Genomic DNA, 136,721 nt, shown 5'->3' on the forward strand with positions numbered 1-136,721 from the left:
CTAATCGAGCTTTTTATATAGGCGGTTCGTTTTAATATTCTAAAGGTTTAATTATACCTAATTACTAATCTGGAAATACTTGGCCGGGTATTATAAACGGTTAGTAGTATCTTACTATTATTATTATGCAAAGGCGATAGCGGCTTAGGCTAATTCTTATCCCTTTTTAAAATTACTAAGAAAAAGGGCCGTATGCCCTTTTAGGGTAATTAAGCTTAGGGTTACCTCTAGAGGCAGGGCGATAATTAGAATATTAAACCTATTAAATAGCCGGTTTAGGCTAAACCCAGTAATAGATAATATCCGGTTATTTAATGCGAATTAATATACCGCAAGATAGTATAGCTAATTATATTAATTAAAAGAAACTATAATATAGAGGACCGCCTATACCTCTTAGTTTATTCGCTTTATGCCGCTATCAGTTTAAGGGTGGTATACTATTAATAGAAGTTATTCGGTCCTAACTGATTTATATAGTATAGATTAAAATTAGCCTACCTAATCTGAACCTTAATCGCTAATAATCTCCTTAGGGAAGCTATAAAAGCGCTATTAGTACTATTAAAAGCATTCTATGCAGTCTTCTACTTTCATTAAGTATATAGCCTTAAGCTAGATATATTTTAATAAGCGATCTATAATAACTATAAGGAATCGCGGGTCGGAGGCATTACAGGCAAGAAGGTCGGTCATAAAGTCGACTAATATCTACGACTAAAAACGGTCTACAATTAGTAGCAGTTATAATAACCCCTAGCGCAATTAGCGGCTTTTATATACCCCACAGTATCGGCAATTCTAAATATATCTTACTACTTTAGATAATATATTATCGAAGTAATAATCCTATCGCAATAGTTAGAAGGTAGTATTTTTCTTTAGGTGGCCTACAATAAGCGAGTTATAGCAGTATTGGATTACTATAGTAGTTAAGGGCTCAAACGATAGAAGCTATACCTATACCCGGTAAAGGAGCACGCTATATGCATTTAGGGTATAATTGGCAATTTATTCTTATATTACCGCCTCTATTAGAAATCGTTATTCCTTATTTACGACTGCCGTCTATTAGGCCTAATATATACTATCTTTAGATATTGCTTAGTCTTAAATAGCTTAAAGGTAGGAGTCGGCGAAGATATATAGGCTATAAGGTAGGGTAGTCTATAGGGCTAAAGTCGGTATTATCTTGCCTTTTATCTTATTTATATTGAGTGCTAAAATAGATAGCGGTTTTAGGATCTAGCCGATTTATAGCTCTACCTTATCTACCTCTTATTCCTATTAAGAAAGCATATTAGGGCGTTAGGCTTATAACCCTAGCCTATACTAAAGATAGAAGTTAAAAAGCACTAGAGTCTCGGCCTATTAGGCTTATCACTTAGATATTTCTTATAATCGGGCGAAGTACTTTAGGTTCTTATAGTCGGTAAGGATAATAAAGGGGGAGGCTATTAAGCGGAATTCTGCTAACTATACCTTAAGGCAAAAGATAATAGCAAAGAGTTCCTTATCGTATATAGTATAATTCTATTCTATATCTAATAAGCAAGCGGAATAGTATATAATAAGGTGGAGTATACTATCCTCCCCGATTTACGATAAATAGCCGCCGAGGGTTATACCGGAACTATCTGCCTTAAAGACCATCTCTTTATTAGGGTCCTATTAGGCGAGAACCGAAAATAATATAAAATACTACTTAAGCGCTTAAAATACCGCCTCTTCTTCGTCTAGCTATTAGAATAGGACCCCTTTCTTTATTAACTTAACTAAAGGGTCGATAAGGCAGGAGAAGTCTAGGATAAAATCGCAGTAGAAGTTAGTAAAACTAAAGAAACTATAAATGCCTTTTAATTTCATTAGTGCTTTTTAGTTCTAAATAGCCTTAATCTTTTTGGGGTCTAAATAGATTTCCTTTCCGGCCGTTATAATATATCCTAAGTATTAGACCTCCTTTACTATAAAGTCGTATTTATTAAAATCTAAATTTAAGCCGGCCTTTTGCAATTATTAAAGGACTTCTTTAATACGCCCTATATAATCCGCTTTTATTCCCCCGGTATAAATCAAAATATCGTTAAAATAGGCAGTTATAAAGTCTCTTAGCGTATTCCCTAAGGCCTTATTAATATATCTTTAGAAGGTCGCAAGGGCCCCAGTTAGGCTAAATAGTATAATAAGCTATTTAAATAGTCTAAATTATATACAGAATGCAGTTAAGTATTTATCGCCCTCTGCAATATATATCTTATAGAATGCTATATATATATTAACTTTAGTAAACTATTTCGCCTAAGATAAGGATCGTAAGGTCTCCTTAATTAAAGGGAGGGGGTATTAATCTTAAATTATAACCTTATTAAAGGCCTAGTAGTCGACATAAAAACGCCACCTATTATTCCTTTTTCTAGCTAATAGGATTAATACCGCTACTAATAAGGAGCTTATGTAGATCTATCCTTTATCTATTAGGTTAATTACTTATCTTTAAACCTTAAGTAATTAGTCTCGTAGTATATTATATAATAGGCCCTAAGGTAAGTCTAGCTAGCTCCTATCTGCAGTCTTTTTAAGCCGGATATAGTAGTCTAATATACCCTAATATAAAAGGAGATTAAAAGCCTTCTCTTTATTAAAAAGGTTAGCAAATTCTTATAATTCTATCGGGAGTACCTACGGCTCCTACGATTATAAGGCAGAGTCTTAATAAGGTAGTAGTATAATATAGAGGATGCATATTATCTCCTATAAGCTTATTGCAATAAAGGAAATCAACCGGTCCCTAGAGTATTTTGCCCGCTTTAATATACTATAGAAGACCGAGCTAAAGATATTTACTGCAGTTAGACTCTATTGCCTTCTCATCGATTCCTTAACGATAAGGCTATTTACCGATCCGATCTTTAATTAGTATCGCTTCGCCTATAGTATAATATTATAGTACTCTATCTAAGGCATCCTAAGGATAATATCGCAAATAAGGCCCAAGATAATATAAAGTATAACTATAGACGGCTATCTATCGATATCGATCGTTATATAAACGATATAGGTAATAAAGGAATATATTACCTTATATTCTTCTAAACGGCTCTAAATATCTACTGCTATTCCGATTTTCTTATATTATAGCAGGCGGATAGGTTAAAGGCCTAACCGTTATACTATCCTTTCGCTTATAGCGCTATAGCAGTTATATCCCGAGTCGATTAAGGTATTAATAAAGATATAGGATTTATATAAGATTAGTACTAAAAAGGGGTATTTATTTATTCGTTTTGCGATCTCCTTTAATTCTTTTTATAATCGGGCTAGGGTCTATATATACGTCTTAAGCCCTTTAATAAGACTAAGTTTAAAGGCTATTCTTTTTCCTAATCTTTATTACTACTTTCGACCTCTACGATTTATAAGTTAAGCAAGGCTACTTTAGCTATATTAGATTGGATTGCCGGCAATAGGTAGTATATAAACGTCTAATAATTAGGAGAGCTATACTAAAGATAAAGACCTTTCTTCTTATAATCTTTATGCCATTCTTTAGAGACCTATATTGCCCTAAGCGCGCGCTAATTACCCTTTAAGTCTAGCTTATTAATACCTAATATTTATATATCGCCCTCAGAATCCCAGGCGTATATCAGTCGGGAATAGGTCGAACCCATATAGTGATTAATAGTTAAGCTAGTCTTAATATTAATAGCAATTTATCGGTAATAATCTACCGCCGAATAATAGTCATAATAGGAGACCCTAAGGCTAATAATCTTATTAGCTATACAAGCATTAAGCGCTAATCGGAGGTATTCAAGCTTAATTTCCTTAGGCTAACTAAAACTGCCAATAAGCATAAGTTTTTCCTTAAATCGCATAAAGAAGGCGGCAAAAGGTTCCTTAGGGCCCTGGCGTAAAAAGTGCTTAAGCTTAGTAATAGTGCGATCCTATTGGTGCGGGTCCTTAAAAAGATATTAAAGGTATTCAAAGAACTTTATTATATTATAATCGTAAGCCGCACTATTCTCGAAAAAGGCCGCGACCTATAATTAGACTATAGACGAAAGGTTCTAGAAAATAAATATCTATTAGGTCTTCTCGTCCCTAATAAATTCCTTATCGACCTCGAGCTTATATTGCATAAAGGTCCGCTAGGCTATAAATATAGCCTTTTTGCTATTAAAGGGGTCCCTTATCGGGATCGGCTTACGTTTTAGCTGGGTATCCTAAGCCGTAAAGAGGGGGGCATTCTATTATACGACTAGGGCCAATTAGGTAGCATTTTAGGAGCTATTTAACTAGTTCGTAAGGAGGGTCTATAGCAAGGCGGCAATAGCAGCAAGGTATTGCGTATTAGTCTGCATCTGCGCTTCTATCTATTATAACCCTAATGCAAGCTGCTCCACTCGGGTATATATATTACGTCGGGAGCGTTATAGTCTCGGGTTGTCTATACCCGTTTCTCCAGGTATACTCATCTCGATATCTTATATAGCCTGCATTATCGGCTCCATAATGTAAGGTTATAATAGTAAGGCTAAGAGAGTCTATTTAAATATAAAGGACTGGCCCTAGGGCTACTGCGAATAGGCGTCGAATGAATATATTAAATAGACTAAAGAGGAAAGAGAGAGGGCCCGAATAGGGGCCTCTAAGTAGCCTATTTATGTCCATACGTAGCACGGGCCGAGTCCTTAGCGAGCCCTCGTGACCCCGTGCCGATACTCCTGAGGCTAGTCGCGGGCGCAGCCCGAGTCCTAGCCATATTGTGGCGCGGGCGTAGCCCGAGCCCGTGACAACTAATTAAAAATCAGCTTTAGTCAGCAAGCCGTAAATATATCGGCATTTTTAACTTCGAAAAATACGGCTTTTTCCTTTCATAGAAAGGAATAGACACACCACTACTATATCAACCTTACAGCCACTATACTAATAGTATAGTAGTAGAGGTCCCCAGCCCTACTAACCCTACTGATTATAGTGATCCTAAGGAAACCACTATTACCCCCGTTCCTACTACTGCGACTAATAAGGAACCTATAGAGGCTACTAGCCCTACTACCCAACCTTCCGCTATTACGACTAGCGAAGACCCTATAGAGGTTACTAACCCTACTCCTGCCCCTATAGCTGCTAATACAGAATATCAGAAGCTATTACAATTAGCCGGCATTTAGCATATACGGCTAGGGCATATAGGTATTCAGCTACTTAAAAAGACCTATGCTAATACCCCTGGTCTACCTAACCTTAATAAGGTTAAAGATGCTGATTTTCGCTATCTAGCCTATATATAGGCTAAAAAGGTTAGAAGACCTTCTAAGGATGCGATACCTAATCCAGCTAAATGCCTGGATATTATAGAAGGTGATACTTTTGCTATATCACCTATGCTATATAACAAACGACCTGTTGCCCTTATATTAGTGGACAGAAAATCCCGATTCCGCTGGCTTTACTTACTGCCTAATAGGGAAGGCACTATTGTTTTTAAAGCATTACAGAGCTTTATACAGAGCCTACAGGTCAGATATAGTAAAACGCCTATTGAATTCCACTATGATGGTGGAAATGAAATCAACAAAATGCTTAGTAATTGGCTTATTAAACAGGGTATAGCTTTTAATACCTCTTGCCCTTATATTCATAAATAAAACGGCCTAGCTGAGCGGTCCATTAGGGTTATAGCTGATAGGCTATATGCTACTATAGCCTGGTTAAGGCTTCTATCTAACCTCTGGTCTGCTGTAATTACTGGCGTTATTATGCTAGTAAATATAATAGCTGTTACTAATAGACCTTCTAGCCCCTATTAGGAGCTATTAAAGGATTATAACCATATTACGCCGGAGCACTACCCTGATCTTATTAACCTTAGGGCCATTAGAGCAGCTATTAAAGTGCTTATACCACACGAAAAGCGTATAAAAAGCCGCAAATTAGCGCCCCGTACCGAGCCTAATAGGCTCCTTACTACTCTAGGTAATAATACTTACCTAGTCTACCTTCTAAAGAAGAAGGTTATTACTAAAACAACTTTTATTACCTTTATTCACTAAAATAAAGGTATAGGCCCTATTTCTAGTGGCCTAGAAGGAGACTTTCATAGAGGGCAAAATACAGGTTCAGAGGGGGTATCTAGCAGAGAACCTGCTATTTTACTGGATGACCTAGAAAGCATACCGGACCCTACTAACCTTACTAATATTACTAATACTAATGTTATACCGGATGACCTGGAAAGCATACCGGACCCTACTAATACTAGCGTTATTAATACTAATACTACCTTAGATAACCATCCTATATTACAGTCCCCAGCTACTGCAAAGGATGACCTTATAGATATCCTTACTAGCCTTACTCCTGCCGACCTTACTAGCCCTACTAGCCCTACTAGCCCTGCTATACCTACTAGCCCTACCGACCCTACTAGCCCTACCGACTTATTCCCTAATCAGGATTTATACCACCTGATATGGGATTCCTGTTATGCAGCTAAGCGTAAGCTAGCTAAAAAGGCCCCTAATGGTACGCCTAATAGCTAGAAGGATATACTACAATGCCCTGAAAAAGAAAAAGACCTTTAGATAAAGGCACTATTTAAGGAATTCGAGCAGCTTTTAGATACTAAAGTTTTCCAGTTTATTCCTAAGTCTAGCGTTCCTATTAATAGGAAAATTATACGCAATAGGCCTGTTTTTCGGGTTAAAAAGGATGCTAATAATCAGCCTATAAAATATAAGGCTAGATTAATTATCAAGGGCTTTATGCAAGTCAAAGGAAAAGACTTTCAGCATACCTATACTTCTACCTCTATTCTACCCACCTAGAGGGTTATACTAGCTTTGGCTGCTAGCAATAACTAGGAGATAGAGCAAATCGACTTTATAAGCACCTTCCTAAATAGCGAACTTTCTGAGACTATTTATATGGATATCCCTGATGGATTCCTTGAATTTACAGAGAGCTTATTACTAACTGATAGCAAGCTTTGGTCTAATATACAGCGCTAACGGCTACTAACTTTGCTTAAAGAAGCTAGATTCGACCCTTCTATTAAGCAAGCTATCTTACTAAAGAAGGCCCTATACGGGCTAAAACAAGCACCCCGCGAATGGCAACACCGGCTAAAAGACCTGATTTCTAGTAAAGGTTTTTTACCTTTAGCTTCTAATGCTGCCATCTTTTATAATAAGCAAACCAGCACCTTTATCGTCACCTATATTGACGATTGCTTATTAGTTAGTCCAAATATAACTTATATTAACCAGCTAAAAAGGAAATTTCATAAGGTCTATACTATAGAAGACCGCAATCCGGCTTCCTTTTTCTTAGGCGTATAAATTATACGAAATAGGAAGGAAGGTTTATTGTGGCTACACTAAGCCCAATTTATAGCAGAGGTCTTAGCTAAATTCGGCTTACAGGATACTAAACCTCAGCTTATTCCACTTCAACCAGGGATTCTAAATGAATCTAGTGGAAAAGACCTTAGCCCTACTGATTAGAGCCTTTATCAGAGCCTTACTGGCACTATAATGTGGCTTATAATAATGACTAGGCCCGACCTAGTATTTCCTACCTAATACCTCTCCCGGTTTATATCCAAGGCAACTAATGTACATCTAAATGCTGCGAAAGGCAGCTTTAGCTACCTTAAAGGCACTAAGAACCTAGCTATTTGCTTTAGTGCTACTAAAAGCAACCAACAGCCTATTATAGCCGCTTATTCTAATAGCGACTTTGCTGGCTGTAAAGAAACCTTTAAATCTACTAGAGGCTTCCTGACTACTATTAATAGTGGTCCTATTAGCTGGCGTTCTAAGCGAGCCTCTTTAGTAGTGCTATCTACTTTAGAAGCTGAATCTGATGTATTACTTAAGACTATCCGCAAGGTACAGTGGCTTTCTAACCTTTGTAAGGAGCTAGAAATTGATATTTTACGCCTTATACCGCTATACTGCGATAACCAGGGCTCCATTTCGAATTCTAATAACCCTAATCAGCATGCTCGCACTAAGCATACGCTATTAAAATTCCGGTATATTAGGGAGCAAGCCCAGCTAGGCTTGGTTAAAATTACCTACTTACCTACTAATAGTATGCCTGCTGACGGTCTTATAAAGCCACTGCCGGGCCCTAAATTTACTAGGTTCCGCGAGTTACTAGGTCTTAGGGCCTGCTAACTTATACTAACATATTTTTACTAAGGTTTTTCCTATGTTTTTCCTTAGCACTTTTTACTGCATTTTCTTTCCCTATCCTTTACACGATTAGCTTGCTACTACAGTAGCTAATCAGAGGGGGTGTTAAAATCCTATAGTAGCCTACTAGGCTGCTAGCCTTATGCCCTACTAGCCTACTAACCTTCTAGCCCTTATACCGCCTCTTAGACTTATGGTAGTATTACCTTAGGCCTTTGCCTTTTACCTTAAGGATTTTCAGTGGATTATTTACTGTATATCAAGTAAGGTAGGCCTTGTTGAAAAGGTGTGGCATTGCTAAATTAGCGTGGTTGCCTACTAGCGTGGTGGCGGCCTACTAGCGTGGTATGGCATTGCTAAATTAGCGTGGTGGCCTACTAGCGTGGTGGCTAGTCCACTAGTATGGTGGTTAGTCACTAGCGTGGTGGCTAGTTACTAGTGCGGTGACTAATTACTAGTGCGGTGGTTAGGGTGGTTGGAAAGGTCGGATATAGCGGGGTTGCTAACGTATTATAGCGAGTATTACGGGGAGCCCTCTTACTGGCTTCCCTGGATGCCTGGGCCTACCCCTCCTTTGTGTATATATAGGATAGCTTTCCCCCTTCTTTCTAGATAGTAGAAGGGCAGCATAATCGAGTCTGTTAATGCACTATATGCCTCTTAACTTCTTACCTTCCCTGCGTTTTCTGGTTATCTTATATTTGCCTTGCCTTTACACTTGCCTTGCTTTATAGCACTTGTATAGTCTTAGGACTTGGTGAAAAATCTAGTATTTATACTAAGATTAGTTCACAGGTCGCAGACAGTCTTGTGCCATATAGCTAGCTAGTAAGGCTCTGCTTTTATAGTAACCTTGAGAATTGCAATAGCTTGGGTATCCGAAAATCTGGTCGTTTTTCGGCTGGGTGGGTGGGAAAGCACCCCATTGGTCAGTCTGTGGGTCAGACTGTTGGTCAGTCTGTAGGTCAGGCTATTGGTCAGCCTATAGGTCCAAAAGTGACCTATAGTATCTATAACCTAGGATACCTTGCACGTCTCATATCCGTGGTATTCTTCCTCAAATTCTACCCCTAATAGCCCTAACCTGGTATGGCTGAATAGGCACCTTTTCTGATACTCGAAATATTTTCTCCTACGGTCTCTCATTTAAGGCGATATTTAGACTCTCGAATTTCAGATATTCTAGTATAGGCAGCGTTTTACTATGGCGAAATGCTGCGTTTACTAGGAAGCCGGGCGAAAAGGCAGAATCTATTGTATCGGAAAGTCGCAGAAAATCAGTATATATAGGGCTTTGAGATTCAGACCATTGAAAATTTATTATGTGGGGCAAGTCAGAATTTTCACTTGTGTGGGTTATACCCACTTTTGTGACGGATTCGGAAAATCTCTAAGATTGAGATTCCTAGTAACGAGAACTTTCTGCATTTCCTAGTATTTGCAGCCTTTTTGTATGGGAAAAAGGCGTAAATTCCTTAGCCGGTGAAAAAGGACCGTCTTGCCTAAGCTGAAAAGCTGAGTTAGGCTGAAGCGATTTAGAATCGAAAGACGGCGAATTGCTAGGAAATGTTGCAGAGTGCTGTGGCGGGCTAATTGGTGGTAGGCCCACTGGTTGTGGCAGGCCTATTGGTTGTGGTAGGCCCGCTGATTGTGGTGGATCCGTATGCTGTATTAGGCCTATTGGTTGTGGTGGGCCCGTGGGCTGTGTTGGATCCGTGGCCTGTGGTAGGCCTGTGCCTTCGACTAGGCCTATACCGTCGGTCTTAGACGAAATAGGCATATCTAGGCGAGGCGACTTCCAAATAGGCTCTTCTAGAGCAATTTGGTCGATATTTACCCCCTCTAAATTAAAAGGCGGTTGGAAATCAAAAGTGCCCTCTAGGCCACTTAAAATAGGGCCTATACCTTCATTTTGGTAGATAAAAGTAATGAAAGAGGTCTTAGTGACGACCTAGCGATATAGGATGTAGACAAGGTAGGTGCCGTTACCTAGCGTAGCTAGTAACCTACCTGACTCGGTCCGGGGGGCTAGCTTGTGGCTGATGACCCGTTTTTCTGGAGGGATTAGCACCTCTATAGCCGCACTAATAGCCCTGAAGCTAGTAAGGTCGGGTAGGTGGTAGTGCGTAATTTCCGGAAAGTCCTTTTTTAATTCTTCGAAAGGTAATAAGGAACGGTTTGTAACTGCTATTAGATTTACCAAGGTAGTAATACTGAGAATAACTGTAGACTAAAGATAAGAAGGTAACCAAGACTAAAGTATAGTAGCTCTAAGTCGGTCAACGATGACCTATATAGAGCGTTCTACTAACCCATTTTGCTTATGAATATAAGGGGAAGAGGTTAAAAAATCTATACCCTTAAGAGCTAGCCAGGCTGTAATAACGTCGTTGATTTCCTTACTACTATCATAGTGGAATTTAACAGCTGATTTGCCGTAGCGATTCCTAAGACCTTAGAAGAACCCCTATAATACTAGGAATACCGTGGGCCCTTCCTTATTGGGTAGTAAATACACCTAACGGAAGTATGATTTCTAGTCAACTAAGATGAGGCAAATAGGGCGTTTATTGTATGGAAGAGGATTAATTTAGAAAATATCACCCTCTATAATATCCAAATAATGTATAGGGTCTAGTATAGCCCCTGATGTAAAACGCTGAACTAACTTTGCCCTTTTATAGGCGATGCAGTTGAAATTAGAATCCTTTACCTTACTAAGATTAGGTAACCCTATGGTTGATGCATAGGTTTTCTTTAGAAGTTGGATTCTAATATGCCTAAGCCGGATATGCCAAAGTCCGGCTAGTAATAGCAGCTTTTAATACTCAGTATCAGCTGCTAGGGCTGGGTCGAGGGTGACCGGGGCCCTCTATAGTGGTTAGGCTGTATTAGGAATAGCAGCCTCTATTGGTACTACCGAAAAACCAGGACTAACTAGTGGGTCAGCTAGTAGGATTTCTTACGAATTAGCTGGTGGGTTAGCTTGCGAATTAGCTAGTGGAAGTAGAAGGTCCGAGTCAGCTAGTGGGGTAGGTAAATCCTCTAGTAGGGGATATTCCTCGTATTCTTCTAGGTTGGCTAGGGCAGGTAATTCGACCGAGATACTATATGAAACCGGTTAGCTAGTATAGTATAAAAACGGCGAATCTACCCCTTTTTATTGTAAAAAGAAGCCATACTTCTTAAAATTAAGAAGCCTAATATACTTATTATTGCTGTTAACTAGGCTTTAGCCCTAAATACTGCTACGATTTAGATAGTATTTAACGCCGCTAAAGATATTAATATTAAAAGCTGGTATGAAGAGGGCGTTGGTTAGCTCTAAGGTGCCCCACTGAGGTGGGTTGGTGGCCTATAGCACGGTAAAACGCGCTGTGCCCTACCCACTAGGCTTAATTAGGCCACCACCTATGCTAATGACTGGTCTGTTTCCGGTATAGTATTAGAAGTAGGTGAAATACTTTTTATCGTTAATGATATGCACCATAGAACTAGTATCGTAAAGCAAAGAATCTGTTAGCGTTTTCCTACCGGATTATGCACTATAGCTGGTAGCTAGAAATTGCATATATTCGCGGTCCTAGAAGGAAGAATAGGCTGTCTTACTGGGTGTAAGACTTAGAGTGTTATAATTCCCTAGTACGAAGGAATCAATAGTCTTTTCCTTTTCGTCGGTCTTTTATAGGGTATCTGCTTTATTAGCTGAATCTTTCTTTTCTTTATTCTTCTTTTTATTTTCCGGCTTGCCCTATATGGCTGAAGAAGACCTTTATTGGGTAGAAGACCCCTATTTCTTTTTGTTGGCGTTAGTGGTAGTGTTTTTACCACCCTTACTAGTGTTATTACTAGCTGGCTTGCTACTATTGCTATTAGTAGCGGCACCCTTAACCTTTGCGAGGTGGGTGGTAGCCCTTACTACTAATGACCCTTTAATGCGTTATTCTTCCAGTAAATCAACTATATAAAATTGCAGGTTAATATTTGATGTATTTCCCTAAGTATAGGCGATTCTTATTATTGTATGGTGCCGTTCTGCCTACTGAAAGAAGACCCCTTCTATAGCATATAAATATTGGCTGATTTGGTCGAAAGGTTGTATATGGGAGCCTAAAATTTGCAGCCTAGATAGGTAGCTATTAAAGGAGGTATTGAAAGATTCTAAGGTACCCTTATAGCCTGTAAAATTTAGTTAATGGAAGGCAGGGTATAGGTGGGTCCGCTATACGTCTGATGAGTAAGAATACTGTTTGGTGAGTAACGTAAAGGCTGACTCTGGGTCAGTGCACTAGTTGATAGCGGCAGCTAGTCCTTTTATATAATTATTCTTAATAAGTAATAGTAAAAGTGCTTGCTCTAAGTCGTTAAATTTGCTGGCAATAGAAGGATCTTCGATAAATTTAGCGATATTAAGTGCCCTAAGTTGAATTATAAGGGCCTGTTTCTATTGGTCGAAGTTAGATGCCCCCCTTAGCTTTTAGGATTCCTGGAATCCGTTGGCTGTCTTAGCTAGTTCCTTAATAGCTATAGCGCTGACTTAGCTGCTAATGCTGGATGGAACCGGTAGGGGTTATTGCTAGGCTTTAGGTAGAGAGGTATTTCCCTTACCCATAGGAGTTTGGAAGGTATCTATATCTATTATATCCTATGATGGTGGGCTGGCAGTAGGCTTAATTAGTCTATCTACTAAGGTGCCCACCTTATTAGCTAAAAAATCGATTTTAGAGTTCATTTAATTAAATTTATGACTGAATTCTTTTCTTATTTCCTGTTGGTCTTCCCTGAGCTGGGCAATTTCCTAGTTATTATCAGATTCTTCTACCTCTGCCGTATTAGGGACTTGGTAGCCTGGGTTATTAGTAGGAACGTTCTGACTGGCTATTATAGGAAGAGAAAAGGTGCCGGAATGTCTTAAAAATGCGAAGAAAATCAAGACAGAAAATCTAGATAAAACTAGAAGAAAGCTGCGTTAAGGAATAACCTTAGAAAATCCTGTTGCAAAAAGGATGTATTGCAGCTTAGTATGGTAGCTGGGTTCCTAAATCTGGGATGATCAGTCCCTTACTGCAGATTAGTAATATCGTTAGTTAGATTTCTGGGAGGTTAGCTGCCAAATGCATTAAAATCCTAAGTTAGCGTAAAAAAGTCTTAAGCTGGAAGCCTTGAGACACCGGGCTCATAACCTGTTGCAAAATGGTGACTTAGAACACTATTGGAAAGTATACTAAGTACCGATAGTGGCGTACAAGGCGTTGCAGAATAAAACAAGCTGGTTAAAGATTAAAAACGCACACACGGGGTTGACTAGAGCAAAGATATTAGGGAAATCTGATTCTAATTATTGGTAACTATTCTAGCTAGAAAGAGGGAATTTTGGGCATATTTCTACCATCTTGAAGAAGTGGTTGAAAATAATGAAAAACCGCAAAAATAGCGAAAAATCCGACGAAAAGTCGGTCTGCCCAACCGTGCCCAGTCTGTGCCCAATATCCTACCCAGTGCCTACCCAACCAAGCCCAGTGGCTTATAGCGGTGTGCCGGATGCCCTATAATAGCCTGCCGTACGGGCCGGAAGCCCTATATCGGTGTGCCGTAAAGGCGCGGTGTAGCGGGTGACTGTATGTAGAAGGCCGAAAGTGCTGGTATTAGCAAGGTTTGCCCATTTGGTAATCCTGTAGAAATGCGCCGCCTATTGTGGGCCCTGTGGCCCGCTGTGACCGGCCGCTGTGGCCGGCTGTGGGGCGCTGTGCCGGTGCCGTGACCGGCGCTGTGGCCCACTGTAATCGGCGTTGTGGGGCGCTGTGCCCCACCATAGCGCCTGGTATAGCCACCGCGATATCTCAACGTAGAGACGTCGTACGGTAGCGAGACCAGTACCAAAATACAGCTAAAAAGGCGCTGATTTCAACAATTATCTATAACCTAGGATACTTTATACGTCTTGTATCCGTAGCTATATTCTTCCTCGAATTCTACCCCTAGTAGCCTTAACCTAATATGGCTGAATAGGCAACTTTTCTAATATTCGAAATATTTTCTCCTACAGTCTCTTATTTGAGGCGATATTTAGACTCTCGAATTTCAGATATTCTAGTATAGGCAGCGTTTTACTATAGCGAAATGCTGCATTTACTAGGAAGCCGGGCGAAAAGGCAGAATCTATTGTATCGGAAAGTCGCAGAAAATCAGTATGTATGGGCCTTTAAGATTCAGACTATTGAAAATTTGCTATATGGGGCGAGTTAGAATTTTCATATATGCGGGGTATGCCCACTTTTATGACGGATTCGGAAAATCTCTATAGTTGAGATTCCTAGTGACGAGAGCTTTCTATATTTCCTAGCATTTGCAGCCTTTTTATATGGGAAAAAGGCGTATTTTCCTTAGCCGGTGAAAAAAGACCGTTTTGTCTAAGCTGAAAAGCTGAGTTAGGCTAAAGCGATTTGGAATCGAAAGACGGCGACTTGCTAAGAAATGTTGCAGAGTGCTATGGCGGGCCAATTAGTGGTAGGCCCACTGGTTGTGGTGGATCCGTGTGCTGTATTAGGCCCATTAGTTGTGGTGGGCCTATAGGCTATATGGGATCCAAGGCCTGTGGTAGGCCTATGCCTTCGACTAGGCCCATACCGTCGGTCTTAGACGAAATAGGCATATTTAGGCGAGGCGACTTCTAGATAGGCTCTTCTAAGGTGATTTAGTCGGTATTTACCCCCTCTAAATTAGAAGGCGGTTGGAAATCAAAAGTGCCCTTTAGGCTACTTAAAATAGGGCCTATACCTTTATTTTAATAGGTAAAAGTAATAAAAGAGGTCTTAGTGACGACCCGGCGATATAGGATATAGACGAGGTAGGTGCTATTACCTAGCGTAGCTAGTAACCTACCTAACTCGATCCGGGGGGCCAGCTTATAGCTAATAACCCGTTTTTCTAAAGGGATTAACACCTCTACAGCCGCACTAATAGCCCTAAAGCTAGTAAGGTCGGGTAGGTGGTAATATATAATTTCCGGAAAATCCTTCTTTAATTCCTCAAAAGATAATAAGGAACGGTTTAAGACTGCTATTAGATTTACTAAAGTAGTAATACTAAGAATTACTGCAGACTAAAGGTAAGAAGGTAATCGAGACTAAAGTATAGTAGCTCTAAGTCGGTTAATAATAACCCGTATAGAGCGTTCTGCTAACCTATTTTGCTTATAAATGTAAGGGGAAGAGATTAAAAAATCTATACCCTTAAGAGCTAGCCAGGCTGTAATAACATCGTTGATTTCCTTGCCACCATTATAGTGGAATTCAACAGCTGATTTGCTATAGTAATTCCTAAGACCTTAGAAGAACCCCTATAATACTAGGAATACTGTAGGTCCTTCCTTATTGGGTAGTAAATACACCCAACGGAAGCGTAATTTCCGGTCAACTAAGATAAGGCAAATAGGGCGTTTATTATATGGTAGAGGGTTAATTTGGAAGATATCACCCTCTATAATATCCAAATAATGCATAGGGTCTGGTATAGCCCCTGATATAAAACGCCGAACTGACTTTGCCCTTTTATAGGCAATACAGTTAAAATCAGAATCCTTTACCTTACTGAGATCAGGTAACCCTATAGTTAATACATAGGTTTTCTTTAAAAGTTGGATTCCGATATGCCCAAGCCGGATATACCAAAGTCCGGCTAGTAATAGCAGCTTTTAATACTCGATATTAGCTGCTAATACTAGGGCTGGGTTAAGGGCGACCGGGGCCCTCTGTAGTGGTTGGGCTGTATTAGGAATAGTAGCCGCTTTTAGTACCACCGAAAAACCAGGACTAGCTGGTAGAGTAGCTTGCGAATTAGCTAGTGGATTAGCTTAAGAATTAGCTAGTAGATAGTCCGAGTCAGCTAGTAGCATAGGTAAATCCTCTGGCAGGGGATATTCCTCGTATTCTTCTAAGTTAGCTAGGGCGGGTATTTCGACCGAGATATTATATAAAGCCAGGTGATTTTAGCTGGTATAATATAAAAACGGCGAATCTACCCCTTTCTATTGTAAAAAGAAGCTATACTTCTTAAAATTAAGAAGCCTAATACACTTATTATTACTATTAACTAGGCTTTAGCCCTAAATACTGCCACGATTTAGATAGTATTTAACGCCGCTAAAGATGTTAATATCAAAAGCTGGTATAAAGAGGGCGTTAATTAACTCTAAGGTGCCCCACTAAGGTGAGTTGGTGCCCTATAGTACAGTAAAACGCGCTATGCCCCACCCACTGGGCTTAATTAGGCCACCACCTATACTGATAACTGGTCTATTTCCGGTATAGTATTCGAAGTAAGTAAAGTGCTTTTTATCGTTAATGATATGCACTATAGAACTAGTATCGTAGAGTAAAGAATCTATTGGCGTTTTCCTACCGGATTATGCACTATAGCTGGTAGCTAGAAATTGCATATATTCGCGGTCCTAAAAGGAAGAATAGGCTGTCTCACTAGGTGTAAGACTTAAAGTATTATAATTCCCTAGTACGAAGGAATTAATAGTCTTTTCCTTTTCGTCGGTCTTTTATAGGGTATCTGCTTTATTAGCTAAATCTTTCTTTTCTTTATTCTTTTTCTTATTTTCCGGCTTGCCCTATATAGCTAAAGAAGACCCTTATTATTAGGTAGAAGACCCCTATTTGTTCTTTTTATTAGCATTAGTAGTAGTGTTTTTACCACCCTTACTAGTGTTATTACTAGCTGGCTTGCTACTGTTGCTGTTAGTAGCGGCACCCTTAACCTTTACGAGGTGGGTAGTAGCCCTTACTACTAATAACCCTTTAATACATTATTCTTCTAGTAAATCAACCATATAAAATTGCAGGTTAATATTTAATGTATTTCCCTGAGTATAGGCGATTCTCATTATTATGCGATGCCGTTCTACCTACTAAAAAAAGACCCCTTCTACAGTATGTAAATATTAGCTAATTTAGTCGAAAGGTTATATATAGGAGCCTAAAATTTATAGCCTGGATAGGTAGCTATTAAAGGAGGCGTTAAAAGATTCTAAGGTACCCTTATAGCCTATAAAATTTAGTTAATAGAAGGCAGGATATAGATAGGTCCGCTATACGTCTAATAAGTGAGAATACTATTTAGTGAGTAATATAAAGGCTAACTTTAGGTTAATACACCAGTTAATAGCAGCAGTTAGTCCTTCTGTACAACTATTCTTGATAAGTAATAATAAAAGTGCTTGCTCTGAATCGTTAAACTTGCTAGTAATAGAAGGTTCTTCAATAAATTTAGCGATATTAAGTGCCCTAAGTTGAATCATAAGGGCCTATTTCTATTAGTCGAAGTTAGATGCCCCTCTTAGCTTTTGGGATTCCTAGAATCCGTTGGCTATTTTAGCTAATTCCTTAATAGCTATAGCGCTGACTTGGCTGCTAATACTGGATGGAACCGGCAGGGGTTGCTGCTGGGCTTTGGGTAGTAATGGTAGGTTATTTCCTTTACCCATAAGGGTTTAGAAGGTATCCACATCCATCATATCCTAGGATGGTAGGCTAATAGCAGGCTTAATTAGTCTATCTACTAAGGTGCCCACCTTATCAGCCAAAAAATCGATTTTAGAATTAATTCGATTAAATTTATAGTTAAATTCTTTTCTTATTTCCTATTGGTCTTCCCTAAGCTAGGCAATTTCTTGGTTATTATCAGATTCTTCTACCTCTGCTATATAGCTTAGGTTATCGGCGGTAGGAACGTTCTAACTGGCCATTATAGGAAGAGAAAAGGTGCCGGAAAGTCTTAAAAATGCGAAGAAAATCAAGACTGAAAATCTAGATAAAACTAGAAGAAAGCTGCATTAAGGAATAACCTTAGAAAATCCTATTGCAAGGATGTGTTGCAGCTTAGTGTAGTAGCTAGGTTCCTAAATCTGGGATGATTAGTCCCTTATTAGTTAGATTTCTAGAAGGTTAGCTGCCAAATACATTAAAATCCTAAGTTAGCGTAAAAAAGTCTTAAGCTAGAAGCCTTAAGACACCAGGCTCATAACCTATTGCAAAATGGTAATTCAGAACACTATTGGAAATATACTAGATACCGATAGTAGCGTATAAAGCATTGCAGAATAAAACAAAGAGCTGGTTAAAGATTTAAAGCGCATAAGAGGTTAACCAGAGCAAAGATATCAGGGAAATCTGATTCTAATTGTTAGTGACTATTCTAGCTAGAAAGAGGGAATTTTGGGTATATTTCTACCATCTTAAAAAAGTGGTTGAAAATAATGAAAAACCGTAAAAATAGCAAAAAACCCGACGAAAAGTCGGTCTGCCCAACCGTGCCCAGTCTGTGCCCAATATCCTACCCAGTGCATACCCAACCAAACCCAGTGGCTTATAGCGGTATGCCGGATGCCCTATAACAGCCTGCCGTACGGGCCGGAAGCCCTATATCGGTCTGCCGTAAATGACCGGTGTAGCGGGTGACTGTATGTAGAAGGCCGAAAGTGCTGGTATTAGCAAGGTTTGCCCATTTGGTAATCCCGTAGAAATGCGCCGCCTGTTGTAGGCCCTGTGGCCCACTGTGACCGGCCGCTGTGGCCGGCTGTGGGGCGCTGTGCCGGTGCCGTGACCGGCGCTGTGACCCACTGTAATCGGCGTTGTGGGGCGCTATGCCCCACCATAGCGCCTGGTATAGCCACCGCGATATCTCAACGTAGAGACGTCGTACGGTAGCGAGACCAGTACCAAAATACAGCTAAAAAGGCGCTGATTTCAACAATAAATAAGGAAGCTTATAAACTGGCAATAGTCGCTATGGATATATATACTACTTTATCGAAAAAATAATTACTATAGATAATAATACTAGTAATTATTCGCAGATTTTTGCTTTATAGTATTAATAAAAGCTAGCTATAGAGGAACTTAAAATAGTATTAAATATAAAAGGGATTAATAGAATAAATAGAGGAATTAATAATTCGAAAGCCTTAGTATTATAGAAACTATTATTAATAAACTTATTATTTTGCTATTTAGCGTCTTTTAAACTAATTCCTAGTAATTAAAAACTTATATAGAATTAACTTAATTAATAAAGTATAGGGAGATACTCTTATATTAGGAGGAATTTTATTCTTATAATAATTAAAGAAAGAGAAAATAAAAGTTTAGAATTCAAATAGGCAATATAAAAAAAAGAAAATAATCTAAAGAGATAAAAGGATTAAGAATTAGATTTATTCGAAATTTTTTATAGATTTATAGGTAATAACTAATAATATTTAGAATAGGAGGATAAAATATACCCTTCTAATATAAAAGCGATAAAATATTTACCTAATTTAAAGATATCTAACTTCTTAAAATTGCGATATACTATAGGAATTAGCGATAATAGGAGAAAGATAGAATATATAACACCAATAAATAAAGCTAAATAACTAACTCTATTAATTTATATAGGAAAACTATTTTTAAAGGGGTACCCCTTTCGATTTCGAAATTTATATATAAATCGACCATTAATAATTATACTAGATAAAATAGTCTATTTATAGTTTAAATAATCCAGTATTTTATTAGGGAATAGGGCGGGGTCAATAACTTAATAAATACTTATTAAATAGTTATACTATATATATAAAGACTATTTTATTAATAAATTAGAAGATATTCGCACTATAGACTTAATATAATACTATATCCCTTTAATACTAAATACTAAATTAAAGAAAGTAAAATAGTTTTGCTATACAATAGCTTATCGATAATTCTCTAAGAAGGTTTTCTTAATAATAAAGAAAGCAATAGTAATATATCGAGATATTTCTAAATAAATAGTGCTAATGCTTTTTATTAATAAGCCGAGATAAAAGAAAGTCTTATTATCTAAAAAGGTTTTTCGTATAGTTTATAACTTCTAAAATATAAATAATAATTTAATTAAACCCGCTTATCTATATTATAATATAGAGGCAGATATAGATTTAGTTTACTATAGAAGGTTAATAATTTTCTTATAAATAAATGCTTCGAATGGATTTTAGGCTATAAAAGTATACCTACTAAATAAATATAAAACAGTATTTTCCTGCCCTAATAGTATATATATTTATAATAATATACTATAGGGCTTAATAAGGTCACCTACAATATATACCCGATTTAGAGATATAGTATTTAGATACCTTTTCTTCTAGGATAGAATAAAATTAAAATTAATTTTAGGCTATATAGAGGATATCTAAATATTATTCTCTATCTATATAGATAACCACTATATCGCATTAGAGACTTAGGAAGACTACTTTAATTTCTTATAAAAAAGATATTTTCTAAAAATAGCCTAAGCACCAATCGGCTTAAGCGGGAAAAAGACTATTTTCTTTATATTAGAAGTAAATTATATTAGGTTTTCCGTTAAAAATAGTAGGATATAATTAATAAAAAAATATAGGGAAAGATTTATTCGAATAGTAGAATACTTTAATAAAAATCTACTAAAGACCTAAGATAAGGTTCTAACCCTCATATATTTAACTCTATTCTTATATAAATTTATTCTAAGAAAATTAAATCTAGTTTAAATAGTTAAATTAGCATTCTTTTATACTAATTATAAGATAACGAAAATAAATAGATAATCTATATAAGAAGAGGAAATACTTTAAGATTAACTAATCTAAATAACTAAAGTAAGTTTAGTATTCTTAGCTATCTATTATAGCATTTAGGTAAATACTATTTTTAGTATCTAGCTAGGAACCTAATTCTACCTTATAATAGATGCCTTAGATACTAATATAAGGGGTATTCTATTTTAGTTAGAAGATACTAAACCTAGAATACTAATAGATAATTCGAATTAGATAAAAATTAGAATTATTATATAGCTATTATATAAGTTAGGAAACGCTAAGAAATATTATACTATACTAGAAAAAGAGATATTAGCTATTATAGTAAGACTAAAAGAAGTCAAATAGCTAATAGAAGGATCCCTATACCTAATTAAGGTTTATATAGACTATAAGGGGATCGTAGATTCTATAGTAAACTTAGGAGAAACTTATAGGAAAGTTATAAGATAGATTAACTTATTATAAGAATCTAATATCAAATATATTTATCGGCCGAATATAATAAAAATTATAAAAATTGCAGATAGAATATCTAAATTGCTAAATATATTAAAATTAAAACCTATAGAGTTAAAATAGAAAATAAAAATAGAAATTAAATTAGGACTAATAAAACTAATAGTAAATATTATAATAAAATCCGAATTAATACTACTAAAAGGAGGAATATTAGATTAAAAGGCTATTAAAGAATTATCTATCGAACTTCGCCTACAGCTTAAATCAGCTTAATACAGAAAAATACTTATAGTAATAATATATAGTTATAATATTATTACCCCGGATAGAAGAAGACTTATATAAAGATATTTACTAAAGTACCGACTTATTAATCGAAGGTTATACTAACTAGAAATAGATAAATCCTTAGCAAAATATATTTTAGAAGGTAGGGTATCAACTAAACTATAAGCCTTCTATAATACAAAGGGATACTTTAGTCTAATAATTATATTATAGGCTATTCAAAGGAAATTCTATTAGCCTTTAAGAACTAAAGATATTAAAATATATTATTAGTCATACTTAGTATATTAACAAATAAGACCTAGGATTATAAAAGCTAATCCGAAATCTATTATAATTTTAAAACTATAGGAGATAGTCGCAATAGACTATTTAGGCCCTATTATACTAAAAACGAAAGAGGGAGAAATATATATTCTAGTAGTAGTAAACTATACTACTAGATTTCTTTTAATATAAACTCATATTAAGGCAATAGGAATTATAGTAATAAAAGCTTAGGGAAAATACTAAGGATTAATATTCGGATAGCTAAAAAGGATTTATTATAATAATAGATCCTATTTTAAAAATCAATTTTTTTAAGCTATAAGAGAAAAGTATAAAATATAGGTAACTTTTAGATTAGTCTTATACTTAACTTCTATAAGACTAACCAAAAGAAATATATAATTTATAAAGAACTAATTAATAAAATAAGCTATAAAAAGGAATAGAATATTATTAGAATTATAGAATTAAACTATCCCTTCTATTATAATAGTACTAAATAATCGATATATAATTATAGTTAGAATATCTCTAGCTATATTAATATTTAGTTTCGAACTATTTTCCTAATATAATAGCGTAACTAAATAGAATTAGGATAAAGCTAATAAGCTAGAGATAATTAATAATAAGCTCATTCGAGATATAAATTTATTAATAATCGACTAAAGAAAAGAAAAATAGAAAAAGGTACGAAACTAAAGAGTATCCCTTCTATCCAATAAAGTTAATAAAGTTCTATACAACTTTAAAGTTAGCAATAGAGTTTAAAAGAAAATAAATAAAAAAAGTAAGTAGAAAGGAAAATTTTATAAAACTTAGGGAAACCTATCGAGAGTTATTAAAGTTTTATTATTAGTTACTTATATAATAGAGCCGATTTAGGGAGGAATAAAAAGAAAGATATATATAGATAATTTAAAAGGCATTATCGATCGGCCGGAATATTTATAACCTCTACGACTAAATATATAGGATTTAGTAGAATAGTCGGATAAAAAAAAGGCTAAAAATCTAAAAGAATAATATAGAAAATTAAAAGTTACAGCTAGGGATAGCTATAATAGCTTCCCTTACTTTATCTTTACCTTTATAGGATAAGGCAGATAATACTTATATATTATATATTTACCCTTTCTTCCTTTTCTTTTTTTTTCTCTTTTTTATATTTCCTTAATATAATTTTTAGTCTTAGTAGTAGTAGTTTCCTTTTATTTATTTTTTTTTTCTCTCCTAATAATAGCAATTCTTCCTTTTATATTTCTTTACTATAGAATTCAGACCTTATAATAGCAGTATAATATACCTTTACTTCTTGCAATAATAGCATAGCATTTTTTTTTTACCTTAAAGATAAATCTAGAAATATTTAAGGGTAGTACTATATTTACTAAAATAGGAAAGGTTCTTTCTTCAAATAAAGACTATATCGAATAAATAAGAGAAAAAGCTATAACTAATAATACTACTATACCTAATAATACTATTAATAAAGGTATATAGGAAAATATAGAGGAAGTAAGGAATCACTCCCCTAGAAGGCTATATACCGAATTTGCGTATTATTTTCGAGAATAACTTAAATACCTCCCCTTACTATTAAGAAAAATCGAAGTATAGTAAGTATTTAGTATAATATTATTCGCTCCCTTATTAAAAATCCCTATAAAGAATAAATTAATTATAGGGATAAAGTCGCTAAATAAGATATATAACCCGGATATAATAATTCGGTCTACTATTATAAAAATTCTATAGAAGGAAGATATCCTTATTCGATATAATAAATAGGATAAATTAAACGCAATCGAATATTATGCAAAAATGCTAGAAAAGATCTACTACTATAGAGTAAACTTATTTAATTTACCATAAGAACCGAAGGAGGCTATAATAGTGTAGATAAAGAAAAGAAAAACGAATAAAATAATAAAAGAAGGCGCAAACACTATAAAAAGAATAAGATATACAAATAACAAAGAAGATAATATAATTAGAGCAGCTATTATTATTGCAGAGGCAATAAAAACAGGGCTCGAAAAGATCGCTAACGTATTAAGGGAGTGAATTTATTATCGATAATAGTTTTTATTTTTTGCTTATATTTACTAAAAGGAATATTATTCTTTTGTATTAGTAGTATTATAGGTAATACTATAAGCCTCGCCCGCCGACTCACACGCTGGATCCTTAGCCTCGACCGCCTCGACCAGTTCCAGCTCGCTCAGTCGCTCCAGCGACCCGCCCCCGCAGAGGCACCAGGCCGACCCCGACCGCCCGACACACCCGGGACCACCCCTCCCCCATAGATACTGGACCTACCTTTTTCCGGACCCACTTTCTCCGGATCGCTCTCGCACTCTGCCCAGCACTGCCGCCAGGTACGATCCTGAGCGATAGCGCACCCACCTTTCCTACGTGCCGGAAACCCGTCGGCCCCCCCGGGGGCCCGACTCCCCAGTCGTTGTAATTGTACTAGCAGGAAGGGTTTTCCCCCCGGACCTCGGGTTTTTCCCTTCCGGATTATCTGCCGGAGTACTAGATAGGCATTTCTAGCTTAGAATAGCCCCCTAGAGTAATTTAATAATAATAATATAGGTAATACTATAAAAGAAAGGGGGGATCCTATTGAAGGGATAAATAGTGGGGGTTCTAGATTAGATTAGCTCGAGGAAAAGCAACCATCCTATACAACACATTTTAGCCCTATAGTTAGTGGAAAGGAATTCAGACGGAGCTCGCGCGCAATCAGACGCGAAGAAGTATATATCGTCCCCCTTTTTTTTTTTATAGCTTTCCCCATTACGTATCCCATACAAATAAGGTCCATACAAATAAGGTGGTGGCGTTTTGCTCTCCGCTGTCGGAGAAGGGGGGGGGGGGCGGGGCAAGGGCGCGCTCGGGCCATGCCATGTCGCGCGGTATAAGGAGGCCCGATGCTCGGTAGAGCTGCGCTTGGTATTATCAGCGTGGCGTCGCCGTTTTCAGTTGCGGCAGATGAGGAGGCGATCAGCCAGGCCAGGTTGCGCAACCCCCCGGGAGGACACAGAAAGTTGACCCCGGCAGAGGGGTGCCAGAGACCCGGAGAAGAAGCGAGTCACAGACTCGCAGCAGCACGTGAAACATGTGTGCCTCTGCAGCGATTCCGGCGGCGGGGGTTACGCGGTACATGCTTAGAAAAAAAAATAAATCCGTGAAACGAAAGACGGCCAACTCAAGTTCAAAGTTCAGGGCGGCATGGGCATGTTGAGTGCAAGGAACCGGAAAAAAAAAAAAAAAAAAAAAAAAAAAAAAAAAAAAAAAAAAAAAAAAAAAAGTCTGGTTTGGCTCGCGCAACCCGTGGGAGCAGACCTCCATCGTCCATCGTCTGCGGGTAGACAAGTGCGCACATGGTGCTGAGAAAAGCTGGATTCGCACGACTATCTCTTTTCGCGCATCGGCGCACTGCATGTCGACGTCGACGACGGAGGTGACGTGACGCATGTGGTGGCGGTCTTGATGCCATGTTTGGTATGTTGGGTGGAAGCAGAGAACCCGCGCCGTGCTGGTCAGCTTCTAAACGCCGACTTTTGCTGAAACTACAAGTCTAGGCTCAGGTAGGGAAACGCGGAAAACAAAAAAAAGAAATCAAGGAAAAAGAGGAGAAAAGCAAGCAAGCAAGCAAGCAGGAATTCCCCATCTTTTTCCATGACGGCTCCATGCCGTTTCTATAAGCGTTGTAACCCGATACCTTGATTTTTTTTCCCCCCCCTTGGCGTTCTATGACTGCCAGATGCCGGGGAACAGGTACTCCACTCTCTTCATGGCCTCGGGGTCCCTGCCTTGGGGCTTGGTCATAAACTTCAATCCGCCTTGGGCATACCCTTCCCAGTGCTTGGCCATGACCAGGTCGCCGTGTTCAATCTGGCTGAGCTGGTCCAGCACGGCGCCAACAAGACGCCTGGCGTTCTGTCCGTTTGCTTGCATGTGCTTCATGACCATTTCGACGTTGACATCCTCCGAGGAGTGCCAGCAGTCGTAGTCGGTGGCCATGGCGATGACCTGGTAGGACAGCTCCGCCTCGCGCGCCAGCTTGGCCTCTGGGAGGGTGGACATGTTGATGACGGAACCGCCCCAAGATCGGTACATGTGCGACTCGGCACGGCTGGAAAACTGGGGGCCCTCTGCCATGGCCATGCGTCAGCAGCACGTGCAAAGAAAGGAGAGGCAAACGAAATACATTGCAACATGTACAATACATGTACGTGTTATAAAAGCCAAGTCGAGAGAGAAGAACGAGTGGGGATGGGGTGCCCATACCCATGACTACGACTGTTCCCTTTTCGTGCAAAACAACGCCGTCGCCCTCCATGCTTTGAGCGCAGCGCTTCACCACAGCGGCCAAGCCCGCATCGAAGGGATCGGCAAAGCCGACGTGGCCCACCACGCCCTTTTCGAAAAAGGTGAACGGCCGAACGCCCTTGGTACGGTCAATCACCTGGTCTGGGACCACAAAGTCCATGGGCTTGATGTCCTCCTGCAGGGAGCCGACGGCCGAAAAGGCAATGACGCACCGTACGCCAATGCGACGAAGGGCCGAGATGTTTGCTCGGTTGGGAACCTCGTGCGGCGCGAACTGGTGGTGGAGACCGTGTCTGGCGAGAAAGGCGATGTTGACACCGTTGTGGGAGAGGATGCGGATGGGAGAGGCTGGAGGACCCCATGGCGTGATGGGGTTGAGCTCGGCGATGGGCTCGTACCCTTCGAGATGCGCTAGACCGGTGCCGCCGATGACGGCGATGTGAACTGGCTCTGTTTGGGGGAAATGGGGGGAGAAGAACGTCAGGTCAGCACGTCGACTCTGGCGACGACGGGGGAGGCTGGGCGAGCCTTGAGAAGCTGGAGCGAAACTGTACGGTCAAACGTGGTAGGGAGACTGGACATGGCTGAGCAGATTGGATACGAGAAGGATATGAGAGGGGGCCTTGAGGGTAAAGAAGAATCAAGGTTGGGAGCGCGGGGCTGGTCCTTGCAAGTTCTGGATTTGAAGACTTGAAAAAGTCCATTGTCGTGATGCGGCGGCGGGCGGTTCAGGCCGGTGCCCCGCCATTATCCACGGCACTATCGATAAGGAAGGTGTAGCTAGCCAGGTAGGCCATGAGGTGCCTGGCACTGTCAGGTACCTACCTACATGTAGCTACCTGACCTGACCTGACCTTACTCGCACTGTCTTGAACAGGTGCCCTTCGGTGGTAAAAGCCGGGTTCAGCCCCACTAGAAATTTTGGCGAGCAGTGCAAACGTTGAAATCGCCAGGCTCACCCGAACCCAGCCAAGCAACCAAGCACCAAACCATCCAATAACAACAACAACAACACAAGTCGCAGCTTCGACCTCTGGCCATCAACTGCACCTGACACTGCCGCCAGATACCAGGACCAGCTCCAGCTGCTGGTCCGGCGCGACGCAAACATGACTCAGCTATCGGACTACGCGGCGCTCTCCAAACCCAACGAATCCGAAAACCACGGCGAGTCCATTGAAGAGCGATGCTTCTCCGCAGCTCTCATCTGCATCGAGGGCCATTTCACCCTATCTCCTCCCATGGGCCCGCAGACCGCCGCTCGCGTGAACTCCATGATTTCAAAGACCCTGGAAAAGACGCACACTCTCCGGACATCTCGGTAGGCGTCCCCCATCCGCTCCTGATTTTTTCGCCACTTCGAAACCTGCGGCGGCATGATTGGCTGACCCTTCACCGACATGCCAAAAGAGAGGCTCTATCCCGCAATGTAGCCATCTGGATATGGCTTACCAGGATATTTGCAGCAGCCATACCGAGCTTGACCACCCGGTCCGTGGGGCCTCTGTCCAGCCTGAACGATCCTGAAAAGGGCGTCAGTCCTCAAGAAAGCACAGCACTGATAGTCATGAACTACTCCTCCATCAAGGAGGATCTAGGGACCCTGATCAAGCTGATGCATATTGCGAGGAACTTGCTGGTCAACGCCGAACCCGACGTGCCCCAGGATATATGCGCAGCTGTGCATTTTGACCAGATGGTTTATCAGACCATCATTCTCTGTGCCAACGTTACGAGCAAGGGCTACGACGGAGAGATCCTGGATGAAACACAGAGGCTGAAGCTGGCTGATGTTACGGAGTTATGTGAGTAGCAGCAGGGTTTCCCTGACGTTGTCGTCGACGTCGTCGTTTGGAAGAGTCTTTTTTTTTTCTTTTTTTTTTACGCCTTTTGTCTCTCTCTCTCTCTCTTTCGTTTTTTTTTTTTTTTTTTTTTTTTTTTTTTTTTTTTTTTTTCGGCCTTTGGGCTGACGGTGACGTCTAGACAAAAAACTGCTCGTCACCTCGCTACAGCAAGCGCACAACTGGACAGCCAAGCATGACCGCAACAAAATGTCCTTCTGGTTCGACGTATTATTCGACGAAGACGAAAATGCGTTTGGAAGCCACGTAGAGGGCGCAGGCGATGCCATAGGCTTTCGAGCAGATGTGGCCAAACAACAGGTTCAGCACTGGCTTGATCGAAACTCGAGAATGTGCGACACGGCCCGGAAACTGCTCAGAGACTATGCGCAAAATCATGCCGACAAGCCGCCTGGAAACCTAGCACCGATCCGGCCGCTTGCTTGGAACTGGTTGCCCGAGGGCTCTGTCAATATGCCTGATGACGTGGACCAAGGCGGGGACAGGCTCAACCCCGTTTGGAAACCTGACGAGACGGACAAGTTTGAGCAAGATAGAGCCTACGGCCGGGTTTCAAGAGAGATTGATACTTGGTGGCTCCGAGCCCGCGATCCGAACTACGAGGAGTGGACCGTCAGCATGCCTACTATCGAGTATGCGCAATCTCGAGCTGATCAGTGCAAGGCAAGCCTGATACATCGCTACGCTCATTCATATCGAGGCGGACACTCGCCGCCACCCGACGTGGCGGATGGCGAGCTGTCAGACCAAGAGCATTGTCATCACTGTCCTGAATGCTTCGAGTGCCACCACCATGACGACGAGAACGACGGATGTGACGAACAGGGGCACGATTGCGAACACGGACATGAGCAGCATGAGCACGACCACGACCACGACCACGACCACGACCACGACCACGAGCATAGTGATGATGCCGAATGTGAGCATCATCAACAGCACCACCATCACCACCACCACCACCACCACCACCACCACCATCGCCACGATCACAACCACAACTATGGTCATGACTATGTAGACGACATTGATGACGAGGATGCTGACGATGACGAATCGTACGGCGATGGACCGTTGACTGGCCTCCTCACCGAAGTCCCCAACATACTGGATCCCAAACAGATTGAAGCTCTGCACATGATTGTAAAGTCATGCATTCTGGATAACGCCGGCTCCGGGCTGACGCGCGCCGGGGAAAACCTGCAGAAAACACGATGCAGGATGTTTCTCGCCCTGGAGTGCGGCAAGAGCCTGCTGAGGGAACTCCTCGTCTTCATAGCCGTGTGGGACAAGGACGAGCAATCGTTAATTTTCCAAGTCACGACTCAAATCGTCGAGGCTCTTCACCACAGCGCCTTGATTCCGTATGCCTGGAACTCGCTCCGCATCCCCAAGGACATCATGTCGCCAGCCCAGACCGTTCTCTTGCGGCTGGTCAGCCACATGTTCCGCGCCAGAGGGAGTACCGGCAGCAACAATGGCCTTCCATCCTCGGCAGCTGCCCAAGAGCAAAGCGCGAGCGGCAGAGCCCACGGCGGCAACGCAAGCGTCAGCAACAGCAGCACCGCGTCTCCGGAAAAGGACTCGTCCCGAGACGTCAAGCTCGTTCACTTCTTTTACAGCTTTTTCCGCACCCGGATCGTGCCAGAATGTGCTGCCCTCATGCATCTGCAGGCTCAGATCCGCGAGGAAAAGGGCGATCCGGCGGAGTTCCCGGTTGACAGCTGGGACATGGAGCGAGCCAAGGATGGCCTGGCCCAATATCTGGACTTTCTCACGACTGTAGCCGAAATCCCCGACACGCGTTGCCAGCTGATTGAATGGGAGGTTGTGTACGACCTCGTCACCATTCTGAGCGGCCTGGAGGCAGGCGTTGCCAAAAAGCCTCTTGTAGAACTACCTAGGCGATCGCCACCAAAACCAGAAACAGCCAACAGCAACAGCAACAGCAACAGCAACAGCAACAGCAACGGCACCGGCAGCGGCGGCAGCGGCAGCGGCAGCGGCAGCAATCCAATGATTGAGCGTCCCTACGCCACGGAGACTATCAGCCCGTCGCCTTCTTCCCCTCCGCCACCAATCCAAGACGCCGCACACAAATTCCCCTGGCCCGGTGTCAAGGGGCAAATCTTCACCATCCTTGCAACGCTTCTGCAGCCGCCGGCGGGTCAGAGCAGCCCCGGCAACGCCCTCGTCCAGACCCAAATGGTGAAGCACAACGGCATAGTCCCACTGCTCAACAGCTGCGCCTACGACGACCACAATCCCTTCGCCAAGGAGCGCGTCACGATCTGCCTCAAGTGGCTACTGGACGGGTGCGAGGCGGCCAACAACTTCTTCCGGGAGCTGGTCAGCATGACACCGCAGCCGAGTCTGAAGCCGCCCCCGCCTGGCGGAGCTACGGTGTCGACGCTGAAAATCGACGGGATCGACGGCGACGTCAAGGTGCAGGTGCGGTCGAGCACGGCCCCGCCCGAGGGACGCAAGGAAGCCGGGGATGCGGGTGGGCATCAGGATTTCTTGCAAAAGGCAGCCGAGATGAGCTTGAGCTCGGCGCCTGCTACAGCACGAGGCAGTCTGGAGGACGATTTTATGGCATAGGTGGGGGGGGGGGGGGGGCTGGCGACGGCTTGAACGCGCCTGCTTTGGGTTTTCCTTCCATTTTCCCCCCCTTCATTATATTATCAGTATTAGTATTAAACGACAGCAAAGGGCTGCATATAGCCCCCTTTCTGGAACCTCTGCTGCTGATTCTGGAAAGGAAAAACCCGAGTGTTGGGGGGGAAGCCTTTCTTACCATGCTTATTTCTACTATATTCTCCATGTATATGCGACTAATTATAATAGGAATAAGTCTAGTGGGAAAGGGTTTCCCCCCAGCCACGGGGGGGTCAAGTCAGTAAAAGTACTAGACAAGTCTATATATGGCACCCTAGTGTAATTTTAATGATAACACTGTTCTATAGCATAGGTATTATGCTTTTTCTTCTCCCCCTTTTTCTCTTTTTTTTTTTGCAACTCGCCGGAAATGATATGCGCTTGTTGTCAACAGCCGCAGCCTCAATTCTGGAAAGAGCCAAGTCCCCGGTGTGGACAGTTCAGAATCGTCCGTCTGCTCACAATCAGTCAGAACTAGTATACACGGAGGGGTTCAGCCGATGCGTCGTAGTAAAAAGGTGACGCGAACCCAACAGTATTTATATCCAAATCAGAGAAAAGGGATTCCCGATGTTACATGTTGCGCGTGCAGATACCGGCAGGATGTCCAACCAGAACCAGAACCAGAACCAGAACCAGAGACAGCAGCAAGAGTAGATGTAGATGGTACAGATGGTGTGAGAAGTGCTTTTCATTTCGCCTTTAGAATCCCAAGCGCGCGCGCAACCAACCAATCTTGCAGCGACAGCCAGCACCTGCTGTGTAGCTCCAAGTCCAGAGTCAAAGGGGGAACGCAGACGCGGCTCACTGCGTCCAAGCCGCGAACCATCTCCCCCTCTTGTTCTGTCCCGAGTTGCTTCTTCTTCTTCTTCTTCTTTCTTTTTTTTCTTGATCAAGTCTCTCTTTCATTTGCTTTTGTTGTTTCTTGATGTTTTTTTTTGTGTAGAGTATTTTGCTAGGCGCCAGTTTTGTTCCGTTTATGCACCATTGAGCTCAATCTTGCCCTCTGTCTTCTCGACATGTGCGACAAGATCCGCAATAGTGCAAACCTTGAGTCCCCACTTTCTGGCAAAGGCGATATTTGCCTCGCCCCTCATCATGCCCGCGCGAGTAATGAGGGCCTGGCCAGGCGTCGGCTCGCCGTCCTCGACGAGCTCAGCAATGGCAGCGGCGGGATTTTTACCAGCCAGGCGGCAGAACTCAACGGCAGCCTCGGTATGCCCAACCCGCTGGCGGACTCCGCCGGGAGCAGCGCGCAACGGTAGGATGTGGCCGGGGCGGATGAAGCTGGCAGCGGTGGATCGCGGATCGGCGAGGAAGCGACAGCAGAGGGCTCGGTCGTGGGCGCTAATGCCGGTGGTGACGGAGTCGTGAGCGGCATCCACGGAGACGGTGTAGGCCGTGCCGCGGGCATCTTGGCTCGCGGACACCATGACGGGCAGCTCGAGAGCGTCGGCGCGGGAGGGCATGATGGGCGCGCAGATGAGGCCGGAAGAGTAGCGAACCATCCAGGCCATCTGCTCGGTGGTGACGTCCTCGGCGGCAATGATCAAGTCGGCTTCATTTTCGCGGCCGGGATCGTCCAGAACGAGGATGAACTCGCCTCGGCCTGGGGAAGGGGGGAAAGGTAAAGGGGAAAAAAGAGAGACTGGTCAACTTTGTCCGCATGAGACATCAGAGGAGAGAAGAAGGGGGAAGTAGAGAAAGAATGGGCAGGTGTGGGATTTACGTACGAAAGGCTTCGATGGTGTCAGGGATCGAGTCGAATTGACTGGCGGGTATGGTGGACGCTGGCATGATTCGGCTTGGATTTCGGGGTGCTGACAAGGGTTAAAACACGCGATGTTCTTCTCGGCTTGCGGGCTGGCAACGAGGGTTTGGCTCCCGAACCGCGGGTTCTGAAGGCAACAAGTCCAGAGGCCGAGGGAAGGGAATGCAGATAGTCTAAGTCAGAGAGGCTGCTCGCGACTTGAAGCTCGAGGTGCTTGTTTCTCTTTGTCCTCGCCTTGCTGAGATGGCAGTCTGTCTGTCTTCTGAGACTTGAAGGTGCCCAGAGCGACTGACTCCCTCTGGAACGACGTATCGGTATGCCGGGGGGGTACGAAGTCGTCGCGGTCGTCGCGGTCGTCGTAATCGGTGCGGCTGTGTGGAAAGGGAATGGCAAAGGCTCAAGAGGGAGGTAGGGAGTCGCCAGAAGTTGAGGATTGGACAGATCCAGGAAGGACTGGATGAGGATTGCGGGAGAGAAGTCAGTTGCGCTCGCCTTCCTGATGCAGACATAGTCGTAGGACTGACTTGCTGACGGCGGGGTTGTGGATTGGCGGGTACGAAGCTAAAAACATTATTATACGTACATACCTTAGGTACATATGTACTACACGAGGCCGCCACGAGCCATGATGGCAGGGCGGCACCGGCAGGGCAGGCACAGGCAGGGCGGGGTGCTCCTGCCCTCTTGTTGCCGCGGCTAGCCTAGCCTCGAATCCGAATCCCACCGTTGGCATTTGACATTCAACAGGCAGGGGGAGGACACAAGCACCTGCCAAAGTCGAGGGAAAGTGGGGCCGATCAGGTGATGAATCCGGGTGGAATAACTTGAATTGCTGGGTGGATAATGGGAAGCCTAGCAAAACGCCATAAAAAATCCGGGAAAAAACCAAAGAAACCCCCCCAGCGTCACCGTGCCGGACGCGCTATGCCGACTCCTTTCCAAGGTCCTACCAGCTCTACCAAGACAGGCTGGGCTCGCGGCACCGCTCTCCCATCGCCCCAAGAGCAAAAAGAATGCTGCCCCATCCAAGGACAGCCTGTCGCTGTCGCGCCTTGGCATCGTCAAGCACAAGCCGGCCTGGCTGGGTGGCTGCTTCGCCGACGCAAAGCCGCCGGGGCCCGCCGATCCGCCGCTCCCGCTCGACGTTTTCTTCCGTCAACCCCCAGGAGGTCTCGCACTTCAATGCCCTCGCCTCCGAGTGGTGGGATCCGCACGGGTCCTCCAGGCTCCTGCACCTGATGAATCCCGTCAGGCAAGACTTCATCCGCGGCTGCCTGCAGTCCCAGCCCGAGACCCGCGCCTCCAACCTGCGCGACGCCTCCCTCACCTACCTCGACGTCGGCTGCGGAGGCGGCATCTTTGCCGAAAGCGCCGCGCGGCTGCCCACGACAAGGACGGTGACGGCCATCGACCCGAGCCCCTCCGTCCTGGCCGTGGCGAGAGCCCACGCGAACAAGGACCCGTCGCTGCGCGGCAAGCTCCTGTACAGACAGAGCTCCATCGAGCAGCTGCCGGTTCCCCAGCGTGACGGCGACCGGTACGACCTCGTCAGCTTGTTCGAGGTGATTGAGCACGTGGACGAGCCGGGCCCGTTCCTGCAAAGGATTCAGCCCTTCGTCAAGCCCGGCGGCTGGCTGGTCATGAGCACCATTGCCAGGACGTGGACGAGCTGGCTCACGACCAACCTGGTGGCCGAGCATCTTTTGCGAATCGTTCCCCCGGGAACCCACGACTGGAACAAGTACATCAACCAGGAGGAACTGCGGCGGTTCTTCCTGGGCAAGGGCTGGGATAGCCCCAGAGTCATGGGCGTCATGTACATTCCCGGGCTGGGCTGGCGCGAGGTTCGCGGAGGCGAAAAGGTTGGCAACTACTTTTTTGCCGTGAGACGGAGCAACTAGGTCTTTTTTTCCTTCCTTCTTTCTTTCTTTCTTTTTCTTTTTTCTTCCTTTTTTTCTTTTTTTGCCCGCTTTCCTTATGGCCAGTCGGTCCGGTGTCTGGTGTATATTATATCCCCATATATGTATTATGTATATATTTCTTTTCATCAACCCATATCAAGCCGGCTGCATACATGTACATACCTAGGGGGGAAGAAGAAGATCAAAGACCAAGCTCAGTACCCCGTGGCATGCAGTCCAACAGTATTGCGCTGCACTGCTGCATCCCGCCGCCGGTCCTGACGCTGGTGGTAATGTCAAGTTGACCAAACGTGTAACGGTAAGGCTGTTAGTAATAAGAATCCATGTCGATTTCGCCAGGAATGACGGAGATCTGGGAGCGGCACCAGTGACAAGAGGTCAATCAATTGACATTGAATTGAATTGAGGGCTTTGTATCCGTACAGAGAGGCACATGCCACATGCCACATGCCACATGTCCGCACGGTGTCCGCACGCAATACAAGGGCGATTGACACCATACTGTACTGTACTGCACTGTACTGTACCTATTTGTGCCATTCGTCATGTTTCAACCAGACCTCTTCCCTCCCAACCTCCATCAGCAAACTTCCGACTTCTCTCGCCTTTCCTTCAACAACTCTCTTTGCATCCTGCTTCAATCCTGCTTCCCTCTGGAGGGAAGTTTCGTCGCTCGCTCCATCGCTCGCTCCATCACATCATCCTGGCCCTTGTTGCCGCCGAACTCGAGCACACGACGGCCGCATAGCATATCACAGCACGCACGACCCGTGCATTGTCTGACCAAGCTCCTTCCGAGGACAACAGTTTTCATGCATGACTTCTGGCAGCCCAACCGTCGCACCTCTTTTTTGCTATGATTTGAATTTTGGCCCAAAGCGAGGCTCTCCGCCGACTTCTTCCTCATGCATGTGCGTCTTGCCGCTCTGCTGGTGGCATTAGGCTCCCAATGCCTGGGTCAATTTCCAGACTCCAACCTCGCGGCCCTGAACCTGACAGTGGTGCGCTCGCCAGCTGACGGCAATGTCACCATCTCCTACAAGGAGCCTCAAGGCGTCTGCAAAACCGCCTTCAACCAACAGAAGCAGTACACAGGCTGGGTCCACCTTCCTACGCCCTTCCCGTCCAATCTCTTTTTCTGGTTCGTCGAAGCGCGCCAAAAAACCGACAGTCTCACCATTTGGCTGAACGGAGGGCCTGGTTCAAGCTCCCTGCTTGGCTTCTTTGCTGGGAATGGGCCATGTCAAGTCATTGAGAAAGGCCTCAACAGCTATGAGACCATGGCTCGGGAATGGGGGTGGGATCGGGCATCCAACATGCTGTTTATAGATCAGGTGCGTCATCTCCACCATTCCATCATCATTGCTTTCCCGAGAACATGAACCATGAACGTGGGAAAGAAATAGTAAATAAATATAAAGCTAATCGCGGTTCAATCGTCAACAGCCCAACCACGTTGGCTTCTCGTACGACAAGCCTACCAACGGGACCCTGCATATGCTAAAGGGAAATGTACGACAGCCGCCCACTCCGCAACGAGATTCTGCTTCTCCTTGGGTATACCTGAACGGAACTTTTAGCTCCGGCAACGCAAACACCACCGCCAACACGACACAAACCGCAGCTCTTGCTGTGTGGCACGTCATTCAAGGCTTTCTCACCACCTTTCCCCAATACCAAAACGCTTCCAACACCTCGATACCCGTCAGCATCTTCTCCGAAAGCTATGGCGGAAGATACGGTCCCCTCTTTGCCGAGACCTGGGAGGAGCAGAATCACAAACGACTTTCGGGGGAGCTAAACGCCAACGCCACCGTGGCTGTTCAACTCAGCTCGCTGGGAATCGTCAATGGCTGTGTCGACCAGGAGATTCAGGTTCCCTACTACCCCGTCTTCGCCAGCACCAATACCTACGGTTATGCTGCCCTCGCTGATGGGGCAGCCAAGTTCTATTCGGCCAAATTCAGTGCGCCTGATGGCTGTCAGCAGAAACTCCGACAATGCTTCGGCGCCGCGTTAGCTCAGGATGCCATGGGCCGTGGAAACAATCCCCAGGTGAACACGCTGTGCGCGGCCGCCAACAATGCCTGTCTGGTTATCCAAGAGCCGTATTACAGCAGCGGCCGTAGCCCTTATGACCTGGCTGCCGCTTACTACGACCCCAACCCAGCTTTGCAATTCCTGGACTACCTGAATCAAGGCCACATTCTCCAGGCCATAGGGTCGCCCGTCAACTACACCATGGCTAGTAACGCCGTGCTCGAGGCCTTCCAGGGTACAGGCGACCAATCCAGGGGTGGCAATATCAAGCGACTGGCCGACCTCCTCGACAGGGGGATCCGTATCGGTCTCATCTATGGCGACAGAGACTACATCTGCAACTGGTACGGCGGCGAGGCCGTTGCTCTCGCCATCGCGAACCAGAGCCGCGCCAACTATGCTTCCCGATTTCCCGCAGCTGGATATGCCCCAATTATCGTCAACGACTCGTACATCGGTGGCGTTGTTCGTCAGTACGGCAATTTATCCTTTAGCCGTGTATACCAAGCCGGCCATTCTGTAGCCTGGTACCAACCTGAGACTGCATTCCAGGTATTCGCGCGCATCATGATGGGCACGTCTGTCTCCACCGGCGAAATCATCAATCTGGCAGCTTACAACACGTCTGGGTTGTCGGTGGCTTCACACGTGGACACGCTTCCTGCAACGCCTGCCTCGACGTGCTACATCCATGCCTTCCCGAATACGTGCGACAACGACGCACAGAGTCTCGTTTCCATGGGTGCTGGTGTCGTCATCAATGGCATTCTGTACAGCAAGTCTGCAGATTGGCCGCTGGCCACGACGCAGCCGACTTCATCGACAGTTGTTGGCAAGTCCACGAGCAAACCAGAGACCCTCACGGGTGTCTTTACAGCTACAGAGACGCCGGGTAGTAGGGCGAGCGCTTTGTGCTTTGGATCTGTCAGTTGGGTCATGGCTGTTGCCTTGGCATCTGTACCTACAGCGGTAGGTTTGTTTTAGATTGGCGGGTCCAAGAACTGCTGTCTCGGCATGCCGAAGCGCGCCGTCCGGGGTTTATGTTTTCATTTTTCATTTTTCATTCCTTTTTCTTTTCTAAAAAAAAATAATGACTGAATAGAGGAGAAAAATGAGGGTAATGCAAGCGACATGTGCGGCATGGTTGAGGGCATGTAATGAATGCGGCTGACTTTTCCCTGGTAAACGATATTTCTTTGGCGCAACAGCTCCTCCTGATGGACAGCTTTCTAGAAACTGCTCCTTGGGTTAGTACGAAGATCTGCAGCCGACTGCGTGCGTGGGACGTCACTTTGGAGTGTTTTCTTGTTGTCATGAAGTCAGTAGGTCCTTCGAGTCATTGGTGTGACTTTGAGAGCTTTTCTTTTTTTCTTTTTTTTTGCTTCGTGCCAATACTAGTTGGCATCTTGGGGGTTTTAATGCTCGTCGCCGCCGCTGTCAAAGTTCTTTCCGTGTCGCCCCGTGTCGCCCCGTGTCGCCAAGACTATATAGCCGGCATATTTGCTCGATTTCACAATTCACAGTCTTTCCTTCTTGGCTTCCCTCTCACGCACGCGCCTCTCGTTCTCAAACACGAGGGACTCGTCAGGAACGTCGTCCTGTCCGTCATTGTCCTCGACGTCCATGTCGTCAGTCGCGCGTTGCGCCTGTTTTGCTCGTTTGATGCGTCGCAGTATGGCTTCGTCGAGGTAGAAGTCCTGGTCAAACCGGGATTTGGAAACCTCCTGCCGAGTCAATAGTTAGCTGGGGTTTTTATTTCCCTGAGCATTTTGCCCCAAGGCACGCGGGACATGTGAGGCAGCAAAACGGGGGGGGGGGGGGGGGGTGCTATTTCAAAACATATGCATTGACGGACGCACCTGATGGCAGCCTGTCTGTGGGCATTGCGACGTTCCACCGCCAGACAAGTAGTCCAAGATGGCTGACTTTTCAAAGGTGTGCTTGCATTTCATATTGCTATACGGCTCCTCCATCTGCCGCAGCGTGAGAGGGCAGTTTAGACTGAGGAATTCCCTGGCAACAGCAACGTCGTCGTCGTCGTCGTCGTCGTCGTCGTCGCCCATTGTGCTCCGTCGATTCTTTGCGCCAGGTCGCGACATGACAGGTCTGCCGTCGGAGCGGAACCACTGCGACGCGTCTGGCAGGGGGGTGCCATCTCCGCCGGCTGCTGCATCGTGCCAGATCTTCTTGAAGCCAATGTAGTCGTTGTGCAACGCGTACCGCTGGTGGTGGGTCTGAGCCTCGTACTCGGCTTGCTTCTTCGCGACGGCATCTTGGAAAGCGGCGACGATGCTGGGCGCAGGCTCGTGCGCGTCGTCTTGGGAGGCGCCCCAGTCCATGGTCCCCGGGGGGTTCGGGGGATCATCCTCTTGCTTTTCGCCGACGCGCTGTCGGCGGGACTCTCGGGCGCGGGGACGGCCCGCCGGCGCGGCGGTCGAAGCGCTGGCGAACAGGTCGCCGAGCACGGCCGCGTGGTGCTGCACCTCGACCTGGTGGTCAATGACATCTCGCAGGGCCTGCTCGGAGTCGCGCGTGAGCTCGTCGACGTCATCTTGCAGCTGGGCCAGGTGAGTTTCGAGGCGCTCCTCGTCGGCCGTCTTGTCCGCGTCCTTTTCCAGCCGTCTCCGGCGAAGGTTGCGCAGGCGGTCCTGCTGCGTGGCCAGCCTCTCGTGGAGATCGCCGACGCCGAGGCCCAGATGTCTGACGGAGGCTTTCAGGTGGTCCTCGTAGGAGGCAGTGCCGCGGTTGTCTAGCAGGTCGCCGAGGGCCCGGCGGGCGTGGTCGTTGAGGCGACATGACGGTGACTGGTAGTCGGGCAGTGGGGCAGGGGCGCGGAAGGAAGACGGATCTTTGCCAGAGGGACGAGCGCGGTTGAGAAGGCGCCGTGACATGTGCGTGTGTGTGCGTGTGTGTGTGTGTGTTTTGTATGCTCTGTAAAGCGGGTGGTCAGCAGGTGAGATGAGCGATGCGGAGGCGCTGGCCTCGAACCAGTCGTACGTGGTACTTACCTGATGGACTACGGAGTATTGACGCCTGCCTTGGTTTGCCCGACTACTTGCCTTGCGATGAGCGATGCGATGAGCGATGCAATGAGCTATGTGATGAGGAGGGGCGATGTTGGGACAATGAACTTGACGCGTCCGGAAAGGTTGCGACACATTGGCAACGCGCCAGATCCATCCAGATTGCTCACGCCACACAAGGTCGGGCTGTAGACGGGCCGGTTGAGGCTGGTGTAGGCCGGTTTAGGCCCCGTGGTTGTGCCCCCCCCCTCCCCCTCGCATCTGCCTACGCCGCGGGGCCTGGGCGCGCGCGAGGGTCATGTCCGTGTCATTATTTCACCTGGTCATTTTCTTTCCTTTCTTGCCAGACAGACAAGCTGTCGATTTGAGGTCGGATGATGGGGTCGAGAAAGATCTTGTCACGTGCTTGTCACGCTGTGCAGTCCGGGACAGGTTGGAGGTACCTCGTCTGACTCCCTTACCTAAGGTACATACCTACCTAATGTACCTACCTTAGGTAAGGTACCTACCTAGAGGTAGGTAAGGTAGGGAGTAGAGGCCCCGAACGCAAACCCGACGCAGACAGGAAGGTGCGACTGCAGCCTTCGGGCCTGTGCAACGGTAGCCTGCCTGCCAGTACGGAGTAGGCAGGCATGCCTTACCTAAGGTAAGGTAGGTAGGTAGGGAGTAGAGGCCCCGGCACGTGGCGCGCAGCTGGTTGATATGTCATTTGCGGTCTGCCGAACCGTGCGTGGGCTGTCGAGGACTGCTGTCGAGGACTGGAGCCTGGAGGCGCACCCCCCTTGTCGAGATTCAAACAATGCGATTCCGGAAATCATTTGATCGTATCTGTTCCAGATTGACGCTGCAAAACACGCGCCGAGACTGCCTGTCGCCCTGGCTGGGACCGCTGGGGGGGGGGGGCGGGGGGTGGTGAGGAAGCCGCCAGCCGCCAGCCGCAAGCTGCCAACCGCCAGCTGCCAGCCAACGAACGTGGAGCGGACGGGAACGCAATCGGAGGCCCCCATGTGTGTGTGTGTGTGCGTGTGCGTGTGCGTGCGTGTGTGTGTGTGTGTGTGTCTGTGTGACTCGTCACGGCGCAAATCACAAACTGATCTGGGCAAATCTTCCCACGCAAGCAAGAACAACAAAGAGGCAATCCTCCCGTCCGCGGTGTGAGCGCCGGGGCTGGTCCAAGAAGCAATGACGAAATATCACGCTACCTGATGCCCAGTTTGCCTCCGTCCCCATCCCCCCCCCCCCAAGGGTCTAGAACCCGAGTGCGCAAGGCCGCAGCAAGGCGTCATTCCGTCATCCCATCATTTCCGGTTTGATATACCTACCTACCTCTACGTTAGGTGCCTACCTAACTTAGTCCAGCAGCCGGCGACCCCGGCGAGCCACGAAACACTCTTGATCCGCGATCCGTCAAGACAGGCTACGGATAACGGGATCAGCCTGCGTCGCGGCGACAGCACCTGACGAGCGCCGAAGTGGCACGCGCATACATAAACAGACACCATGGATTGCGGCACGCTACGCGGGGAGAAGGAGGCGGGATCGCGATGCCGTGCCTCAAAAGGGGCCAGACGACGAGATTGCAACCGGAACCAGACAAGACAGTAGCAGCGGCGGATCGACTCGTCCGGACCGCTCCTCACTTGGTTGTGAGCCTGCTGCCCTGGTTGGTGCCACGCGAATACCAGAAGCGGCCAGGCTACGGCAGGCGAATTGTCGACCTGCACCGTCAAGCCAGATCCCGCAAAGGAACCGCTCCCAGCTTTCATCGATCGCCCATCGACGATGCGGCCGCAACCATCGGCCCAATCTGATCCACTGTGGACACTGCTATCCTCTCACCCGGGCACCCAGTCCCTCCCTCGGCGCACCGCTCTGCTAGTGCAGTACCAGATGGATCCCTCGGTTTCTCTCCCCTCCCCCCCCCCCCCCTGACCCGTTTGTTTTGTCAGAGCCTTTTTACTTTCGGCTTGGAGCCCAGAAGGTTTCGCCGCGGGCGAGTCGCTGCGAATGTACGTCCCCTGCGTCCCCTGCGTTCCCTGCAGTTGGTGTTTGCCTCAGATGCGCTTTCCCGCGCCTCGATCCCCAGGATTGACCACCGGAGCCGCGGATCTTGGTCTTGTCCGCTTGGTCCATAAACGGTATCAATTTGGTTGGCTGACTACCCAAATCCTACCCCCATTTGGCCATAGATTTCACGTATTTTGCCCTGTTGCCCTGGCTGGTCTCCATTTCCAACTCCCCCAAGCCCAAGTTGTGCAGGGGTTGAGTTAAACTCGCTGGGGTGTAACATCAGGAATCACGATTCACCTTCGTCACTCTTTGGCCTGGGCGGTAGTTGATCTTTGTACCACCGGTCAACCCAGCTTAGCTCCTCGATCAAGGGCTTTTTCCCGCTTCTACATATCTGGGTTTCCATTGCCATGAGACCCTACCCAAGTTTGTCCGCCCACATTTTTTAAACGACCAGGAGCCCAGGAGCCCAGAAGCCCAGAAGCTAAGGAGCCCAGGATCCCAGGAGCCCAGGAGTCCGGACACACACAAACACAAAAAACACACCCCCCCGCCGTGTCTGTGTCGGTGGAGCCATCGACTTCATGTCTTTATGTGGAATGATACCGCCCAGCCTTTTAAATCCAGAGTTCATTCAAATTCTCTCGTGGCCTCTCGGTTCTACACAGATTGTATACTCGGGAATTCTCAGAGAGCCGATTTTCTGGCAACAGCTATCCAGTATAACCTCTAGTACACTCTTGTCCCGTCCGAAGCTGCACCAAGCTGCCCTACATAAGTCTTGGGCCCAGTCCCTCTCTTCTCTTACTCTGTATGAACAAAAGCCAGGGAGACATGGGGTCGAAAATCGAATTCGCCATGAATCCATGGGAAGTCCACGCCTTGGATGTAAGCTTCAGGAAACCCTTTGTCCCGATTTCTTTGCACATCACCCCGCTGCAGTGGTTACATTTCAAAAGGGAAAAAAAAAAAAAAAAAAAAATACTCACGCCTTGCTTGGTTTTGATAGTATCAATTTCCAGACGAGGACACGGCTCCTATTGAACCTCAAACAAATATCGTTTCAAGCAGCAGATGGCAACCCATGCAAGATTCCGTCATCTACCCGGGTCTCTACTCAGCCAGTGGCTATGATGTGATGGCCATACTGGTGAGAGTTGCCCAGTTTTTCTCTCTCTTTTTTTCCTTTTTTTTTTTTATTTTTTTTTTTTTGCCTTCTCGGGCTGTTCGCCTCCGAATCACATCCGACTGACTCTCAGCAGCTGCGTCTGATGGGTCGGCCGAACCCACAGATAGAGTTGGGGCCAATCGATTGCTCTGTGGCACTGGTCTTGTGTGACCTCGGACTGCCTGATGAACCCATCGTCTATGCGAGTGATGCGTTTTGCGAGCTGACCGGCTACGCAAAGTCGGAGATAATGGGTCGAAACTGCCGCTTTCTCCAAACACCAGCTTCCTCCGGCTCAAAAGGCAAGTCTGCGTCTCGGCCCAAGTCTCGCAGCAAAACGGCGTCTTCTCAGATGCGACATGCCATTCAAGAGCGGAGGGAAATTCAATTGAAAGTTACCAACTACCGAAGGAACGGCCAGCGGTTCAGCAACCTTGTCAGCATTATACCCCTTGACCTCGATGACACCGGTTACCGATACGCCGTCGGATTTGCCGTTGAAGTCTGAAGGATCCATCTCACCATTTTCATTTATTCTTCACATTTACATACCATAGCGGGCGGCGTAATTGCAGCGTGGTTTTAGCCTTTATACCCTGCACTAGCGGCGCCTTTGAATGCCGTTTATGTTTACCTTTGCACTCGTCTCTCCATTGGAACAAGGCTGTCACCACGCGTCATCTAATAATGCCTGCAAGTGAAAAAGTAGTCTTCGTTTTATGTTGGTACGTTGCGTTGCGTCTTGCTCGGGTACCCGCGAGCTCAGAGTTGGGCAACGGGTGCCCTCGGATGCAAAATTTAGCCATAGATGAACTAGGTTCGCGAGTGTAGCTTCGAGGTTAGTACGCGGCCGAACTGAGCTTTTTCTTCTATTTAGAAAAAAAAAAAAAAAAAAAAAAAAAAAAAAAAAAAAAAAAAGGACACAGGTTCATCAAATCTTGATAGAAACGCATATAGGGTTAAATTTCTCGACAGGAACAATTAGTTTTTTATGAGACGAGTAGATCGCCTTTTGTTCGAGGTCACATCTATCCCGGGAAGCTCGTCCTTCTCTTTCTTGACCTTGTCCGTCTTCCTCTTTTTGGAAGGGGGTTCTTTGAGTGTCCCGGTCCCGGTTGCCTTGGGCATGATCTTGGGTAGGACCTTGGGCCTCACTTCTTCCTTGTCTGCTCCTTTTTCCTCCGGAGACATTTCCACAACTTTCCCGCCGGGCACGACGTGCCCTGTCTTCTTCTGCAGGCCCGGAGCGTAGCAGCTGGTCCGGCCACCAACAGTAATAAAAGCCAGCTTCTCCCCGTTGGGAAGCTCCTGTGACGAGCCCTTGCTGCCTTTTCCCCAGCGGTAATTGAAAAGCCAGTCTTTGGGAAACTCGTCCGAATCCCCCAGCTTGTCCACCGCTGTTTGGCAAACGCGCCTGATGGATTCGTACAGTTGCTTGATTTGCACATCGGCGAAGGTGTCGCTGTACTGCTCGGGATGGAGCTTGGCTTGAAACAGTGTCTCGTCGGCGACCCAGTTCCCGATGCCGCTGATGACGGCTTGGTCGAGAAGGAGGGCCTTGACCGGAACATGGCGGGATTTCATCTTGCCACGCAAGAACTCCTCGGTGAATCTGTCCGTGTCGATGACGGGGTCCGGCCCGTTTTCCTTCAGCGGGGAATATTTCCGGATATCGGCGCCCGGGCAGTCCACCAGGCGGACTCGGCCGAAACGCCGGGCGTCCGTGAAAGCCGCCTCGGCAGCGTCTTTGCCGTGGGTCGAGAGGTGAAATTTCCAGTACTTGGGAGGCCATTGCTCGAGCTCGCCGTCTTTCAACTTTTTGTAGTAGTTTGTGTACGCCGTCTTTTCTCCCTTGACATGGAGCCATCCTTTGAATCGCAGTCAGGGCATTATCTGGGGGTAAAAGGGGGGGGGGGGGGCAAGAAACAAGAAATGAAGAGAAAAAAAAGAAAAAGAAAAAAAAAAGCGCTCGGCTGCAAAGACTTGCCTGTCATCCCAAAGTGCATGACCAAATGTGGCGGCTTTTCCAGCGTAATCCTATGCCGCGCAGATGAACGGTGAATACTCATGGAATCCCACGCAGTTGGCCCGTTTCTCAAGCGCTCGAGTTGGCTCACCAGAAGTATTTTCCTTGGTTCCCGGCGGAAACAATCTGCGCACAAAGGGGGAAAAAAAAAAAGAAAAAAAAAAAAAACCCGTGTCAGACGTGGGCCCTTGCTGGCGCCGTTTGGGCACGAAAACTCGCCTTGTTGTCTGTCAGTGCGGCCTCGACGGCGGCCGCTGTCGTGCCCGCTTTGCCGAACACATTGCTGTCGTCGACGGCAGATGCGCTCGCGATCCTCTTGCCCACCAGGTGGAGGCGAAGAAAGTGGACAATGCGGGCGACTGACACGGCGCAATTAGCCAGGACGTCTTGGGGCGAACGACGATGCATCTTGCTTTGTTTGTTTTTTTCTCTTTTTTTTTTTTTTACCTTCTGCAATCTCGGGCATGGTGAAATCCGGTCTGCGACGATCCAATCCCAACACCTGCTTGCGGGAAACTGGGAGATTGACGTGGCCAAAGGCATCGATCGTCGTCGCATGCGACCTTTTGCCCAAGCCAGCGGTGACCTAACCAAAGTCTCCCAGCTCACGATCCCGACACGAAAGCACGTGATGTGGCTTACGTGATCAAAGCCTGCCTTCTCCACTCCAACACACAACTTTTGTTCGCGCCAATTTTTCTTCCCTCAGAAATAATTTCTGCTCCTTTGCCAACCATTGTTTCCGATGACTAGAATGTAAGTCTCTGCAAATCCGGGCTCGCATCCTCCATCCTCCTCCCGCCGCTCTCTTCTTCCTGATGACAACATATACCGCAAACTAGAGTCTTTGACCACTTGGAATGAAAACTCTGTATTACACGTCAGTCTGAAAGAAGCTGCTTTGTGACTGTCGAGAGAAGCCCCTTCTGCACTACAAAGTTCAAAAGAAAAAAAAAAATCAAAAATCTGTCGCTGACAATCTATTGTAGTCTAGCACAACACCCTCCAAGTGGATGGCCCTCGGAAACAATGTCAATAGCTCTGCCGTATCAAGCAGCGAGCGAGTGGTACGTGACCTCTGGACACCCTGCCCTCCTAGATCCTGATGATCATCTTTTGTATCAATATACGCTGGAAATTACCGGCTGAGACTGTTCTCTGAAGATATTAAATGGCTATTTCTGACTGTTCCTCGTCAACATTGCTTCCGTGTTGCTTTTGTCAGACAGGATCAGACTAACTAATGTAACTGCAGATTAACAGACAAGGTACCTATTGCACCCGTATGCACTCCGTCGTGTACCTTGCTTCATGATGAAGCGGCACTGGGCTCCGAAACAAAATCGCATGAGCAAGAAAAGCCACTTTGCGGCAGGCCTAGAAAACCTCGCCCACTGATTCAGCTTTCTCGGCACCTTATTCTTTCCATGAGCTATTGGAGTCAGACCTAACCATTTTTCTGGCAGTGTCTTGGGCAATTGCGTCGGCAATAATTCTCTGCCACTTGTGTCTGTGGTAAGTATTGACATTGCAAACCTTGCTACCCACCTTCCTGATGAAACCGATGACGAGTCTTATTCGGGTTTCCGATGCAGACACATCTTTTTTTTACCATTCATGCTTTCCTGACAGCTCCTCAACATACTGCTCTCATGCAAGACCATTTCCGTGCATGTTGCTGACAAGAAGCTAGGCCGCGTTATTCGTAGGTCAGTCAATTATTGCCTGTATGCGGACACGTCCCCAGCCTGATGAACGCGAATGAAAATGACAAGCATATGTCCGAGCTTCGGCTACGACGACAACCCATCCGCTATTGTTTCTGATCCCTGATGGTTTCCGACTTTTGTTTGTTTCGCGCGATTTGGCGTAGGGCAATCTTGGCTGACCTGATGTTAGTTGACCGTGAAGCTCCACAAAGCCTGTATGTAGTAAGTTGCAACTCTCTTATTTGCCAGAACCCCTCTTGTTCGCATGATGCTACAAATATCACGACGGTCAACTTAGCCATATGCATTGATGACACCGCCTATGACAAGGCACTTTTCCCTGATATCACAAACCTCGTACTCTATTTTGTCTTGGTTCACTTTGGGCTCGTGGCCTTGGGCTAACCTGGATTCAGGTTGTACGCGCGTTGTCGCATTGCATGGTACGATAAGTGTTTGCAACTGATTGAGCGATATGTCTTTTGAGGATTACAAGCGAATGGTGCCTCGAGGCCAGATTTTGTTTAGCTTTTTGCATAGAGACGAGAAGACGCAAAATACAAACATGACTTGCGAGCAGATCATTTGTCTCCGTAGCCAAGTGATTCATGTCCTAGCTGTGAATTTGAAGGCATGCGTCTCCGTGTTGTGCCCCGTGTATCCACCTGTACTGAGGCCAGAGTCTGCTGCCCTTGCAAGGTGCACCGGTGCGTAATCTATTCGGATAGGCTGATGATGGTCGGCTGTCATGGTGCCGAAGCTGATGTTGATGTGTTGACGCTGATACTGACGCGTATGTTGATGCTGATGCCGAGCAGAGATGCCTGGCATTATCGGCACTTACTTGACTCGCACGTCCTTTCTACAGTAGGCAGACGTCCATGCAGACAGACGCACGGATACAGACTCGAGACTCCCATGCTCTCCTGGAATCACCCGCTCCCTTCCCCGGGTACACAACAATGTGTCAGCGCTTTCCATTACACGGAGGCCTCGCGTTCTGGCTACAGTACACGGCGGGACTGGGGCGCCGCGCGTCTTGCTGGCAAGTTTGCATTCCATCGTCACCGAGGCACCTGCACCTGCACCTAGACCTAGGTGGTAAAACGTAACGGGGTCAACAGTTGGTATCAAATTCATCAAGACTATCCAGCTCCAGTTTTGCATCAGGTCAAAAAGAATAAGATTCAAACCATTAATGGTAATCAAAATCGTGCGTGCGTGCGTCTTGTGGGCATACACACAAACACACACAACACGATAAAGACACTTTTTCTTTCAGAGAATGGCTCCCGCCTTTCCACCGGTGGGATCAAAAAGCCCGCAGACACCCATCCCAAACGACCGTATTAGGCACGAGGAGATTCCTCACGACGTCCTCCGCAGCTAGCAGAACCGTGCGTCAAATGTTTTTGTCATGCTGCCGTAGGCTTCTTCTCGTCCAACATGGGAGTCATCGGTATCGCTTGGCCGCCAGTCACACCAGCCTCTTGGGCTCCGTGCCCTCCTTCCGCAGGCGCGGGCGCAGCAGCAGCAGCAGCAGCAGCAGCGGGCTGACTGCTCTTCTTCTCTGGCAACGGCGCAGAAGCACCCATGGCAGCAGCAGCAGCAGCAGCGTCAGCATCATCATCATCATCATTCTCCCCGGCAGAGCCCGGCGAATGTGGTTCGGCAGGCCCGGTTGCGCCGCAGACCTGTTGGATCACGTGGAACCATTTCTGGGCATCTTCGGCAGTGTGCGCCTTGAACGCGAGCTCGGTGCTGCCGGTGAGCTTGGAGCTCACGGTACCGCTCTTATCCTTGCCCTTAACGTTGAACTTGTCGCCGCTGGGGGCGCCGATGACGGCGTCGGGGAGGTACAGAGACAGCTCGGGTTTGGGATTCTGACGAAGGTCATCCGAATCCTTAAACTCGTGCAGCCACTTGGAGGGGGTCACGACGTAGTAACCTGCCGAGTAGCCCCAGGACAGCTTGTTTCGCGACTTGCGCTCCAGGGTACCCTCGATAAGGGGCTTGGTCGCGGCGTGGTCCATGTTGGGGAACTGGATGGAGTCGATGGAGCGAGGAGGGTCGTTGGGGTTGGCGAGGCGGTCCGAGCAACGCTGGGTAAAGTTCTGCCACTCAAAGTTCAGGGGGACGCACTGGACGGTTCCCAGCATGTCCTGGTACAGGGCGCGCGTCTTTTCGGCCTGGCCACCGGCGAGCTGGACGAAGGCTTCCACGGCTTGCTGGAAGACTTCAATGATGTGGGCCTCAAACGTCTGGAAATTGTTCTGGACCGCAACCAGGTCGTTGTGGTGGTTGTTCTCGGCCAAGACCTGGGCGCTGAGGCGGTGCATGACGCCGCGGTGGACGACGTAGGGATCGTCGGCGGCGGAGATCTTGCCACCTGCGGAATCGTACGAGGCAGTCTGCTGCCCGAGAAGCTCAATCTGCTTCTGGGTGGTGTTGCGAAGCTTCTCCACCTCCTTGGCGCTGCTGTGAGCTCCGCTGTGGAGTTCCTTGGCCTTGTGTTTGATTTCCTTGTGCAGACGCTCGAGTATGGGTAGGACGGAGCCTTTGATGCTCTTCTCGGTCTCAATGTTGGTGTTGATCTGAGCTTGGGTATTGGATCGCATATTCTCGAAGAAGCCGGCCACGCCGCCGAGGCTCTGATCAAAGTGGTGACCCTCGCGGAGGGGATTGGAGATGGTCTGGGGAAGGGGGGCAACGTTGGCTCGTTAACGGTGGACTACTGGCGACGAGGGAAACGAAATTCGTACCTTGAGGGCCTTTTCATACTCTTTTGCTTGACGGCCGTGAATCTTCTCGACGGCCGTGATATACTCCTCGATGTAGCCACAAGCATGCTTCCATGCCTGCAGACGTTCTGAGAGTAAACCAGCAGTCTTGGCCAAAGCTGTTAGGTGTCTGCATCTCTGGATGCCCGAGCAAAGGTGCATGAGGTACACTCACAGTAGTAGGGTCAAAGTCGGGAACGGCATCGCCAGCATGCGAGCTGATGCCAGTAGCCGCTCTCGACGGCAAGGTCGTCGAGGTTGTGGGAGACGTCATTGTTGCGGACGATGGCGATTCAAACGGAGTTTTGACGGATTGAATACTGATGCCCGTTGTACTGCTCCGTACTCGGAATATGCGGTGCAGTTTGTTGTCGGCCTGGTTCCCAAGTCAACTGGATTGCATCAATTTCCAGGGTTCCGCAAAATAAACCAGGGTCAGTTGTGACGGGACAGGTTGACTGAACAGAATCCCGACACCCCCGCTTGGGCAACAAGAGTCCAGCCACGCTGAGAAAAAGCTGCGGCAAGCACCAGAGTGGAAATTAAAACAGAATTAAAACAACATTGAAGTCATCTGCCATGGCCCGCAGCAACAGGCTCGCGCTCGTGCCGTCATCAAAACGTAACAGGCTCTCTTAGTACAAGAGATTTGGACCAGTCCAGAACACAGACAGGCAGAGCAAACCAGGTTGAGGTTGAGGTTGAGGTTGTGCGCCGCACTGACTGCGGGGACGGGGGAGAGCGAGCAGACAGGAAGGAACCGGCCGAACCACCTACCCTAGCTCCTGCCTTCCTTCACCAGGTTCACGTCACGGTTCACCTTCTCTCGGCTGCTTGGCCCAAAGAAACAAAGGCGGGGGAAAAGAGGGGATTTTCTACCTTGAATGACCCGAGCCCCCCCCCAGCAAAAGGGGAAGAAGGGAAGAAGGGAAGAAGGAAAGAAAGCTCACGCAAAAATTATGGTCGACTTCCTCGAGTGGTCTAGTTTTGGCAAGCTGTTGGAATTCACAAAAGACGAGGCCACAGGGGTTTGATGATGGGAAGATTGCCCAGGAGTTCTTTGCCTTAAGTATTCCGTGCCGAGGTTGTCCGTCCACGTTCATCTTCATCCCATGTTCGACAACCCACAATAGCTAGGTAAATAACTAAATAACAGCCGCAGACTAGGGGGCGGGGCAAGTGGTGGCGTGGTGGCGTGGTGGTGTGACGGTGTGGTGGTGACGTCAATGCGCAGCTCCTATTTCCAGATTGGTCCTGCCCGTTTTTGGTAGCTTGAAATGACAGCAAGCTGCAATGCAATAACCAATTGACCCGTTGGCACTCCGTACTTGATACTTGGTGCCACTTATGTTGTGTCACCTTTTTTTTTTTTGCTATACACCAGATGAAGACACCAGACCCATTCCAGCCCGAGGCCTTCTTGTCCGCAATCTTTCGGAAGAAATTAATCTAACTAATCGAACTAATCGAACTGATCGAATTCATCGACGGCTTTCCAGCGGCATGGAATGTTCTTGGCATAGATACTCAGAGATCGACTAGGGTGTGTGTGTTCCATCTCGGTTGCTTTCCACCTTCGACAGGCATGAACCCTCTCACCTCACGGTGAGCCGAGCCCTGGCCGTTAGGCTCCCCTGAGAATGGTGCAAAGTCCATGAACCCTATTTTCATCTGTCCACGCTTCCATTGACAAAAATCATCCTCCCATCACTATCTGTTCCTGTTTCTCTTCCGCTTGTGCAAAAGTCTTGAATTTTTTTCCCCTGTAAAAAGCGAAAAGGGAGGAAAAGAGAAAACGCCGCTAGCTTTATTACATATGTACATCTATCTATATTAGGTACCAGTCGGGAGAGAGAGTGACACACACACAAAAGAGAGAGGGAGAAGAAGAGTGAAATCACTTCACCCGAGCAGAATTCCATGCTCAAAGAGGTAAAACTAATCATGGAAAAAAATGCGCAAAATAAGCAAATCACTTGCCCAACATCATACAACGCCTCATTTGCACGTGGTGCCGCTGGTCAAAAAAAAAAAAAAAAAAAAAAAAAAAAAAAAAAAAAAAAAGAAGAATTCTGCTGCTCATATCCACGCCAGGGCATTACCCTGAAACTACATCATCAATTCAACGTTTTCCCCTGCTGCACCTCGTCAGCGACACTGGCTGTCTGGGTTGGTCGGCACCGCCAGGGTCGCGTTTGATGCTGCGCGAGTAGCAACACCACTCTGCTCAGCGGTTCCGTCTCCGGATAAGGGGCCGAGAATTTCGACATTTCCATCCGTTGCCGGAGGTGTGCGAGGTGCGTGGAGGGCAGTCTCATAGTCCGGAACCAGTCCGGCTGTGGGTTGCGTCCAAGACCGTGCTGGCGTGCGCACCGCCGTGGCATAGCTCGGCACACGGTTCAGCTCTGCTAGTTCGGCCGCGTCGAGTTCAGCTTGCTCCGTTGGGTTTCTGGTCGACTCGTCCTCGCTGCTAGCTTTTCTCGTCAAGCTCATTGAGGGCGGTTCGGACCGTGGCGCGCAGCCGTGCAGTCCTGGTGCTGGTGATAGCCCGCCCGACGGGGATTGCGAGGGCATTGACGTGAAGGAGCGATTTCTGTGAGACGGGTCAAGTGATACATCTGCCAATCTGGACGAAAGAGCGGCCGGCGCTATCGTCCCACTGTGACCAGGACTAGTCAAATTCTCTACAGAGCCGCTCCTGGACTGAGCGTAAAACGGGCTGCTGACGCCCGACTGAACAGCCGGGGTTTGGAACCCGGAAATGTCGACATTCTCATAGAGTTGGTCCAACACGTGCTCGCCATAGCCTGGCGGTGCGATCGTTGCGTCCACGTTGGTGAGAGCGTTGCCGCCGTCTTGGGTCTGGCTCACCAGATTACCATGTTCGTCGAATGGTATGTGGGGGGAAATGAATATCGACACGGGCAGGGTGGCGCGAAGCTGTTGCCGAGTCAATGTCAGTTAACGGCAAACCCATAGTAAGCGGTGACGTGATGCCTGGGAAAATGCGTTGCATCGTCCTCCCTTCCCGTCCCCCCTCGCTCGTAACAAGGTCAACACACCTCCGAAACGTGGCCGTCAGGGTTTTTCAACGCGACAGTCAGTCTGATTTTGTGACGGACTTTGATCCCGTGGTGATTCAGGTCCTGGATGCACTGGCGTAGGCGTTTGGGCAATGGCAGAGGTTTTACCAGCGCCCAGCCCTCCTGGCCAGTGTCCTCGATCATGTCATGCCAATCTTGTTCGCGGCTGACCCCAAAGCGCCAGGTAGCAACCCCGCGCTCTGTCTTGTGTTCACGCAAGCTGAGTCCTGTTGCGCCTTGAATCCAGCATTCGCGAACCTCAACCATCTTGGCCGTGATGTCCCCCAGTTCCAAGCCCTTCAGAAGGGGGGTGAACCGCATCCGCATGTGGATGGTGCCGCCGAAAACGACAGCCTTTTGTGGCATTATTATGGAATAGTCAAGCTTGTTGGGCCAGATGTTCTCCACGCTCATAGCATGTAGAAACTCTAGAGCGCCAGGCTCCAGAGTGCGGATGATGCGCAAATGCTTGTATGCGTGCAAGTCGTGTGCAAGCTTACCGCGGCTGATCGTGGCCTTGAGGCGGTATGTGATTGAAGCTTCTGGTATGCCCTCCACGCTTTCGGCCGTATCTCCCGGTAACAGAAACTCGAAAGGGTATTCGTAATTGCCGGTAGGAAGGGTCATGCTCTTCCCATGGACACCAACGAACGGTTGCCACCGATGGTCGAGAATCGTGGTGGTTTTGTCGACCTTTTGGCCTGAAATGCCGGGAGCGCTCGACCTATGTTCAGTCCATCTATGCGAGGAATCTTTTGTTAGACGTTTCATTGGTGAGATGAGAGTTAGCGTCTTGGACAGCATCATGATTGAAGCGTACGATAAACGCAGAGTGCCCACGAGGCGCAGGTGGATGTCTTCTATGCGCAGCGGGGACGACAGGCAGAGAACTACAACCCCTTTGAGCAGCTGGCCGGACGCCTCATGGTCGTTTCCCCGAAAGACAATGAAGTCTTGATCGAGCCTGCAGGGAAAACAATGACATCAATGTTAGCGACCTCGGGGCTGGTGGGGGGGCTGGTGGGGGGAGCCATTCTGAAGAGGAAAAAAAAAAAAAACCCTAGGATCTGTATGCAAGAAGGCTCTCTCAAGTTTGAAAAAAGGTGATGGATGTTGAACAATCGCAAAGCGGTTCATAGCGCTTACCGTATATCAAAGAGGCTACAACTGTGTCGGCCGGTTGAGAATGGTATAAATGATAGCATTGTGTTGCAGCCAGTGTGGCTGGCTGGGAGCCCAGAACGATAACGAGAGGCGATAACGAGAGGCGACTGGACGGTTGTAAAACGAAGGACTGCACAAGTTTCCTAGAAAAACAAGAGAAGAAGAAAAAGAAAAGAAAAAGCCCAGAATTGGCCAATTAATGGACGAGAGAGCAGGCGATACGATACGGCAGGGTCGACAAGGGGGTTAAAAATTACAATCCTTAGCGAAAGCTGGGTGGTAGACGTATGGTGAAGCAGGGTAATGTTTAGTCGTCAAGATTTTTGTGTTTTGGACGCCCACCATAACAGAGGTCGCCTGCAAATATCGTCTGGTCCGTTTTTTCCTTGACGGGGTGGAGGTCGCGAGCCAGGAAGGCAAGGACTTGGCTGGGGAAGACGGGAAGAAAGAATGAAAGGAACCAAATGCGCCCAAGTGCTAAGAACTTGCCACAAGTGAAGCTCTTTGTCTTGTCAACTGGTCAGTTTGGTCGGTTTGGTCAGTTTTGCAGGTTGCTCTTGCTCGCTTGCTCATTTATTCGCCAACTGGTAGCGTCTTTCCCTGTCTCGTTCGTCGTATCTGGTTCATCTTGGCTCCTCTTGGCTCCTCTTTATTCCCTGTTATTAGTTAGCTGGACTTTGGCGGGCCGATGACTTGCTCGACTCACAACCCTGCTCTAATAATACTCGTTCGCCTCAAATAGTTCTTACAAGTCGCAACGGGTCTTCTCCACTCTTTCCGGATTTTGATAGTCTATCGAGTCTGGTGTTATCAAGTCCAGATGCAGTCCGGTGCTAACTAGGTCGAGTCCGGCGGTTTCGTCCTAGCTGCCAGGCTGGCTTGATGGATGGAACGCTGAACGATGGTCTTGAGGCTCCACCCGCGTTAGGTCCGAAGTCGGCTCTGGCGGCGAGCTGAACTGGTGTTGTTTCCGCACCGCGTTGGGATCGGGCAAGTGATGCGTCGGGATGCTCCCAGTGCTACTTACTTTACTTGCCTCTGCTCCAAGAGGTGTCTGGTGTATGTACACAAATCGTCGGGCCTTAACTGCTGAGCAAGGGGGGAGGGAATTCGGCCAGTGCCAGCCAGCCAGCCAGCCAGGGCTTTGCCTTTTCAGACGGTAGTGTGGAGAATGGTGGTGAGATCTGCTGGCTCCCAGTGGAAGAGAGACCTTGAGCCCACGTGTTTATATAACTGATCAAGTCGATGGTCTGTCTGCTGCAGATAGCGCCAGGGCCAACCTTGGCTGAAGTCTGGTGGTCCGGACTCACGGGAACGAGGAACGAGGAGCGAGGAGAGAGGAGCGAGGAAAGCACGAGCTCAAGGGGTGAGGGAGGGAAGGAAGCATTGTCGTGTTGACTGTGTTGTACGGAAGTATTGACGGCTGCTGCCGGGAAAGAACAGACAGAGGGAAACTACCTCTACGTTAGGTACACATGAGGTACCTGAAGAGGTACCTGAGGTACCTACCAGGTACCCTCTCTGTAGCAGTCAACCCGTACGTACAGTAGCACTCGACACGATGCTGCCATCCCCCCTCCCTTGAGCTTGAGCATTCTCGCGGCTATAGTCCATGCATAAAGTAGCGTAGCTGGTGTCGTGCTGCATAGTAGCAGCGTGATTTCTTGTGCGTCGGCAGTCATGGAAATGGCTACCTGGTATGTAAATGTGAGACCCGAAACCCTCTCGTTTCTGTTTGTCAAATCGCGCATCGGCTTTGCAGGTCATGCTGGGAGAACTCTGGCCCCGCAAACAGTACCTACTCCGTGCCTCTACGGAACAGTAAGGTACCTAAGGTAGGTAGGTGGGTACCCGAGGTGCACATGTGCACGTCTTGTTTAATGTCTGCATTCTGGTCACCTTAGACATTGACCTCTTATTTACACAAGAACCACTTGATACTACTCCGTCGATATGCAGTTATTTCATACAAGGCCGGGTGAGACACTAGCTTGCCCATCTGGCACGGCGTTGACGAGCCCTCGACTCGAGGCCTTCTTCACATTGCGCCACAACGAGGCGGCGAAAAACAAAAAAAAAAAAAAAAAAAAAAAAAAAAAAAAGGAAAAAAAAAGAAAAAGGGTGGAACGAGTCTGGCCAGGCCAACCCCCTTTCCCACGTACGCCACCTGGTCGTAGATGATGCTTTGCATTGGCATGACATTCCACAATGCGTTGGATGCAAAGACAGGAGTCAGTCCCGCCTTCCGCGGAGAAAAAAAAAACCAAAAAAAAAAAAACCAAAAAAAAAAAAAAAGGTACCGAGTCTTGCTCTATGCGCCGCCAGGCACTTGGCAAAACATACCTACACAGTAATACGGTGGCGCTGGGTCTGCTAGCCGACGCAGCTTTCGGTGGCTTCAATGTTTGGCCTTCTCTATCCGCCGGATGATGGCGTGTGATGGCGTGTTGTGTAGGGATGGATGATGGATCGGCCGGCCCCTGTATCGGTTGACAACCAGACATGAAAGAATGCATGGACAACACCAGGTGGTCTGGTGCCTTCAATTCGCTCCAGCCTCGAAGCGAAAGGAGAATTGCGCCATCCAGGGTCGCTCTCTGGGCTCTTTGGCAGGGCAATCAAATTACGCTTTTGGGCCCCGGTTCTCTTATTTCTTATCTATCGAGTACAACCATGGCGAAACTAGGTAGGTAGGTTAGGGTAGGTACATGTAGTTACCTGGTAACCAGCGGTGGCGTAAAGCTACTGTACTCGGCTTCTCAAGAAACCCAGTCCAGTTTGCCCACGGCGTCCCTCGCCAACGGCCCTGACAAGACCTCCTTTGCCTCGGTGGGACATTCCGTGGGACATTCGATTTGTCCGTCTTGTCTGGTTAGCTGGTTCAAAAACTTGGCATCGCCCAATCCATTCTCTGGGCTGCACACGAAATCTTGGCTGATAAGCCCACGTATCTCCTCCCCTCCCTTCGGCGCTCAAAGCGCAACTAACTTGGCTCCTCCTGCTTCAAGTCCGCCGCCCCCTCCCCCCCCGTCACCGCGCAATCGGAACTTTCCACTTTTCAGGGGACGGCACGGATGAGCTGACCGCCGGAGCAGATGAAGCCACGAATCTGCCATCAGCTCGGGCCGAAAGCTGCCGGGGGGCGCTCTGTGATAAGCGGCAAGCCAACGGAATCCATGTGGACTTCACGTGTCATTACCTGGTAGACGAGGGCTGAACCTTGGTAGATGAGCCGCAGCTGATACGTACGGTTGATACGTACGGTTGATACGTACGGTTGGTACTGGCGCTGCCTGTCGCCGTTCATGGTTGTTTGTGTGAATCCAAGTCAATACATGTCTAGATTGCGGGACAGCCCAAGGAGGCAAAAGCTCGACAACTTTTCCATGGTCTAATCCAACAAAAAAAAAAAAAAAAAAAAAAAAAAATCTCGCGCGGCCAACCGACGGGCCACTGGGAGAAACTCCACACATCATCGTCATCGGATCGGGTAAAGTTCCAAGGCAGCCACGGCACAGCACCATACTGGCGATGGGAAGGGAAAAGATCCATATCCTCAAAGCTCAAGCCTATTTTGTCTTCCTGTAGTCCTGGCATCTCCCCTCGACTGCTCCATTAATGAAATACCCCGGGTCTGCTCCAAGTCCTCACATGTCCTGGCGACAGTTGACCGTTTCCATCGTCAGTCTTTTTGGTTAAACACCCCCTATGAGATGATCTATGCACTCACCATCTTTGCAGCTGGTAATGATGGCTTCTTCGGTGAAATCTAGCCAGCATAGCGGATGTGTGTCTACAACCGTGGACTAAGTAGGGAACTTGTCAGCGGGGTTTAGAGAGCATAGGAATTCGTTTGGTAAAAAAAAATAAACCTACCAGCACGGGAGGCAGAATCGGGATCCTCGATCGCGGCTCAACAGAGTGTGAGATGGCATCTCCGTCAGCAGCCCCGCCAAGACCAGAGTTCGACCTCACAAGGGTGCCCAGCGGGCTGGCGATTTCGCCTCTTGGCGAGGTCCCGGATAGCCCAGATATTGAACCGCGCTGTCTCGACGAGTTCTGCTCTGATAATTAGCCCCGCTCTCTCCCCCCCCCTCCCCCCGTTGTCGGGCCATCGCAAGTGTCTGTTGCTGTTCTGAGTGCCGTTCCGCTTACCTTTGGACGATGCAGCATGCCGACATTGAAATCCCATAGGCATAGCCGACCGTCCTCACCTACACTACCGAATCGATACGTGCGCTCGTCGCATCGCCAGAGGTCAAATGCAAGGGAGGAAACCCAGGATTGGTGTCCCTGACACCTCGCAACCAGTGCAGAGTCTACCGCGGACCAGATCGAAATCAGATCATCTTGCCCGCCTGTCAGAACGTACTTTCCGTCTGGTGTCCAGCAGACGCATGTCAGGCCTCCGTAGTAGGAGAAAAACAAGGCCAAAAGTCTGCCAGATAGTTAGCGAGGCAGCTCATGAGAGGGCGTCGCTTTCGAGGGCCAAACTCACTCCTCCTTGAGATAGTCAAGCAACCTAAGCGTTCCATCCTCGGATACCACTGCCAGGTGGCGGTTGTCTGGAGAAAAGGCGAATGCGTTGATGCGTTGGTTTGATATCTTCCATGCCGCCACCGGATTTGCTTTTTGGTTTTGCGAGTGGACCGACTTGACAACGTGCATCTTGGTGCCAGCCTTTGCTCCATTCTGACCATCCCCGGATTCACTGCCATGGAAGCTTTGGTCGTCCTCCTCGGGGACGAATTGAACGTCGTCCTTCTCCTTATCATAGACGACCAGGGACCCATCCATGTGCGCCGTCAAGAACAGATTCTCTGAGCCAGGGATCCATTGAATATGAGAGACGGGCGTGTTATTGATGATGCCCTAACGCTAACGTGTCAGCATGACTGGGCGAAGACTTGTTGACCTGTCTACCGCGCGTACATTTTTATTCATGCGTGTATATCTCTGCGAGATGGGCTCCCACCATATGATTTCACCCGTTGAGAAGCCCATGATGACGTCTATGTGAGATGCACCTTTCGTCACCATGTTGACATTGTGACACAAGCAATGCGCCTTGGTGAACAAGATTTTTGTGAAGTAGTCGTGCTGTTCTTCTTCATTAGGCCGGCTCTGCGTTTTGCGTTTTGCTAGGAATTACGGTAGGCGGTACCTACCTTGTTTGGGGAAGACAAATCCAACCACTGAAAAGCTCGGTTAATGTTTGCAAAGGCAAAGATGCCGTCCGCAGGTCGGTCGGTGATTCGCCTTGACAAGTTTTCGTTGACAATGACTCTGGAAATAAAAGAGGAGTTGCTCTTGGTGACGTTGTTCTTGGGCTTTTTTCGTTTGTTCACGTCCTTGGTGTGAGAGGGGACGAGGGATGAATTTCCTTCCCCAAACGCTGGCGTAGAGCCCAGAATGCTGGAATTTGGCGCATCGCTCGTGGACGGGGCGCGGCCGTCTTCACTGCCCAGCCCATTTTCGGTAGAGTATCTGTCGTCACCGGACGGGTCTATGCTGGGCTTGCCTCCGCCTAGCGACAGGGTTGCCGCAGCCTCTGGACCTCTGTAGGCGAAAGGTGGTCGGCGAGATTGGATTCGAACGAGCGCCAGCTTGGTGCCGGCTGTCGCAGGCTGGGGATTGGTGGCTAAGGGGTTTGGGTTGACAACCGGGGCCTCGGATGGATGCGGTGGAGGTGTTGCAAGGTGTAGATCTTCCTTGAGCGCGTACGTGCCTGCAGTGTGTGGTGTTGCGCGTCAGCAGGACTCGTCGGTGGCTTCACAAGCACAAGCACAAGCACAAGGGACTGGGACTGCAGCGCGTGGTGCTAGCCAGCACCAGCCAGGCCAGCTAGCTCACCTTCTCCAACGAGAAACTGCCATTCCGGGCCAGCGGGGTTTGATATGGTGTTGTTGGTTTCAACCATGGGAACAAGGCCCGAAAGTCCGGTCGCGCCGTACGGACCACCGATAGGGTATCGGGGAGGAGGAGGAAGAACACTGGAAAGAATCAGAGAGGGAACTGCGGCATTTTGACCGAGACGGCAAGTGCCAGCGCCAGCGCCAGTGCATGGGTATCGGATATCGGATATCGCGTTTTGATTCGTGATACATACAACATCTCAGCAGACAGACGCCAGTTCCAGTTGATACTCGACCTAGCCGAACGGGACTTCGATGACCCAATTATCTATCATGCCTCGAAGGGCAGGCAAGCCCCAATTGACTTGTTCGCAAGGCGAACGAACCGTGGATGCACTCGGAGTCGGCGCAAGCAAGTGGCTGAGGACAGAAAGAACCCGTCTTTGTCAGATTGGTTCGGCTAATGCATGAGCGGCACATGAGTCGGCGGTCAATAGAGAAGAAGATGTTGAGGCTAGTCTCGGTCCTTGTCGGAAATTGATCGAAACGTTTCGGACAACGGTTCTACTATGCAGGCGAGGGAAGGTGACGGTGCGCTTTGTTTGACATGTTTTATCCATAAGTTGTTGGCCTGGGGCTGGCTGGACATGGTTGACTGGTGGGAGCGAGAACGTCGGGCGGGTGGGATTCTCGTTGGTACATGGAAGTTGCTGGTCGCGACTCGGGGAGGGCGGGCAGAGGGGCCAAAAGTCGTGGTGGCTTGACGTGCCAGAAACCAACCAGACTGCAGGACTCTCGGTCGGTACCTGTTGGGGGGGGCCGAAGAAGCATTCAATACTCGGTACCTTTGATGTCCTCTTTGCGGACTAGCCCGGCCCAATGGTTTAGAATGGGCGCAACAAGTCGGAGAACGAGCAGGAGCTGCTGGACACGAGAGAGAGCACGAGAGATGATGGCGTGTCAAAGCTGCGTACCTGCGGGCTGTCTGTCCGGGAGGTTAGCCCTCATTTCTTCCATCTTCCTTTAACGTACCATACCTTATACACCAGGTACCTTAGTTAGGTACCTAGGTACCTAACTTAACCTTACCTTATTTAAAACAGGTACCTAGGTACCTTGGGTAGGCTAGGAGGTAGGCACTAGGTACATACGGTGCACGGATACCGCTGCTGGAATAGAAGCTCATCGCGCCCCCGATGCTACGCGGCTGATCTGCTGGATCCTATCAGGTTGACAGTACAGAGTACGGTGCTCCGTACTGTACATGTATGTACCCTGGTACTTGGCACCTAAGGTGCAGGTAAAAGTTGGGCATGTGCCATATAAGGATGCAGCGCCCTTGCCCTTGCCCCAAGCAAACCACCGCCCCCAGCTCTTCCATGTACCATGTATGAGCCTCGCTTCCCGGAAACCCCCCCCCCAACACAAGATAGATATTCGTGCAAAGGCGCAGCGACCCGCTAGCAAAGATATGGCCCTGGTATAATAAGTCTGGTCTCTTGGTCCAGGTTCTACTAAAGCTCTGCCAGCTCCTTCATCATGGTAACAGGTACGTGTGGGTGTGAGGGATCCATCCCATCGCTCTGCGGCTCCCTGATCAAAACATAGCCCGCCGTCTCCCGCGCTACCGTACTAATCAAGGGCCCGCCGCCAGTTCGCATCTGTGTATGCGGTGACGAGAGCACGGGAAAGTCGAGTCTCATCGCTTCTCTCGTCAAGGACCAGTTCATGACCAACAAGATCCAACCCGTCTTGCCGCAAATCACCATCCCCCCAAGCATCGGGACCCCGGAGAATGTCACCACCACCATTGTCGACACCTCTGCTCGCCCGCAAGACCGAACCACTCTGCGCAAGGAAATCCGCAAAAGCAATGTCATTCTCCTCGTTTATGCCGACCACTACAGCTACGAAAGGGTAGCCCTCTTTTGGATGCCCTACTTTCGATCACTCGGCGTCAACGTCCCCGTTGTCCTGTGTGCCAACAAGTCTGACCTCGCCGGCCAAGGCAACACTCCTCAGATTGTCGAAGAGGAGATGCTGCCGGTCATGGCCGAGTTCCGCGAGATCGATTCCTGCATCCGCACCAGCGCTCGCGAACACAAAAACGTCAACGAGGTTTTTTTCCTATGCCAGAAAGCAGTCACCCACCCCATTGCTCCGCTCTTCGACTACAAGGAAGGACGTCTCAAGCCCGCCTGCGTGGCCGCCTTGAAACGAGTCTTCTTCCTCTGCGACAAGGACCAGGACGGACACCTGAATGACGAGGAGATGCGAGATTTCCAAGCCCGCTGCTTCGACAAGCCTCTGACTAGCGATGATCTCGATAACATCAAGCAATCCATTTCCCGGACAATGCCAGGCGCCAGCATGGAAAGGGGTATTGACCAGGACGGATTCCTGCAGCTGAACAAGATATACGCTGAAAAGGGGCGACACGAAACCATCTGGATTATCCTCCGTAAATACCACTACACCGACAGCCTGAGCCTCGAGGACAGGTTTTTGCATCCCAAGCTGGACGTTCCCGAATACTGTTCGGTGGAACTGAGTCCGATCGGCTACAGATTCTTTGTGGACCTGTTTCTGCTCTTTGACAAGGACAATGACGGCGGACTGAATGACCAGGAGCTCGGAGCCCTTTTCTCGCCCACACCAGGTCTACCCTCGTCCTGGGTTGACTCGTGCTTCCCTTGCTCCACGGTGCGAAACGAGGCCGGCCATATCACGCTGCAAGGCTGGCTGGCGCAGTGGAGCATGACAACCTTGCTGGAACCAAGAACGACAATCGAGTATCTGGCGTATCTGGGTTTCGAGTCCCCCGACGCCAAAAACGGCATAATCGCGGCCCTCAAGGTGACAAAGTCTAGAAAACGAAGAAGAAGACCGGGAAAGGTCGAGAGGAATGTCGTTCTTTGTTATTTGGTCGGTGCGCCCGGGGCCGGCAAATCGTCTCTTCTCGACGCCTTCCTCAACAGACCTTTTGATCGGCTCTATCATCCGACAATCAAGCCTCGTCGCGCAGTCAACAGCGTGGAACTTCCGGGCGGTAAGCAGGTTTACCTCATCTTTGAAGAACTGGGCGAGCTCGAGCCGGCCATCCTGGAAAACCAATCCAAACTGGACGCCTGCGACCTGATTTGCTATCTCTACGACTCTTCTGACCCCGATTCCTTCTCCCACATTGTCGACATGAGGACCAAGCACCCGCAACTCGACGAGCTGCCATCCGTGTATACCGCTCTCAAGGCGGATAAAGACAAGACGACCCAGCGGAGTGAGCTGCAGCCCGACCAATACACCTCGTCACTCAACATGAACACGCCGCTCCACGTCAGCGTGACCTGGAACAGCATCACTGAGCTCTTTGTAACCCTTGCGGAGACCGCCACCAACCCGAGCATGGGTTTCCCAAAGACGGAAGAGGAGGCTCCCGATCGTACCAGCTTATACATGGCTCTCGGCGCAACAGCCTGCGCGGCCGTGGCGGCCGTCATGATATGGCGCCGCTCTACCAACTCGGCATAACGCAGCATTGTTGCGGAACTTTATTTGGGCTCAAGTGCGGCGCACCTTGCCTCTGAAAGGATGCAATCCAAGCACCCAGCTGCGCGGGTCCTACTTTTTGTTCCCAGGCTACACACTACTCTTTCACAGTAAAATATCCTGTGTAATGTTGGTGGCCAATTTGAATATTCCAATAACCTTAATTCCCCCCCCCCCCTTTTTCTCCCCCCAAAGCTTCTGCAGATACCAGAGGTTTTCTCGTTCCTTTTGTTGTCTTGTTTCAAAGAAAAAGAGGCATTGGGAAGTTCTTTCCCACTCTCTGTCTCTTTTTTTTTTCTTTTTTCATGGCCAGGAGTTATCAGATATCACTTCGAATTGGAGAAAGTCGAGTTTTTGATACCCCCCCTTTCCCCACTCCTACGCTGCTACTCTTCAGGAAGAATATGAAACAAGGGGATTCAATGGATGGTGATATATATATACATATATATATATATATATATATATATATATACAATTTGATAATGATGGTTGCAGTCTTGGCCGTGATGGTGATATTGATTTTGATGTTGAGTGATTGTTGAACAGCGTCTTTTCTACTGATAGGAGAGGTCTTGATGATGCCTTCTCAGGCTGCCGTTCTCAGGTTACCTTCCTAGGATGCCTCCCCAGGACGCCTTCCCCTGGCGGATGTATCGCACGAATGACCCCGCGACACGAGTGGCCCGGAAATCACACCTTGTAGAAGCAAAAGCCAATGTAAAAGTTGGCGGCTTCCATCTCATCATCAGACACCAAGAGCGGCCCCCCCCCCCTCTCCCGAACGCCCATGCGCTCGCTCAGGGGCCCAAGCTCGGGGTCGTCTTTCTCGGCCTCCCAAATCTCGCTAAACGTGCGATGGAACTGCAGCTCCAGGTTGAAGTCGTCTGCCAGGGCGCGGAAAGCCTCCCACGGCACCACGTACTCGGGCACCTCCTCGACGGCCTCGTCCAGGAAGAAGTTGTACTTCCAGCCAAAGGCGGGGCGAAAGACGCCGTCCTCGGGGGTCTTGCCGGGGAAGCGCACGCGGAAGATGGAGTTGCCCCACTCGGCCGTGGGCTCGGCCTCGCCCTCTTCCAGCTCGCCGTCCTCGGCGGGCGTGGCACCGCCGCCCTCGGTTTCCCTCTTCTCCCTGTCGGCCAGCCGGGCGGCGGCTTTTTCGCCAAACTGCCGGACGTTTTCGCTGAGCACGTCCGAGTTGGGGATGCAGCCGATGAACCGGCCGCCCTTCTTGAGCGCGCCGGCCACGTTGCGCAGCATGGTCCGGGCGCTTTCCTCCGACTCGAAGGCGTAATGCATGGAAAACATCATGCTGACAACGTCGAAGCCTCTCTTGTTCATGGGCGAGGGGTCGAAGCCGACCTGGCGGATGATGTCAATGTCCTCGATGGATTCTCTGTAGCAGTCCTTGACGTGGAAACGGGCGTCAAACACCCGCGAGGGCTGCCTGCTGCCGAACCCTCCGCGTCCGCCGCCGCCGCCGCCGCCGCCGCCTCCGCCGTTACCACCACCACCACCACCACCACGTCCACCTCGGGAGGTTATGCTTCGGTACCGTTCCTTGGCTTGGTGGATGCTGACGTCGGCAGGGTCGAGGCCCACGTAGAGCTGGATGGGCTGCGGGGCTAGCTGCCACTTGTTTAGGTCGCCGCCTTTGCCGCAGCCAATGTCGAGGACGAGAAGGTCTCTGCCGCTGGAGCGGCCCATCTCGCGGGATCCGGGGGTGTGGTCCTCGTCGGGCGAGTACCGCTGGATGATGCAGCTCTTGATCCAGTTGTTGAAGACGCGCAGGCCCTTGATCTTGCTGTCCGTGGTCCTCCACAGCCTTCCTCTCTCGGGGACGTTGTTGTAGTGCTGCTTGACCACGTCGTGGACGCCCCGCATGCGGTTCAGCTCGGCCGCCGCCGCCTCCTGGGCGGCCTGTTCTCGCTCGCGGTCAATCTGACGCTGCCGAATGGCTTCCCTCTCGGCTTCCGAGATGCGCGCTCGCGCCCCGGGACGTTTCTGTTTCCGCGGCTGCTCAGAGGGGGATACGGCGCGGCGCTTTGCAGCCTGTAGGGAGCTGGCGTTGTACGGCTGCGGGAGGTCATCTTGACCGTCGTCTGGCGCGGGCCGCTTGTTGTTTTTGTTTTTGGGTTTGCTCGAATCCCCGGCCGGTCTGGGTCTGGGTCTGGGTCTGTGCTCGCGGTCGTCATGTTCGGGCATTGTGTGCGTCGTTGGCCGCAGTGGTGCGAGGGTGGTGGTTGTTGTTGTTGTTGTTGTTGTTGATGATGTTGATTTTTGTTATCTTTATGGACGTGGTGGATGTTGGCACTGGGGCAAAAGCAAGATGCTGGCTGGGCTGGGCAAAGGGCGTTGTGGAGACGCCGCCGGCCCCTGCGCTGGTGCCTGAAGTTCCCGCACTGTACGGAGACTGACTGGTATGAGCAAGGAACACGAGATGGATGTCGGTTTCCAGGTCCCGGGAATGGTTTTTTTTTTTTTTTTTTTTTTTTTTTTTTTTTTTTTTTTTTGCGGCAGGCCTTCTCTGCGGGTTTATCCCTTGACTCTGGTATGGAAATTTATTTATTTATTTTATTTTTGTTTCGTCGTTAGTCTTCATGGTCGTCGGCATACATAGTATGTAGGCAGCTGGAGCCTTCAGCCAGGGCGAGGGATCGGAGACCCACTTGGCCGGCCCTCTGCTGCAGCCTTATTATTCATCCGTCCATCAGAGAAGCTCCGAGAGTTCTGTACAGTACTCCGTACAACAACATAGTTGCATTGCAGCCTCTCGCCATCAAACTGGTTGCCGCCCGTTTCACCACCTGTCCCCCCCCCGCCGCCCCTTCACGAAACCCCCGGCTGTGCCCATTTATCGGACGTTGATACTTACCATCTTCCTTCAGCATGGGATCAGACCCTCAGTACGCCAAGTGGCCGTTGCTGCCGCTGTCGCAGCATGTCTTTACCCTTACCAACGCCTACGCCACCAAGACTGCTCAACAAGCGGCCGTCAAGGCCCTCCAGGACGCCATAGCCGAGCACAAGATGGCCCCGTTCTACCGATACCTGGCACACCCAATCGACGGCATCCTCAACGCCGTCGGCGAAGGCGGCTCCTCGGGGCCCGGAAAGCCGCTGAGCAGGAAATCCAGCCTGGTGGGCATGGTTGCAACGAGGGCGTCTGCCGCGAGCGTGAGCCTGCCCTGGGACGAGGCGCTCTACTCGGGCCTGAAGGAGAGCAACGACAAGGAGCTCGCCGAGTTTCAAAAGGAGGAGGACGATGCGCTGGAGCAGGCTGGCGATACGGAGGTCATGGCCGCCAAGGGCAAGAGAGCAGACTTTTGGGCCCGCGTCGGTGACAAGGTGCGTTTTTGCGTGTTGGCGTGTTGCTCCTGGTGGCAAAGTCCACGGAACCGAAATGCTGAGAAAGGGAAAAAAAAAAAACAGGACAAGGCAATTGCCGTCTACGACGACGTTTTCGACAAGACGGGTGTTTTGGGCACCAAGATCGACCTCGTGCTTGCCATCATCCGCATGGGCCTGTTCTACGGAGACAAGGCCCTGGTGAAGAAGCAGATTGAGCGAGCCAAGACGCTCGTCGAGTCTGGCGGGGACTGGGACCGTCGAAACCGCCTCAAGGCTTACGAAGGCCTGTATCTTCTTACCGTCCGCTCCCACAACCTCGCCGCGCCGCTTCTCCTCGACTCCCTCTCCACCTTTACCAGCTACGAGCTCTGCACCTACTCCAACCTCGTCGTCTACTCGGTCCTAGCCGGCTCGGTCTCCCTCAAGCGCGTTGATTTCAAATCCAAGGTGGTCGACGCGCCCGAGATCAAGGCCATCCTGGGGGACGGCGAGGACAAGCTGCTGGCTCTCAGCGGAGCCCTGAGCGCCGGCCCAGGCGCCGACGACAGCACGGGCAACCTGGCGCCACAGGCTGCCACAACAACAACAACTGCCGTCAACTTGACCACCTTGGGGTCGAGTACGGACCAGCCCGAGGCCGAGACGGCCGTCGACTTTAGCCCGCTGGCCTCGCTGGTCAGCAGCCTGTACAATGGAAACTACAAGACCTTTTTCCAGTCCCTGGCGTCGGTCGAGGAGGAGTTCCTGAACCAGGATCGCTTTCTGCACGAGCACAGGAACTGGTTCATCCGCGAAATGCGACTGCGTGCCTACCAGCAGCTGCTCCAGAGCTACCGCGTTGTCGGGCTCGAGAGCATGGCCAACGACTTTGGCGTCACTGTTGACTTTCTCGACCGGTAAGGAGCTTTGCGTGTCTTTTGGGGGGGAAAAAACCCCTTCTTTCCCCACTGCCACTGCTACTGCCACTGCCCAAATCCCACAATGGGCCCCATGTCATTCACTTTTTCTAATGTAATCAGCGATCTTGCTCGGTTCATTGCCGCTGGCCGCATCCCTTGCACCATCGATCGAGTAAGCGGCAAGGGAGTCATCGAAACCAATCGGCCAGACGACAAGAACAAGCAGTACCAGGATGTTGTCCGTCAAGGGGACCAGCTGATTACGAAGCTGCAAAAGTACGGCCAAGCCGTGAGACTGCGCGGCAGTGAGAGAGCATAGAGAGGGACAGGAAACAAGACCATGCATCGTACAGGGGTACCGGGGGAAAAAAGGGGGGGGGGAGGGGAGGTGGGGAGATATACGAGGGTCCTTTTCAGCACACGGGAGGCCATTCCGAGTTTACCAGTCTTGATCGGACGGACCTCTGGGCCTCGGTTTTCAAAGGGAAGAATCGCCGCGGAGGGATATCGTCCATGTCTATCGGGCATTGTATACATATGGCTAACCAAACGGATTTCTTCTTTTCCACATCTGACATTTCAAACACTGTGATTTTGCCCCATCTTCTCCTTTCCAGAGCGCACCCCCCCCCCCCCACCCTTCCTTGTTTGCAAACCATTTGTAGTAAAGCACGTCTGACCAAAGGAGATGGTTGACCAGCAAGACGGTGTTGTTTTCCGGTACATGGACCCTTGCTGATGCATGATATAACCCACAGCGCGTGTTCAGTTGCCTGTACAGAGAATCCCAGATTCCGGCGCTCGATGCTCATCAAGTCAAGATTCGAATGCGTATCACTGTGAACCGTTTTTTTTTATCCAGACAATGCCCGTCGCGATTCGATTCACGGTTCTATTCACGGCTCTATTCACGAAGGGGGGGAACATGAAAGGGGAGAAACAAGGGAAAAGAAAGGGAAAAGGGAAAACGAGGTCAATGCAAGTGCTTGTATGCTGGTTTCAGAATCGCCCCCGCTGGACACCTGGATGCTTGGGCCGATTGCCAAAGGCGTCTCAGTCCCCATCATCTCATGCCCTTGGCCATGAATGCAAGAGAAAATAAAAGCATCAAAGGGACACAAAAGGACACGAAAAGGACAAAGAGCCCCCTATCTGTACTTGTCCATAAACTCCTTGTGGAACTTGACAACGCCCGCGACCCATTCCGTGCCCGGCGCGAGAAAGGTCGTCCGGAAGTGCAAGGTGCCTTCCTTTTGGCCAAAGCCGGAACCCGCGACGACGCAGACACCAGTGGCCTCGAGCATTTTCATGCAGTAAAACTCATCGGCAGAGCGCTTCTCAGCGGCAGCCGCCTCGAGGGCCCTGGGGGGCAGGTTGATGGTGGGGAACAGGTACATGGCGCCTTGGGGCTCGGCGCATTCGACGCCTTCCATCTGGCCAAAGGCCTCGTGCAGCGCGGCGGCGCGCTCGCGCAGCCCGTCGTAGATGGCGGAGTACTCCTTCTGGTAGAGCTCGTGAGAGGGCTCGCCTTGCTTGGGCGGGTTGACCATGAGCTCGACCAGGCACTGCCCGATGACGGGGGCGCAGAGCATGATGGAGACGAACTTGTAAATGTTGGCCTCGACCTCTGCATCGAAGCCGACGAGCTCAAAGTAGCCGCCCCGGTGGCCGCACTCACCCACCATGCCCTTGGAGATGCTGTGCAACGAGGCAAGCTCGAGGCCGTCGTACCTGCCGGGGCTCTCCTGCTGCATTTTGCGCAGGACGCCCTTGAAGCTGTGAAATTTGCCGACAAAGACATTGGTCTGGTACACTTCGTCGGCCACGACGACCAGGTTTTCCTGGCTGGCAAAGTCAATGACGGCGCGAACGTCTTGCTCGGAAAGGGAGGCGCCGGTTGGGTTACCGGGGTTGATGATGACTATGCAGCGGACATCCAGGCCGTCGGCCTTGCCCTTCTCGTAGGCAGCCTTGATGGCCTCAAAGTTGGTTCCCCAAGCCTTGGATTCGTCCAGGTAGTACGGAACTGGCTGGGCATCGAGGAGAGCCAGCGTGGCAGTGTACAGGGGATACTGGGGTATGGGGATCAGGATCCCCGACTTTTTATCCGCGCAAATGACATGGAGAAGCGTGTTGACGCCAGAAGAGGCACCGGTGGAGAGATAGATCTTGGAAGGATCGGCAGGGAAGCCGTCTCGCCCTGACGGAAGCGTATTATCAGCCAAATAAGAATAGAAAAATAAGAAGGGGAAAAAAACATGAAAAAAAAAAAAGAGAGAGAGAGAGAGAAGAAGAAGAAGAATTAGACGACAGATAGGCTGAAACAATGCGAGACAAAACATCATGCGGCTCACTCATTCAGCAAGAGGCCGTCTTGCGAGAGATGCAAGACTTGACTATTGCCCGATTTTCCCTCGCCCACTGCAAAGATTGAGATCAATGCCACATGGGAGAGGGGGAGGAGGAAGGAAACTTACGTTCCAGGAAAGCCGCGATGCTGTCTTTGATGGCCGGAACACCAGCACTGGCGCTGTAGGCACCGACAGAACCAACCTGCTTTAGCAACCACTTGGCCCGAGAGATGACGTCGGTCTTGTAGCCGAGGTCGTTGACCAGGACATGCTCGTTTGCAAGCAGCTCGGGGTTTTCCAGCAAACTGAGGACCTGCCGGAAGAAGGTAATGGGTTTCTGGTCGAGCTGCTGGGGGTTTCCGATGTTGGCCGAGATGACTTGGTCAAAGGGCAGCGAACCGTCGCCCTTTTTGAGGCGGGCGCGAAACTCTTCCGACTTGACGGCGAGCTCGCCCCGGACGGCGTACTCGGCAAGCACGACGTGCTGGTTGATGGTGTCGCGGGTCAATCGCATGGTTGAGGACTTGCGGCGATGCTGATACTGCCGATGCTGCTGCTGCTGCTGCTGCTGCTGCTGCTGCTGCTGCTGCTGCTGCTGCGGTTGGAGAGGCAGGAAGAACTGCGACTGTCGTGGAGGATGGCGGGGCGGCGGGAAGATATGTGGCGGGGACAAAGTCGACATCGGCGAGTGACGGGCTCTTGCTGGCAGCCAGCGGGGTAGTTAGCGTCAGGTCACACCAGACACTTGTTGCCTGGCTGGCTCCGGCAAGCGGTGTCGGACAGTCGGAGGAGACTCGGAGCCTACAGGCCAGGCCGGGCCGGTGGGAACTGGAAGCATCCAATTTGATTTGCCAGGTGCCTCGGGCGCCTGAACGACAGCGAGGCAGCAAGCTGATGTGATGTCCCGTGCTGCACAGTGTCCGAGACCGGGGGCCACGCACGGCTCGATCCGGCCTGCCAAGTTGCAGCAACTTTTGCTCTGGTGTGGCAGGCAGTTGTTGAATCGCACATGGCATGGCATGGCATGGCAGGGCATGGCAGGGCATCGCGACGCCTGGCCCATTTGACCCGGGGAGCCAAGTCTTGGAGCCCAGTCTCGGAGCCCAGTCTTGCGGGAGAAGAAAAGAACAAGAATGCCTGCCAACCCAGCACGTAGGAAAGTTGTTTCGCTCACCCGCCACTGAGAAGGAGCTTCTGGCCCGCGACCAAGCCGTCGCGACACCCGATCGGTGTGCCATCAGCGTTGCGTTTGCGTTTGCGTTTGCGTTTGCGTTTGCGTTTGCGTTTGCGTTTGCGTTTGCGTCGTGTCGCGCTGTGTCGCTCTCAAGTAGGTGGGCAAGCAGACGCTTGCTTGCTCCTGCAATGTTCCCAGAGAGCCTCCGAAGCAGCGCCGACCAGGTTGTTATGTAGAACGAACCAGAAGTTGGCGTTTCAAAAAGGCGCTGCTGCAATTGATTGATGCTTTCTGGAGTCTGGTCGGCATTTACAGAGGGCAACGGGGGACAACGGGGGACAAGTTCAGGCCTACGCCCTCACTGAGTCACCATCCCCCCCCAAACAAACCCCCCTGACAAACCCCCCAGCCTGCGCGTCTGCGCGTCTGCCCGGACCCCGGCGGCACCTTTCACCGAGCCTCCCCCCCCCCCCCCCCCCCCAAAAATCCATCCCACAACACCCAGCCCCAGCCATCTCCAGAATTCTCTAGCGTCGCTTGAGCCTCACAACAGCCTCATCCGCCTCATCCGCCTCAACCTCGTCCCTCGTCTGCGTTCCTCCCCGGGCGCCTTATCCGTCACCATGGCAAAGAAAGGTACGCGTTACGGCTCGCCAAAGCGCCCATGCTCATGATCCGCCATTCCGCTATTCTTCTTGTCGCAGCGCAGAGACGTCAGCTGCCTTCTTTTGCTAACCCTCAAGCTTTCGCGCTCCTGTAGCCAAGGCTCGCCTGATCAACGTGCGCCTCATCTCCATGGCCATGACGGGCTTCTTCTACACATTCAAGCGACCCCGAACCGCACCGTTGATGGGCATGTTGAAATACGACCCCATTGGTATGCACCGACTTGTCCCGCGGCTGCTGCTCAGCCCCTCGAGCCAGCAGTGTCCAAACAATCTCTAACCCGCATCCGTCTTCTAGTGCGCAAGAAGGTCTTGTTCCTCGAAACCAAAAAGAGAGCAAAATGAAAATGAAAATGAAAATGAAAATGAATCCCTTGAAAAGTAGCAACCGCATGCCCCTCGTCAACGACGAAAACCGGCTTTGCACCACGTCCTGGCACTGTTACCAGACATCATCCTATTCTGCACTCTTGCGTCGCTGTCGCCGAGCTTGCAACATCCCGCACAAAATGTACATCACGACTAACGGGCATTCTTCTTCTTCTTCTTCTTTTCTTTTGGCGTTCTGGAATATCAGCGTCTCGGTTAAATTTCTGCCTTCACTCTGTAAAGTAACACTTTTTGATTCTTCCTCAGTAGGAAATAGAGCTACGACATTGAAGCAAGTTGACGAATCTGCAAAAAACATCCTGGCAAAGCTACATGTACATGACTACAATTCATCATACTCTCCCTTTTGGAGTGTCTTGGCCAACTTGCTCAGGGGCAACCTCGTCCGTCCTCAATTTGTTGGCCCCTTTTCGCCATTGTAGCTGGAGCTGTTCTAAACCACAGCCAATGCCGACAGCCTCTCCCTCTGACTGTAGGCTCGTACGGGACGGTTCATATCTTTGCCGACTTTCTTAGACTGCTTACCTTCCGGCATCATCCGCTTTGCTACTTCGGTCGCTTCTTTGAGTCGATGGTTGTATCCAACAACTTGAGGCGCTTGGCCTTCGGCTTATCCCTGTCCAATTGCAGCTCTCCTTCTGTGGACATGGACATGGTTGTCTGAAAGTCGGTGACCCTTGGCAAACTAAACACCACTTCGCTTTTCTTCTCTACCGTGAACCCAGAAGAGAGCTCGTGAATAATTCTTTGGCCGGCCAAACTCTTGTTCGAAGCAGAAATGCTCCATCGAGGCTCTTGTACCGTGCCAAGCTCAGTACGAGTCTCCTGGCAAAATCCTTCCCCTTCGATTAACTCGAGAGGGGCCAACGGAGCGGTGGCCTTCAAAATCGAACGTACTTGAACCGAATCTCTTCTCCGTTTTTGCTCTTGCTGAACGGAAGGAGCGGGTGAAAGAGAGTCATTCTCCGCCACCGGACTGTGGACTTGGACTCGCTTTGTTGCCGTCATGCTGGCGCTGGATAAAGTTGAACCATTCTTCACATGCTCCGAGCAAGACTTCTGAGCCACGTCGCTGGAACCCTTGCTCCCACCGTTGTCGTTGTTGTGTTCGCCTTGGCCCAATTGACCATGCAATGTGCCGCCGGCTTCAGACGTCCTCGTCACATCAGGCCCGTCATCTTTGTCCTTTCCCGACTGGTTCTGCAACTGATGCTTGACCCATTGGTGTTCTTTCCTGAGGTAATCGAATGAACTCTTGAAAAAAGTGTCAACTTCCGAAAGGCTTTCAAGATTCTGGCTGAATTTATCCATCTCCACAACTATATCTGGAATGATCTTCAGGTTGTGTCTTAATGACTCGACCATCTCAATGTCAGAATGCCAACGATTCCGTAGATCCATGGTCACCTTTGCTTCTGTTTCCAGTTGGTGAATCTTTTCCCGTAAAGAGACCACCTCCACCGACTTGGGCTTCTCTGAGCATGAGGCAGACGAATCAACGCGAACTAGCTGATCGCTAATCGCACGAATCTGAGTTTGTAAGTGGTCCAGCGTACGCTGCGTCTGCTTCAGGTCATGGTCCACTTTTTCTTGCCCCTGAACCATCCGATGTTCCAAAACGCCGCGAACCTCGTCCACTGTGGTCTTCATCTTTTGCGCGAAATCGTCTTGGCTCGCCAATGCTTGACATACTTGATTGAGGTTCGTGGAAAAGGACTGCGATGCTTCCGTCATTCCTCGCCTCATCTCTTCGATAATATTCTTGCGCTGCATGAGCTGCAGAACGATGCTGTCTTTCCAGGAGCCGTGTTTTTCCATGTTGACACGACGGGATTCCGTTATCCAGTCCTCTAGGTTGTGGCACATGCTTTTCCAGATCTTCTGGCTCGACGAGACATCTTCTTTGACAGTTCCAATGGCGTTGGAAGCGTCCAGGGCTGTTGATTTGACCGTCTCGTAAAGTCCTACCTGCTGCTGAGACAAGGCATTCAGTTTCAACCCGATGGATCCGAGTTCTGACTGACAAGCGTTGCCAATGCTTGCAACAGTGTCATATGCGCTCCTTTGCATGTCAGCTATGGCGCTGAGTTCAGACGATATCCTATTTTGGTCAGTACGCTGCGATGCAAAAAGAGAATTAGATTCTACTGACTTGGCAGAAACACTCTGCTGAAGACTTTGTGCAATGCTTCCAATATTGTTGTCCTCTGAGATTTCGGCGGCACGGCTTTTGATAAGCTGTTCGAGACTCTGGAGCCTGCGTCCCATAAGTAAAGGGCATTGAAGCGCATTTCCAAGGTGCCTCACCTGCAACAAATCTCAACAAACGACTCATTGCCCCCTGGCGGCGTGGCGAATTTTTCAGAGAGCAAGTCATGCAGCTTCGACATCGAGGCTGATAGATTCTCCATGCCCACGTCATTATTGGCGTGTTTGGAATTAAGTGAGCTCCTTAATTCTTCAGACAACTTCTTTTCAGCCGCAAGAACTTCTTCCTGTCGAATGGACTTTTCCTGCAGCTGCGATATCAAGTCCTCCTCTGTCATCGTATTAGAAGAATGATCTTGACGTTGGAAACGACCTCACTTACTCTCCCTCACCTGCTGTTCGAGGTTGGCACACATTTCTTCAAAGCAACGCTTCATCTGCTCCCTCTTACGACGACCTTCGGCAATCCCTGTTTCCATGGTTTTTGAAACAGCAACTCGCGCCTCAAATTCCTGGCGTAGTTGACGGATAGACTCATTGTAAAAATCTTTTGCCTGGGTAAATAACTGTTGCTGCTCCAGAATGGCTTCATTGAGCTTTACTCGATACACTCGATACTTGGAACAAAGAGAGGTAGCTCGCTCCTTAGCTAAACAAAGTTCTTCCTTGACGCAAGCTTTTTCTTGAGTCAGTTTGAGTATTTCTGCGTTGTTCTGCATGTCTTTTTCTTCAAGGTCTTTGAGCCTCAACTGCGCGTCCTGGCGCTCGCGGCGCTCGTTGTCCAGTTCTTGGCCAGCTTCATGCAACCGTAATTGCAGCTGACGGGAGTCATGACTGAGCTGCTTTATCACCTCGTTGGCTTGAGCCTTTTCTTCTTCGGCAAGACTGATACATTCGTTCCAGTGAATAGCCACTTGATGCATGAGCGTCTTTTTCCGCTCATCTATCCGCGACTGCTGTTTGCCAACGCTGCTCCGTTTTCTCGACGTATTCTTCATTGATGTTCGCGATAGCAGACTCGTACCTCTTTCTAGTCGCGCTCTACTGGATGGCTGCTCTGGATATGCGACATTTTGCAGCTCATCAATCGATGAACATCTAAAGTTCCGAGGCGTAACACGGTGAGGCCCTTCCAAGTCGCCGCATGTACTCGCAGATGATGGACCATGACCATGACCACCAGGACGTCTTTTGACGTAATGGTTGGACAAATTCTTCGAATGCCGGGAACTGGCTTGTAAGTTGGCTTTATGAGGTAGGCAAACTTCCTCTTCTCGGATTTCGTCAAAATTGTTCAAAGGCAGCGGTGATAAAATTATCGAGGGTGGTCTGTTTTTTCTCCCCATGTTTGCCGGATGTGCATCAATGATTTCGACTTTGCTGGCGAGGCTGGAAGAATGCTGTCGCCAAGGGAAGTCAGTGCCGGGAATATCGGAAGTATCTTGAAGGTAGTCCGACGAAGCAGGAGGGCAAAGTGGCTTTCTGTCAGGCTTGGCTGGGGGGGCTCTGGGAGCCATCTCAACTTATGGTGCTGAGAGTTGAATTTCAAGGGCTGCAAGATAATCCAGACAGGAGTTACAGTAGGTATCTAGCAGGCAAGAAAACAAGACTTCCCCCAAAGTTGGTGGAGTCACTGTGACATGCTCCTTCTTTGGCAGGCTCGCGCGCGAGTTCTTGCCTCATCTAAGCTGACTCACGACGCATTTAAGGAAGGAAGCAGACAGCATATCACCACAAGAAAAAGCCATGGCAACAAAACAAGAAGGAGACGATATCCACGATGCCGCTGCGGTGTGATATTTTATTGATGACCAGGGAATTGGAAGGAAAGTACAAATTACTGGTGGTGCTCATAAGTCCAGTCACGGTTAGGAGCAGGCTGGGATTTTCTGTACCCCGTTAGGTACCTAGGTAAATAGTCAGTCAAAGCTGTGCTCAGATTGCTCAGATATGGACATCATAAGAACGTGAGACCTCAATGAGCCAAATCCTCTGCCAAGCTCTCTTAGATCGTTGCATGTTTTGTAATTGCGATCAAGGAGACCACTCCGCACTGCGCAGTTGAATTGGTCTCACAAGGTTAACGCTGACGATTTCATTGGTGGGTGCGGCAGGGGCTGGCGTTTTTCGGTCGGCGCTTCTAAGCGAGCGGCCACCAATCATGACGAAGTATACCCTTGAGCACAACCATTTCGAGTGACGAGCTTGACCAGAGAGTGTGAGGAATGAACAAGGATCATGTGTTCCGATGGAGGAGTCGGCGGCTAGTGATACTACAGTTGAAGTACCGGCATCGCATGTCACAGTGATTGGAGTTAACCGACGTGAAGGAATTTCAGGGGTTGTGGAAGGTGACCCTACGGGGTTGGTTGATTATTCATTGATATATGGAGGAGGGGTATGCCGCTCTGCTTGCATTTTTTAAACCTAAACTATCTGTCCAAATAGTTGAAACCGAGACGTGACAAGCTTCGCACGACTAACCTGGTAACCCTCAGGACGATTAACCATGACCACTCCCGTCCATCATTTCCCGTTGCAAACTGTAGATGGTGCAGATGCTGGCACCAATAATGGAGATGATATAGGAAACAAAGGTGGCTCCACCAGTTCCATCAACATCTCAACGGGTGGTTTGGTCGCCATCATGGTGATTGTCGCCATAGTCGCCGTCATTGGAGGTACGTGACTTCAGCCCATCTCGTCCCTCAACTGTTCTTACCAGCAACGCGACAGCCTGCACCGCCACACTCTTCTTCATCGCCAAAAAGCGTGAGTGGACGGCCAAGGAGGTCCTCAGACACTCGGTACGGAAAGTCGTCACTGCGATGACACCAAGACGAGCAGAATTCCCCGCCTCAGTAACAAAATCCACGGGTTCGTCAAGACGAGACCGAAGACGAGAACAATATGACAACGTATCGTTCACGCCTCAGATCCGCGTCGGGGATTTGGAAAAGGGCATTGCGAGAGACAAGGTCAAAGACAAGTCTAGGAAGTGATTCAGGGTAAGGATCAGATTCGGGGCGATGCGAATCGAGTGCGCTTGGGCATTGTGGTTTTGATACGACAACATCCTTCAGGACCTTTTTCAGCGTAATTCGGATTGGTGGTTCATCGTGATTTGGTGGCGTTCACATTCTTCTGAATGTGTTGGAGCTGGCGCTTCGTCGCCCCGCCCTTTGTTGTTGTCGAGGCGTCGAGCCCGGTTCGTCTTGTTGGTTTCTCTTCTTTGATGTAGGAACAAATGTTACCTGACGTTCGCCGCCCACATCGACACCATGCGCCTTATCAGTGCGACCCCGTTTTTGTCGCCGCGAACCCAACGCAGTGTCCCGAGCTTGCTGGCCTTGATTTTGCGTAGACGTTACCCGCATTGTCATGTTATCCCTGAGCCGGGTCGTAGTTGGTACGTCATCGTCCGTGTCACTGGAATCATCATCAGAGTCCTTGGCTTGGTAGCGGGTAGGAGCTCTGGAATCTGCAGGTTGCTCAACTTTGGTGCTAGGGTTGAGTAGTTGGAACTCTTTGCTCATTTCGTCGACCACGAACTCTTCATCCTCGAATAATTGGGCGAAGCGATCATCGCCAAGGACGCCCGCTTCAGTGTCAACCTTGTCCCTGTTCTCCTGCTTCTTGAGGATCTTGTCTGCCAGCTTCTGGTTGACCTTGACCTTCTTCCTGCTACGGATTCTGCTGGAGCGTTCCTTCTCAATCTTGTCCTTGATGCGCTTCACTCGTTCTTCCTCCCAAGCGTATGGATTGGCGATCAACTTGGCCTGCTCGTACAGTTTGGATGCGACAAAGTATCCGTGCATGTATGGTCGGAACAGGTTTGTCTTGCCAACCAGGTGTGCCAAGCTCAGCTGCTTGAGCTCCGGCAGGGTCAGGAACTTGTAGTTATCGTACGTTTCGGCGTGGACCTCCTCGGCCATCTCCTCCACCATACTGTCTAGGAAAGAGCACCATCTCGGAGCTGGGCCAAGTTGCGGAATGAAAAAGGCATGTTGGTGCTTGCCTTCATTCGCAGTGAGTAGCATACCAGTGTTCTCGCACCAGGCAACGTCGTTGATGTCGACGACGGGTTCGACAGATGTCCAGGGGTCTCCAGTTGCCTCATCCCATAACTTGATGGTGCGCTTATCGGCCGACATGATCTTTCTTTCTTGGGAAGATGTGGTCATGTGAATGAGCTTCTTGACTGGAAAGCCATATCCTTGGTCTTTCCTGAGCAGAGACACCGGACGTCGCAGATCAAAAAGCTGGATGATGCCGGTTGAAGATCCGGTCGCCAACGACAAGCCAGAGCTGCCAAAGTTGAGGGCTGTAACCTGGCCATCGTGTCCTTCCAGCAACGCGACTCGAGATTTCGATCGCGGATCCCAGAATTCAACAGTTCCGATGGATGTCCCAAAGGCCATGAGGTTGTGAGTGTTTTCCGCGTTAGCAGCAACATTGACACTGCCAACGCCAATCCCGCCTTGCAACCCTCCTCCCGTAAGTTCGTCGTCGCCCCCAACCTCAATCTGATAGGATTTCATGAAACGTCCTTGTTCGAGATTCATGCGGAACACTTCGCCCTTACCATCCGCATCCAACCCGACAGCGGGCACCAGCGCCTCCGTCGAATGACGGTCATACAGGAGGTCTCGTCCATATCTGGGGATTCGCACTTCATAGTGACGACCCATTGGGGTGTGGAACTCGAGTCTCCGGTCGTTTTGAAGGTGAAGTGATTTAGAGTAGTCGGAAGAGAGCAACACAAACGCGTGATTCAAGGAATTCGTATGGCGGGTAAAAGAGAGGGCGAGCTGTGGCAGGTTGTGCACATGCATTTGCGGCTTGTAGGTGCCAGTGCTCATGACCCAATCACCATCTTCACTGACTCGAATGCAATTGCTAGCTTCTTCAAACTCGAAATCTTGAAGCAGCTCGACCCGGTTCTGATACTCGGGGTCGTTTTTCAGACTTCGCTTCCGCCTGCGTGCCAGCCAATCTGGAAGAGGTCGGGATGTAGATGCGCCGGAGATGGTGTACACGGGAACGGTTCCGGGGTTGGAGAGCTTCATTGTGAAGGAAGGATTTTCAAGGTCAAGTGACCCTGCAAGAAACGAGCAAAAGCAAGGCCTAGACTGTCCATATGTCGTGAGGCGCGAGGGGTTGCAAGTCGATGCGTTGCGTCGTCCACTCGACGTCAAGGTCGGATGCCTGCATGGGGGGGGGGGGGGGGGGGGGAGAAGAGGAAGAAAAGAAGAAGGAAAAATAAAATTCAAATTGACTGCAGGACTGGACTCTCCATGACTTGGGTGACTGCCGCAGCGCCGCGAAGAAAAACCCAGCCATGCATGACCTAACATATACATACTCCATACATGTATGTACCTTTGTAATCTCCACTTGTGGGGCCGGAGCTGCAGCATCGCACCCCCATAAAAACGTGCAGATACGATTTGGTACTGGTACTGGTCACAACGGGGAATTTAGCGGCAAACGCGTTGAAAGAATTGAGGGAATCAACATACATATCAATGTATAGCGGAGGGAGGTGTAGGGAAAGACGGGTCAGGCAAAGCCAGGCAAGTGAGACGAAGCAGAATCACGAGGCAACATTCGTAGCTCTAGGTTGTCCGACTTGCAACACTTTGAAGCCGTCAAAAAATTGCAGGGCGCTACCTGGTACCTACGGAGTACGGAGTACGGAGTACAGGCTGGGTCAACTTGGGTGCCCCGCCTGGCATCAGCCAGGTCCCTGCCTGCGCTATGTACCATGGGCACGACTTCTGGACAGTTGACGACAAAGGACTGGAGGCACCGGGCACCGGGCACCAGACAGCACGACCTGGCACTGGGGCGGCGCGGGGCTTTGCGTTGGAGCCCGGCACCAGCCAGCTGGCGCCACCAGACCAGTGCTGTCAACGTGCTGTGCTGTGCTGTGCTGTGCTGTCTTGTCTGGCTGGGTCCTGGCACCAGGCACCAGACGTCTTCCCTGTCGCGCAACCAGAAGCCCCCAGCCACAGCCATGTGCCGAGTCGTTCAATCCTCCACTGGCCAAGCGCAAGTTCTCGTGCAACTCCTCCCCACAACGACGTCCGTCCCAAGTCGAAATCGAGACCGGGCCTCATGAGCGTATCCAAACATCCTGATTCAACTCTTATAGCATCTCCTTGTTCCTACTGCGCGCCTCAGCAAATCCTTACTCCCGCCACGGCATACCTTCCCGTGGACCCGTCACCTTCCCTCTCCCTCGATTCCGACGAGCCACGACCATCAGCCATATACCGAAAGCAGACAACTGACAAGCACCTTCAAGTGTCGCAGTTTGCTACTGTAGCGGTGGCTGAGCAAGCCCGTCACCAACGTTCGCGGAGATGGAGCCGGTGAAGGCGTCAATCCGTGGAATCGCATGCAGTCACTAGGGATTCCGTGTCGTCCAGCCAAAAGCTCCAGCCGGTCCCTCATTGCTCAACATCTTTCCTTGGACGCCTACAGCGTCTCAGGCGCTACCTGTAGCTCCCAGAGACAATTTCCCAAACAAGTTATGGTGCACCGCGAACCGAGACACCGAGATGGACACTGCTGAATATGATACGAACGTCCTCGTTGTGGTGCGTGTTCCTTTTTCAAGTGCTTGAACCCCTTGGGTCAGGTCAGGTCGCTAACCCATGCTATAGAACAACATCTCTTCCATTTACTTCCGCTTCTACGAACCATCCCCGGACGCATTTCAGAACTTTAACTCTGTAGCCATTGAAATCGAGGGTAAACTTAAAGACCAAGGTCATATTGTTCACTACGACGCCAGCCGTCGCGGATTCTGGTATTTCCGACTGATTGCACAGGAAGGCAGTCATGACATCAGCACCAAGGAGCCGGAAACCTCCTTGATCTTGTGCAACCAGTCGCTCACAGCAGGCGAGGAGGGGTTTTTGGAACCGGGTCATCTTCAAAAACCTCGAACAAATCAGCCACCAGCCAGTCACGCCCCGGCCAGTTCGAACTCATGTACATCCGCCCCCGACCAGGCGCAACGCTACCTTGTTCCATCATCTTCCCACGCCGGGCCAGGCGTGTCTCAAGAACATGAGGGTAGTGGCTCTGGATCGACGACGGTCGAGTTCAAGTCAAGTCAGGGGGAACCGACATCTTCCAAGGCTGTGTACGAAAATTTCATTTTTGCCACTCTCTTGACCATGTCGGCCGCCTTCTGCAATCGCACTGGCGCCATTCCCCTCGACTATCAGACCGTGCTCCTATCTCCGTCCTTCCTAGGGAACGATGGCGTTGGCGAAGTGGCGACCGACAGAGCTGCCACGGTAGGTACCATGAGAGCTTACATGACAACGACGGGTACACTTGTCCTCAGCATGAGCCTGACGATATGCCGGGGACTGCGCTCATTCAACGATTTGGTCAATGCAGGCCCGGTTGTTCCTGGAAAACGGATACTAGCCGCTCCTCTGGGAATGATCGCTACCAGCCAACTACCCACGCCATTCGACGGCGGTACAGCTAGTATGGCTCAAACACCAAACACGCAGGCATTGAGTTCTCGAGGAGTTCTTGATATCCACGACTCTCTCGCGAAACGGACATGCTCAAAGTTCTTACAATATCGTGGCCTGGCCCATTCCAAGTTGACTGATTGCTTTTGGATAAACTTGCTCGTTTCCAAGCCCAAGCTTTGCGGCATAAAATGCGACCCCAAGAGATTACAAACATTGAATCCCAACATTTCTATTCCATGGCCTGGCCCTCTCTGCTTTCGCAAGAAGGCTGTCGAGGTATCCTACACGAGCCGGGTAGGCGATACGCTACTCAGCGGTCATGAGGAAAGTTATGACCCCCTAGGCAATGCGCAGTCTTGGTTCAGTTCTGGCGCAGAAAGACAGGAGAAGATAGCCAAGAGAAAAGCAGACCGAATGACCGCCTCTCACGACGCCAGCAACAATGATCATCGACCTCAAAGGCCAAACGGACAATCACCCATGTTTTTGAGACGGGCGAGCGCGGCAGCAGCGGGACTAATGTATCCTACTCCGCCGGATGCCCTGCAGAACTTCAATGGAGTAACGCCGTCCCTGGATGGTACGCTGTCAAGTCCTGGCAATCCTTTGTCGGTGGCAGCTGTCCCAGACGCCGCCGAGTGTAACGGAACCGACCTCGCGATAACAGCGGAAACGTTCGAGCCAGGGTCAGGGTTGGAAGGGTCCAGCAAGAAGAGAAGTGATGGCAATTTACTGGTGGAAGCGGAGCACATGTACGAGGACCTGAGCGGCGGTGACATGTTCGCCGACGATCATGTCACTGAAGACGACTTCAACTTTTTCGATGAAGAGCCTAGCGAAATGGACCTTGATGATGCCATTGGCAGCATTGGGGCCGAATCTTTGGAAAACAACTTTCAGCAAGCCCCTGAATCGGCCAAAGAAGAACGACTTGCCGTGGCGGAGGTTGCCGATCCATCCGGGGACGTCGATGTTTTCACGAAGCCACAACTGCGGCACGCCATCAGTGCTCGAAACGACATCGGGACTCAGCGAGAGACGAGTTGCAAACAAACTCCCATGAAGCGAGAACCAAGCCCGTTTGATCCGCATACTGTTTTCAAGCGAGTGCGCGCCTCCCTCGTGGCGGCTGGAAGTGGGACTGCAACAGCTTCAGAGGGTCACCGTATCAAGAAAATATTTGAGAAGATGGATTTTGACCCAATGCTTCCCAAGATTAACAAGAAATACGAGAAGGGCGGGCAGTTCGATTACAACAAGAATGCTGGCCCCGCAAAACAAAAACTTGAGCTGGGGACAATACCAGAAACCGAGTATCTCAAACGCCACAAGCAGAATCGAGGTTCAAACGAGCAGAGACTGCCCACCATCGCGCTGCTGGGATCCCTGGCAGGCCTGGAGGCACATGAGCTTGGGCCCAGTCCTACAAAGCTGGATGGCCACATTGCCGGCTGCGACCCGAGCAGCGACGAATCTGATCAAGATGATTCAAGCTGCCTAAGCGATGACGAGCCGACTTCGCCTCTGAAATCAAGTGTCAAGCAATTGTCCGGCGGTGATGATGATGATGCGTCGCAGGTGACTTCTTTGAAGGAAACTGACACGGCAGAGGAACCGGACCACCAGCTTGCTACCGAGCTGCCCAGGCTGTCCAAGCCCGAAACACCGGACACCCCCCTCTCCGTCTTCTTCTCCGATCCGGAGCCGCTGTGCCTCGACCTCTCCTTGAGCGACGAAGATTTCATACAAGTGGCACAGATATTGGCTGAGCAGGCTTCTGTGGGCAATCTGCAAATTTACAACGGGACAGACCGTCTCAAGCCCGGCTCGGCATGTGAGCAGAATGGCCAGGGCATCCCCATCGATGTCAGAGCGTCTCTCCAGTCACTGCGAGATGTTGCTTCATTCTTCTTCCGGGGCATCGAGCCCAGCCGTCTGAAAAGCTTTCTGGACATTCAAGACGTTTCTCTCCAAGGTCCGCACAGTCGACTGCAACCACGTCCCGTTCCGGGAAGGGACGCGACTGCTGAGCAGATGCGGCCTAGCAACCTGTATCAGATTCCCGGGCCGCACTTGGAGATGTGTAGGTCTGATGCGAAACTATCCGTGCTGCCGTCGGCAGTCACGTTCTGGGAAAGCCTGGGACTGGCGCCTTCGTCCGGAAGCAAAGACATCACCGCCGTGTGTATATTTCCCGGGTGGAAAGGAATGAAGGACAGCGCCAAGACGTTTCTAGGCCGGATCAAGAGCGTATATGAAGTCTTGCGACTTGGGTCGGTGGAAAATTTGGCCTTGTCGGCAGACGTGGCTGATGGTCTCCTTCCGTACGAAGTGGACCGGATATCCACCTCGCCCGATGCGACGCTGACTGGGCATGGCTCAGCGCTAGTGGGAAGCATGGAGACGATGCGAAGCGCGCTCTCCAACCTGAAGGCTTCCGACACGAACGTGGTGGTTTACTTCATCTATTCCCCCAACAATCCAGGGACAATCGTGGAGGCGTGCGCGGCATTTCAACGGTTTTTCGACTCGTACCAAAGGGAGCTCTCGGCCAAGAAGGAGCCGGTCGCGAACGAACTAGTTTTACAGCTCGTATCGGCCGACATGATGTCGTCGCCGACCTCGATGGTTGTCACGCCATCTTCCGAACTGGTCAGACTTTGCGTGGAGACGTACGATCGGTGCACACTGTTTGGCGGCCCCATGCCCGCACCAGCCATCCGCCTGGAGCAAGCTCTGCCTCGCATTGTCGACTTTAAGCTCATCAACACACCGTCGGCGTCGTTGATGAGGGAAAATTCGTGCATCCATGTTGCGTATGCGCGAACGGTGGATGAGCGCTGGATCACGGCTGCCTGGACAGACGACCGAGGATATCAACAGGCGACTTCCGCCTACTGCCTCGGAAGAAGAGGCAAGCTGCCGTCGAGGTCGCTGAGTGAGGTGGCTCAAGAGATTTGGGTATCTACTCTGGATCTGGTCGCCACCTGGAAGGTCCACTGGAGGATCATCGTTACCAAGTGCGGACCGATGGATCAGCACGAGGTGGAGTGCTGGACCGAACTGGCACGGGCAGACGTCAAGGCGTCGGTGACGGTCATACTGATGACGGTGAACTCGAGCCCATCCCTGCAGTTCATCCCACCGGTGGTGAGGCTGCCGCAAACGGCAGCCACGTTTTACACGACGCCCGTCTCGACCCCGCAAGCAAACAACGCTGTCTCCCCGGAGCAAAGCGCAACGCCAGCTACTCCGACCAACGCCGCCGCCGCCGCCGCCGCCACTCCAGGCGGCGAAGCGGCCGGCCCGGACTCGGAAACGGATGCCGTCCTGGTGGACGTGACTGACCAGACCTGGGTGGCAGTGGTTGGGCACCGGCTGAACAACTCGACGAGCGTGACGGACTTGCGCCCAGCCTTGGCCAGCGGCTACCTGATCAAACGCACAGGAGGCCGGATGGAAGACGCGCCGGTAGCGATGGAGGTAAATCTCATACACTCGGATGCCAGCCCGAGGGCATACGAGCCTCTACTGAGAGAGATGCTGAGCTGCTTCGGAGGACTGGCCACCCTCTCGAGGGCCAGAGGGATGGTTCCGAGAGATACGGGCGTGGGGCCCTGGCATGTTGCGGCGGCGGAAAAGGCCGCGCGGGCAATACACCTTCTCATGTAAATTCTCTCCTTTTGTCCTTTTTCTTGGGCGCCTTTTGCAAGGAAAGGCTTGGTGACGAGGATGGCGACCGCGGGTTGCCGCCGACACGTGGACGCGCAGTTTACGACTAGATGAATAAGCATTTGCCGGTGGGATCGTCTTACAGGGGCGGCATGAATGGCGTTTGTGGCGGCGTTGAATCTATTTGTATAGAAGAATCGAATGGAGTTTGGTGAGATTTGAGGCTAGAGCGCCTCTCGGCCATTGCGGACAAGGGGCAATTACAAGGGCCTACAGCTCGACCATATATGCACGGGTATAAGCCAGTCGTCGGTGACGAAGCAGGGGGGCAGTTTCTGACCGCAGCATCACGGCATCGGCTCGATGACTGAAGAACGGCCGAGTAATGTACTGTACTGTACGTAGAAGGGCGTTGTTTGTAGGTTGGTGTTGATGGGGTGGTTGGTGGAGTTGTTTGTTTGTTGCTCGGCGCGGTACCTGCCGGGTACCTTGCCACTTCTCAGATGACCAGCAACCCCAGCACCGCCCGCGCCCGTCAGTCGGCAGGATCGCGGGTAGAATGCTTGTACCGGCCCATCCCAAGCAGCGTCTCTTGAGACACCGCCTCCGCCTCCACCCCCCCCACACACTCAAAAGTTTCAAGCAAAAGGACGGGCATGTTCAACATGACGTTACCCGAAATATCATATCGACACCGTCGCAGCCACTGGGGCTGCTTTGAGGCAGGCGCGCTGGTCATCTAGCCTTCTGTTCCAAGCGCCGGCATCTCTCCTCTACAATAAACACAAGACGCCCGGCCCAACACTCGCTCAGCACTCGTTGATGGACGGTTCGTCACCATGCCGAAAGCGTCACTGTCAAGTCTGCCGGATGACTTGTTGCTCGACATTGTCGAGCGCCTAGATACCGCCCGCGATGTTTCCCATCTCGGCCGCCTCGCCAGACGCTCCCACAGGCTTGTCGAAACTGCAGGCTGGCGCACCTTTGTCAAGACTCGGTTCCCCTCTCTCCATGTCCCCACGGCGACGGCAACGGCGGCGGCTGGTGGTGGTGTTCAACCTGGTGCGGATGAGCCGCCCTGGGGTCTCTTGGCCAACCGCTTCACATATCTTGACCGATGCTGGGACAAGCGCGCCATCCGGTTCCACGTGTTCAGGACGCAGCCGCCTCCTCCTCCTCCTCCTTACCCGCCCGTTCGACGACACAGGGAACCTAGACCCGCCAAACAGGCTGTGGATTTCCATGGCATCGTTGACGCCCATCACGTGTCGTGCCTGGACCAGGAGGTGGTCGCCTGGGGAGCAGGGGAAGACGTCCACGTCAGATGGTGCACGGGAGAAGGAACCAAGAGCAAGCCGAGTTGGGGCAGTGCTCTGGGCCGCCACACCAACTACGCCGCGGGCACCGGAGACGTAACCGCCCTCAAGATTATCGAAAGAGCTCCCGGAACGCCAGACATCGTGGTGGGCCGAGCCAACGGGCATGTTCAGATACTGTCCGCCGCCGACGACAGCTCCTTCGGCACGTCGTTGACCGAGCCGCTAACGCTGGACACGCGCGGGGACCAGCATCGAATGTCTGCGTTGACAATTTCTCCCGGACGCCTGGCTGTCAGCTGCGCGGAATGGCGGCCAGACACGGGCATTCTGGCTACCTGTCGGAGCTCGCACCTCCATCTGTGCAACGTGCCCCCGGAACGCGACGCAAGCCTGGGGGCGTTGGCCTTTCACGACATGTCGCCAGACCGGCCACCGCACCAGGAATCCATGATTCGGGACATCAAGTTCCTGGACAATGACCATCTTGCCGTGGCTCTCGGAAGCAGCTCTCAACCGATCCAGTATGGCACCATCCGCCCCAGTGGCGTCGTCTTTGAACCAACCCCTGGTAGGCACAGTGTTGGCGCAAGCGACGAGGGCGACCTGCCCACGTCGCTTGCAGACGCCGGCACCAGCACCACTGTTTGGGCCATAGAACCCGTCGGACACAGGAACAGCAGGAACCTGCTCCTCAGCTCCTGGCAGGACGGGACGTTCAGGCTGATGGACGCCCGGACACCGTCACCGTACGACGCCGTATACCGAGACAGCTTTCAGCCATATCACGCCGGAGGGCCCCTGTTGGTCTACGGCACGGAGCGGTTCGTCGCCGGGGACACGTCGGCGCCCACGGTGAAATTGTTCGATTTCCGACTCGGCAAGCCCTACTTTCACTCTACGGCACTGCCATGTTCCCCCTCGCGGCCGCAGCCGCAGCCGCGCGCGTCTTGTCCGCCAGGCATGACGACGGGCATGACGACGGGCGAGCCGGAGGACGTCGTCTCCGCATGCCGGCCGGACGCTGCCAGAAGCTGCCGCTGGCACGCCTTGAGCAAGTCGGACTGGTACAGACAGGATGCCACGCTCTGGCTGGCATGCCGCGGGATGGAACGCGTCTTCTCGCTCGCCAAGTCGTCGGATTTCTCCGGCAAGTTCTACCTGGGGCTGCGGGGCGCCATTGCCGAGGCGGAGCTGGTGCTGAGAGAGGACATCCCGAAGCGTCGGGGAGAGCCGCGGCCCTGTCCGGACGGCTGGCGTGTTTCCCCAGTGCCCGGCGCGACGGTGGCGGAGACCAGCGTCAGTCTGTGCTACAGGGGTCGCTGCCGCGACGATGGCTGGCACGGCGAGCAGCTGCGCAGCGGCATGCCCGAGGTGTTTTACAGAATAGATGCCCCGGGGAGGGGGGAGAGGCACGGCGGGTTCTTGGATGCACCAGAGCGAAGCCGGCTCGATACGGCATGGAGGCAGCAGGTGCCAATGAGGAACCAGAGAGCATAGCCGCCGAGACGGCGGGCCTCATGATTGCGAATTTTTGGTTCTCTTTTTTTTTTTGTCCCCCCCCGACCGCAAGTTGCCCGGCCGCTAGGTTCAAAGATGACGACGACAACGACGACGACTGCGACTACGACGACGACTGCGACAAAATGTAGAGTTATAATACAGCACCTCGTAGATGCATGGCAAGTTTACAGCTTCGACTCGGGTACAATGAGGGCCAGTCTATCTCTAAAGGCCTGCTCCGCCTCCCTCTCGATGCGCTCCACCAGGACGCGACAGGTGGGAATGTCGTGGATCAAGCCCATGACGGGCCCGCACGTCCACACGCCGTACTCGGGGTCGCCGTTGACAAAGACCTCCTTGCCGCGCTTGCCGCTCACGTAGGGCGCGACCTCGGCGAATTCGCCGGTGGGGCTCTCGCGCTCGATCTTGAGGGCGTCGAGGGCGACCTTGTTGCGGTAGAGGCGGCTGGTGTTGCGCCAGCGGCGCAGCAGGAGGGTGGTGTCGTGCTCGTCGCCGGCGACGATGGCGTCCTTGATGTTCTGGTGGATGGGGGCCTCGACGGTGGCCATGAAGCGCGTGCCCATGTTGACGCCGCAGGCGCCGAGGAGCAGGGCGGCGGCCAGGCCGTGGCCGTCGCCGAAGCCGCCGCTGGCGATGAAGGGCACGGGCAGGGTCTGGCGCGCGCGGCCCAGCAGGATGAAGTTGGTGATGTCGCTCTCGCCGACGTGTCCGGCGCACTCGAAGCCGTCGATGGAGAGGAAGTCGACGCCGAGCTTGACGGCGCTGAGGGCGTGGCGGATGGTGGTGCACTTGTGCAGGACGACGACGCCCGCGCGCTTGAGCTGGGCGACGACGGGGCCGGGCGAGTTGCCGGCCGTCTCGACGACGCGCACGCCCTCGTCGATGATGGCCTGGGCGTAGGCGCCGTAGTCGGGGGGCACCATGGCGGGCAGGAGGGTCAGGTTGACGGCGAAGGGGGCGGCGGTGAGGGTGCGGCAGCGACGGATCTCGTCGCGCAGCGCGGCCGGCGACGGGAAGATGAGGGCCGTGATGATGCCGAGCCCGCCGGCGTTGGAGACGGCCGACGCGAGGTCCGCGGTGCCGACGTGCATCATGCCGCCTTGGACGACGGGGACTGCGTGCGTGTGTTAGTTAGCCGGGGGGGGGGGGGGGGTTTGCTTGCTGAAGCTGCTTGTCGCGGTCTTCTCGCAGAGCGTAAAAAAAAAAAAAAAAAAAGGGCACGCAATGATGAAAGAGAGCGGCCGAGCGGGACGGGACGGACGGGCTGACTTCTACGCACCCCGGATGCCCAGCCGCTTGGTCAGCTCGGTGACGATGGGCATGGTGGATTCTATGCTATGTTATGTGGCGAGGGTAGCGTGTGGCGTGATTGTCGTCGGTGCTGTCGTCGGAGTTGTCGCCGTCGGTGCAGTCGTCGTCGCGGAGGGGAGGAGAGGAGGTGAGAAAGAAGACAGAGAGAGAGGGAGAGAGAAGCGCGGATGCATCGCCAAGGGCCAAGTGCCAAGTGCCAAGTGCCAAGTGAGTGGATGAATCCGGCGGACAGGCGAGGACCGACCGACTGCGAGGTTGACGAGGAATGAGCCGAGGAATGAGCCGAGGTTGGCACGAGCGGCAAATCTTCCCCTTCTCCACCCCCACCCACCCACCGAATCACATGCGTTGGTTGGTTGCAGCAAGGCCAAAGAGGTTCCTGACGCGTCACGTGCGGCGGCTTTTGCCCCGCCTTCCCCACATTGTCAGATGTCAAAGTCATGCTATGATAATCTGCCAAACGCGTCGGACATGACTGAAACAGAAGCCAATGCCATCCATCAACCGTTTACATTCAGCTGCACCTTGACCTAAACCCCCCCCCCCCCCCCCCCAACGTCCCACCCCGGGAAAAAACTGCACTGCGCCGAGAGAGAGTTCTCAGCCCTGCAGGGAGTAGCCCACCGCGCCGCTTTGGCCGCCCAACCTGACGAGCCTGGCCCGCATCTCGTCGGCCCGCCGCCTCTCCTCGTCGCCGAGCGTGGACAAGTCCACCCTGGCGACAAACCGGCCCACGCCGTGCTGCAAAACGTTTCGGGCGCGGAGCTCGCCGCCGGCGGCGTGGCCCACGGAGCCGTGCAGGGTGACGCGGTCCTTGGCGGAATCGTACACGCCGCGGTGGAGAATGTTGTTGTTGTAAAAGGCGACGTCGCCGGGCCCGAGCCGCACGGCGACTTGGCCAGGCAGAGCCCTGTCGAAGGGATCGGCATGGCGCTCGGCGTCGGTCCGGGGACGCTTGTGCGACCCGGGCACCAGGACCAGGGACTCGTCCTCCCACAGGGCGAGGTTGTACTGCGCGTGGAAGGCGGGCCGCCGCAGACGCGCCATCTCCTCCTCGGCGGTGGCCTCGGCCGGGATGTCGTCGCGGTGCCATCGGAGCTCAAAGTCGCCGCCGTCGGGCCGCACCAGCATGTTGAACAGCTCCATGACCAGCTCCTCGTCGGTGCACTGCAGAAGCTCGCGGACGATGCTCAGCGTCGCCTCGGAGAAGTACTGGCGCGTAAAGACCTGGTGGCCGGGCAGCTGGGGGTCCATGAGATGCTGCACGCCCCAGATGCCCTTGTCGGGAGAGTAAGCCCAGGGGGGGAACTGCTTGCCGACCGTGCGGACGTGCGGCCACTGGCCGGATCGGCCCAGCTCTTCGACCGTGCGGCTGGCCTGGCGGAGCTCCTCGAGCGCCGCACCGCTGACGATTCCCCGGACGACGACGAAGCCGTCTCTCTCCAGGCAGGCCCGAAGGCCAGAGGCATCTTGGGCAGCGGGCATGGGCATCCCGCGCATCCAGTAGTCGCGGTTGCAGCTGTCGCAGGTATTACAATCGCAGTTGTTTTTGTTTTTGTTGTTGTTGCTGTCGCAGTTGCCAGTCGATAAAGTCCGCCAACCCCCTTGGGTCGTTTGTCGGGAGTTGAATTGTAACCAGACAGACAGGAACGAGCTCGACACCGTGGGGGAAGAGGGCAAGGGCAAGGGCAAGGCCTTGGTAAGTTCCAGACGGCAGCTGGTGCCGAATCACGCCACGAGCCACGAGCCACGAGCCACGACCCGACAGGGGGTGATGGATCCATGATGGTGATGATGATGATCCGCCCCTGCGAAGCTGCCGTGGGCCCGAGATCAAGTCCATGATTATTAAGCGTGCCGCCTTGCCCCACATTTTTCAACCCCATGAGGAAGGTGCGAATTCCCCCCCCCCCCCACCCCCCGGGGCAACGCGGCCCCAGCACAGTCTGCCGCGCTGCAAATGCCCTCGCAATGCACACTGTGGTTTGCTCTTTGCCGTCAGTCAGCAGCATCTACCACCCATGCACCAAACCAACTACCAACTACACTGCCGACCAATCTAAACCTCCTGATGGAAGAGCCCAACGCTGGTGTCATCGAACCCCAAGGTTACCGCACTCCGTATGGGCAAGTCATCTGCACCGGATCGACGACGCTCGCCAAGGCGTCCATGTCGCATATGAACAACCGGGGGATGTATCAGGCATGCCCGTCATGCCGTGCCGCGTCACGCGTCTCGTGTGTTGTGCTGCCCCGATGGATAACTCCATCCAGTTCGTTTCCTTTCAAAACTCCGCGTCTTCGGACACGCAAGAGCACGGCCTGAGCTTGCGCCACGTCCCGTTCCCGGCGCTGCCCGAGGTTCCCTATGGCAAGCTGCAGCAGTCTTCAAGCCGCCAGCGCACTTCGAATCCCTTGACCGTCTTTTGCACCTCCAAGTCGCCCGGGTCTCCTTCAAAGAGAGGCCGGTCCAGCTTCCTCTCCGAGACCTGCTCGACCTCGAGGCCTGCGTCGCGAGCAACGTCGAAAAACTTCATGTCCAGATCCTGCTTCCATGGCCGATACGAGGTGAAGAAGACGTAGGCCACGCTGCCGCGGCTTCTCCGCATCGTCTCCTTGATGGTTCTGACGAGGGCCCCGTGCTCCGAGTGTCGGAAGAGCAGGTCGGCCAGCACCAAGACGTCGAACCGGCATGACTGCCCGTGTCCGTGTCCGTGTCCGTGTACGTCCTCGTCCTCGTCCTCGTCCCCCTCTTGTCCGCGACGAGGCCCGCCGAGCCTGGCCAGCAGCGGCTCGGCATCGGCACCCCAGACAAACCCGACGGCGTCAACGGTCCGCTCAATGAGCCCCCTCGGCTCAACCGTCTCGTCGCACGCGTCAATGTTCTTTTGCATGTTGGCCACCAGGTCCGGGTCCGGAAAGTCGGTCATGACAACCCTGCCGGCTCCCAGGATGGCCGCCACGAGCGACGGCAGCCCGGCCCCCGCTCCGAGCTCCAGCACCGACTTGCCTGCCACCCTGGACGGGTCGTGCTCAAAGTAGTCGGCCATGAACTTGGCGCCGTTCCAGAGGTGATGGGCCTCGGTAGGGCTGTGTCCCACCAGATGGAGCGTGATTTGCTTGCCGCCCTGCATGGTGAAGACCTGCTTCGTCGGCGGCGGCGAGGGGGGGTAGTAGTCGCGAGGGTCTTGCATGAGGAGCCCGGTGCCGTAGGTTTCATTCTCGTCGTCGTCGTCCATGTGCATGTGCATGTGCATGTGCATGTCCACTGTTGTTTCGAAATGACGCAAATACAAGGCAACAGGGTTTTTTTCTTTTTTCTTTTTTCCTTTTTTTTTTCTCGCTTGCAACAGGCAGGGAATAAAATATGGCACTCGGTGTTGTTGTTGTTGTCGTTGGGCCCAGTTGGTCCGTTCGACGCCCGCAAGTGATGCTGCCGAAGCAGAGTTTTTTTCTCCATGTTGGACCAATGTTGGACCATGTTGGACCAAGTTGGAGTGGGGTGGCGGGTCCAGCTAAAATTAAGCTCCAGCTTCAAGTTCCAAGTCGATCGACTCTGATGACTTTGTCTTATCCTTCGAACCCCCATGGCCCCCCCTCCCCCCCCCCCCCCCCCAGCCTTGTTCCCTTGGATTTTCCCAACACTTCGAGAGATTCCCCCCCCCCCCCCCGTCTTTCACGGGCCCTGCCCAAACCGCTGCTTGGCCAGCTCGCGCAGCATGCTGACCGTCCCCTCCTCCCTCCGCTGCCACGCCCGCCTGCGCAACTCCATCTCCTCGCCCTTGGCCCGCTCAAACTCCTCCCGCCGGACCTGCCGGTCCGACTTGCGCCTGTGCTCCCGCTGCTTCATCCGCCGGTACTCCTCGGCCGTGTCGCCGCCCCCCATGAGCTCGCCGTCGCCCACCTCCACCCCGGGGCTCCTCTCCCGGAACTGCCGCATGCTCTCGCCCGCCTCCTTCTTCTTCTCCAGCCTGCGCTCGCGGGTCCCCGGCTGCGCCGCCGGCACCAGCTCGTCCAGGCGTTCCTTCTGAAGGCGCCTCTCGGCCCGGCGCGCTTGCCGGGCAGCCTCGCCGTCCGCCTCCCTCTGCTCCTGGAGGAGCTCGTCCCGCGCCGCCAGGTCCCGCCGCGTCGGCTGCTTGACGCCCACCCGGCGCGCGGGGTCTCGCGCCGGAAGTCTCGGTCCGTAGTCGTCACCGCCGCCGTGGTCGTCTTCGTCGTCGGAGCCGTCGTCGGAGCCGGAGCCGCCGGGGCCGTCCTCGTCCTCGTCCTCGTCCTCGTCCTCGTCGCTGGCCAGCGGCGACGCGCCGCCCTCGCGCCCCGCGTACTCCTCGGCGCACCGGCAAAACACCTCCGGGTCGTACCAGCCCTCGGCGAGCTCGTTGCGGTTCCATTTGCCCACGAAGCGTTTCCACCGGCCCCTCGCCTCGCGCTCGTCCATGTCCTCCAGGTACCTTTGCTTCTGCAGCTCCAGGTAGAAGGCGAAGAGGGGCTCAAAGGCGGCGAAGTCGGACTTGACCAGCGGGCGCACCGAGTACGGCAGCTCCGCGGGCTCGGGCTCGGGCTCGGCGCCGCTCGGCCGTGCGTGCCGGGACCGCCGCCGGTGACGGTGATGGTGACGGGCGTGGCTGTCGGGCGATGCGCTGCGGCTTGGCTGGGCGGGCGACCGGGCGGGCGACCGGGCCGCGGGGCTTCTCTTCGTCAGGCTCCGCGCAGCGGTGCTGTCGTCTCGGCTGCGTTGTCGGGATTCGCGACCCGGCCGGGTGTGGCGAGCCCAGTCCTCGGCACGAGACTTGGGCATGATGGCGCGCCAAATACGGGGGCACCCAGGGAGGGGGGAAAAAAAAAACAAAAAAAAAAAAAAATTGGCCCCTTTCCTGCCTTGGGGGCCTGCCTTTTTGTTTTCCTATGTCATGAAGCACTAGCCAGCTCTGGTAAGCCCGCGCGATGCAAAGACCAAGCGAGGTTAGGTGATGGGCGACCAGGAAGGAGGTATATGTCAGGTTGAAGCAACCGTGAGTTGTTGACTGGAACGAGGCGAGTGTCACATGACCTTACCTATACAGGCGCTCCACCATCACATCCTAGCTTAGCTCAATCAAATCAAGCCTCCTTCATATCACATCGTGCCCCTCACAGCGAGGCGAGGCGTGCCTGAAAGACGTCTAGTCCCGCTTTTCCTGGTCCCGCTTTTTTCGGGGTCCATTGTAGTTTCCACCGTCCAGCGGGCGAGTCGGCTTTTATACGGAGTACAGTAGTTCCGAGGCCAGCCAGGAACGGAGTACTCCGCAGGCTTCATGTTGTGTCTTACGTGCAATACTGCACAGTGCAAAGTTGCAGTATTGAGTCTTGGGCCAAGTCCGAACCACCGAGTACGAAGTATGTACTCCGTATGTAACTCACAGAATGTACGCAGTATGTACGCAGCATGCCAACCATCCTTTCGCCATAAAACACACCCAGCGTCCAAAACAACATGGAAACATTCGACTTCTTCCCTTCACTGTAGCCCGTCTTTGCAGCGGCGAAGCCCTAGGGCCACGCACGTGGCTTGCGTACATCATGCAAACATGGCGAATCACACTCACAAACTAATCAGCCGTTGTTCACGGCCCTTGTTCAGCTTCAAGAGCGAAGCAATGGTATTCCTGCTTCCGCCATTCTGTATGCACGCGATTCATGCGCATTCCTCGCATCAAAATGCCTTTGGGTCGCTTACTTTTTTCTCTGGGTATCTACATTATTCTTGCCGGGCCAACGTCAGATGTACATAAAAAACGTACAGTGCAAACTGTAAAGCCGGCTGCTTGCGCTCCCAGGCAAAACGCGCGCGCAGCACGAACCAGCGACCGACACCAATAAAACTCCCCGAGTAAGAGCATTGCTACGCTTCCATAAAGATCCAGGTCGCGACGTCCAGGAACACAACCACCGAGTGTGGCAAGGGGGAAAGAATAAAACGTGCGTCATGTGTTATGCCACACCCCGTTGGTTGCGCTCAAGGATGATCGTTGCCTGGGCCTTGCGCCGCCGGACCGGAAATGTTGTGAATAGTGCATCCGATGCATTGACAATCGTCGCCGCATGGACAACTCGACCCTTGGCCGGCACAGGCGTCGTCAAACGGGTAGCTGACGAAGAAGAAATCACTCGCAGATAACGCCTGCTCTTCGCTTATGCCCGACGCTGCGTCTGACGGCGTCTGCGCAGCAACAGGCGACCACGTTCCGTCGGGGTTGACTGTATTGGGAGTCGACGTTCCGTGAGAGGCTCCGTTTGCCATTTCTTCGTGCTCGCCATTCGAGCCATTCGAGCCACTCGCAATAGCCGCCGGCCCGTTCAGAGTCGATCCATTGCCATTTGCATGAGCAGGCGGCCCCTTGTCCGAATCTTCCCTCAATGTGTTCCAAGCTGAGCGCACATAGTTTTTGGTCGCCTCGTTGTAGGGATGAGCTGCGCATCCAATGCACTGGCAAGAATCACCACAGCTGCAATGATGTGATGTCCAGGCGGATCCATTCGGCGTGGTCGGAGGTTGCTGCATGGGCACTGCTCCTGCCATGGCGAATGGAGGGCAGGCCCCCGGTTGGCCAAACGTCATGGCTGCCATGAATTGCCTCCATTGCTCGGGCTGGAGGGGCTGCATGTAAGAGCCGTACTGCGGAGGGTAGTTGAAGATGCTGGGTTGCGCATAAAAAGGATACAGCCCGTTTCCCATGGCCACGCCCTGTTCAAACGGATGATGCATCATGGCCGGGCTTGGTGGGAAGTGTATTCCGGGAGGGGACATGATCCCGGCAGTCGACTCCTTGATGTGAGCGTTGTATGAAGGCTGGGGAGAGCAGCAACTTTCGGCCTTTTGCTCCGCCTTGTCCTTTGCGCTTGGTGGGGGTGTTGGCCCGGGAGGGATGTCGATTTGCAATGATGACTTTTGGCCGCCGCCGCTGCTGCCACAGCAGCTTTTGGCGGCTCGGGAGCTCGAGGTTCCAGAACCATTCGCTGGGCCATCGGTTTCCCCATCTGCTGCGGGTTCCGGGTTGCCTGGAGCAGGTATCGTGGAAGGCGGCATGGTGTAGGGAAACAGCGGAAAGTTTGCTTGACTGGTGACGACTGACCCGTCGCTAGGTGCCATGGCCATGGTTCCGTAGAGTGACGCGTCCGACATGGGAGTGGTTGAACCGTCGGTCGTTCTCATTTGCTGCGCAGTCAGTCCGTTGTAGGGCGGCATGACATTCAACTGGCTCGTGTCCATCCTCTGCAAGCCGGCAATATCAACCGACTGCTTCCTACAAGACGTCGACTTTGTACCCTGCTTGTGCACTCGAAACCCAGCATGACCATGCTTCGAAGGACTAGGGGGTGTCGTGGCACGACTGGAGGCGTCATTGTCAGTCGCGTGGGCAGGACTGGCGGTATTCGACGTCCCACACCGACACTTTTGTTTTCTGGGAATGGCGGCAGTGACAGCTGCGCATGCACAAGGTCGCGAGGAAGGGTGAGGACACGAGCTCAACGGTCTACCAGGCTTCCGTACCGGCACCATGAGACGTTCATTTGCGTGTGTGCATTTAGTTGAGCGATGGCCGCGGATGCAAGGCTCGCTGCGGGAGAACTATGTGATTAGCCATCAAGATTCGCAACTGAGTCCATGACCGCGGCGGTTCTTCCACCAGAAAAGCGGCTCGAGGCTCGAGGGAGGCAGCAGGTATTCAGAAGTAGCGCAGCACACGTACCACGCCATTTTCTGGCCGTTGATCAAAGGCATTATCGAGAATAGACCTGGTCAGGCACTTTGAACGCAGGCAGACGAGGCAACCGCGCAAGGTGAGTCCTTGACCAACGGAACCAGAGTTCCCAGAGTTGGATCGCCGGGGGGGGGGGGAGGGGGGGGCAAGCCGGACGCTCACAACACAACGACGGAAGCCACGAGTCGATGTGGAAGCCAGAGCGGAGCCCGTATGAAAACTTTAAAAACTGGTGACGCCAACGGGCTCGACATGCAGTGCAAACTATGGTTGACGGGTCAGGTCAGGTTGGAAGCGTTTCTCGGATTGGTATGGTTTGTTCGAATGGTGGGGAGGAGGGGTGCGGGACAAGTGAGAGAGGTTCGAGTGGAACAAATTGGGGGTGGAGGAATCCGGACGGATGAAGATCGCCAGACAAAGACTCTGGTCGTCGCGGCAAAAGGGTTGGGGTTTCCAAAGTCGAGGGCAAGCCAAGTTGGATCAAAGACGCAAAGTGGCAAAGGAAACATGCGCAAGCATGGCGAAGAGGAGGGAAAACGGCCCGGTGCTCTCAGCGCATCTCGCATGTTCAGAAGCCCCACGTGCGGAGGAGGGGGGGGGTTTCATCGAGGCCGAGAGTACCAGTGCAGACAGCAACAGGCGCTGGCATCTGGCATCTGGTACCTGGCACCTGGCAGGCAGCCCAGCCACGTCCATTGTTAAAGCCCGTCAATACAGGTCTGCGGAGCACCTGGCTAAACATCACTCAACCTGCAGTCACTTTCTCTCTCGCCTAGGTACCTAGGTAGATTCATGTACCTACCACTTTTGCCCCTTTGCCCCGCCACACTGGTGCTGGGAGACGCTAAGCGCGGCTAATGACTGGTGAAATGTGGAGCAGCCGTCAGACGCCGTTTGGCTTATCCCGCGTTCGGCCACCGTTTCGTCCAGGACTCCAGAACCATCATCATCGTCATATCATGTCTTTGCTTGTTGTCTGTTGAATCGATTTCCCCCGCCTCGCCAAGCTGGCGTTGCATGTGCCCCCCCCCCGTGCCCAACCCAACACATGAAAAGCCTACGCCGTCGCCAACGCAAGGCTAGGCCAGAGACCAGTCGCAACCTTCAGCCTAGTTGATGCACACACAGTGCGGGCTAGGCCCCTTCTTGACAGGGCTCCTCTGAAACAGGCAACCCGGTCCAGCACGGTGCAAAGTCTACCATCATGCACGTCTTCCTTCTCGTCCTTGGTTCTGCGCCAGAAGCGCATCTTAGGCAGAGTCAGAAATGAGCAAGTTTCCATTGGGCCATCGCCGAAGGAGTACTTCAGCCGCGACCTGTTCTTCCGTTCGCCTCAGATCCTCCTCCTCCCCCCCCCCCCCACAACCGGAGGCACAGACAGTGCCAGATACCACTTGTCGTCTTTGCTCCATGGGCCGGGCCGCGCCAAGCTGGTTCCCAGTGACAGACAGCACGTCCGACATGGCGCAGCAAATATAGCTGTTGATCTCTCGGAGATTATCTCGGAGCTGTCTTGCCATTGACAAGCCGAACGGAATACTCCGCGCCACGACTAGAAATCCGAGTTGGCATATACATACCCTACGCGAGGCCTACTGCGTACATATGTGGTTGTCGTTCTAGCTCGTGCCGTTATTCCTAGTCAACTATTGTGCACAACGAAAACCACTCCAGGAATTGAGAGATGAGTCTAAAAAAAGACTGGCCGTCATTGGAAATCACCAGAGATGGCGATTGCTGGGTTGCTCTTGGACTACATGGCTTGGCCTGTGCCATGTTCCATGATGCATGATGCAATAGGTCAGATTGGCAAGCAGCGATAGTCGCTTTCAACTGAATCGGCAGCAACACTTGTGCGTAAAAGCGTTGCGTCTCCCTTACAGTGTGACGAGGCCACCTGCGAGTAAAGTGCATGAATACGGACCTGGGTGCCAAGATAGATAGATCCTCAATCAAGTCGTGGGCAAAGCCGAGTGCCATGGCAAGCCATCTTTTCGTCCGAGCATTTCAATGCACGTCGCCGAGTATCCAGGCGTTATACAACAAGTGATACAATGCCATGTTATAGTCGAAAGAATGACTTGGAGGCCGCCTCGGCGCTTTCAAAGCCAGTCCCAGCAGCGTGACATGGTAGCAAAGGATGCCGGCTCCTAGTAACATGCTCCCGTGAGACGGCTCTTCGGCATGTTGCCAGTCGCACGCACGGTATCACGGATCCATTCATATCGACGTCCAGGCCCCAGACGGACCTATCCACTATCTCGGTGCAATTACAGCTTTGATATCATGGGTGCCCGTCCTTCTCAGAAACATCCGAATCGGCAAACATATCTACAGCGCGCATGCGCTTTCGCTGCTTTGTTCGGCCTGCCGACTCCTGGCTGCCGACATCTTCCCTGTCGTCCTCGTCCTCGTCGTCATCTCTGCTTTGGTTCTCATCCCCAAGTGCAACTGCTTCATCCATAGGCTCTCCCTGCAGCTCGTCGTCGTCAACAGGTTCCCCTGCCACGTCGTCGTCATCAATAGGCTCTCCTTCAACGTCCTCTTCGTCCATCGGCTCGCCCATCACATCGCCATCCATGAGCGCTTCTTCGTCGACGCAGACCAGGTTAGCAGACCCGATTGCTGCCCTTGACGCGCCTGGCTCTTCCTTCGAAGCTGGCAAGGCCTCCACCGATTTCCACTTGCTACTGCCGTTCTGCGCTGCCGTCTCCTGCTGCTGCTGCTGCTGCTGCTGCTGCTGCTGCTCGTCGGTCTTGGGCAAGCTACTCAGCGACGGCGGAGACTCAAACGTCTGCACAAACAGATCATGAGACTCTGCTGGGAAAACGCACCATCCCTCCCAAAGGTTGAGTATGAGGCTGATGCTTCTCTTCCACTTCTCCGCTCGAAGTCGCCCCCAACCCAGCTTTTCGGCCATCGAGCCGAGCCATTCAAAGACTTTGTGTTCCCGGAGAGCCGTCTCGAATAACTGCCGAAACCGCCAAGCGTGGCGAACACCGCTGGCTGACGATGAAGAAAGGACATCGTTCACCACGTACAGCGCCACCAAGCTAGCACTGCTCGTATCTAGGCTTTCATTCGTGAGTGACTCGTCCGCGCCCGTGGCAGCATCTTTCAGCTTAGGCTCCTGCCTCTTTTCCGGGTTTGCAGACGTCAAAGAGAGCGGCTTCAGTACGTTAGCAACAATCATCTCTACAACCTCATCTGCTCCTCGGCTGGCGTGCGTGATGGCAAATGTCGTCACTCTGGCAATATCGCCCTTCCGCAACTTGCCCAACGTGGTTGGCAACCTAGCCAGAAGATGAGCAAGTTTGGCCTTGTCAAGGGGGTTCAAAAACACTTTTTCTGTTTCGGGACCGTTGGTATCGCCATTCCCCTCCCCAACCATCTCGTCATCATCCGACGAAATGTATTCTGCATCGGACACAAACTCTTCCAGAGAAGTCGTGTACTCGAACAGCAACGTCTTCTCCGGCGATTTCCACGCATGCCCACCGTCAAACAGGGGGACGTATTTTCCTTTTCGTTGGTTGATTTCCGACCCCGTTACGACCTGCCAAAGCCGCCATCGATACCAAACACCGCCCTGGCTTCTGGCATCCCATATCCAAGCCCACCGTTCTTCTCGTTGAACTTCGGGTCGCGACATGAGGAGCGCTTCGAATTCTGGTCCGTGCTGCAAAGCACCTTCAATGGCTTTGTTGATCAGCTGAATGGTCTTCACATCTTGTGGCGGCTTCACGGGGATGTGAAGAAGGTTTGCTCGACTTATGCCGGCACCCGCTGGGCCGTACGACGAAGGAGGAGCGAACCCGCGATGAAACCCTTGCTGATGATGGCTATTCCTGTCGCGGCCGTTTTTTCCTTCCACTGGCTTTGCTCCAAATGGGTGTGCGCCGGGTGTCGAGGAGGACATGGCGGAAAGACCCGCCGAGGCTACCACGGCAGAGGACAAGTGTCGATGCAGCGACAAGTAGTATCCGTAGCCCAGGTAGCGATTCTGTAGAGTGCTCACAGCTGCATCCATTTCGTTTGCCGGAGTGTCTTGCGCAAGAGTGACAATGGCAATGGTAGACTTCCTTTCCGAACCTTCAGCACCAGCGACTGGCAGTATCTTGACATTTTCCACGTTTAGATTGTTCGGCATCAGTGCCTTTACCGCCGCTGGCGATGTTCCGGAAGGCATGTTTGTAAGCCGGAGTGTAGGTTTCGAAACAGCCTTTTCTTCGTTCCGGTCTTTTGCGTCGCCAACATCATCGTCATCGCTCGCATGGAAAGCGTGGGCAACCAAGGAGGTTCTTGCGGAAGTTTCCGTTTCCTCCGGAGCGGATATGCTCGGTCGGTCTCCCGGGTCCAGCCGCCCCGTGAAATCGTTGAACGATCTCTTCTTTGCAAACGATTTCGGTGCAGGTCCCAAACTTCCGGGGCCGCTTTTCAATCCAGAAGAAACAAAGTGTCTCTTGGAGGCGCCGTGTCCAGGACCGCCAAAACCATGCTTTTTAAGTCTCGACGAGCCTCCGAACCTGCCAAAAGACTCTTCATCTTCCTGTTCATTATCGTCACGATCAAAGCTCTTGACAAAATCGGCGTAAACGGCGGCAGTCTCGGCAGCCTCACGCTTTCGTTTGGCCTCGGCCTCGGCCTTTTGGCGTTCGAAGGCAGATTGCTTGGTAGGCTTTTGAAGCTTGGCCTTTACGTCGGGGAATCCGGGGAATCCGGAAAATCCATTTCCGTCAGACATTGTAGAGATATCAATGTTCCTGCGCGCGGCAGGACATGCTCATGAGCTGCGGTCGCGATTGAGAGCCTGGCTTGACTCATTCAGATTACTCCGTAGAGTAGGTACAATAGGTATGCAGGCTATTGGTGATGTTGCTCCCATGGGGGCAAAACGGCACCGGTAGAAGCATATGTGGGTCCTTGCTTCGCACTACGCCCCTGACGATTGCATATGGAGTACCAGGTAGGGTCCGCGGACCTGAACATTCAGAATTTCAGACCTTAATATTAGAAACGTCCTGCAAAGCTATGTCCTTCAAGTGCCTACCTTAGGTACCGTATTCAAGGTAGCTCACCTGCACTTCTCAGAAGAAGATACAATTCTGCTTCATACAAACAGCAATATACCAAGCACTTTATATATGCGTAGATTTTTCCTGTTCCGAGATATAGTCAAGCAGTGGACGGGTATCTGTCGACATATGCCAGCAAATTCGCCCCAAAAGCTACCAGTTTCGCTGAGGATGATGCCAGGTAGGTATTCTTCAGCATAATACAACGGCAAGTCTCTCCGATCGGCCGCATGCTTCATTCGAGACTAGCAGCTAGCACTGCCCCAGCTGCCCAAGGTGCCAAGTCCGCCTCTGGCATTGAAATGTCGCCCTGATGTCTTGTGCCGTGGAACTAAACGTTTGGGTCACCCTCGAACGATGTTGCGCCAAAAATCGGACGTGGCCACGCCACAACTAATGACGACTCGGGACCTTTTATATCCCATGCCGACAAAGGAGAAGCAAACAGCCCAAAAAAAAAAAAAAAAAAAAAAAAAAAAAAAAAAAAAAAAAAGAGAGAGAGAGAGAGAGAGCTTAATTGGACGGCACCCTTTACTTCATAAATTTTACTAGCCATTGACGTTTCGGTCAGCTGAAGTCGTCTTCATGCTCGCTGAGTATCGTGCCTTGCGGTGCTTGCCCGACTGGGGGGTTCTCAACCGACCCAAGATATGCAATCACGTCGTGGTTAGCCAGAAGGAAGTCTCGCTACATCACGACGTTAATTAGCGTTCGGAGTAGGCGTATGAAAATGACGAGTCAATCATTGGGCAATGTCCAGAGGAAAGTATACACACCTCACGTTCCAGAGTCCTGACGGCGCTAGCCATTACCTTTCTCTCCACCTCTTTCAATGTCTGTGCCGCCGCAACACGCTCCGACCTCAATACGCCTGCTTGCTGCAAGGCTTCGAGTTCAGCGTCTGATGGACCCCTATCGGCTCGGACCAGTTGTTCCTCTACCGTTTGGTGGAGTGCCGAAACGGCGCGCAGCTCGAAAACTTTGCATAATGGATGACCACGGATGAGGTTTTCGAAGTCGTGCACGCGGTCTGTCACGTCGGCATCTTGCCACAGCAAACGCAGCTCCCGGCCTCCCGAGACATCCTGGAGAAGCTGGAACGATAGGCCATCTTCCTCGTTGAGGCACATCAAGTACACAAATGGCGAATACCACGTGGCAAGTCCCGGTTCTCCTCCCTTTCCTTCCTCTGTCGCTAGAGATAATGTAACAAGCGGTGATTCGCCAAAAACATGCAACTTGGCTTTGGCGAGAGGGTCATCGGGAAGTGGATCTAGAGGCAAGCTCAGTTTGTAAACGGCGTTGGCTGAGTCGATGAAGCCGTAGCTGAAGAGCATCTCGGATGCGGGCTTGGCATCTCCATATGAAATCGTCACCTCTTCACCAGCTGCGAGACTCGTCCCCGGACGAACGGCAAGTAAAACCTCGTCTTTTGTGTTTTCATCATAATACGCGGCTGGTAACCCTGAATGATTGACCATGTCAAGCCCAGGGACCATGCTGGTTCCAGACCTAGGAAGCTCCAAACATCTCGACCGATACCAAGCGTCTGCCAAAATCCAGTCCTCCAATGAGACCGTTTCATCTTTCCAGAATAGGGCATTCCAGAATGCAAGGCCCATGGACTTCTCACGCAGCTGGCCGAATTCGTCGGCCAGCCTGATGAACTTTGCTTTCAAGGCAGTCTATAGTAGTTATTAGTCCCCCACCACTCCACTGCGGATATGCAGAAACGCAGAGGCGGAAAAAAAAAAAAAAAGAGGAACGGTGGCCCTAGTCACGCCAAGTTTTGTTTGCCTTTCCCTTACCTCTAGGGATGTGCCGTGCAGGAGAATACGTTCTGGTTCGGTCCACATTGTTGGAACAGGTACGGGACGGGGTAGGAAGCGAATATATTTTGTCCAAGGAGTTGGCGTTAGGCCCCCGGGGCGTCGAGTTTGAGTCAGATGCGATATGAGGTAAAGCATCATGTCATGTCTTGTTGACTGGTGATTTTGGTCAGCCCTTGACCAACCCGCTGGTGGGGAGGATATCGACCAGGCCTTACCAACCCTCCAGCTACTTCCAGCAACTGTTTGAAATTCCCATCAACCTTGGCATACCCGTCAACGGCTTCCGCGGATAGAACCAAGTCGTGAGGAACTTGAAGCAACACACTCGTCTTCTCACTGGAGCTTTGCTTGCTGACGCTTTTGAATTGGGACTCAGCCAGCAATCCGACACCCTTTTCATCCCCAACCTCTTTAAGTATCACGTTTTGAAAGCACACATTGTTGACGTGTGCCCACGCGGGGAACGCATCAATCGGAAGTTGAGCTGGCATCTTGGAGATGGGCCATGCATCAGGGTTTCGAGGATCAGAAAGGTTGGTCAGTGAAGCTGAATTTCTCCGGTGAAGTGTTGCTGAATCAAATCATTCTGGCCAAACGGATGGGCTAGGAGAACACATAACAATGCCGGTCGCTTGTGGATGACAAGACAGTTTGGCAATGCTCAACTGTATCCAATTAATTGACAGTTGGATTTGGCATTGGGTCAATGCAGTGGCGTCTGCTGGGTCTGATGGGGTGGTTGACCCGCTGAATGTGCACTGCACGTGGTTTCTGGGCTCAGCAACTGCGGCTGGTTTCCAGCGCCCAGTGCTGGTTAGAACCCGCTGGAGGGCCCAAGGGCTCTCACAGCCTGTATGTGGTCTTGCAGCGACGATAAAAAGCCAGTGCCATCAATCAATTAACGTGCCGGCTTCCCGTTGCAGCCGGCACGATGAGAATCCACAACGTTGAGCAATTTCCCTGTCCGTTTCGGATAATGTGCTGCTGCCTGTATCATGCTCAAGAGGCAGGACTCGGGACCAAGGTAAACCAGACGTCTTCCGAGGGTAACCATGGGCACTCTGTGCCATGTGACAGATTTTCTTGTTCGCCATTTGTGTCCTCCTGCTCCTCCTGCTACTCCGTACAGAGCACACGGACAATGATGAACGCCCAGCAGCATGAGACATGCTCCCTCATGATTATGCGCAGCGTCGCCTTGAATCATCTGCCGCCAAGAAGCAGGAGCCGTCAATGACCACTGGTGGTGACACAATCCTCCCAGTGCCTGCATGTGGTGAATGCGCCGCTGGAAGCCTGGAACTTGCTCATGTCACTGCATGTGCGCACGTGGCGTCGGGTTGGCCCAGCTGCAGCTGCTACAATTGTTTGCCAGTTGCTCCGGGCGGCTACTTGCGCAAGAGGTGACTGAAAGTACCCGTGCACTTCATAAGCAACCTTCGGTACCATAGCGGGTCGTGTCCACGAGGTACCTAGTCTATGGCCCCGCTCTCGTCGGGACCTGCGGTAACAACCAGGCGCACCTGCACCTGTGCAGGTTGATCCGTTCTCCTTGTCTCAAAAGTACCAGATTCCGTAAAGCCAGCCCAACTGCCCTGTTCCGAGCCGGTTATATGATATCTTCACGGCGGCTCACCATTGACGCAAATGTCGGCGGGGCCGAAGCAAAGTCGTGAGGTCTCGTCCTCGACCAATGTTCACGGACCGGCACAGCCAAGCTCATGCCCTCGGAACCTCGCAGCCTTGAGCCGGGACAGCAGTCAAGACAGCGGCCCAGCCTTCCGCCATGCCGTCTCGTCCCCGGCCCCCAATGATCGTGTACAGGCCAGTTTCACCGAATCTACGCCACTGATCGCGTCGGGTGCTCGCGAACGAAGACGGTCGACTGTCCACCCAGGAGTTTGCGAACACGGGACTTTCAGTCCGCGACCCATGAGCCCGGATGAAGCGTTTCCTTTCACAAGCAATGGCACTGTACACCAGGATCCTCGAGCCTTGTTCGACAGCTCCTCGGATTCGCAATCATCCTCGGATGACGGCTGGAAGAAATGGTTTGGCGGTAGGATGCGAACAAAGAAGATGGGTCAAAGCAGAGTGCTTGCCGAGCGGGCTGGCTTCCACGACACGCCGTTGATGTAAGTTTGAGACGCGCAGAGCGTGGCTGCCAAGGAAGGGGGGGGAGCCTGCATCTCTGACTGTTGAGGACAGGTACTTGGCTTACTACATTCCCTGCCTGAATTGGATGCAGCAGTACAAGTGGGCATATCTGAAGGGCGATGTGGTGTCGGCCGTCACCATTGCGTCCTTTTACCTTCCCATGGCCCTTTCGCTAGCAGCCAACCTGGCCCACGTCCCTCCGATCCATGGGCTGTACTCGTTTGTCTTCAACCCCTTCGTCTATGCGCTACTGGGGTCATGTCCGCAGATGGTTGTCGGCCCCGAGGCTGCCGGATCGCTCCTTGTCGGCACCGTCGTTCAGCAAAGCGTGGACAGTGGTGGCTCGAGTGAGCACAACGACGTCATCAACGCTCGAATATGCGGCGTGGTTGCCGGCATGGCTGGAGCGATCGTTTTGATCGCGGGAGTGGCGAGGTTGGGCTTCTTGGACAGCGTCCTGAGCAGACCTTTTCTCAGAGGATTCATCAGTGCCATTGGCTTCGTCATTGCTGTCGACCAACTGATCCCCGAGCTTGGCTTGAGCGATCTTGCCGTCCAGCGTGGTGCCAGCCACGGCAGTACCGTCGATAAAATCTACTTTATTGTTGAAAATGTTGGCGAGATTCATCGCTTGACATTTGCCATTGCCGGCATCAGCTTTCTTGTCATTATGACATTCCGGTAAGTTTTTTTTTTCTTTTTTTTTCTTTTTTTTTTTCGTGTCGGCTTTCCGTCACTAGGTATACCTACCTACTCGCGTATTTTGCTGACAGAGCGACAGTGAACTGAAGAAGCGGCTAGAATCCCGGTTCCCGTCAGTCGTCTTCGTCCCGGACCGGTTCCTGGTCGTCGTCGTGTCTGCGATTCTCTGCTGGTATCTACGGTGGGACGAGCAAGGCGTCGAGGTTTTGGGCAGCGTCAAAGCAGCTACTGGTGGGCTCTTCACCTTCAGGTGGCCATTCAGGCTTTCACACATGAAGCATATCCGGCCTGCCTTGTCGACATCATTTCTCATTGCCCTTCTCGGCTTCTTCGAATCATCCGTGGCAGCGAAAAGCTTGGGGGGCAATGACTCCATTCAAGGCATCGAGCTGAGTGCGAATCGCGAAATGATTGCGCTCGGAGTGGCAAACCTCGTGGGCGCGTGCTTTATGAGCTTACCGGCCTTTGGGGGCTACGGCAGAAGCAAGGTGAACAAGACGACTGGCGGCAAAAGCCCGGTGAGCTCGATGATTTTGAGCCTCATCTCGCTCTTGGCCATCATGTTTATGCTTCCCTACTTTTACTACTTGCCGGTACGTACCCCTGCGCTCGCGTCGGCTCGAAACAGTGTGCAACTACCTACCTACTAGCGTTGGCGGGAGCTAACCCATTTCAAAGAAGCCCGTCTTGTCGTCGATGATCTCTGTCGTGGCATACTCGCTGATAGAAGAAGCACCCCACGACATTGCTTTTTTCCTCGGCATCAGGGGCTGGACAGAACTCGGCCTCATGGCCATCATCTTCCTGTCTACAATCTTCTACTCGCTCACGCTGGGCATGGCCCTGGGCGTCGGCATCTCCATCTTGCTGGTCGTCAAGCACAGCACAAGACCGCGCATCCAGATCCTCGGACGCATCCCGGGCACCAACCGCTTCGAAAACGCCGAAGGCGGCAACGCCAGCCTCGAGTTCATCGAGGGCTGTCTGATTGTCAAGATTCCAGAGCCTCTTACCTTTGCCAACACGGGCGAGTTGAAGGCCCGGTTACGGCGTCTGGAGCTGTACGGGACGTCGGCGGCGCACCCAGCCCTTCCCCGGCTCCGAAGCCAAGAAGCCAACCGGAACATCATCTTCGACATTCACGGCGTCACGTCCATGGATGGGTCGGGCACTCAGGTGCTCGAGGAGATTGTGCGCAGCTACCGGGATCGCGGGGTGCGCATCTTCTTCTCGCGCGGACCCGGTCGGCCGGACCATCCGCTTTGGCTGCTGATGGAGCGGAGCGGCATCGTGGCGCTGTGCGGCGGCCGGTCGCATTTTGTCATGGACGTGGAGGAGGCGCTGAGGTGGACCGAGTACGAGGACAGCGTGGGTGTTGGAAGCGGCGGCAGCAGCTGAGCATCCAGTCCTCAAAAGGCAGAAGATGTGTGTCGAGATTCAGCGCATGGCACGGCGCATTCTGATGAATTTCCAGATACCAAGAGGAGAGGGAAGCATGGAGGAGGAGCGTGGACTTTAGAATACACCAGACCCCCCCATGGTCGACTTTCTGAAGCCGATATCGGCGTGGTCTGACCTCGTTCAATTGACCAAACTTTGAAAATCCTTCATCCCGCCCCCCCTGTACTTCGCAACACCGGTCCCCACATGCACAAAGGGTCCCGCCACCCACTAAACGCCCCCATGCAAATGGCCAGAGTAGCAAAGCAAGGGACGAAAAGAAAAGTGTTCACCCCCCAGACCCTTTAAAATTTGATTATACCAAGTCTCTGCCAAGTCCCAAGCCGGATCTCGGGAAGGCGACTCTGTTCGTTTCATCCGGCCCGGTTAGCTCAATCGGTAGAGCGTGAGACTCTTAAGGGGTACACGAAATCTCAAGGTTGCGGGTTCGACCCCCGCATCGGGCTTTTCCTATATAAATGATTGAGAGGCGGTCCGGTTGGGGTTCCTTTTTTTTTTTTTTTTGCACGAGATGCATGTTGGCAACCGTTGCTGGCGAGGTGTTAATTGTTTTTTGTTCTCCTGGTTAGCATTTTCTTTTTGCTCCGTTCTAATGGCCAAGAGATGACGAGTCTGTACATTGGGAAATTCCTTGTCTTGATCCGGGGCCAAAACTCCATGCTCCCCGGGAATAACACAAGATTAGATACTGCAATTACAGGAGAAGTAAAAAGCAAAAAGAAGATACGAGGCCCGCCGTATCAGATTACGGGCGTGTGATATCATGTTCGGAACCATATCGCCATTATGACGTATCAGTCGCGGGCTTCGTGAAATAAAAAGAGGACTGCGCTGGCCGATGCCACAGAGAGATCTTGGTAAGTGATGGGTCAAAATAAAGCTTGATTAGAACCAGAATTCGTTTGGATGGCCAAAAAAATCTGGCTCATCAGTCGATCAGAAGCCTACCGTTGCACCAACTAGCCTTCAGAATGACGGATTACGACGCAATCGCGAGACAGGCCGAGGCCGACCTCAACACTTACCAGTCCAAGACGGGCAACGCACGGCCTCAGGGCCTTGACGACGCCGGTGTCAACTCGTTTGCCGAGAAGAAGTTTGATTCTGCCCGGGTGATCTATGGTGAAGAGCTCAGCGCGAACCAGGGTTACAGCAAGCGCATTCCTCCCAGCCAAGACGGCTTTCTTGACGACAGAGGCCGGTAAGTAGAACATCCTTGTCCGGTGGCACATGTTGAAGCACGTCGTAGTTTTCTTCCCCTTTCTGTCTTTTCTTTTTTTCTTTCGCTGGCGAGCATGAGACTAAAGGAAGCGAATAAATCAAGTCAAACAAGAGGAGACCATTTCCGGGGACAAGGGGACCCAATGGACAAGCTACAGGCCTCGTACAAGGATCCAACCGGGCAGGATGACAGTTCCAAAAAGCATCGTCATGTGGATTCCGCTGACATTGCCAACATGGGACAAGAAGCGTCGCGGTCAAATGTCGGGGCAAATCCCGCTGGAGTTGGCGGATCGAGGTTCAAGGGTGACGAATATTACACTCCCGAGAGCGTGCCAGACAGTATTTCCGCAGAGGGATGGGTGGCCCCCGATAGTGTGGTGCAGGGTAGTAAAGAGGCCGAGAGCATTCGAAAGTGAAAGCTTTACCGCGTTTTGACTGATATTTCATCATGCTTTTTGTCTCCTAAAGAACATTGAAACTTTTGTGGTGGAAGAAATTGATCTATCCGGGTTAAAAAATAGGTACGCAACATTTGACCCTACCAGATGCTACATATATACAAGTACCGGACAGCTGTCAGGCTAGTGGCCAGCTGCATGTCCCAGTCACAACCCCGTGCTGTCAGTGCCTGCCGCCTGGGGCCGTCCTGTATCCCTGCCCCAACGGGGCACGTCAACGTCTGCCATGCAATGCAGCCTTGCGCGTTGCCCATTTTGAATTGTGTTAAACTCAACTTGTTCCGACTCTAATCCAACATCAGCAGCAGCATTCACTCCGCCAACTTACCACTGTTCACGACCCTTTTTTCTAATCCCCGCGGCCATCTCGCGCCAATCCGCCCCAGCTCGCCCGTTGTTGCGAGCAATGTCCGCACTGTTGACCGTCTCCTCCCAGCCGACGTCGCCATGACCAGCCGTGCCACTTCCTTATCCTCATCTGGGCTGCTGCCGCCGTTGCCTGGGACCCCAGCCTCGTCTTGGTCGGCTTATCAGGCCAGAATATCCAGCTTGCTCAAGCATGCGGAGATACGGGTCGTCGTCGCCTTTTGGCTGCTTGGTGCGCATACCATCTTTTGACGCCCCCCTGCCTCTCCTCTCCGCTGCGCTTGCATCAAACAAGTCAAACCAAAAGGCCTGTCTAGGGAAGCTTTTTCTGACAACCACCCACAGGACTCATCAACAACGTGCTGTACGTAATCATACTTTCTGCAGCCCAGGACCTCGTTGGATCTTCTGTACCCAAGGGTGTCGTGCTGCTCGCGGACGTCTTGCCATCCTTCCTCACCAAGCTATTCGTGCCGTATTTCATCCATCGCGTTCCCTACCGACTGAGGGTCCTCGTTTTTATCGCCCTGTCGGCTTTTGGCATGCTCATGGTTGCCTTGACGCCCCCGTCAGAGTCGGTTTCCGTCAAGATGGTTGGTGTTGTTCTCGCCAGTCTCAGCAGCGGCGGCGGCGAACTGAGCTTCCTCGGCCTGTCTCACTATTACGGCCACATCAGTTTAGTTGGATGGGGGTCGGGAACAGGGGCTGCCGGCCTGGTTGGCGCTGGCCTCTTTGTTGTCTTGACGGATTGGTGCAAATTCAGCGTCCGCGATAGCTTGCTCTTGTCGGCGTGCCTGCCTGCCTTGATGTTTGTGAGCTTCTTCTTCATCTTGCCCCAAGGCCCGCTGCACGCATTGCAGCACCACAAGGATTACGATTACGCGACTGTTCCCGATAGCGATGCCCACGACGACCAGCTGGAGCATGTGCCGCAGGGAGCAGTCTCGTCCTCGCTGCTGGCACCAGCATCCTCGCTTGTGCACCCTGCGTGCTCGGCGCATCCGGGCGACGCACCCTCGCTGAAGAAGAATCTGCAGCGGGCCAAATCACTCTTCATTCCGTACATGGCTCCTCTGCTGTTGGTATATGTTGCAGAGTACACCATCAACCAAGGCGTTTCCCCAACACTGCTTTTCCCCCTCGAGTCCTCTCCGTTTGACGAATTCCGTGGCTTTTATCCCTTTTATGGCTTTTTGTACCAGCTGGGAGTCTTCATTTCGAGATCTTCCACGCCCTTCTTCCGTATCCATAACCTGTACGCTCCATCCCTCCTGCAAGTCGGCAATCTGGCTCTGCTCATTCTACAGAGTCTGTACTTTTTCATCCCATCGGTTTATGTCGTCTTCATCGTCATATTCTGGGAAGGGTTGCTCGGCGGTGCAGTATACGTCAATTGCTTCGCCGAGATTATGGAAAATATTCCTGCGAGTGAACGCGAGTTTAGCCTGAGTGCTACCACGGTCAGCGACAGCGGAGGAATCTGCATTGCTGCCGTTCTAAGCATACTCATAGAGCCGACATTGTGCGCGTATCAAGTTGCCCACGGCCGGGATTGGTGTCGAAGAATCGAGGCGCAACGTGGTTGATGCTCATCATATTGCCACGTTGGCACAATATAGAAAATATAGTGTCTTTTTGGGAGCCCTTGACCCAGGACATCCATGTCATATCTTTCGAGAACCTCCCGCGAAAGTGGCAACCTTGGTCTCTGCGAGACGAATGGCTTGGATCTTTCATGGAAAAAGGCGTCGAAGTAGGATTCGTTTACAGTTCCGACACGCGGCCACTGCCATTGGCAGTTCCTTTCCGCACTGGAGCTGTGTCCAAGTCGTCCGCCAATTTCATCTACACAAACTCTTGAGCACCACGTCTATCTCTCACTCCGCATCGGCTCAGACATACACCAGCAGCTTAACAATCCATCCTCGTCCAAACCCTGATCCGCCAACTGGCATTTTCAAAAGGCAGCCCGAGCTATCACCCCATTTAGCCACCGTTGCTCTCCTACCACCCCCGCTCTAGCTCTGCACCAAACGCAAAATCGAGAGCCTTGACCACACTCACATGCAAGGAAAAGTGTTCGGGATCGGCTTCAGGCGCTTGATTTCAATGAGAATTCGGATTGGGTTGATTAGTCGAGGACCTGGCTTATTACTGAAGCATTGTATCCCCGTCGGAAAATCCCCGTCGCCCAGATGAGCGGCTTTATCGAGAGAGAACCACATCTTCCCTTGGGATTGGTTGTTGAAATGACCCAGACCGTGACACATCCTGGCGTTCTTCAAATTATGAGAAGCGCAGCAAGTTGAGAAACATTCCTCTAACAACGAGCGCGTCCGCAGTTTCTTGGTGGCTGAGCGGTGTTTGCAAAGCACACTGCAAGTTCTCTGCGGCGGCCTGATTTTGTCGACGGAATCCGCTGGGCTCTGAAAACAGACGAATTTCTACATTTCACGTTTTGGAATACTGTGTATATCCTCATTCTGTGATTCACGTCGCCTACCTAATGTGATGGATCAGACTTTTCCCATCGGGCAAGGCTACGAGCCTGCAAATCATTCTACATGGTACATTAAGGCGCGACATGCCACGGCGCTAAGAGACATAGGATCTTCTCATCTCTAAATGGCTAGAAATGCGTGCCAGCTATAAATAGACGGCACCTGCAGACAATTCGTGATGCTTATATAAAAAAGCGGTTAGATGAATAAATGTGACATGGGCAACATTCGCTAGATGGCGCGGGGGCTCGGCAATGGCAGATTCTGCTGGCACTGCAGACACGTCGCACTGCAATACTTGAGTCTGCAAATTCTTGTCCTGCAGTACTTTGGCAAGTGTGTTGGCGAGCGTGGCTTAGGGCTGTATTTGTCCAGACCAAGGCGATGCAGGGAGAGCTTTTTTCATGTAACTATCCCGGTTCCGATATCAAGAGATGTTGATCATCAAGTCTAGCGAAGAGCGAATTCAAGACCTTGCAGTCTTCCTAAGATGCCAAGAGGGCCCACGTCAACCGCTGAAGAAGCTGTTTCTTGATGCAGCCAGTGGAGCGCAAAAAGTCGAGTGGCAATATGCTAAAGGCCGAGAGATAAGATCGGAGCCTGGACTCCTTTTTTTTTTTTTTTTTTCCACCTTGAAAACCATCTCTATATTGACAAGGAATGACATGTAGTAGTGAGGCTTTACGCTGTGGCGGTTGGGGTTCGCGCGCAACGGCAGTTGATGAGCTTTCGTAACCATCGTTTCCCGACTCCTTCTCCGCTTAGCAGGCTGACGTAGTCGGTGGACCTTGGCTTGAGCGGCTTGAAACGATGGCGCTACGCTAGGGCCGCCAGGACACGCGTCCTACCATTATTCATTTCATTGTATTGTACTCGACTCCGGAGCGCCACTGTGGCCGATCGGTCTCTGGTTGCCGTGCCGTGCCGTCTTTGAGACTTAGGCTTCTGGGTACGGGGCCTCCAAGGCAAAGGCTGGATGTCTCGGTGTCGGGGGTTTGAACTAAACTTTTCGCAGCGATGGAAAGCTCTGACAGTTGTCTGCATCTAGTAGCTAGTAGGATGGAAGTGGTGGATTGCTGGACATGTTTTGCTCAACTTCTTTGCCTGCTAGGAACTCCATGCCATGCTGTTGGCTGCGTCGAGCGGCTTGCTGCTGAGTGTCTTGGCAAAACCTGCACTGCGTTGGAGATTATCCTTTCAGGGCGAGTGTCCATCGTCATGTCGATTTTTGTCGATTTTCGGACTTTGACGGGCACCACTGGTGCTTGATCTACCTTCTCCGTGCTCCTCGTCTTGTTGTGTGCCTGTGGTGGTCACGGACTTTGTTTCTGTCTCTCCTTCCTTCCCCCAGCCCTTCGCTGAATCAGCACCTTCCCCCATATCACACCCCCCCCCTCCTTTCTAAGCTCCCAGAGCTCCCCTTGCTTTGCTTTGCTTTGCTTTTCTATTAACCTCTTTCTGCTTTCTTTTGCTGCAGACGTCAAACGCCAATTCTTGTTTCCCCTTCCAAGGCATACTCCGGAAAAGGCCCCTGCGAGGTCTTGGGAGGCTTCTCTTCTTGATCGCCGCCAAGTTTTCCTCTGGCCACCGTGCATCTTGCCTTTGAAAAGAAAACGCCCCAAGGAAACGCCCCAAGGAAACGCCCCAAGGAAACGCCCCCTCCAACCCCACAGCCCCAACTGCCAAACATCCGGTTCTCCTCATGACTAACTAGTCTAAACGTCCTTCTCTTTTGAGCATATCCCGCTGGGGTTCTCTCCACGTGGTTGGCCAAGCCAGCCCGTGCCGCGCATCGTCTGCCACTCTAGTGGGCGCTTGGGGCAGTGGCCACCACCAGCCGAGGCGCCACGACGGCAACTGCAATCCGGCCCTGGCAGGTTCGACAACGTCAGCAGTATCCGCTGGCTTGTCACCTCCCGAGACGTCGCAACCAAGGTGACGATAAGAGCACGCGCTCGCGCTCCGCCACCCGATATCGTTTCATATTCTGCAGGTCGAGACGCCGTCTTGCTGCGCAGACATTGCTTCAAGATGCTGGCCAATTCAGCACGGTCGACCAAGGGAATGGCAATACTCGCAGCATCCACCTTTTTCGTCATGGCGTTTGTTGGCCTAGTTTTCCGTCATCTCGAATTGTGGGATTTCCCGGTCAGGTACGCGAATGAGACATGAATCCCGTTTCTTGTTCACCCATTCGAGCTTACTGGACTAACAAGTATCGTGCCTCGGCCTCTGACAGACCGCAACCTCCGTCTTCTCCTGACTTCTCGCCTCATGTGGCTGAACCCGCAGGCGCTTCACAACCCGTCCGGCCTTTCAATTCAAGCAGACCAACCGCTCTTGCGAATGATGATGTGCTGCGAAGCTTTTTCCTCAAAAATCTGCACAAACCTGTTGTGTCACCGGCGGATACTACTTTCAAACCGTACGACGCGTTCGAGTGGCAGCTTCCCGAGAAAGCCCACTGGCAGCAACCCATGGGTGAGAATCTCTGCATAATTGATCTCGACAATCGCCAGTTCAACCAGTCGGGCGAGCTCTACGGACCAGACGTCATGTCTTGGGACAGTCCCAAAGGCGTCCACGGCTTATCACTAGGCTTGCTGAACCACTATGTATATGGTATGCACATGACAAAACAAGGTCAACTCCTGCCAAGAGCGTCATGGGACAAGGTGACACTAATTGCTTGAAACGCAGCTCGCATTCACGGATACAAGTATTACTACATCAACGTTGTTGACCCTGGTGATCGGCGCGCGTCCTGGAAGAAGCCACGCGTCATATCCAAAATCCTCCGGGAGCACGACGTTTGCATCTATCTCGATTCCGATGCCATTTTCAACAATCTAGACCTACCATTCGAGTGGCTGCTGAATTACTGGAAGTTGTATCCCGACAATAACTCTGTGGCTCTCGCTCTGGATCCTGAGAGTCAATATAACCAGGATCGATTTGGCAAAACATACCTCAACACGGGCTTCATCATCTCGCAAAACAACCCAACCACGTATGACATCATGGATGCTTGGAATCGATGTCCCGACGACGACGGCCCTTATCCAGGCTGCAAGGATTTCCGTCTGAACTGGCCAGGGCAGCCGACCGACCAAGGCGGCTTCGGCACATATGTCAGATACAACTTTACTCAGCATATTCGAGAACTTCCCTGCGACGAAGCCAATGGATTCCCCCAGACGAAATCTGGTTGCAATGGCATCTTTATCCGTCACTTGTGGACTGGAAAGGATAACCAGATCAAGATTGAAGTTGGTCAGCAGCTGCCAGGGCCGTATCTCCAACTGTTCCATGAGCAGTACCTGAAGGAAAAGCCTACCTTCTTCATTGAAGAAGCTGATCTGCTCGCCAACGGCCCCTCGCAGGCGCTGAGGGGGAAAACAGCTTTACCATGAGCCAGGAGTTTCTTGGAAGCAAAAAAAAAGAAAAAAAAATGGTGCGAGACTGATCTCGCGAATCCGTTACCTCAACCAGGATTTTCATGCTGTACGATATAAGCCGACTACGATTTTTTTTTCTTCGTTTCCTCACACATATTGATATTAGCGCATTGCCTCTTTTTTTTCTCCCTTTCCTCATCTTTTCATGCGGCCGTCATTGTTTGCGGTTTCCTTATTTTCCTTTGCCCATTCCCTCAGCTGCGCATTTTGTCCATGTCGTTCGATCATTAGTTGCTGGGGCAAAAAAAGAAAGGGGAGAGGTTCTACGAAGCATAGGCCGGTCTAAAGGGGGCACTACTATACGCAGAGGCGTTTGAATAAACGGGTGTTTTGTTCAGGGCAAGGGAAAATCTTCTGCGTAATACTCTGAGCATACAGGGGCTGGGAAAATCACAACTTCCCCCAAGCAGAAAGAGCCTGGGCATAGCAGTACTGAGATTGGGGACTCTTTTGGGTATCGTCGAAAGTAATAGATTATAGACCAGACCACGTTGGGAGCCTATCTTTGGCTTGTGAGTTTTTTTTTTTTGCAAGTTTCAAACGACGTCGAGACATGCAGATGCATGAGTGTATCCTGTTCGAGCGAAGCCACGGTCGCCGTGCTGCTTTGGCAATGGCAGAACGTTGCTCGTCTCTACCTGGACGGCGGGTTAGTCTTGTTGTCAGGCTGCCTTTACGCTGGAACTCTCGTGGCCATGTTATAAGCCGCTCTTGTGGACGAGTTGGATGCCATGGCGCCAGGCAGCAGGCGCCAGGCGCCAACCTGTCCGAAGCTCAACGAGAACAAGGACAAGGACAAGTGTCTCCATTCAACGTAGGGGGGGGGGGGGGGGGGGGGGGGCGATTGTCTTGTTGAGCAGACGAAAAAGCAGGGGCGTTGGGTTTGAACAAGCGCAGGGTCAGCCGGGATCCGCCCAAATGACAATGTTGCTCGGCGCATGTGCCAAGCGAGCAAAAAAGTCGCAAACCTGGCGATCCGAGTAGCGCATGCTGAAATGGGTCAAGACAAACGTGGTGCGCGGCCACTTGCGCACCACGGGCTCCAAGTCAGTCCACTTGGTGTGCTTGGTCTTGTCGGCCTGGGCGGCGTGCTCGTCGTGCAGGAAGCTGCACTCGGTGATGACGACGGCGATGCCGCGCCGCAGCCAGGGCGGGTCGGCAGCAAGGACGGAGGCGGTGGTGTCGCCCAGGAAGGCGAAGATGGGCGCCTCGTGCGGCTCGGTGAGCTGCACGCCGGATTGGCGGAGGGCGCTGAGCCGCGCGCCCGGCAGGGACCTAAACTCGGGCCGGAGGCGGTGCGAGACGGAGCTGAAGACGTAGCCTACGCAGGGGACGGTGTGGTGGCAGTCAAACACGGTGGCGGTGACGCCCTTGAGGCGCGGGAGGGAGATGACGTCGCCGTGCCGGACGCCGTGGGTGCGGTGCGTCTGGGGGACGGCTCGCTCCGGAGGCAGTGTCGCGTCCGCGTCGGTGGCGGACGAGTCGGTGGCGGCCGGCAGGCGCTGCTGGTCGGCGTCGCTCGCGGCGTCGAGGCCGCCGAGGTCCATCATGGCGGTGGCGAGGATGTGGTCGTCGAAGAGGCGCTTCATGCCGGCTGGGCAGTAGACGTCCGGGGGGTCGTGTCGGTTGACGAACGCGTAGGCTAGGAGGGTGTGGTCGGAGTGTCCGTGGGTGAGGAAGATGTGCTTGGGTCTCGAGCTGTTGACGCAGAGGCCCGCGTCGAGGAGCAGGTTGAGCTGGGGGATGACGAAGGACGTGTGCCATGCGGCGCGGGATCGGCCTGTGAGTGTGAGGTGGCTGTACGGGGCGGGGAAAGTGTACTGCAGGACGGGGGAGCGAGTCGACTGCGGGAGGGGGGTAGCAAACGCCGGGGCGCTCATGGTGTTTGGTGTTTGGTGCTCAGAGACTGGATGACGGTGATGGACCTCGTGGTGTTGCAATCGTAAATACAGGGGGCCAAAGCCTTGGCGGGAGAGGCGCAACCTGCTTTGGTGGGGTTTGGTGCGCTATGACAACCAGGGGCGGGCTTCTTCAGCATTGACGGGAAGCCTGGCGACGATGAGGCTGCTCCTCCAACGGCCAGACTCAAGCCCTCTGCGTGGCAAACGACTGCCTTGTGCCGCGGAATTACAAATAATCACCATCTGCGCGGTTGAAGCTGATTGTGGATTTGAAGCCTCAAGCTTGCTGCCGATGCCGCCGCCAGCACCGTGCGTCCTGCGACGGCACGGTGCGTCTCTGATACTGTGGCAGCAGCGCCCCCGTCCCAAGTCGCACCTGCCGCATGCATTGACGTTGTTCACCATGACAACATGAATGCTGCCTGCTTTCACTCTTGGGGGGGGGGGGGGGGGGGAACGGCCCACGACGGGAAAGAAAAAAAAATCATCAGCCATGGACTGTGCAACGCGCTCTGTGAGCCCTGGCGGAATCAGCGCTCTTGTCTTCTCCTTCACTCCATGTCCTTTTGTATACACGACAATGCCCGTGAACAAGGACGAATCAGAAGCACAGCAGCGCAAATCCACCCACAGCTCCCTTTGCACAACGTGAAAAACTCGACGCTCTCGGGAGCCTCACGCATGGGCACGGAGTATGTTCGGTGGTGATGTACTCGTTGCCCAGTGCCCCGTCTGTCTCGCACACCGTCTCGTGTAGAAGACGACTTGACGGAAACAAATGACTGCATCTTCTCATCACGTCCTACAACACGGGAGCCCCTACCTAATCACTGCCTGATTCTGTGCACCAAGCGGTCAGAATGGCTATAAAGTACGACTGAAAGGGAGGGGGCAACGTGGAAATCAAATCCGTTGCCAAACTGTCAGTCTTTCTCCGCGTTACGATCGAGCCATAGGGGGAAAACAATCGAAGCAAATAGGAAAAAGAAAGGATAAAAACGAAAAAAGAAAAGAAAAGAAAAGAAAAGAAAGAAAGAACAATAAAAACATTGGAGCAGTTGGGCTGGACCGCATCCCGCCACATCGATTCCTTATTTGTTTCCTGGCAATTCGACGCACAGCCACCACCCATCCATCAGTCTGCCGAGCAGCCGTTCGGCAGGTGGAACTACTTGATCCCTTTGCTCCGATCAAGCGACAGAGGATGGGAGCATTTTCCGTATACGAGGTACGGTTCGGCGAGGGCCCAACCACCCATCACGGGATATTTCTTCAAACCAGCGAGGATGGGTCTGGCACGCTCTTTGACGTCCGCGGATCCGTCGGTGCCGGCGGCGGGTTGGTCTTCAAGTCCAGCCCAGAAAGACTCTGTCGGTTCGACTATACAGCAGCAAGGGGCGCCATCAGCAAGCAAGACGTGCCCAAGCTCGAAACCATCTGTGGCAACGTTCCAGCCCCCGGATCCCAGTATCCAGCCAGCGGCGGGACTGGACTAGCCGTTCCAAACTGTCGCTGTGTCGAGTGGAACGCCGAGGCCTGGATGGCGATTGAGTCCTCTGGCATCTTGAGGGCATAGAGTCGGATGCGCCGGGCTCCAGGGAGAAGGGAAGGGGGGTGGAGCTGGTAAGGCAGACGAAGCACAAGGGAAGACTGGGTAGGTGCGAAAGAAAAAAAGAAGAAGAAGAAAAAAGGCAGAGGGGAGCCGGTTCATCTGCTGCAAAACAATGGCAGGGCGAACGGGCAGCGCAGAAACATGCACAATGTCAACTCGGCAAGACTAGGTGAAGATGCACCATCAAACGCTACAACGGCCGACAAGCATTACCAACACGGTTGTCGGCAATGCACCTTGCGTGGAGAGTGCCGTCCCATCAACAGAGTCACCCGAGAAGGACGAGGACGCGAAATCCGTCGGTCAGCTAGTGGCTAGCAAAGTTTTCAAGCTTGACGCAACATCACATATGACGCAGCAAGGAGCTCCAACGGTAACAGTGGGACTGTTTAAGCGTTGGTGGGCCGGGTTGGCTTCCCGCTTGACTCACGATTTGACTCAGATCCGACTCCAACAAGGGTTTAGGACATGGCCCTTCCCTTCCCCTTGTTAGGCAAGGGATTGAGGTTGATGGACAGATGACCCACTCAGTTTGTACTTGATTGAACCATTGTTGAACCCCTGCCAGCGTGGGGCATACATATGACGAATCGGGCTGACGACGGGTGTCAGAATGCACAGGGAAAATGCGATAATGCTTGATTAAAGGAACCAAGTCTCCTCAAAGCGACTTATATTCCCAGCTATTTATAGTGGGAAAAGGGGTACCCCTAAGGGCCTACTAATCTAGGGGGAACTCAGTACATCCGACCTTAGATATAACCGATATCCATATTACAGACAAGCCAATTTCCCTCTAATACACCCCTTAGGATATGCTTTCTTAAGGATATCCTACCATATAGCTAAATTCAATGCAAAGCAAGATAATAAGTAGAAATATCAATCCACTTAAAACGATATGCGCAAAATGATGGTGCTATTATTAAATAGGCTACCTATTTAGGGGTAAATTAGCCTAATAGCATATATATAAAGTAAGGAAATAGCAATAAACCGTAGATTCTAATTTTCCCTAGGAAATAAATATAGCTATTAAAAAACCCCTTTCAATCTAATTTTTTAGGGCGTCTTTTAATCCTTATAAGGTTCTTCCTTACTACTAAAATCAGTATTGTAAGATTGCAGTTTAGCATCGTAAAATCCCTTCAAAATAACAAGCCTAAATTGCCAGCAGAAAATTTCAAATTTTTAGCCTATTAGGGGCTTTATAAAACTATTAGCAACCATATTGCCTATTAGAACCTATATAATATTAATCGTTCCTTTCTAAACCTCTTAACATAACTAATAGTAATAAATATTTATATAATAGAGCCGCATTACAAGCTTAAAGAATTCCTCTTTTAATAGGCGAATAGTCTAAATATTATCGCATTAAATTATAGGGATATCGGCATATAATTAGAGCCTATCTTCCTCGCACAATCTCTTAAAGGCGATAACCTCTTTTGCTATATAAAATATCGCAAGAAGCTCTATCTCTATTAATAATATTGTAATAGTATCCTATTAACCCGATTTATATATAATTAGGCTACTAAAGAGCTTAATTATATAGCCCTAATTGCTTTTGTTGATATAAACTCGGGGTACCCAGTTATACGTAGGGTCGCGCGCGTGGTATCAAGTACCGTAAGGTCACCGGTCAAAGGTATAATTACTTCTTTGATTATGACTGACTAACTAAGAGGAAAGAAAGGAAGCAAAAGAGTAATTACACAATATGGCCTTTTTGTGCGTGCCGTAGTCACGTGTATTGGCGCGGTCGGGCCGGACTGCCCGCGTGCCCTACCGGGCTTAGGGGCATAGGGGCAAAAGTGGCCATATTGTGCGTAACGGGTGTGTGCGGCATATTCGTCGCAATATGCCTAATTGGGCACCTTGCGATAGCGATTCCGATACTAGCAGCTTCTCTTTTTATAAAAGCAAATATCGGAATCGCTAGGATGTAAGGCGCATATATAAAAAGAAAAGTGCGGCGCGGTCTTAGTAGGTTATGCCGCTGATAATGCTGTCGTGCCGCGCGGCCGGCATTATACTGTATAGCCAAAACAAAGGGGCAAAAAGGGGCAGTAGTAAAAGTAGTAAAAGCATTAAATGCTTATAATATTAAATATAGGAAAATCCATACACTTGCCATATATGATATCACCAATACCTCCCAAACGCAGTTAGATATTGACTAGCCTTTTTACCTACCCTTCCACACATATAATAGCCTTATTTTGGTCAATAAAGGTCTTAAGGGCTTTATTGGGCGTTCCCTTAGTTATTATATTAGTAAGGTTATCGTTCCTGTTAATCTAGCGAATCTTATAGATTTCCCGGCATTCGTATGATTATCGTAAGGCTATAATATCTATTATAAGCCTCTTCTCTTTTATAGTGCCTAGCTTAATAAGGCATTTGTATAACGAAAAAGAATCTATATATACCACTATAGGAATCTTTAGTAGTCCCAGCCTGCTAGTAATTATATTAAGGGTTGTGCCTATTGCATATGCGATATCGACCCCTTATACTATATTATATAGCTCCGAAGCGAGTGCGCTATATATTATACGCTTACTCTTTATAGAGCTATAAGTAATGATATTACCTATAAGGTTAAAGGCATTATCCGCTATATCTACCTCGTTCCCTAGTATAATTACGTAACCAATCTAGGAGCTTAAATCTTTATTATTGGCAAAGGATCTATTAATAAATATAAAGAGTTTAGCTATAGTAAGGGCTAGATTAATGTACCGTAAGCCACGATCTTAGTTATTGTATTGCTATTGAAGGCATTTGTTCAACCTCGCGATATCGTTAGGGTTAGGTTGCTAGTATTATGCCGCAATAGATAGGTTAAAAGATGCCTTAGACTAGTAGACCGTAGCTATATAAGCACCGCGAGTGTGTTGCTCGATATAATTATACTAGGCTATAGGCGTATTTTTATCGATGGTCGTAATCTTTATGCTTTGACCTTTCTAGTATAACGTTATTATGCTATCGGTAGTGACTGTTAGTATATATCCGTTGAATATTAGGGGTATAATTAGTAATAGCCTTATCTTGGGCTTGGTATTAAAGCCTGCCTTAATAAGCTTTAATTCTTCCTATTAGAAGAAAGCATTATTACTTAGGCTAAGGGTATCGTTAGTCTGCATACCTATAATACTAAAGCATATAGTATCGCTAGTACGGTTAGGAACGTCAGTATCGTCAGTATGGTTAGAAACATTAGTATGGTTATTACCGGCAGATATCAGCAAATAGGGGTTATAGGTGGATATAGTTATGCCTAACTTCTCGCGATAGTGCCGGAAGTATATCGCCTACTAGTAGGTGCCTGCCTTAGCTATTCCGTATAGTGGCTTTACTACTTTTATAATCGTATTATCGGGGTATTAATGCGCTATCTGCTTAGGTAGTTTAGCGATAATCGATCTATTAAGGGTGGTAGATAACTATATATAAGCCTATATAATATTATATATCTAGAGGAATAAGCCGTAAGAGCATTATAGTAATAGGGCCAATAATATAAGTAACCGTTGATTAGCCTATTAGATTGTGGGGGACTAAGTTAATATCAATTGCTTTTTATTATTACTATAACCTTATATAATGAGTCGTGACTTCTTATATGGCGTATCTATACCTTTGCCTTTAATCTCTTATATTATACATAAGTTAAAGAGACATTAGGCTCTATATTTACCGATATTAAAGGTAATAAATCGGAATATATTATAGGCTTATAATGCTTCTATCTCTATATAGTTAGACTATTTAAAAGGGGCTCCTAAAGTTATTATCTTCCTTTTTTAGCGTAATTAACTAGTAAGCTATAGGTCGGCTTACTCTTTTACGGTTAGGAAAGAGGTATTAATAATAGTATTAGAAGCGATAGTATTAATAAAAGCCTCTTTTTAGTCCTTATTAATTATAATATCGGATATTATATATATTGGCGGTAGTAATAGTAATACTGGCCCGACTTAATTAGGGCTAGTAGCTAGCAATAGATATATCGCGACTATAGTTAGTCTATTAGGGGTCGGCGATAATATCTTAGCTATAGGTATTATCGCGGCTGGAGGTGCGGCTATAGCCGGTATCCTGACTTCTAGCCTGCTAGGGCGGGCCGGGCCTTTAGTATAAACGATATCTTTAGGATTATTAGTAGTAGGGTCGTTATAGGGCTTAATAACTATTGATTAGAACTTAATAGGACTATAAGGCATTTATACGATATAGGTCTTACTATTAAGGCTGATTAGCCGGTATAGCCTATACTATCTACCTTTTTCTCTTTATACCTATATATCTAACTATAGGGGTAGTTAGTGGATAGGCTATATATTTAGGCTATTCTATTAGGCGAGCGTATTACGAACCTATCGCTTGGCGAGATATTTCCTAGCTTTATTAGTAGCCTTTTATAATATTAGGGCGCGTTATAATACTAATAAACTAGGCAGTAAGTTATCTATAAGTCGAGGATATACTCTAAAGACTAATAACATAAGTACTAGACTATTAGGTCTAGTAGAGTTATTAATAGCTTTTATAGCGAGCTATAATTTCTGTTCCTTTATTATTAGATCGCCTACTTTATTATTAACGATAGTATAGGCTTGGCGTAATAGGGCGTAATATCTCTCGATCTTACTAATACTATTATAGGCTTCTATAGGGATTTTATCTATATTGATAGATAGAAGCCGGGCATTATAGCGAAATTCAGTAGAAGCGAAGTTAGGTCTGGCATTATAAACTATTTAATCTAGTAGGCTAAGGTAAGTATTAATCTAGTATTCCTTAAGGGTATTCTAAATATCTTAGGCCTTCTGTCTTTATAGATTAAAGAACCTAGCTACTTAGAAGCCTATTGCGGCATCTATAATATATAATACCGGCCGATTATTAAGGTAAAGAATATTTACGATTATTTTATAGTTAAATTAGTGGTTATCCTTAAGTATAAATTTAAATTGGCTGGGTGCCTTTGCATTTATTTGGTATTAATAGTATATATAGGTAATGCTTTCGATGATGCTGCGGTTAATATCATTATAGCCGGCTCTTTATAGCATTTTTATAAGCTTATTAATAGAAGGATGCCTGAAGCGACGATATAACTGACGGATTTATTATAATAATAGGTAGAAGGCTGCGGTATCTATGGTATTAAGAGTCTACTATAGATATCCCTATTTCCTGATAATTGGAACCTTAGTATCCCTTTAGATTAATAGGTTATTAATATTATTAAGCTTTATACCTATCCTATTTATATCTATAATAGAATAAAAGAAGGGGGTATTACTATTAAGGATGTAAAAGGGGATATTGCCGAATATCGTCGGGATATTTAGTATACTAGAAGATATAGTAGAGCCTATACTAAAGTTCACTATATGCTTCTTATCAATTATCTCGATAATTAGGGTCTTTATTAATCGCATTAGGGCCTTTACTTGACCTAGGCCTACTATTAATAGGCCTAAAGTGCTAGTATCCGGTAGGATTCTATGGAAGGTATAGTTACTATAGCATTCTTCTTCTAGAAAGGTAGAATTATAGTTCGGTAAGGGCATTCAGAAGGGGTCAACTTATAAAAAGGCATATCGGTATAATTTATCTTATAGGGCCTATAATATCTCAATAGATAATAACGGTTCTACTTATATAAGGGCTTGGAAATACTAAGTAGCTATAATTTGCGGTATAGTAGTATTCTCTGCATCCTATTATATGTCCCCTGCTATTATTACTTTAATATTACCGATAATATCGTTAAAATTAGCTTTTATATCTTCTTCTTTAAGGCCTTAGGGCCCAGGCTCTTTATATTCTTATAAAAAAATATAGAATTTCTTATTATTAGGGGTAGTATAATAGGATCGGTTTTTTATCTATCGGTCCTTTAATTCTTATTACTCTTTGGCAGAGTAGTTAGATAACTAATACCCTATTTTATTATAAATAAAATAATATCTTTAATGGGGCCTATCTAAAAGGGTATAATTCTATTATTAATACTATTAATATAAGCCAAATCGGCGTTAAGGGGGTCTATATTATTAGGGGCGTTAATACCGGCTATAGGATTGACCGTATCTATAATCTATAAATAATATTATATTATTAGCGATATCAATATCTTCAATATCCTAATATTACTGAGGCTATTATTAAAGGAAATGATGCTATTGAGTTATATAGGTAGTCTTATAGATGGAAAGGGATTACTATAGGTTAGCGGCGAGGCCTTTAAATATAGGGGTATATCGATATAGCGCCTGGCTACACTTAGGGGTATCCCTTATAGCGTTAAGGACTTATCGGTAAAGCTTTATATTAGCTATAAAGGGGGGAAAAAGACCATAATATAGGCGTTAAAGTTCTTCTAATAGGATATTAAGGCATTCTAGCTTTAATTTATTAGGATATTTTGCGATAGTTAACTAAAGTATTATTTTATTCTAATAGTGCAAATAGAATTACTCTATGCTTTTATTTTCGAAATGGTTCTTAACTTTACGGACTATATTATTAAAAGTAAGGGTATCGCGAATGCGTTCAATATTATTAAAGTAATAAGTCTTAATATCGCCGATTAGTATAATTTGAAAAGCTTTAGCGAATATATAGTCGGGCAATCCTAATAGGCGGTATTTACTCTTAAAAGAGATAACTTTTGGTACGATAAAGTCATTTATTTTGCCGCTATATCTATCCTCTATACGATAGCTGTATAAAAGGTTAGATATCTTCTTCGATATATTATTAAACCTAGTTTAGGAATAATCTTTTTGGTTAAACCTAGCTTCTATATAGGCTTTTCGGGTATAATCTTAGGGGTATTCCGGAGGGTATTTTCGAACGGCTTATTGGTTACCTTATAGTAGGCTAGCGGGATCTCTAGCTAGGTTATCCTATAATTTAGGTCGGTTTAGGTTTACTAGTCCTCCTGTTAAGACGGTCCGTTTATTGGCCTAGGTAGGCCGATATTAACGGGAAGGGCTAGGTGCCGTGCCTATTTTTAGTATTATCGGGTAAGGCATTTAGGCCTAATATCTAGTATTACGGGCGGCATTAGCGGTATTAGCTTGGAGGGTATTATTATCGGGGTCCTCTATTGAAGGAAGTATATTATTAGGGCTTATAACCCGACCTCTATTGGGTATGCTATAACCTCGAGGGGCATTAAGATAGCTGCCTCGGCTAGCCCGGCTAGGGGTATAACCCCTAGGGTGTAATATTTAATCGGTCGGGCTATAATCTTTATTGGCTGTTATATATTTGTTAAAATCCTATAGTAGCCTACTAGGCTGCTGGCCTTATGCCCTACTGGCCTACTAACCTTCTGGCCCTTATACCGCCTCTTGGACTTATGGTAGTATTACCTTAGGCCTTTGCCTTCTACCTTAAGGATTTTCAGTGGATTATTTACTGTATATCAAGTAAGGTAGGCCTTGTTGAAAAGGTGTGGCATTGCTAAATTAGCGTGGTTGCCTACTAGCGTGGTGGCGGCCTACTAGCGTGGTGTGGCATTGCTAAATTAGCGTGGTGGCCTACTAGCGTGGTGGCTAGTCCACTAGTGTGGTGGTTAGTTACTAGTGCGGTGACTAATTACTAGTGCGGTGGTTAGGGTGGTTGGAAAGGTCGGATATAGCGGGGTTGCTGACGTATTATAGCGAGCATTACGGGGAGCTTTCTTACTGGCTACTTTGGATGCCTGGGCCCACCCCTCCTTCGTGTATATATAGGATAGCTTTTCCCCTTCTTTCTAGATAGTAGAAGGGCAGCATAATCGAACCTGTTAATGCACTACATGCCTCTTAACTTCCACCTTCCCTGCGTTTTTAGTTATCTTATATTTGCCTTGCCTTTACACTTGCCCTGCTTTATAGCACTTGTATAGTCTTAGGACTTAGTGAAAAATCTAGTATTTATACTAAGATTAGTTCACAGGTCGCAGACAGTCTTGTGCCATCTAGCTAGCTAGTAAGGCTCTGCTTTTATAGTGACCTTGAGAATTGCAATAGGTTATGAGCCCGGGTTTTACTTCTTTGTTTTAACCCTACCTTTTTGTGTTCACCCCTTGGTCTCTTTTGCTTATTAGTACTACTAATATAGCTATCCTTTGGTATCTTCGGCTTACCCTTATTAACTTCGGCTTACCTATTATCACCTTTGGCTTACCCTTATTACCTACGGTATTACCCTGCGGCAATTAACGGCGTACCTAACGGCAACTTACAGCGTAACCTCACGGCACTTTTAGCGTAACCTTACGTTATTTTCGGCGTAACCTACGGCACCTACAGATTTTATAGTATGATATCTACCATACTATACCACTGTATAACACCTTTGCACCTAGTGTACGACACCTACTGCACTGTACGGCACCTATTATACTCTTCCACTTATAGCACTTTTGGTACAGCATTTACGGCACCTTTTATATTACGGCACCTATAGCACCCACGGCACCCACGGCACCTACGGCACCTACGGCACTTACAGCACCTTTATATTACGGCACCATATAAGCACCTTGAATACCAACGCTATAATACGGACTTGCACAACGCCTACGGCATCCATGCTTTTTTATATTGAGACCTGCCGCTATATTCTGCGGTTACCTTTTATAGTAGGCTACTAGCCACTATATTTACTAGCTGTCTAGCTAATTACTCGGTTATTTTACCAATTATTCGACTATTTTGCTAGCTATTTAGCTAATTATTCCTCTATTTTTACAACTATCGGCACCATTTTTCAACGGATTTTTAAACCCTTTTTGCCCACTATGGCAGAGTCAGGATCCTATAAGGTCCCTGAATCCGATACTGAAGTTAATACTAATGCACAGCTACAGCTAGATATAGACGATATAAAATCCCAGATGAATATACTAACTGACCTTATATAGGGCCTAGTTAGTAGGCAAAATAACGACACCTAGGCTACCCAGGCTACTAATAAGAAGCCTACTAAAGCCACTAAAGCTAGACCTTCCACTAAGACTACCACTAAAGATGATAATAGTGAAGCTGACGTTATAGAAATCGACCAACCTTCTACTCCTATAAAATATAAGGGTAAAGAGCCTATTTATACAACGCTACTAACAACTATCACCAACCAAATTAGTGATGGGGCTATTAAGGAATTAGCTAAGACTGCCAACCGCTTTAAGGAGTCCCAAAAGCTAAAAAGCCCCTATAATTTCGACCAGTAGAAGCAGGCCCTTACAATACAACTCAGGGCCTTTAAAATAGCTAATTTTGTCAACAACCCCTCTATAGTAAGGCACTTTGATAAGTCTGAGCAGGCACTTTTACTACTAATGCTAAAGAATAGCTATAGTGAAGAAGCTGCAGAGGCTATAGACTGGTGTAATGACCCAGAGGAAGCCTACCTTTTACTAGTGGCCTAGTACTGCCACTCACCAGAAGTACAGCGGGCATACTTATACCCTACGTTTCACACCCTTACATTTACCGGTTATAAAGGCACTTTAGAGGCTTTTAACAGCGAATTTAACAGCTATATATCTCGCCTTAGAATCCTAGGTTCTAAGATCGACTCTTTTGACCAAGTTAACCAGTATCTTTGGGCTATAGAGGGGGTATTTACCCGCTAGACTAAACGCTAACGCTCTATGATTAGGGCTTATAGCGCCCAAGGTGTTATTAATAGCAGCAAATTTAACCTCCAGTATTTTATAGTTGACCTACTAGAAGAACAGCATTCTAAAGGGTCTAATAAGGTAGCTGCTAATAATAACCCCAAGCAGCTCAAGGCTTCCAAGGACTCTAAGAATAAAGGGTCTGCTAATGCCGCTTCTACTAATAATAATAGTAAGAATAATTCTACTAATAATAGGAAAAAGAAGCAGCAACAGAAGAAGAAACAGGACTACAGCAAACAGCAAGATGTTGAGGCTTTTATTATAGGCAACTATAATACTCAGGATATTAATATATCTTATTCTTCTTCATCTATATCCACTGATATAAGCTATAGTGCTAAATCAGGCGGTAGGACCCCTAAGGATGCCCTCCTTTACGATACAGGCTCCACTTGTCATATTGTTAATGATAAGAAGCATTTCACCACTTTTCACCACTTTGAGAAGGATGATAAGCCTATTATTACTACTAGTGGTGGCCCTATTTCCCCTACTGGTTGGGGCACGGCACGATTTACTGTGCTACAGGGCGTTAATCCCACTAAATGGGGTATTATAGAGCTTAAGAATGCCCTATATATTCCTACCTTAGATATTAATATTATTAGCGGTGTAAAGCACTATGCCGCTAAAGGGGTATTAATTAAAAATCAGCTTTGGTCAGCAAGCCGTAAATGCATCGGCATTTTTAACTTTAAAAAATACGGCTTTTTCCTTCCACAGAAAGGAATAGACACACCACTACTGTATTAACCTTGCAGCCATTATACTGTTACTAATAGTATAACAGTAGAGGTCCCTAGCCCTACTAACCCTGCTGATTATAGTAATCCTGAGGATACCACTATTACCCCTGTTCCTACTACTGCAACTAGTAAGGAACCTGTAGAGGCTACTAGCCCTACTACCAACTCTCCCGCTATTACGACTAGCGAAGAGCCCGCTATTACGACTAGCGAAAATCCCGTAGTGGCTACTAGCCCTACTCCTGCCCCTATAGCTGCTGATACAGAATATCAGAAGTTATTACAGTTAGCCGGCATTTGGTATGTACGGCTAGGGCATATAGGTATTCAGCTACTTAAAAAGACTTGTGCTAATACCCCTGGTCTTCCTAACCTTAATAAGGTTAAAGATGCTGATTTTCGCTGCTTAGCCTGTATACAGGCTAAGAAGGTTAGAAGACCTTCTAAAGATGCGATTCCAAATCCAGCTAAATGCCTGGATATTATAGAAGGTGATACTTTTGCTATATCACCTATGCCATATAATAAACGACCTGTTGCCCTTATATTAGTGGACAGAAAATCCCGATTTCGTTGGCTATACTTACTGCCTAATAGGGAAGGCACTATTGTATTTAAAGCATTACAGAGCTTTATACAGAGCCTACAGGTCAGATATAGTAAAACGCCTATTGAATTCCACTATGATGGTGGAAATGAAATCAATAAAATGCTTAGTGATTGGCTTGTCGAACAGGGTATAACTTTTAATACATCTTGCCCTTATATTTACGAATAAAACGGCCTAGCTAAGCGGTCCATTAGGGTTATAGCTGATAGGCTACGTACTACTATGGCCTGGTTAAGGCTTCCATCTAACCTCTGGTCTGCTGTAATTACTGGCGTTATTATGCTAGTAAATATAATAGCTATTACTAATAGACCTTCTAGCCCCTATCAGGAGCTATTAAAGGATTATGACCATATTACGCCGGAGCACTACCCTGATCTTATTAACCTTAGGGCCATTGGAGCAGCTATTGAAGTACTTATACCATACGAAAAGCGTGTAAAAAGCCGCAAATTAGCGCCCCGTACCGAGCCTGGTAGGCTCCTTGCTATTCTAGGTAATAATACTTACCTAGTCTACCTTCTAAAGAAGAAGGTTGTTACTAAAACAACTTTTATTACCTTTATTCATCAAAATGAAGGTATAGGCCCTATTTCTAATGGCCTAGAAGGAGACTTTCACAGAGGGCAAAATACAGGTTCAGAGGGGGTATTTAGCAGAGAACCTGCTATTTTACTGGATGACCTAGAAAGCATTCCTGACCCTACTAACTCTACTAACCTTACTAGCATTACTAACACTAATGCTATACCGGATGACCTGGAAAGCATGCCGGACCCTACTAATACTAGCGTTATTAATACTAATGCTACCTTGGATAACCGTCCTACCTTGGATAACCGTCCTATATTACAGTCCCCGGCTATTGCAAAGGATAACCTTATAGATATCCTTACTAGCCTTACTCCTGCCGACCTTGCTGGCCCTGCTGGCCCTGCTAGCCCTGCTATACCTGCTAGCCCTACCGACCCTACTAGCCCTACCGACTTATTCCCTAATCAGGATTTATACCACCTGATATGGGATTCCTGCTATGCAGCTAAGCGTAAGCTAGCTAAAAAGGCCCCTAATGGTATGCCTAATAGCTGGAAGGATGTGCTACGATGCCCTGAAAAAGAAAAAGACCTTTAGATAAAGGGACTATTTAAGGAATTCGAGCAGCTTTTAGATACTAAAGTTTTCCAGTTTATTCCTAAGTCTAGCGTTCCTATTGATAGGAAAATTATACGCAATAGGCCTGTTTTTCGGGTTAAAAAGGATGCTAATAATCAGCCTATAAAATATAAGGCTAGATTAGTTATTAAGGGCTTTATGCAGGTCGAAGGAAAGGACTTCTAGCATACTTATGCTTCTACCTCTATCCCACCCACCTGGAGGGTTATACTAGCTTTAGCTGCTAGTAATAACTGGGAAATAGAGCAGATCGACTTTATAGGCGCCTTCCTAAATAGCGAACTTTCTGAGACTATTTATATGGATATCCCTGACGGATTTCTTGAATTTACGGAAAGTCTACTAACTGATAGCAAGCTTTGGTCTAATATATAGCGCCAACGGCTACTAACTTTACTTAAAGAAGCTGGATTTAACCCTTCTATTAAGCAAGCTATCTTGCTAAAGAAGGCCCTATACGGGCTAAAACAAGCACCCCGCGAATGGCAACACCGGCTAAAAGACCTGATTTCTAGTGAAGGTTTTTTACCTTTAGCTTCTGATGCTGCCGTCTTTTATAATAAGCAAACCAGCACCTTTATCGTCACCTATATTGACGATTGCCTATTAGTTGGTCCAAATATAACTTATATTAACCAGCTAAAAAGGAAATTCCATAAGGTCTATGCTATAGAAGACCGCGGTCCGGCTTCCTTCTTCCTAGGTGTACAGATTATACGAAATAGGAAGGAAGGTCTATTGTGGCTACACCAAGCCCAATTTATAGCAGAGGTTTTAGCTAAATTCGGCTTACAGGATACTAAACCTCAGCTTATTCCACTTCAACTAGGGATTCTAAATGAATCTAGTGGAAAAGATCTTAGCCCTACTGATCAGAGCCTTTATCAGAGCCTTACTGGCACTATAATGTGGCTTATGATGATGACTAGGCCCGACCTAGCATTTCCTATCCAATACCTTTCTCGGTTTATGTCGAAAGCAACTAATGTGCATCTAAATGCTGCAAAAGGCAGCTTTAGTTACCTTAAAGGCACTGAGAACCTAGCTATTTGCTTTAGTGCTACTAAAAGCAACCAACAGCCTATTATAGCCGCTTATTCTGATAGCGACTTTGCTGGCTGTAAAGAAACCTCTAAATCTACTGGAGGCTTCCTGACTACTATTAATAGTGGTCCTATTAGCTGGCGTTCTAAGCGAGCCTCTTTAGTAGTGCTATCTACTTTAGAAGCTGAATCTAATGCATTACTTGAGACTATCCGCGAGGTATAGTGGCTTTCTAACCTTTGTAAGGAGCTAGAAATTGATATTTTACGCCCTATACCGCTATACTGCGATAACCAGGGCTCCATTTCAAATTCTAACGACCCTAATCAGCACGCTCGCACTAAGCATACGCTATTAAAATTCCGGTATATTAGGGAGCAAGCCCAGCTGGGCTTGGTTAAAATTACCTATTTACCTACTAATAGTATGCCTGCTGACGGTCTTACGAAGCCACTGCCGGGCCCTAAATTTACTAGGTTCCGCGAGTTACTAGGTCTTAGGGCCTGCTAACTTATACTAACTTACTTTTACTAAGGTTTTTCTTATGTTTTTCCTTAGCACTTTTTACTGCATTTTCTTTCTTTATCCTTTATACGATTAGCTTGCTACTACAGTAGCTAATCAGAGGGGGTGTTAAAATCCTATAGTAGCCTACTAGGCTGCTGGCCTTATGCCCTACTGGCCTACTAACCTTCTGGCCCTTATACCGCCTCTTAGACTTATGGTAGTATTACCTTAGGCCTTTGCCTTCTACCTTAAGGATTTTCAGTGGATTATTTACTGTATATCAAGTAAGGTAGGCCTTGTTGAAAAGGTGTGGCATTGCTAAATTAGCGTGGTTGCCTACTAGCGTGGTGGCGGCCTACTAGCGTGGTGTGGCATTGCTAAATTAGCGTGGTGGCCTACTAGCGTGGTGGCTAGTCCACTAGTGTGGTGGTTAGTTACTAGTGCGGTGACTAATTACTAGTGCGGTGGTTAGGGTGGTTGGAAAGGTCGGATATAGCGGGGTTGCTGACGTATCATAGCGAGCATTACGGGGAGCTTTCTTACTGGCTACCTTGGATGCCTGGGCCCACCCCTCCTTCGTGTATATATAGGATAGCTTTTCCCCTTCTTTCTAGATAGTAGAAGGGCAGCACAATCGAACCTATTAATGCACTACATGCCTCTTAACTTCCACCTTCCCTGCGTTTTTGGTTATCTTATATTTGCCTTGCCTTTACACTTGCCCTGCTTTATAGCACTTATATAGTCTTAGGACTTAGTGAAAAATCTAGTATTTATACTAAGATTAGTTCACAGGTCGCAGACAGTCTTGTGCCATCTAGCTAGCTAGTAAGGCTCTGCTTTTATAGTGACCTTGAGAATTGCAATAATATTATTATTGATGACGGAAGCTTTCCCCTATTTCGAATGGCGGCCTATTATAAATAGGCGTCTTCCCTTTTAGTTGCTAGGACCGGCCCCTTTCTTCTTTAGTAGGGGCAGGGGTAAAAGGCTTTTTCGATATAGAGGGGGGGATAATAGGTTATTACGATTATGATCGTATTATTAGTATTATAAAGTCCCTTATTATTGAGGCTTGTAAGGGCCTTTATAATAATATTCTTATGACTATTATAGGTGCTTATAATGAATTCTGTGAGCCTATGACTTCCTTATTAAAATTGCCGATAAGTACTAATGCTTCCCTATAAGGGTTAAGGCGTGATTGGAATATCTTACGGCCTAGCTGATAGTCGATCTCTTCTTAAGGCCATTTAGGGTTCTATTATTGTTAAAGGCATTCTATTAAGGTAGGTATTATAATAGAGCCTGATGCTCCGATATATATGCCGTAATCCTATAGGTATATGCGGAATTCGCGTAGGAATAGAGGATTAACGCGGTTGAATAGTTATTTATCTTATTTACTATAGTCTTCATAGAATAGTTCCTATAGGTTATCGTTAATAATATAATCCTTCTTATAGGTATAGATCAAGAAGGCTAGGCGGTTGTGTAATGCTATAGTGGTGGCATTAGGGGTAATTGGCTCTATTGTAGTGGCCTAATTGTTATTAAGTAAGGGGGCAAATCGCTATAACCTTTCGGGTAGTGCTAGTTATAATATTAATGATTGTGATCGTGCTATAGTATTAAGAGGAGGGGGGAATATATTGTAAGGAGTGCAAAAGGGCTTTTATCCGTAGGGGTATCTATAGGGATAAAAGAAAGAAATAAAGGGGTTAGTTAGTAAGATAACTATTTAATAGAATGGGTTATTTGCCTCTTATAGTAAGTAGGTAACCGTTCAACGGAATAGGTTAGCCGCTTCCTATATATACTAAGGGTATCTTTAAAGATTGTAATAGTCAGTATGTTTTCTTCCTTCGTAATAGACAAAGGTAGAAGAGGTCTATATCGTTCTTCCAATTAGTTAGTAGTATAACCGTTTAATAGAATGGGTTATCTGCCTTCCTGATTAGCACGATTTATAATGGAAATCGTCTCTTCAAGAGTAATCTTGCTGATCTATAATGCACCGTTCTTTGCGGGATGTAATTATCCTGTGAGTGGTAGTTATTACCACTGATTAGTATTGATATAAACTCGGGGTACCCAGTTATATATAGGGTCGCGCGCGTGGTATTAAGTACCGTGAGGTCACCGGTTAAAGGTATGATTACTTCTTTAATTATGACTGACTAACTAAGAGGAAAGAAAGGAAGCAAAAGAGTAATTATACGATATAGCCTTTTTGTGCGTGCTATAGTCACGTGCATCGGCGCGGTCGGGCCGGACTGCCCGCGTGCCCTACCGGGCTCAGGGGTATAGGGGCAAAAGTGGCCATATTGTGCGTAACGGGTGTGCGCGGCATATTCGTCGTAATGTGCCCAATTGGGCACCTTGCAATAGCGATTCCGATAGCTTTATCGCGTCGTAATATTATCAGCATAAGAAGCATTAGAAAATACCTCTATTTCTACTATATTAGCCCGGAATTTTATCGCAGTATTCTTCTATATATAGCTATAGTCAAATGCCTTCCTTATGGCTTATAAATAGTCTAGACCTAGATTTTAAAAGAATCTTAATAGCTACAATCTAATATAGCCTAGTTTAGGCCTTATAATTATAATCAGATATACTAACGAGCCTACCATTAATTAGTATCGCTTCGTATTATATAGTTTAGTTATCCTATCTGTTAAAATCCTATAGTAGCCTACTAGGCTGCTGGCCTAATGCCCTACTAGTCTACTAACCTTCTGGCCTTTATACCGCCTCTTGGACTTATGGTAGTCTTACCTTAGGCCTTTGCCTTTTACCTTAAGGATTTTCAGTGGATTATTTACTGTATATCAAGTAAGGTAGGTATTGCAATTCTCAAGGTCACTATAAAAGCAGAGCCTTACTAGCTAGCTAGATGGCACGAGACTATCTGCGACCTGTGAACTAATCTTAGTATAATACTAGATTTTTCACTAAGTCCTAAGACTATACAAGTGCTATAAAGCAGAGCAAGTATAAAGGCAAGGCAAATATAAGATAACCAGAAAACGCAGGGAAGGTAAGAAGTTAAGAGGCATATAATGCATTAACAGACTCGATTATGCTACCCTTCTACTATCTAGAAAGAAGGGGGAAAGCTATCCTATATATATACGAAGGAGGGGTAGGCCTAGGCATACAAAGTAGCCAGTAAGAAAGCTCCTTATAATACTCGCTTTGCCATATATATAATATGTCAGCAGCCCTACTATATCGGGCCTTTTCAACTACCCTAACTACCGCACTAGT

The 136,721-nt window shown here is 49.9% G+C and overlaps 37 protein-coding genes across 37 annotated transcripts; 16 read left to right on the forward strand and 21 right to left on the reverse strand.

Moving 5' to 3' along the window:
- Positions 1-25,605: 25,605 nt before the first annotated feature.
- UV8b_00495 (uncharacterized protein) lies at positions 25,606-26,769 on the reverse strand (the record flags this gene model as incomplete). The annotated part of the gene is made up of 3 exons (XM_043137993.1): positions 25,606-26,009; positions 26,146-26,637; positions 26,742-26,769. 3 exons carry the CDS (start codon positions 26,767-26,769, stop codon positions 25,606-25,608), a joined length of 924 nt encoding a protein of 307 aa, XP_042993927.1.
- A 527-nt stretch (positions 26,770-27,296) lies between these two features.
- Positions 27,297-30,650, forward strand: UV8b_00496 (uncharacterized protein; the record flags this gene model as incomplete). The annotated part of the gene is made up of 3 exons (XM_043137994.1): positions 27,297-27,508; positions 27,598-27,992; positions 28,171-30,650. The coding sequence occupies 3 exons, from the start codon at positions 27,297-27,299 to the stop codon at positions 30,648-30,650; spliced, it is 3,087 nt and encodes a 1,028-aa protein (XP_042993928.1).
- Positions 30,651-31,684: 1,034 nt separating this feature from the next.
- UV8b_00497 (uncharacterized protein) lies at positions 31,685-32,504 on the reverse strand (the record flags this gene model as incomplete). The annotated part of the gene is made up of 2 exons (XM_043137995.1): positions 31,685-32,316; positions 32,441-32,504. The coding sequence occupies 2 exons, from the start codon at positions 32,502-32,504 to the stop codon at positions 31,685-31,687; spliced, it is 696 nt and encodes a 231-aa protein (XP_042993929.1).
- A 987-nt stretch (positions 32,505-33,491) lies between these two features.
- On the forward strand, positions 33,492-34,379 carry UV8b_00498 (uncharacterized protein; the record flags this gene model as incomplete). Its single annotated transcript, XM_043137996.1, has 1 exon — positions 33,492-34,379. The coding sequence occupies one exon, from the start codon at positions 33,492-33,494 to the stop codon at positions 34,377-34,379; it is 888 nt and encodes a 295-aa protein (XP_042993930.1).
- Positions 34,380-35,305: 926 nt separating this feature from the next.
- On the forward strand, positions 35,306-37,424 carry UV8b_00499 (uncharacterized protein; the record flags this gene model as incomplete). The annotated part of the gene is made up of 2 exons (XM_043137997.1): positions 35,306-35,734; positions 35,847-37,424. 2 exons carry the CDS (start codon positions 35,306-35,308, stop codon positions 37,422-37,424), a joined length of 2,007 nt encoding a protein of 668 aa, XP_042993931.1.
- A 533-nt stretch (positions 37,425-37,957) lies between these two features.
- Positions 37,958-39,331, reverse strand: UV8b_00500 (uncharacterized protein; the record flags this gene model as incomplete). The annotated part of the gene is made up of 2 exons (XM_043137998.1): positions 37,958-38,164; positions 38,300-39,331. The coding sequence occupies 2 exons, from the start codon at positions 39,329-39,331 to the stop codon at positions 37,958-37,960; spliced, it is 1,239 nt and encodes a 412-aa protein (XP_042993932.1).
- Positions 39,332-42,307: 2,976 nt separating this feature from the next.
- Positions 42,308-43,149, forward strand: UV8b_00501 (uncharacterized protein; the record flags this gene model as incomplete). The annotated part of the gene is made up of 3 exons (XM_043137999.1): positions 42,308-42,361; positions 42,483-42,623; positions 42,736-43,149. The coding sequence occupies 3 exons, from the start codon at positions 42,308-42,310 to the stop codon at positions 43,147-43,149; spliced, it is 609 nt and encodes a 202-aa protein (XP_042993933.1).
- Positions 43,150-43,622: 473 nt separating this feature from the next.
- Positions 43,623-45,133, reverse strand: UV8b_00502 (uncharacterized protein; the record flags this gene model as incomplete). The annotated part of the gene is made up of 5 exons (XM_043138000.1): positions 43,623-44,509; positions 44,629-44,678; positions 44,759-44,793; positions 44,887-45,026; positions 45,115-45,133. The coding sequence occupies 5 exons, from the start codon at positions 45,131-45,133 to the stop codon at positions 43,623-43,625; spliced, it is 1,131 nt and encodes a 376-aa protein (XP_042993934.1).
- A 279-nt stretch (positions 45,134-45,412) lies between these two features.
- On the forward strand, positions 45,413-46,828 carry UV8b_00503 (uncharacterized protein; the record flags this gene model as incomplete). Its single annotated transcript, XM_043138001.1, has 7 exons — positions 45,413-45,423; positions 45,657-45,738; positions 45,931-45,935; positions 46,134-46,182; positions 46,361-46,376; positions 46,567-46,598; positions 46,793-46,828. The coding sequence occupies 7 exons, from the start codon at positions 45,413-45,415 to the stop codon at positions 46,826-46,828; spliced, it is 231 nt and encodes a 76-aa protein (XP_042993935.1).
- Positions 46,829-47,791: 963 nt separating this feature from the next.
- Positions 47,792-49,430, reverse strand: UV8b_00504 (uncharacterized protein; the record flags this gene model as incomplete). The annotated part of the gene is made up of 3 exons (XM_043138002.1): positions 47,792-49,069; positions 49,139-49,264; positions 49,332-49,430. The coding sequence occupies 3 exons, from the start codon at positions 49,428-49,430 to the stop codon at positions 47,792-47,794; spliced, it is 1,503 nt and encodes a 500-aa protein (XP_042993936.1).
- Positions 49,431-51,304: 1,874 nt separating this feature from the next.
- Positions 51,305-53,444, reverse strand: UV8b_00505 (uncharacterized protein; the record flags this gene model as incomplete). Its single annotated transcript, XM_043138003.1, has 4 exons — positions 51,305-52,096; positions 52,219-52,978; positions 53,060-53,203; positions 53,386-53,444. The coding sequence occupies 4 exons, from the start codon at positions 53,442-53,444 to the stop codon at positions 51,305-51,307; spliced, it is 1,755 nt and encodes a 584-aa protein (XP_042993937.1).
- A 266-nt stretch (positions 53,445-53,710) lies between these two features.
- Positions 53,711-55,050, reverse strand: UV8b_00506 (uncharacterized protein; the record flags this gene model as incomplete). The annotated part of the gene is made up of 4 exons (XM_043138004.1): positions 53,711-53,919; positions 53,989-54,050; positions 54,110-54,147; positions 54,949-55,050. 4 exons carry the CDS (start codon positions 55,048-55,050, stop codon positions 53,711-53,713), a joined length of 411 nt encoding a protein of 136 aa, XP_042993938.1.
- A 1,411-nt stretch (positions 55,051-56,461) lies between these two features.
- Positions 56,462-56,710, reverse strand: UV8b_00507 (uncharacterized protein; the record flags this gene model as incomplete). The annotated part of the gene is made up of 2 exons (XM_043138005.1): positions 56,462-56,512; positions 56,603-56,710. The coding sequence occupies 2 exons, from the start codon at positions 56,708-56,710 to the stop codon at positions 56,462-56,464; spliced, it is 159 nt and encodes a 52-aa protein (XP_042993939.1).
- Positions 56,711-57,018: 308 nt separating this feature from the next.
- Positions 57,019-59,517, reverse strand: UV8b_00508 (uncharacterized protein; the record flags this gene model as incomplete). The annotated part of the gene is made up of 9 exons (XM_043138006.1): positions 57,019-57,059; positions 57,134-57,209; positions 57,280-57,462; positions 57,559-57,841; positions 57,902-58,275; positions 58,336-58,503; positions 58,572-59,131; positions 59,257-59,396; positions 59,513-59,517. The coding sequence occupies 9 exons, from the start codon at positions 59,515-59,517 to the stop codon at positions 57,019-57,021; spliced, it is 1,830 nt and encodes a 609-aa protein (XP_042993940.1).
- Positions 59,518-60,797: 1,280 nt separating this feature from the next.
- Positions 60,798-62,786, forward strand: UV8b_00509 (uncharacterized protein; the record flags this gene model as incomplete). Its single annotated transcript, XM_043138007.1, has 2 exons — positions 60,798-60,807; positions 60,913-62,786. The coding sequence occupies 2 exons, from the start codon at positions 60,798-60,800 to the stop codon at positions 62,784-62,786; spliced, it is 1,884 nt and encodes a 627-aa protein (XP_042993941.1).
- A 711-nt stretch (positions 62,787-63,497) lies between these two features.
- On the reverse strand, positions 63,498-65,009 carry UV8b_00510 (uncharacterized protein; the record flags this gene model as incomplete). Its single annotated transcript, XM_043138008.1, has 1 exon — positions 63,498-65,009. One exon carries the CDS (start codon positions 65,007-65,009, stop codon positions 63,498-63,500), a length of 1,512 nt encoding a protein of 503 aa, XP_042993942.1.
- Positions 65,010-65,693: 684 nt separating this feature from the next.
- On the forward strand, positions 65,694-67,373 carry UV8b_00511 (uncharacterized protein; the record flags this gene model as incomplete). Its single annotated transcript, XM_043138009.1, has 3 exons — positions 65,694-66,152; positions 66,237-67,051; positions 67,175-67,373. 3 exons carry the CDS (start codon positions 65,694-65,696, stop codon positions 67,371-67,373), a joined length of 1,473 nt encoding a protein of 490 aa, XP_042993943.1.
- Positions 67,374-68,202: 829 nt separating this feature from the next.
- Positions 68,203-70,087, reverse strand: UV8b_00512 (uncharacterized protein; the record flags this gene model as incomplete). Its single annotated transcript, XM_043138010.1, has 2 exons — positions 68,203-69,254; positions 69,532-70,087. 2 exons carry the CDS (start codon positions 70,085-70,087, stop codon positions 68,203-68,205), a joined length of 1,608 nt encoding a protein of 535 aa, XP_042993944.1.
- Positions 70,088-71,202: 1,115 nt separating this feature from the next.
- Positions 71,203-71,589, forward strand: UV8b_00513 (uncharacterized protein; the record flags this gene model as incomplete). The annotated part of the gene is made up of 3 exons (XM_043138011.1): positions 71,203-71,215; positions 71,340-71,456; positions 71,543-71,589. The coding sequence occupies 3 exons, from the start codon at positions 71,203-71,205 to the stop codon at positions 71,587-71,589; spliced, it is 177 nt and encodes a 58-aa protein (XP_042993945.1).
- A 591-nt stretch (positions 71,590-72,180) lies between these two features.
- Positions 72,181-74,840, reverse strand: UV8b_00514 (uncharacterized protein; the record flags this gene model as incomplete). The annotated part of the gene is made up of 4 exons (XM_043138012.1): positions 72,181-73,735; positions 73,787-73,891; positions 73,942-74,173; positions 74,225-74,840. The coding sequence occupies 4 exons, from the start codon at positions 74,838-74,840 to the stop codon at positions 72,181-72,183; spliced, it is 2,508 nt and encodes an 835-aa protein (XP_042993946.1).
- Positions 74,841-76,351: 1,511 nt separating this feature from the next.
- Positions 76,352-76,844, forward strand: UV8b_00515 (uncharacterized protein; the record flags this gene model as incomplete). Its single annotated transcript, XM_043138013.1, has 2 exons — positions 76,352-76,523; positions 76,579-76,844. The coding sequence occupies 2 exons, from the start codon at positions 76,352-76,354 to the stop codon at positions 76,842-76,844; spliced, it is 438 nt and encodes a 145-aa protein (XP_042993947.1).
- Positions 76,845-76,976: 132 nt separating this feature from the next.
- Positions 76,977-78,911, reverse strand: UV8b_00516 (uncharacterized protein; the record flags this gene model as incomplete). The annotated part of the gene is made up of 1 exon (XM_043138014.1): positions 76,977-78,911. The coding sequence occupies one exon, from the start codon at positions 78,909-78,911 to the stop codon at positions 76,977-76,979; it is 1,935 nt and encodes a 644-aa protein (XP_042993948.1).
- A 1,497-nt stretch (positions 78,912-80,408) lies between these two features.
- Positions 80,409-85,019, forward strand: UV8b_00517 (uncharacterized protein; the record flags this gene model as incomplete). Its single annotated transcript, XM_043138015.1, has 2 exons — positions 80,409-80,447; positions 80,514-85,019. 2 exons carry the CDS (start codon positions 80,409-80,411, stop codon positions 85,017-85,019), a joined length of 4,545 nt encoding a protein of 1,514 aa, XP_042993949.1.
- An 839-nt stretch (positions 85,020-85,858) lies between these two features.
- UV8b_00518 (uncharacterized protein) lies at positions 85,859-87,835 on the forward strand (the record flags this gene model as incomplete). The annotated part of the gene is made up of 1 exon (XM_043138016.1): positions 85,859-87,835. One exon carries the CDS (start codon positions 85,859-85,861, stop codon positions 87,833-87,835), a length of 1,977 nt encoding a protein of 658 aa, XP_042993950.1.
- Positions 87,836-88,023: 188 nt separating this feature from the next.
- Positions 88,024-89,181, reverse strand: UV8b_00519 (uncharacterized protein; the record flags this gene model as incomplete). Its single annotated transcript, XM_043138017.1, has 2 exons — positions 88,024-88,973; positions 89,139-89,181. 2 exons carry the CDS (start codon positions 89,179-89,181, stop codon positions 88,024-88,026), a joined length of 993 nt encoding a protein of 330 aa, XP_042993951.1.
- A 589-nt stretch (positions 89,182-89,770) lies between these two features.
- Positions 89,771-90,655, reverse strand: UV8b_00520 (uncharacterized protein; the record flags this gene model as incomplete). The annotated part of the gene is made up of 1 exon (XM_043138018.1): positions 89,771-90,655. One exon carries the CDS (start codon positions 90,653-90,655, stop codon positions 89,771-89,773), a length of 885 nt encoding a protein of 294 aa, XP_042993952.1.
- Positions 90,656-91,536: 881 nt separating this feature from the next.
- UV8b_00521 (uncharacterized protein) lies at positions 91,537-92,433 on the reverse strand (the record flags this gene model as incomplete). Its single annotated transcript, XM_043138019.1, has 1 exon — positions 91,537-92,433. One exon carries the CDS (start codon positions 92,431-92,433, stop codon positions 91,537-91,539), a length of 897 nt encoding a protein of 298 aa, XP_042993953.1.
- A 413-nt stretch (positions 92,434-92,846) lies between these two features.
- UV8b_00522 (uncharacterized protein) lies at positions 92,847-93,968 on the reverse strand (the record flags this gene model as incomplete). Its single annotated transcript, XM_043138020.1, has 1 exon — positions 92,847-93,968. The coding sequence occupies one exon, from the start codon at positions 93,966-93,968 to the stop codon at positions 92,847-92,849; it is 1,122 nt and encodes a 373-aa protein (XP_042993954.1).
- A 1,197-nt stretch (positions 93,969-95,165) lies between these two features.
- Positions 95,166-96,932, reverse strand: UV8b_00523 (uncharacterized protein; the record flags this gene model as incomplete). The annotated part of the gene is made up of 2 exons (XM_043138021.1): positions 95,166-96,768; positions 96,901-96,932. 2 exons carry the CDS (start codon positions 96,930-96,932, stop codon positions 95,166-95,168), a joined length of 1,635 nt encoding a protein of 544 aa, XP_042993955.1.
- A 2,264-nt stretch (positions 96,933-99,196) lies between these two features.
- On the reverse strand, positions 99,197-101,656 carry UV8b_00524 (uncharacterized protein; the record flags this gene model as incomplete). Its single annotated transcript, XM_043138022.1, has 1 exon — positions 99,197-101,656. One exon carries the CDS (start codon positions 101,654-101,656, stop codon positions 99,197-99,199), a length of 2,460 nt encoding a protein of 819 aa, XP_042993956.1.
- Positions 101,657-102,554: 898 nt separating this feature from the next.
- Positions 102,555-104,310, reverse strand: UV8b_00525 (uncharacterized protein; the record flags this gene model as incomplete). Its single annotated transcript, XM_043138023.1, has 4 exons — positions 102,555-102,674; positions 102,764-103,672; positions 103,796-103,972; positions 104,035-104,310. 4 exons carry the CDS (start codon positions 104,308-104,310, stop codon positions 102,555-102,557), a joined length of 1,482 nt encoding a protein of 493 aa, XP_042993957.1.
- Positions 104,311-105,466: 1,156 nt separating this feature from the next.
- UV8b_00526 (uncharacterized protein) lies at positions 105,467-108,076 on the forward strand (the record flags this gene model as incomplete). Its single annotated transcript, XM_043138024.1, has 4 exons — positions 105,467-105,954; positions 106,028-106,657; positions 106,758-107,271; positions 107,357-108,076. 4 exons carry the CDS (start codon positions 105,467-105,469, stop codon positions 108,074-108,076), a joined length of 2,352 nt encoding a protein of 783 aa, XP_042993958.1.
- Positions 108,077-109,110: 1,034 nt separating this feature from the next.
- UV8b_00527 (uncharacterized protein) lies at positions 109,111-109,779 on the forward strand (the record flags this gene model as incomplete). Its single annotated transcript, XM_043138025.1, has 2 exons — positions 109,111-109,340; positions 109,464-109,779. The coding sequence occupies 2 exons, from the start codon at positions 109,111-109,113 to the stop codon at positions 109,777-109,779; spliced, it is 546 nt and encodes a 181-aa protein (XP_042993959.1).
- Positions 109,780-110,268: 489 nt separating this feature from the next.
- UV8b_00528 (uncharacterized protein) lies at positions 110,269-111,773 on the forward strand (the record flags this gene model as incomplete). Its single annotated transcript, XM_043138026.1, has 2 exons — positions 110,269-110,419; positions 110,533-111,773. The coding sequence occupies 2 exons, from the start codon at positions 110,269-110,271 to the stop codon at positions 111,771-111,773; spliced, it is 1,392 nt and encodes a 463-aa protein (XP_042993960.1).
- A 2,946-nt stretch (positions 111,774-114,719) lies between these two features.
- On the forward strand, positions 114,720-116,101 carry UV8b_00529 (uncharacterized protein; the record flags this gene model as incomplete). Its single annotated transcript, XM_043138027.1, has 3 exons — positions 114,720-114,841; positions 114,928-115,310; positions 115,389-116,101. 3 exons carry the CDS (start codon positions 114,720-114,722, stop codon positions 116,099-116,101), a joined length of 1,218 nt encoding a protein of 405 aa, XP_042993961.1.
- A 944-nt stretch (positions 116,102-117,045) lies between these two features.
- Positions 117,046-118,026, reverse strand: UV8b_00530 (uncharacterized protein; the record flags this gene model as incomplete). The annotated part of the gene is made up of 1 exon (XM_043138028.1): positions 117,046-118,026. One exon carries the CDS (start codon positions 118,024-118,026, stop codon positions 117,046-117,048), a length of 981 nt encoding a protein of 326 aa, XP_042993962.1.
- Positions 118,027-119,251: 1,225 nt separating this feature from the next.
- Positions 119,252-119,623, forward strand: UV8b_00531 (uncharacterized protein; the record flags this gene model as incomplete). Its single annotated transcript, XM_043138029.1, has 1 exon — positions 119,252-119,623. One exon carries the CDS (start codon positions 119,252-119,254, stop codon positions 119,621-119,623), a length of 372 nt encoding a protein of 123 aa, XP_042993963.1.
- Positions 119,624-136,721: the final 17,098 nt, after the last annotated feature.

This window comes from Ustilaginoidea virens, chromosome 1 (assembly GCF_000687475.1).
Source record: "Ustilaginoidea virens chromosome 1, complete sequence".
In the NCBI taxonomy this organism is placed as follows: domain Eukaryota; kingdom Fungi; phylum Ascomycota; class Sordariomycetes; order Hypocreales; family Clavicipitaceae; genus Ustilaginoidea; species Ustilaginoidea virens.